At 39.6% G+C, this 144,179-nt stretch overlaps 3 protein-coding genes and 2 long non-coding RNA genes across 14 annotated transcripts in view; 2 read left to right on the top strand and 3 right to left on the bottom strand.

Moving 5' to 3' along the window:
• Positions 1–5,009: 5,009 nt before the first annotated feature.
• Positions 5,010–8,322, bottom strand: LOC144009621 (uncharacterized). The gene is made up of 3 exons (XR_013280983.1): positions 7,529–8,322; positions 6,776–6,977; positions 5,010–5,843 (listed from the first exon to the last, which is right to left on the bottom strand). It is a non-coding gene; the product is annotated as an uncharacterized LOC144009621 (long non-coding RNA).
• Positions 8,323–55,008: 46,686 nt separating this feature from the next.
• LOC144009028 (uncharacterized) lies at positions 55,009–73,744 on the top strand. 6 transcript variants are annotated; one of them, XM_077508488.1, is made up of 21 exons: positions 55,009–55,067; positions 58,975–59,263; positions 59,407–59,510; positions 59,600–59,875; positions 60,017–60,110; positions 60,319–60,386; positions 60,508–60,573; positions 60,810–60,962; positions 61,109–61,174; positions 61,261–61,389; positions 61,561–61,614; positions 61,781–61,852; positions 62,169–62,240; positions 62,352–62,423; positions 62,741–62,812; positions 62,924–62,995; positions 63,276–63,347; positions 63,459–63,530; positions 63,884–63,955; positions 64,198–64,261; positions 73,323–73,744. In XM_077508488.1, exons 2-21 carry the CDS (start codon positions 59,158–59,160, stop codon positions 73,337–73,339), a joined length of 1,773 nt encoding a protein of 590 aa, XP_077364614.1. In that variant the 5' UTR covers positions 55,009–55,067; positions 58,975–59,157; the 3' UTR covers positions 73,340–73,744. The 6 variants fall into 6 exon arrangements, with proteins under 6 accessions (XP_077364614.1, XP_077364609.1, XP_077364612.1 ...); XM_077508483.1 differs by having other exon boundaries at positions 64,198–73,744; XM_077508485.1 differs by lacking the exon at positions 55,009–55,067 and adding an exon at positions 58,015–58,194 and having other exon boundaries at positions 64,198–73,744.
• Positions 73,745–91,105: 17,361 nt separating this feature from the next.
• LOC144009796 (uncharacterized) lies at positions 91,106–93,349 on the bottom strand. The gene is made up of 6 exons (XM_077509678.1): positions 92,687–93,349; positions 92,510–92,556; positions 92,363–92,413; positions 92,252–92,285; positions 91,953–92,176; positions 91,106–91,258 (listed from the first exon to the last, which is right to left on the bottom strand). The coding sequence occupies exons 1-6, from the start codon at positions 92,811–92,813 to the stop codon at positions 91,106–91,108; spliced, it is 636 nt and encodes a 211-aa protein (XP_077365804.1). The 5' UTR covers positions 92,814–93,349.
• An 8,117-nt stretch (positions 93,350–101,466) lies between these two features.
• The window catches only part of myo3a (myosin IIIA), a 74,276-nt gene continuing 31,563 nt past the window's right edge, over positions 101,467–144,179 (top strand). For 2 of the 5 annotated variants that reach the window (XM_077508772.1, XM_077508771.1), the window contains exons 1-11: positions 106,769–106,899; positions 109,202–109,385; positions 110,602–110,736; positions 118,923–119,027; positions 120,925–121,024; positions 129,834–129,910; positions 131,733–131,878; positions 134,770–134,835; positions 134,905–135,060; positions 136,233–136,274; positions 139,349–139,439. In XM_077508772.1, coding sequence (XP_077364898.1) covers positions 106,898–106,899; positions 109,202–109,385; positions 110,602–110,736; positions 118,923–119,027; positions 120,925–121,024; positions 129,834–129,910; positions 131,733–131,878; positions 134,770–134,835; positions 134,905–135,060; positions 136,233–136,274; positions 139,349–139,439 — 1,104 coding nt within the window. In that variant the 5' untranslated portion in view covers positions 106,769–106,897. Of the gene's footprint in view, positions 101,607–106,768; positions 106,900–109,201; positions 109,386–110,601; positions 110,737–118,922; positions 119,028–120,924; positions 121,025–129,833; positions 129,911–131,732; positions 131,879–134,769; positions 134,836–134,904; positions 135,061–136,232; positions 136,275–139,348; positions 139,440–144,179 lie in introns of those variants that run through there. The other 3 variants (XM_077508775.1, XM_077508774.1, XM_077508773.1) reach the window with 2 other exon arrangements.
• Positions 119,360–123,257, bottom strand: LOC144009195 (uncharacterized). The gene is made up of 3 exons (XR_013280861.1): positions 123,023–123,257; positions 119,660–119,783; positions 119,360–119,588 (listed from the first exon to the last, which is right to left on the bottom strand). It is a non-coding gene; the product is annotated as an uncharacterized LOC144009195 (long non-coding RNA).

Raw genomic sequence — 144,179 nt, 5'->3', positions numbered from 1 at the left:
TTTCAATAACTTTTCATCTTAAATATCTTAAGATGAAACATGCCAAAGAATGAAGACGATGTGATAAGTTTTGCAGAAAATATGACCCCTATAAAAGGCCCCAAAAAGTGGCTACAAATACCAAAGTACATCAAAATGGCAGACTTCCTGTTTAGTTCAGCATATGGTTCCAAGAGACTTTTTTGTACATCGTGGGCTCTTATGTATGCCTCAAAATTATCATAGCTCTAGGTGAAACGTACAACCGGGAATGCTTCGTTAAATAGGAGGGGTTTTTTTTAGCACAAAATGTGATGCCCGGCCCCTGGGGGACTTCCTGTTGGGTTTAGTACATGGTACCAAGAGACTTTTTTTGTACATCGTGGGCTGTTACATATGTCTCCAAATTTTCGTAGCTCGAGCTGCTTCGTACAACTGGGAATGCTTCATTAAGAAGGATTTTTTTTCCTTTGCAAACAAGTGCATGCCACGACAACAGCGTGCGACGAAATAAAAAGCTTTCAATAACTTTTCATCGTCAACATCTTAAGATGAATCACACCAAGTTTGAAGATGATCGGATAAACTCTATAGGAGGAGTTCGTTAAAATGAGACCCCTATGAAATGGCCAAAAAAATGGCAACACGTTTCAAAGTAAATCAAAATGGCGGACTTCCTGTTGGGGTTAGCATATGTTTCAAAAAGGTTTTTTTGTACCTCGAGGCCTGTTACATATGTCTTCAAATTTTGGTAACTCTAGGTAAAACGTACAACCGGGAATGCTTCATTAAAGAGGAGTTTTTTAGCTCAAAATGTGATGCCCGGCCCCTGGGGGACTTCCTGTTGGGTTTAGCACATGGCACCAAGAGACTTTTTTGTACATCTTGGGCTGTTACATATGTCTACAAATTTTCGTAGCTCTAGCTGCTTCGTACAACTGGGAATGCTTCATTAAGAAGGATTTTTTTTCATTTGCAAAAAGTGCATGCCACGGCAACAGCGTGCGATGAAATAAAAAGGTTTCAATAACTTTTCATCGTCAACATCTTAACATGAATCACACCAAGTTTGAAGATGATCGGATAAACTCTGTAGAAGGAGTTCGTTAAAATAAGACCCCTATGAAATGGCCCAAAAAATGGCAACACGTTCCAAAGTAAATCAAAATGGCGGACTTCCTGTTCGGTTTAGCATATGGTTCAAAAAGAGTTTTTTGTACCTTGAGGGCTGTTACATATGTCTTCAAATGTTGGTAACTCTAGGTGAAATGTACAGCCGGGAATGCTTCATTAAATAAGAATTTTGAAACACAAAATTTGATGCCTCGCCTCTGGCGGACTTCCTGTTAGGTTTAGCATATGGCACCAACAGGCTTTTTTGTAGATCATAGTCTGTTACATATGTGTACCAATTTTCGTGGCCCTCAATTAAACGTACCACCGGCAATGCTTTGTTAAGTAAGAATTTTGAAACTGTAAATTTGATGCCCCGCCACCGTCATATAGTATGTCAAAAACTTTAGATTTTTTACCATGATGTTGTCCCAGGTGTTGAGATGGTACAGCCCAAGTTTGAAGTCAATCGGGTTAACCGTGTAGGAGAAGCTGGCAAAAGTATGACCCCTGTAAATGTGCAAAAATGGGCCAAAATTGGACATTCAAATAGTCATACCTCATTTCCTGTCTATTTTAGGGTACACATATCAAAGAGGTTTTTGTTCATCTGGATGTGCTACAGGTGCCACACAATTTTCGTAGCCATAGGACAATCGTAGCGGGACAGGGATCTGTTAAACCTATGTAGGTGGCGCTACAGAGCCATTTTTCTGTTATCATGTATGGCGACTTTAAAATATCAAATTTTTCGCCAGGCCCGATCTGCGTGTAAAGTTTGGTGAGTTTTCGTTCATGTTTAGTGCCTCAAAAATGTGGTTGTTTGCGGAAAAGAATAATAACAAAGAAAAAGAAGAAGAACTAGAGCTGCGAGCAGCTATAAAGGGCCCTCGCAACCCGGGCCACGTTGGGGTACTTGCACGTCGGGGTACTGGCACGTTGGGGTACTGTCAAATAGGACAAGACCATCTAAAATGTTTTTGACAAGCCTTGTGTGTGCAAAGTTTAATCAAAACGCAAAATATGGTGTGCAATTCCCAAAATAAATTCAAAATGGTGGACTTCCTTTTAGGTTTAGCATGCGGCTACAGAATACCTTTTGTAGGTCTTAAGCTAATAGGTATGCCTCCCAGTTTTCATAAATCTTGGTCAAGTCATCTTTAGTTGTGTATTGCTTGAATCATACAATTGGAAATGCTCCATAAAAATGCATAGAGGGCGCTATTGAGCACAACGTTGGGTTACTTGCACGTCAGGGTACTGGCACGTTGGGGTACTGTTACATGGAACAAGGACCATTTAAAATGTTAGTTTTTTCCATGGCTTGTCTGTGCAAAGTTTAATGAGAAAGGCCAAAAATGATGTATAATTCCCAAAATAAAATCAAAATAGCGGACTTCCTCTTTGGTTTGGCAAATGGCTACCTAATACTTTTTTGTAGGTCTAGCATAATCATACAATCGGAAATGCTTCATAAAAATGTCTAGAGGGCGCTATTTATTGCAAATTGCACAATAAATCTCTAAAAATTCATGTTCATGACAAGTCTGATGTGTTTGCAAAGTTTCATGAGTTTTCATGTGTATAAAAAAAAAAAAAAAAGCAGCACTTGACAACTGTTACATGGAACAAGGACCATTTAAAATGTTAGTTTTTTCCATGCCTTGTCTGTGCAAAGTTTCATGAAAAAGGCCAAAAATGATGTATAATTCCCAAAATAAAATCAAAATAGCGGTCTTCCTCTTTGGTTTGGCAAATGGCTACATAATACTTTTTTGTAGGTCTAGCATAATCATACAATCGGAAATGCTTCGTAAAAATGTCTAGAGGGCGCTATTTATTGCAAATTGCACAATAAATCTCTGAAAATTCATGTTCATGACAAGTCTGATGTGTTTGCAAAGTTTCATGAGTTTTCATGTGTATAAAAAAAAAAAAAGCAGCACTTGACAAACAATGCATTGCTATGGCAACAGCGTGTTACAAAATAAAAAACTTTAGATTACTTTGCATCTTAAACATCTTAAGATGAAACACACCAAGTTTGAAGACAGTCGGATAAATTTTGTAGGAGGGGTTCGTTAAAATATGACCCCTGAAAAAGGCCACAAAAAATGGCAACAAATCCCATCATAACTCAAAATGGCAGACTTCCTGTTTGGTTTAGCACATGGTTCCAAGAGACTTTTTTTTGTACATCATGGGCTCTTATGTATGCCTGCAAATTATCATAGCGCTAGGTGAAACGTACAACCGGGAATGCTTCGTTAAAGAGGAGTTTTTTAGCTCAAAATGTGATGCCCGGCCCCTGGGGGACTTCCTGTTGGGTTTAGCACATGGCACCAAGAGACTTTTTTTGTACATCCTGGGCTGTTACATATGTCTACAATTTTTCGTCGCTCTAGCTGCTTCGTACAACTGGGAATGCTTCATTAAGAAGGATTTTTTTCCTTTGCAAAAAGTGCATGCCACGACAACAGCGTGTGATGAAATAAAAAACTTTCAATAACTTTTCATTTTCAACATCTTAAGATGAATCACACCAAGTTTGAAGATGATCGGATAAACTCTGTAGGAGGAGTTTGTTAAAATATGACCCCTATGAAATGGCCAAAAAAAATGGCAACACATTCCAAAGTAAATCAAAATGGCGGACGCCCTGTTAGGTTTAGCATATGGTTCAAAAAGAGTTTTTTGTACCTCGAGGGCTGTTATATACCTCTACAAATGTTGGTAACTCTAGGTGAAACGTACAGCCGGGTATGCTTTGTTAAAGAGGAGTTTTTTAGCTCAAAATGTGATGCCCGGCCCCTGGGGGACTTCCTGTTGGGTTTAGCACAGGGCACCAAGAGACTTTTTTGTACATCTTGGGCTGTTACATATGTCTACAAATTTTCGTAGCTCTAGCTGCTTCGTACAAATGGGAATGCTTCTTTAAGGATATTTTTTTTTCCTTTAAAAACAGTGCATGCCATGCCAACAGCGTGCGACGAAATACAAAGCTTTCAATACCTTTTCATCTTCAACATTTTAAGATGAATCACACCAAGTTTGAAGATGATCGGATAAACACTGTAGGAGGAGTTCGTTAAAATAAGACCCCAATGAAATGGCCAAAAAAATGGCAACACGTTCCAAAATAAATCAAAATGGTGGACTTCCTGTTAGGTTTAGCATATGGTTCAAAAAGAGTTTTTTGTAGGTCATAGCCTGTTACATATGTGTACCAATTTTCGTAGCTCTAGATTAAACGTACAACCGGCAATGCTTCGTGAAGTAAGAATTTTTAAACTCTAAATTTGATGTGCCGCCGCCGTCATATAGTATATCAAAAACTTTTCATTTTTCACAATGATGTTGTCCCAGGTGTTGAGATGGTACATCCCAAGTTTGAAGTCAATCGGGTTAACCGTGTAGGAGAAGCGGGCAAAAGTATGACCCCTGTAAATGTGCAAAAATTGGCAAAAATTGGACATTTAAATACTCATACCTCACTTTCTGTCTATTTTAGGGTACACACTTCAAAGAGGTTTTTGTTCATTGGGATGTGCTACAGGTGCCACACAATTTTCATAGCCGTCGAACAATCGTAGCGGGACAGGGATCCGTTTAACCTATGTAGGGGGCGCTAAGGAGCCATTTTTCTGTTATCATGTATGGCGACTTTAAAATATCAAATTTTTCGCCAGGCCTGATGTGCGTGTAAAGTTTGGTGAGTTTTCGGTCACGTTTAGTGTCTCAAAAATGCGATTGTTTGCGGAGAAGAATAATAAGAATAAGAATAATAATAATAAGAAGAATTCCTACAAAAACAATAGGGCCTCGCAGCGGCACCGCCGCCGCCGCTGCTCGGGCCCTAACTAGAGCTGCGAGCAGCTATAAAGGGCCCTCGCAACCCGGGCCACGTTGGGGTATATGCAAGTCGGGGGACTTGCACGTTGGGGTACTGTTAAATAGACAAGGACCATGGAAAATAGAAATGCATTTGCCGTGCCTTGTGTGTAAAAAGGTGCAGTAAAAGGCCAAAAATGATGCACAATTCCCAAAATAAATTCAAAAGTGTGGACTTTCTGATGTGTGTGCAAAGTTTCATGAAAAGTCGCTCGTTTGATATTCAAAACCAGCATCTGTTTATTTGAAAACATTGCATGGCACAGAGATGGTGTGTGATCAAATAAAAAGCTTTTTGATGACTCTTAATGTGGTGTCGCTGTGCAACACATATGTATTCATGACATAGTGAAGTATTGTGACAGTTTTGTAGGGTCCAGCAAACAGTAAATGTGTGACAGTTATTCAAGAAAAAAATGTAGCTTTGAAGCAGGCTAACCAATGACATCATCTAAAGGGGAAAAAAGCACATGAGCAAGCATAGGTATAAGTAGAGGAGAAAAAGAGATGAAAGAAGTGCGAGAGATGGAACAGGAGAGGAATGCAGCTGTTTATGTATAGCTGTTGTAACAGGACAGATTAAATAACACTTTAACCTGGGGTTAACAGCGCCCTAGGACAGATAAACTCTTTAGTGTAAAAGTTTTCTGGGACAGATGAATCCCTTGGGGTCAAAAAGTTTGGGTTAGCACATAGTCTGTTTTAGGATAATGTAACCTCCATGGATGAATTAGTCCTAGGACGCTTTGACCTGCGGGCTAAAACTTCAGGGGGGTTAACCTGTCCTGTTATATTGTGATCATCGTCTTCGTGCATGTCCTCAGTGGCTTCTTCTGTCTGTGTGGCAGCATTTGATACATCTGTAGAACAAAAAAGAATGAAGAATCATGTTAGATCTGTGAAGCTTGGTTGTCTTAGGTGTAGTTTACAGAACAGTCGTGTGCATATTTTTAGCATGGTAGTGTCTTAATACAAATGCATATTATGTAATGCACTGTATATGGATATTACAGACGTAATATTTGACGGTGATCTTATATTCATAGTTTTTGCCCGTTAATAAATAATATAGCTAGTAAGTAATAAGACACGCAAAAATGGTATAGTTGAATCCTCTGGGTCAAAAAGCAATGTTTTAGGATTGTGTGATGAAATGATGAATAAAAGTAAGGATACGACAGGTACATAAATGGTTATGTAAGTGTAAAATTTGGCATGGTGTGTCCAGATACATGCAGGATAAGTATAAAATATTATGGTGTGTGATTGATTTTTTCTTAGTAAAAATTAGTATTGTAAAGGTCAAGTCACAGTATGTCCAAAAAATTAAAAAAAAAAAATCTATGGTATAGAAACATCATAATCAGGGGCAAAGACATAAACATAATAATAGTAATTAATAACGATAGAATTTAAATACAATCTTTTCCATGAATATGTCAGTTATTTTGAGAAGATACAGAAAAAAAAGAACTTTGAAGTGTCTATCAGTGGATGAAAGAGGGCAAGATCACAGCATAGCTACATGATATCAGTCACATTTGAAAGTAATCAAGTGTAGTATGTATTCACATTATATACATTGAGAAATTGCGGCTCAATAATCAGTCAGTGTTTTAGTTAACAGTCCAATGTTACCTTCAAGATATTCCTAACAGAAAAAAAGGAACGTGCATTAACAAAAAAATGTAAAAATGTCCATTGTCAAACATGTCATTCATTATACACAATGTGTAGGATGGGGATGCTTGCTGTGTTAGTGTTTGTGTGTCTTCCATGTCATATAGCTTACCATCACGGACAAATGCATCACATGCATCCTTTATATCCAATGCAGTCTGGAGTTCTTTCACAAGCTTGGTTTTGAAGTCTATCTGTTTTTCAAGTGCTCGATTGACTCGAGTCACATGGACTAGTTGGTTCATTTGGGAATGAAGATCAAGGCTGCGCTGGTATAAGTCGTTGCGACTGAAAGCATGATCAATGCATGCATACTGTAATGACAAAGCATTCAATGAAAATCAGTCATGTTAGATTCCATGATTCTAAATAGCAGAGGTAACGTGTTGGTGCAAAACGTTGTGGTCGTGTTGCATGTTACTCAATGGCTGTGTGTGTCAAAACGAGTTTATTTGAAAGAATATACAAATATATACACACGGACATATATATTTATACAGTATAACAGTGCCGCATGTATTGGTTTTAAGGAAAGAGTTGAAAAGCAGTGTTCAGAAAAAAGCATAAGACGCACAAAGTACCATTTCACTACATGTAATAAGTTGTCAAGTAGACATGTGAATTAAGTGGTTAAGATAGTGGCTACTGTGCAAGTAAGCTTCAATTGTCTCTAAAAGGTTAGCATATGTGTTCTACATGATATCAATGGCTAGACGTGCTCGTGGAGAAACATTACAAACAGAAAAACACACTAAAGGTGCCTTTAACAAACCTGTTAATAAATGAGAACTTAATACATATATGTATGGCATACTGTATATGATTGAGAAAGTTGTCCTGTTTAGTTTATGTATTGTATACTTACGGAAAAAAGTTGGCAATCTTTGCGTATGGAGATGATTAGAGGGTCTTTATCAAAAGAGAATTTGCTTGTTGATTTGTTCATGTTCTGTAGAAAAGCAAAGGAGTAGAAATAAATACAGTATCATACTTCATAAACATACAAGAAATTTGTAGCTGTATTAACCATTGTTGGTATTTGAAGTGATAATTTAGGAATAGAAGTGTAGTGATTGCAGAATTTATAGAGTGCTTACCTTGTATGACTTTGTAGATGGAAATGTCTTTTGTTGAAAGAGCTCTTTGTTGTCTACTATATATGCAAGGACAAGCATAAGTAGGTGTGGTTATGAAGTACTTGACCATTGAAATAAAGCAGTGGTATCAAATGTATGGACCGTGGTTTGGCTCAGGCCTGCAAAGGGGTTTAATGTGGCACAAGAGATAATCTTGTAAGGTACAAAAAATAATAATAATATAATAGGTATGCCTCTGAGTTTTCACAAATCTAGGTCAAGTCAAGTCATCTTTAGTTATTTTGCGCTTGAATCATCCAATCGGAAATGCTCCATAAAAAATGTATAGAGGGTGCGATTTATTGCAAATTGCACAAGAAATCTCTAAAAATTCATGTTAATGACAAGTCTGATGTGTGTGCAAAGTTTCACGAGTTTTCACACATGTATAGATAAAAAAAAACAAAGCAGCACTTTACTTGGCAACCAATGCATCGCTATAGCAGCAGCGTGCGACAAAATAAAAAACTTTCGATAAATTTGCATCTTAAACATCTTAAGATGAAACACACCAAGTTTGAACACGGTCGGATGAATTTTGTAGGAGGAGTTAAAATATGACCCCTAAAAAAGGCCACAAAAAAAGTCTACAAATCCCATCATAAATCAAAATGGCGGACTTCCTGTTTGGTTTAGCACATGGTTCCAAGAGACTTTTTTGTACATCGTGGGCTCTTATGTATGCCTCTAAATTATCATAGCGCTAGGTGAAACGTACAACCGGGAATGCTTCGTTAAAGAGGAGTTTTTTAGCTCAAAATGTGATGCCCGGCCCCTACGGGACTTCCTGTTGGGTTTAGCACATGGCACCAAGAGACTTTTTTGTACATCGTGGGCTGTTACATTTGTCTCCAAATTTTCGTAGCTCTAGCTGCTTCGTACAACTGGGAATGCTTCATTAAGAAGTATTTTTTTCCTTTGCAAACTGTGCATGCCACGGCAACAGCGTGCGACAAAATAAAAAGCTTTCAATAACTTTTCATCTTCAACATCTTAAGATGAATCACACCAAGTTTGGAGATGATCGGATAAACTCTGTAGGAGGAGTTCGTTAAAATAAGACCCCTATGAAATGGCCCAAAAAATGGCAACACGTTCCAAAGTAAATCAAAATGGCGGACTTCCTGTTCGGTTTAGCATATGGTTCAAAAAGAGTTTTTTGTACCTTGAGGGCTGTTACATATGTCTTCAAATATTGGTAACTCTAGGTGAAATGTACAGCCGGGAATGCTTCATTAAGTTAGAATTTTGAAACACAAAATTTGATGCCTCGCCTCTGGCGGACTTCCTGTTAGGTTTAGCATATGGCACCAACAGGCTTTTTTGTAGATCATAGTCTGTTACATATGTGTACCAATTTTCGTAGCTCTAGATTAAACGTACCACCGGCAATGCTTCGTTAAGTAAGAATTTTGAAACTGTAAATTTTATGCCCCGCCACCGTCATATAGTATGTCAAAAACTTTAGATTTTTTACCATGATGTTGTCCCAGGTGTTGAGATGGTACAGCCCAAGTTTGAAGTCAATCGGGTTAACCGTGTAGGAGAAGCGGGCAAAAGTATGACCCCTGTAAATGTGCAAAAATGGGCCAAAATTGGACATTCAAATACTCATACCTCACTTCCTGTCTATTTTAGGGTACACATATCAAAGAGGTTTTTGTTCATCTGGATGTGCTACAGGTGCCACACAATTTTCGTAGCCATAGGACAATCGTAGCGGGACAGGGATCCGTTAAACCTATGTAGGTGGCGCTACAGAGCCATTTTTCTGTTATCATGTATGGCGACTTTAAAATATCAAATTTTTCGCCAGACCCGATCTGCGTGTAAAGTTTGGTGAGTTTTCGTTCATGTTTAGTGCCTCAAAAATGTGGTTGTTTGCGGAAAAGAATAATAACAAAGAAGAAGAAGAAGAAGAATAACTAGAGCTGCGAGCAGCTATAAAGGGCCCTCGCAACCCGGGTCACGTTGGGGTATTTGCACGTCGGGGTACTGGCCTGTTGGGGTACTGTCAAATAGGAAACCATCTAAATTGTAAACGTTTTTGCCATGCTTTGTGTTTTTAAAGTTTCATGGAAAGGCCAAAAACGATGCACAATTAACAAAATAAAATCAAAATGGATTGGCACATGGCTATATAGAATACTTTTTGAATATATTCGGCATGCCTGCCAATATTCACACATCTAGCTGAATCATATAATCGGAAAGACTTCATAAAAATGTCTAGAGGGCGCTATTGAGCCATTTATTACAAATTGCACAACAAATCTCTAAATAAAATATTCATGTTCCAGACAGGTCTGGTGTGTGTGCAAAGTTTTGTGAGTTTTCACCCATATTTAGACTCTCAAAAAAGCATTTTTCTTCACAAACAATGCATGGCTACAGCAAAGGCGTGTGACAAAATAAAAAAATTCAATAACTTTTCATCTTAAATATCTTAAGATGAAACACGCCAAAGAATGAAGACGATCTGATAAGTTCTGTTGAAAATATGACCCCTATAAAAGGCCCCAAAAAATGGCTACAAATACCAAAGTAAATCAAAATGGCAGACTTCCTTTTTGATTCAGCATATGGCTTTAGAAACCTTTTTGTAAGTCTTAGGCTGATAGGTATCCCAATTTTTACAAATCTAGCTGAATCATAAAACACAAAACATTTGCAAAAGCTTCATAAAAATGTCTAGAGGGCGCTATTGAACCATTTATTGCAAATTGAATAAGAAATCTCTAAAATATTCATGCTGATGACAAGCCTGATGTGTGTGTAAAGTTTCATGAGTTTTTGCACATGTTTAGACCGAAAAAAAAAAAGCAGCATTTTACTTGGCAAACAATGCATCGCCATGACAACGGCGTGCGACAAAATAAAACACTTTCGATAACTTTGCATCTTAAACATCTTAAGATGAAGCACACCAAGTTTGAAGACAGTCGGATAAATTTTGTAGGAGGAGTTCGTTAAAATATGACCCCTAAAAAAGGCCACAAAAAATGGCTACAAATCCCAACGTAAATCAATATGGTGGACTTCCTGATTGGTTTAGCATATGGCTCCAAGAGACTTTTTTGTACATCCTGAGCTCTTATGTTTGCCTGCAAATTATCATAGCTTTAGGTGAAACGTACAACCGGGAATGCTTTGTCTGTTTAATCAAAACGCAAAATATGGTGTGCAATTCGATGCATTGCTATGTCAACAGCGTGTGACAAAATAAAAAACTTTCGATTACTTTGCATCTTAAACATCTTAAGATGAAACATACCAAGTTTGAAGACAGTCGGATAAATTTTGTAGGAGGGGTTCGTTAAAATATGACCCCTGAAAAAGGCCACAAAAAATGGCAACAAATCCCATCATAAATCAAAATGTCGGACTTCCTGTTTGGTTTAGCACATGGTTCCAAGAGACTTTTTTGTACATCGTGGGCTCTTATGTATGCCTGCAAATTATCATAGCGCTAGGTGAAACGTACAACCGAGAATGCTTCGTTAAAGAGGAGTTTTTTAGCTCAAAATGTGATGCCCGGCCCCTGGGGGACTTCCTGTTGCGTTTAGCACATGGCACCAAGAGACATTTTTGTACATCCTGGGCTGTTACATATGTCTACAATTTTTCGTCGCTCTAGCTGCTTCGTACAACTGGGAATGCTTCATTAAGAAGGATTTTTTTCCTTTGCAAAAAGTGCATGCCACGATAACAGCGTGTGACGAAATAAAAAACTTTCAATAACTTTTCATTTTCAACATCTTAAGATGAATCACACCAAGTTTGAAGATGATCGGATAAACTCTGTAGGAGGAGTTTGTTAAAATATGACCCCTATGAAATGGCCCAAAAAAATGGCAACACATTCCAAAGTAAATCAAAATGGCGGACGTCCTGTTAGGTTTAGCATATGGTTCAAAAAGAGTTTTTTGTACCTCGAGGGCTGTTATATACCTCTACAAATTTTGGTAACTCTAGGTGAAACGTACAGCCGGGTATGCTTTGTTAAAGAGGAGTTTTTTTTAGCTCAAAATGTGATGCCCGGCCCCTGGGGGACTTCCTGTTGGGTTTAGCACAGGGCACCAAGAGACTTTTTTGTACATCTTGGGCTGTTACATATGTCTACAAATTTTCGTAGCTCTAGCTGCTTCGTACAACTGGCGATGCTTCTTTAAGGATATTTTTTTTCCTTTGCAAACAGTGCATGCCATGACAACAGCGTGCGACGAAATACAAAGCTTTCAATAACTTTTCATCTTCAACATCTTAAGATGAATCACACCAAGTTTGAAGATGATCGGATAAACACTGTAGGAGGAGTTCGTTAAAATAAGACCCCAATGAAATGGCCAAAAAAATGGCAACACGTTCCAAAATAAATCAAAATGGTGGACTTCCTGTTAGGTTTAGCATATGGTTCAAAAAGAGTTTTTTGTAGGTCATAGTCTGTTACATATGTGTACCGATTTTCGTAGCTCTAGATTAAACGTACAACCGGCAATGCCTCGTGAAGTAAGAATTTTTAAACTCTAAATTTGATGCGCCGCCGCCGTCATATAGTATATCAAAAACTTTTCATTTTTCACAATGATGTTGTCCCAGGTGTTGAGATGGTACATCCCAAGTTTGAAGTCAATCGGGTTAACCGTGTAGGAGAAGCGGGCAAAAGTATGACCCCTGTAAATGTGCAAAAATTGGCAAAAATTGGACATTTAAATACTCATACCTCACTTTCTGTCTATTTTAAGGTACACACTTCAAAGAGGTTTTTGTTCATTGGGATGTGCTACAGGTGCCACACAATTTTCATAGCCGTCGGACAATCGTAGCGGGACAGGGATCCGTTTAACCTATGTAGGGGGCGCTAAGGAGCCATTTTTCTGTTATCATGTATGGCGACTTTAAAATATCAAATTTTTCGCCAGGCCTGATGTGCGTGTAAAGTTTGGTGAGTTTTCGGTCACGTTTAGTGTCTCAAAAATGCGATTGTTTGCGGAGAAGAATAATAAGAATAATAATAAGAAGAAGAATTCCTACAAAAACAATAGGGCCTCGCAGCGGCACCGCCGCCGCCGCTGCTCGGGCCCTAATAATAAGAATTCCTTCAGGAACAATAGGGACCTCGCAGCGGTCGCTGCTCGGGCCCTAACTAGAGCTGCGAGCAGCTATAAAGGGCCCTCGCAACCCGGGCCACGTTGGGGTACTTGCACGTCGGGGTACTTGCACGTCGGGGTACTGTCAAATAGGACAACGACCATCGAAAATGTTTTTGACAAGCCTTGTGTGTGCAAAGTTTAATCAAAACACAAAATATGGTGTGCAATTCCCAAAATAAATTCAAATTGGCGGACTTCCTTTTAGGTTTAGCATACGGCTACAGAATACTTTTTGTAGGTCTTAAGCTAATAGGTATGCCTCCCAGTTTTCACAAATCTAGGTCAAGTCATCTTTAGTTGTGTATCGCTTGAATCATACAATAGGAAATGCTCCATACAAATGCATAGAGGGCGCTATTGAGCACAACGTTGGGTTACTTGCACGTCAGGGTACTGGCACGTTGGGGTACTGTTACATGGAACAAGGACCATTTAAAATGTTAGTTTTTTCCATGCCTTGTCTGTGCAAAGTTTAATGAAAAAGGCCAAAAATGATGTATAATTCCCAAAATAAAATCAAAATAGCGGACTTCCTCTTTGGTTTGGCAAATGGCTACATAATACTTTTTTGTAGGTCTAGCATAATCATACAATCGGAAATGCTTCATAAAAATGTCTAGAGGGCGCTATTTATTGCAAATTGCACAATAAATCTCTAAAAATTCATGTTCATGACAAGTCTGATGTGTTTGCAAAGTTTCATGAGTTTTCATGTGTATAAAAAAAAAAACCAGCACTTGAAAAACAATGCATTGCTATGGCAACAGCGTGTGACAAAATAAAAAACTTTCGATTACTTTGCATCTTAAACATCTTAAGATGAAACACACCAAGTTTGAAGACAGTCGGATAAATTTTGTAGGAGGGGTTCGTTAAAATATGACCCCTGAAAAAGGCCACAAAAAATGGCAACAAATCCCATCATAAATCAAAATGGCGGACTTCCTGTTTGGTTTAACACATGGTTCCAAGAGACTTTTTTGTACATGGTGGGCTCTTATGTATGCCTGCAAATTATCATTGCGCTAGGTGAAACATACAACCGGGAATGCTTCGTTAAAGAGGAGTTTTTTTAGCTCAAAATGTGATGCCCGGCCCCTGGGGGACTTCCTGTTGGGTTTAGCACATGGCACCAAGAGACTTTTTTGTACATCCTGGGCTGTTACATATGTCTACAATTTTTCGTCGCTCTAGCTGCTTCGTACAACTGGGAATGCTTCATTAAGAAGGATTTTGTTTCCTTTGCAAAAAGTGCATGCCACGACAACAGCGTGTGACGAAATAAAAAACTTTCAATAACTTTTCATTTTCAACATCTTAAGATGAATCACACCAAGTTTGAAGATGATCTGATAAACTCTGTAGGAGTTTGTTAAAATATGACCCCTATGAAATGGCCAAAAAAAATGGCAACACATTCCAAAGTAAATCAAAATGGCGGACGTCCTGTTAGGTTTAGCATATGGTTCAAAAAGAGTTTTTTTGTACCTCGAGGGCTGTTATATACCTCTACAAATTTTGGTAACTCTAGGTGAAATGTACAGCCGGGTATGCTTTGTTAAAGAGGAGTTTTTTTTATCTCAAAATGTGATGCCCGGCCCCTGGGGGACTTCCTGTTGGGTTTAGCACAGGGCACCAAGAGACTTTTTTGTACATCTTGGGCTGTTACATATGTCTACAAATTTTCGTAGCTCTAGCTGCTTCGTACAAATGGGAATGCTTCTTTAAGGATATTTTTTTCCTTTGCAAACAGTGCATGCCATGACAACAGCGTGCGACGAAATACAAAGCTTTCAATAACTTTTCATCTTCAACATCTTAAGATGAATCACACCAAGTTTGAAGATGATCGGATAAACACTGTAGGAGGAGTTCGTTAAAATAAGACCCAAATGAAATGGCCAAAAAAATGGCAACACGTTCCAAAATAAATCAAAATGGTGGACTTCCTGTTAGGTTTAGCATATGGTTCAAAAAGAGTTTTTTGTAGGTCATAGCCTGTTACATATGTGTACCAATTTTCGTAGCTCTAGATTAAACGTACAACCGGCAATGCTTCGTGAAGTAAGAATTTTTAAACTCTAAATTTGATGCGCCGCCGCCGTCATATAGGACATCAAAAACTTTTCATTTTTTTACCATGGTGTTGTCCCAGGTGTTGAGATGGCACATCCCAAGTTTGAAGTCAATCGGGTTAACCGTGTAGGAGAAGCGGGCAAAAGTATGACCCCTGTAAATGTGCAAAAATGGGCCAAAATTGGACATTCAAATACTCATACCTCCCTTCCTGTCTATTTTAGGGTACACATATCATAGAGGTTTTTGTTCATCTGGATGTGCTACAGGTGCCACACAATTTTCATAGCGATAGGACAATCGTAGCGGGACAGGGATCCGTTAAACCTATGTAGGTGGCGCTACAGAGCCATTTTTCTGTTATCATGTTTGGCGACTTTAAAATATCAAATTTTTCGCCAGGCCCGATCTGCGTGTAAAGTTTGGTGAGTTTTCGTTCATGTTTAGTGCCTCAAAAATGTGATTGTTTGCGGAAAAGAATAATAACAAAGAAAAAGAAGAAGAAGAATAATAACTAGAGCTGCGAGCAGCTATAAAGGGCCCTCGCAACCCGGGCCACGTTGGGGTACTTGCACGTCGGGGTACTGGCACGTTGGGGTACTGTCAAATAGGACAAGGACCATCTAAAATGTTTTTGACAAGCCTTGTGTGTGCAAAGTTTAATCAAAACGCAAAATATGGTGTGCAATTCCCAAAATAAATTCAAAATGGCGGACTTCCTTTTAGGTTTAGCATACGGCTACAGAATACCTTTTGTAGGTCTTAAGCTAATAGGTATGCCTCCCAGTTTTCATAAATCTTGGTCAAGTCATCTTTAGTTGTGTATCGCTTGAATCATACAATTGGAAATGCTCCATAAAAATGCATAGAGGGCGCTATTGAGCACAACGTTGGGTTACTTGCACGTCAGGGTACTGGCACGTTGGGGTACGGTTACATGGAACAAGGACCATTTAAAATGTTAGTTTTTTCCATGCCTTGTCTGTGCAAAGTTTAATGAAAAAGGCCAAAAATGATGTATAATTCCCAAAATAAAATCAAAATAGCGGACTTCCTCTTTGGTTTGGCAAATGGCTACATAATACTTTTTTGTAGGTCTAGCATAATCATACTATCGGAAATGCTTCATAAAAATGTCTAGAGGGCGCTATTTATTGCAAATTTCACAATAAATCTCTAAAAATTCATGTTCATGACAAGTCTGATGTGTTTGCAAAGTTTCATGAGTTTTCATGTGTATAAAAAAAAAAAAAAGCAGCACTTGACAAACAATGCATTGCTATGGCAACAGCGTGTTACAAAATAAAAAACTTTCGATTACTTTGCATCTTAAACATCTTAAGATGAAACACACCAAGTTTGAAGACAGTCGGATAAATTTTGTAGGAGGGGTTCGTTAAAATATGACCCCTGAAAAAGGCCACAAAAAATGGCAACAAATCCCATCATAAATCAAAATGGCAGACTTCCTGTTTGGTTTAGCACATGGTTCCAAGATACTTTTTTGTACATCATGGGCTCTTATGTATGCCTGCAAATTATCATAGTGCTAGGTGAAACGTACAACCGGGAATGCTTTGTTAAAGAGGAGTTTTTTAGCTCAAAATGTGATGCCCGGCCCCTGGGGGACTTCCTGTTGGGTTTAGCACAGGGCACCAAGAGACTTTTTTGTACATCTTGGGCTGTTACATATGTCTACAAATTTTCGTAGCTCTAACTGCTTCGTACAAATGGGAATGCTTCTTTAAGGATATTTTTTTTCCTTTGCAAAAAGTGCATGCCACGACAACAGCGTGTGACGAAATAAAAAACTTTCAATAACTTTTCATTTTCAACATCTTAAGATGAATCACACCAAGTTTGAAGATGATCGGATAAACTCTGTAGGAGGAGTTTGTTAAAATATGACCCCTATGAAATGGCCAAAAAAAATGGCAACACATTCCAAAGTAAATCAAAATGGCGGACGTCCTGTTAGGTTTAGCATATGGTTCAAAAAGAGTTTTTCGTACCTCGAGGGCTGTTATATACCTCTACAAATTTTGGTAACTCTATGTGAAACGTACAGCCGGGTATGCTTTGTTAAAGAGGAGTTTTTTAGCTCAAAATGTGATGCCCGGCCCCTGGGGGACTTCCTGTTGGGTTTAGCACAGGGCACCAAGAGACTTTTTTGTACATCTTGGGCTGTTACATATGTCTACAAATTTTCGTAGCTCTAACTGCTTCGTACAAATGGGAATGCTTCTTTAAGGATTTTTTTTTTCCTTTAAAAACAGTGCATGCCATGACAACAGTGTGCGACGAAACACAAAGCTTTCAATAACTTTTCATCTTCAACATCTTAAGATGAATCACACCAAGTTTCAAGATGATCGGATAAACACTGTAGGAGGAGTTCGTTAAAATAAGACCCCAATGAAATGGCCAAAAAAATGGCAACACGTTCCAAAATAAATCAAAATGGTGGACTTCCTGTTAGGTTTAGCATATGGTTCAAAAAGAGTTTTTTGTAGGTCATAGCCTGTTACATATGTGTACCAATTTTCGTAGCTCTAGATTAAACGTACAACCGGCAATGCTTCGTGAAGTAAGAATTTTTAAACTCTAAATTTGATGCGCCGCCGCCGTCATATAGTATATCAAAAACTTTTCATTTTTCACAATGATGTTGTCCCAGGTGTTGAGATGGTACATCCCAAGTTTGAAGTCAATCGGGTTAACCGTGTAGGAGAAGCGGGCAAAAGTATGACCCCTGTAAATGTGCAAAAATTGGCAAAAATTGGACATTTAAATGCTCATACCTCACTTTCTGTCTATTTTAGGGTACACACTTCAAAGAGGTTTTTGTTCATTGGGATGTGCTACAGGTGCCACACAATTTTCATAGCCGTCGGACAATCGCAGCGGGACAGGGATCCGTTTAACCTATGTAGGGGGCGCTAAGGAGCCATTTTTCTGTTATCATGTATGGCGACTTTAAAATATCAAATTTTTCGCCAGGCCTGATGTGCGTGTAAAGTTTGGTGAGTTTTCGGTCACGTTTAGTGTCTCAAAAATGTGATCGTTTGCGGAGAAGAATAATAATAAGAATAAGAATAATAACTAGAGCTGCGAGCAGCTATAAAGGGCCCTCGCAACCCGGGCCACGTTGGGGTATATGCAAGTCGGGGGACTTGCACGTTGGGGTACTGTTAAATAGACAAGGACCATGGAAAATAGAAATGCATTTGCCGTGCCTTGTGTGTAAAAAGGTGCAGTAAAAGGCCAAAAATGATGCACAATTCCCAAAATAAATTCAAAAGTGTGGACTTTCTGATGTGTGTGCAAAGTTTCATGAAAAGTCGCTCGTTTGATATTCAAAACCAGCATCTGTTTATTTGAAAACATTGCATGGCACAGAGATGGTGTGTGATCAAATAAAAAGCTTTTTGATGACTCTTAATGTGGTGTCGCTGTGCAACACATATGTATTCATGACATAGTGAAGTATTGTGACAGTTTTGTAGGGTCCAGCAAACAGTAAATGTGTGACAGTTATTCAAGAAAAAAATGTAGCTTTGAAGCAGGCTAACCAATGACATCATCTAAAGGGGAAAAAAGCACATGAGCAAGCATAGGTATAAGTAGAGGAGAAAAAGAGATGAAAGAAGTGCGAGAGATGGAACAGGAGAGGAATGCAGCTGTTTATGTATAGCTGTTGTAACAGGACAGATTAAATAACACTTTAACCTGGGGTTAACAGCGCCCTAGGACAGATAAACTCTTTAGTGTAAAAGTTTTCTGGGACAGATGAATCCCTTGGGTCAAAAAGTTTGGGTTAGCACATAGTCTGTCTTAGGATAATGTAACCTCCATGGATGAATTAGTCCTAGGACGCTTTGACCTGCGGGCTAAAACTTCAGGGGGGTTAACCTGTCCTGTTATATTGTGATCATCGTCTTCGTGCATGTCCTCAGTGGCTTCTTCTGTCTGTGTGGCAGCATTTGATACATCTGTAGAACAAAAAAGAATGAAGAATCATGTTAGATCTGTGAAGCTTGGTTGTCTTAGGTGTAGTTTACAGAACAGTCGTGTGCATATTTTTAGCATGGTAGTGTCTTAATACAAATGCATATTATGTAATGCACTGTATATGGATATTACAGACGTAATATTTGACGGTGATCTTATATTCATAGTTTTTGCCCGTTAATAAATAATATAGCTAGTAAGTAATAAGACACGCAAAAATGGTATATGAATCCTCTGGGTCAAAAAGCAATGTTTTAGGATTGTGTGATGAAATGATGAATAAAAGTAAGGATACGACAGGTACATAAATGGTTATGTAAGTGTAAAATTTGGCATGGTGTGTCCAGATACATGCAGGATAAGTATAAAATATTATGGTGTGTGATTGATTTTTTCTTAGTAAAAATTAGTATTGTAAAGGTCAAGTCACAGTATGTCCAAAAAATTTAAAAAAAAAAAATCTATGGTATAGAAACATCATAATCAGGGGCAAAGACATAAACATAATAATAGTAATTAATAATGATAGAATTTAAATACAATCTTTTCCATGAATATGTCAGTTATTTTGAGAAGATACAGAAAAAAAAAGAACTTTGAAGTGTCTATCAGTGGATGAAAGAGGGCAAGATCACAGCATAGCTACATGATATCAGTCACATTTGAAAGTAATCAAGTGTAGTATGTATTCACATTATATACATTGAGAAATTGCGGCTCAATAATCAGTCAGTGTTTTAGTTAACAGTCCAATGTTACCTTCAAGATATTCCTAACAGAAAAAAAGGAACGTGCATTAACAAAAAAATGTAAAAATGTCCATTGTCAAACATGTCATTCATTATACACAATGTGTAGGATGGGGATGCTTGCTGTGTTAGTGTTTGTGTGTCTTCCATGTCATATAGCTTACCATCACGGACAAATGCATCACATGCATCCTTTATATCCAATGCAGTCTGGAGTTCTTTCACAAGCTTGGTTTTGAAGTCTATCTGTTTTTCAAGTGCTCGATTGACTCGAGTCACATGGACTAGTTGGTTCATTTGGGAATGAAGATCAAGGCTGCGCTGGTATAAGTCGTTGCGACTGAAAGCATGATCAATGCATGCATACTGTAATGACAAAGCATTCAATGAAAATCAGTCATGTTAGATTCCATGATTCTAAATAGCAGAGGTAACGTGTTGGTGCAAAACGTTGTGGTCGTGTTGCATGTTACTCAATGGCTGTGTGTGTCAAAACGAGTTTATTTGAAAGAATATACAAATATATACACACGGACATATATATTTATACAGTATAACAGTGCCGCATGTATTGGTTTTAAGGAAAGAGTTGAAAAGCAGTGTTCAGAAAAAAGCATAAGACGCACAAAGTACCATTTCACTACATGTAATAAGTTGTCAAGTAGACATGTGAATTAAGTGGTTAAGATAGTGGCTACTGTGCAAGTAAGCTTCAATTGTCTCTAAAAGGTTAGCATATGTGTTCTACATGATATCAATGGCTAGACGTGCTCGTGGAGAAACATTACAAACAGAAAAACACACTAAAGGTGCCTTTAACAAACCTGTTAATAAATGAGAACTTAATACATATATGTATGGCATACTGTATATGATTGAGAAAGTTGTCCTGTTTAGTTTATGTATTGTATACTTACGGAAAAAAGTTGGCAATCTTTGCGTATGGAGATGATTAGAGGGTCTTTATCAAAAGAGAATTTGCTTGGTGATTTGTTCATGTTCTGTAGAAAAGCAAAGGAGTAGAAATAAATACAGTATCATACTTCATAAACATACAAGAAATTTGTAGCTGTATTAACCATTGTTGGTATTTGAAGTGATAATTTAGGAATAGAAGTGTAGCGATTGCAGAATTTATAGAGTGCTTACCTTGTATGACTTTGTAGATGGAAATGTCTTTTGTTGAAAGAGCTCTTTGTTGTCTACTATATATGCAAGGACAAGCATAAGTAGGTGTGGTTATGAAGTACTTGACCATTGAAATAAAGCAGTGGTATCAAATGTATGGACCGTGGTTTGGCTCAGGCCTGCAAAGGGGTTTAATGTGGCACAAGAGATAATCTTGTAAGGTACAAAAAATAATAATAATATAATAGGTATGCCTCTGAGTTTTCACAAATCTAGGTCAAGTCAAGTCATCTTTAGTTATTTTGCGCTTGAATCATCCAATCGGAAATGCTCCATAAAAAATGTATAGAGGGTGCGATTTATTGCAAATTGCACAAGAAATCTCTAAAAATTCATGTTAATGACAAGTCTGATGTGTGTGCAAAGTTTCACGAGTTTTCACACATGTATAGATAAAAAAAAACAAAGCAGCACTTTACTTGGCAACCAATGCATCGCTATAGCAGCAGCGTGCGACAAAATAAAAAACTTTCGATAAATTTGCATCTTAAACATCTTAAGATGAAACACACCAAGTTTGAACACGGTCGGATGAATTTTGTAGGAGGAGTTAAAATATGACCCCTAAAAAAGGCCACAAAAAAAGTCTACAAATCCCATCATAAATCAAAATGGCGGACTTCCTGTTTGGTTTAGCACATGGTTCCAAGAGACTTTTTTGTACATCGTGGGCTCTTATGTATGCCTCTAAATTATCATAGCGCTAGGTGAAACGTACAACCGGGAATGCTTCGTTAAAGAGGAGTTTTTTAGCTCAAAATATAGAGGAGTTTTTTAGCTCAAAATGTGATGCCCGGCCCCTACGGGACTTCCTGTTGGGTTTAGCACATGGCACCAAGAGACTTTTTTGTACATCGTGGGCTGTTACATTTGTCTCCAAATTTTCGTAGCTCTAGCTGCTTCATACAACTGGGAATGCTTCATTAAGAAGTAATTTTTTCCTTTGCAAACTGTGCATGCCACGGCAACAGCGTGCGACAAAATAAAAAGCTTTCAATAACTTTTCATCTTCAACATCTTAAGATGAATCACACCAAGTTTGGAGATGATCGGATAAACTCTGTAGGAGGAGTTCGTTAAAATAAGACCCCTATGAAATGGCCCAAAAAATGGCAACACGTTCCAAAGTAAATCAAAATGGCGGACTTCCTGTTCGGTTTAGCATATGGTTCAAAAAGAGTTTTTTGTACCTTGAGGGCTGTTACATATGTCTTCAAATATTGGTAACTCTAGGTGAAATGTACAGCCGGGAATGCTTCATTAAGTTAGAATTTTGAAACACAAAATTTGATGCCTCGCCTCTGGCGGACTTCCTGTTAGGTTTAGCATATGGCACCAGGCTTTTTTGTAGATCATAGTCTGTTACATATGTGTACCAATTTTCGTAGCTCTAGATTAAACGTACCACCGGCAATGCTTCGTTAAGTAAGAATTTTGAAACTGTAAATTTGATGCCCCGCCACCGTCATATAGTATGTCAAAAACTTTAGATTTTTTACCATGATGTTGTCCCAGGTGTTGAGATGGTACAGCCCAAGTTTGAAGTCAATCGGGTTAACCGTGTAGGAGAAGCGGGCAAAAGTATGACCCCTGTAAATGTGCAAAAATGGGCCAAAATTGGACATTCAAATACTCATACCTCACTTCCTGTCTATTTTAGGGTACACATATCAAAGAGGTTTTTGTTCATCTGGATGTGCTACAGGTGCCACACAATTTTCGTAGCCATAGGACAATCGTAGCGGGACAGGGATCCGTTAAACCTATGTAGGTGGCGCTACAGAGCCATTTTTCTGTTATCATGTATGGCGACTTTAAAATATCAAATTTTTCGCCAGACCCGATCTGCGTGTAAATTTTGGTGAGTTTTCGTTCATGTTTAGTGCCTCAAAAATGTGGTTGTTTGCGGAAAAGAATAATAACAAAGAAGAAGAAGAAGAATAACTAGAGCTGCGAGCAGCTATAAAGGGCCCTCGCAACCCGGGCCACGTTGGGGTACTTGCACGTCGGGGTACTGGCACGTTGGGGTACTGTCAAATAGGACAAGGACCATCTAAAATGTTTTTGACAAGCCTTGTGTGTGCAAAGTTTAATCAAAACGCAAAATATGGTGCGCAATTCCCAAAATAAATTCAAAATGGCGGACTTCCTTTTAGGTTTAGCATACGGCTACAGAATACTTTTTGTAGGTCTTAAGCTAATAGGTATGCCTCCCAGTTTTCACAAATCTAGGTCAAGTCATCTTTAGTTGTGTATCGCTTGAATCATACAATTGGAAATGCTCCATAAAAATGCATAGAGGGCGCTATTGAGCACAACGTTGGGTTACTTGCACGTCAGGGTACTGGCACGTTGGGGTACTGTTACATGGAACAAGGACCATTTAAAATGTTATTTTTTTCCATGCCTTGTCTGTGCAAAGTTTAATGAAAAAGGCCAAAAATTATGTATAATTCCCAAAATAAAATCAAAATAGCGGACTTCCTCTTTGGTTTGGCAAATGGCTACATAATACTTTTTTGTAGGTCTAGCATAATCATACAATCGGAAATGCTTCATAAAAATGTCTAGAGGGCGCTATTTATTGCAAATTGCACAATAAATCTCTGAAAATTCATGTTCATGACAAGTCTGATGTGTTTGCAAAGTTTCATGAGTTTTCATGTGTATAAAAAAAAAAAAAAAGCAGCACTTGGCAAACAATGCATTGCTATGGCAACAGCATGTTACAAAATAAAAAACTTTCAATTACTTTGCATCTTAAACATTTTAAGATGAAACACACCAAGTTTGAAGACAGTCGGATAAATTTTGTAGGAGGGGTTCGTTAAAATATGACCCCTGAAAAAGGCCACAAAAAATGGCAACAAATCCCATCATAAATCAAAATGGCAGACTTCCTGTTTGGTTTAGCACATGGTTCCAAGAGACTTTTTTGTACATCATGGGCTCTTATGTATGCTTGCAAATTATCATAGCGCTAGGTGAAACATACAACCGGGAATGCTTCGTTAAAGAGGAGTTTTTTAGCTCAAAATGTGATGCCCGGCCCCTGGGGGACTTCCTGTTGGGTTTAGCACATGGCACCAAGAGACTTTTTTGTACATCCTGGGCTGTTACATATGTCTACAATTTTTCGTCGCTCTAGCTGCTTCGTACAACTGGGAATGCTTCATTAAGAAGGATTTTTTTCCTTTGCAAAAAGTGCATGCCACGACAACAGCGTGTGACGAAATAAAAAACTTTCAATAACTTTTCATTTTCAACATCTTAAGATGAATCACACCAAGTTTGAAGATGATCGGATAAACTCTGTAGGAGGAGTTTGTTAAAATATGACCCCTATGAAATGGCCAAAAAAAAATGGCAACACATTCCAAAGTAAATCAAAATGGCGGACGTCCTGTTAGGTTTAGCATATGGTTCAAAAAGAGTTTTTTGTACATCGAGGGCTGTTATATACCTCTACAAATGTTGGTAACTCTATGTGAAACGTACAGCCGGGTATGCTTTGTAAAAGAGGAGTTTTTTAGCTCAAAATGTGATGCCCGGCCCCTGGGGGACTTCCTGTTGGGTTTAGCACAGGGCACCAAGAGACTTTTTTGTACATCTTGGGCTGTTACATATGTCTACAAATTTTCATAGCTCTAGCTGCTTCGTACAAATGGGAATGCTTCTTTAAGGATATTTTTTTTCCTTTAAAAACAGTGCATTCCATGACAACAGCGTGCGACGAAATACAAAGCTTTCAATAACTTTTCATCTTCAACATCTTAAGATGAATCACACCAAGTTTGAAGATGATCGGATAAACACTGTAGGAGGAGTTCGTTAAAATAAGACCCCAATGAAATGGCCAAAAAAATTGCAACACGTTCCAAAATAAATCAAAATGGTGGACTTCCTGTTAGGTTTAGCATATGGTTCAAAAATAGTTTTTTGTAGGTCATAGCCTGTTACATATGTGTACCAATTTTCGTAGCTCTAGATTAAACGTACAACCGGCAATGCTTCGTGAAGTAAGAATTTTTAAACTCTAAATTTGATGCGCCGCCGCCGTCATATAGTATATCAAAAACTTTAGATTTTTCACAATGATGTTGTCCCAGGTGTTGAGATGGTACATCCCAAGTTTGAAGTCAATCGGGTTAACCGTGTAGGAGAAGCGGGCAAAAGTATGACCCCTGTAAATGTGCAAAAATTGGCAAAAATTGGACATTTAAATACTCATACCTCACTTTCTGTCTATTTTAGGGTACACACTTCAAAGAGGTTTTTGTTCATTGGGATGTGCTACAGGTGCCACACAATTTTCATAGCCGTCGGACAATCGTAGCGGGACAGGGATCCGTTTAACCTATGTAGGGGGCGCTAAGGAGCCATTTTTCTGTTATCATGTATGGCGACTTTAAAATATCAAATTTTTCGCCAGGCCTGACGTGCGTGTAAAGTTTGGTGAGTTTTCGGTCACGTTTAGTGTCTCAAAAATGCGATTGTTTGCGGAGAAGAATAATAATAAGAACTAGAGCTGCGAGCAGCTATAAAGGGCCCTCGCAACCCGTGCCACGTTGGGGTATTTGCACATCGGGGTACTGGCACGTTAGGGTACTGTTTAGAGGTGGGAATCTTGGGGCACCTCACGATTCGATTGCGATTACGATTCAGAGGCTACGATTCGATTATAAAACGATTATTGATTGCCCCCCAGGCAGCAGAAAAAAAACAATGTATTTTGGTGCTTTTAATGTTTCGTACATTAGTTACAAAAATAGTACAAAAGTCCTCTCAGGCCAAAATAAACTACTATTTCAGTATCAAGTTAACAGTTCAAAACAGTAAATAAAATACTCAAGTCCTCATTCTGTAACAACAGCTTTTAAGTATATTCAGTCTTCAACAGAATAAAACATAGCATTGAGCAAAAATATATTATTTTTATCCACTCAAAAGTGCACTGAGATATAAATGAAAGACAATGTGAACTACTACTTCAATACAAATGCCTAAAAAAAAAAAAAGTGCTTTCCTGCTTTTTAAGTTGTGTAAAGATGAACATGTAAGCATTAAAGTTTCTCAGAGGTACAAAAAAAAAAAACTCAAGTGCTTTTCTGCTTTTTAACTTGTGTAAACATGAACGTGTAAACATTAAAGGGATCGTTCGGCTTTTTTAACATGAATCTCAATTTGATCCTCACCTCCCGTGTGTGCGATCAGCACTGACTTCTTTCTGACAGCGTTCGGTGACACGCGTTCATGTTCGACGTTGGACGAGAGGAAAATAGTCCAGCAAGCTGGCTGGGGTCTCGGAAATAAAGCCTTTTTCTTCTAAAAACTATTTGTTTTCAAAAGCGTGATACATTTCCACCACAATACTCTTTTCTGAATAAAGTCAGACGCCATTACCGCCAGCCACTACTTTTCTGTTCGTTCGTTCGTATCACTGCGCGGCGCCCTGTAGAACGCTAACCGACGCACTGCAGCCAGCTAGCTGATACTTCCGCCTGAAGTTGTTTGCCTTTTCGGAGCAGGTCTGATCTGACGAAGAGGTGGGTTGGTCAGCTCAGTCATGCTTGTTGTTGTTTTGAATGTCGAGGCGTGAGTTGTGGATGTGTACTCTCGGTCCGTCCCATTAAGCGTCCCGAAGACCGCGCGCGCTACTGCGTTTCAGTTCCGCGTACTTTCCGCTCCGGTCCACTTTTAGTTTCGGTTCCCTTGGCATATTTATATAATCGGAATTTGGACTTTTGTGAATCGTTCTCGATTGTTCCACGGCCGAATCGTGAATAATCTAAGAATCGGAAATTTTGCACACCTCTAGTACTGTTTCATAAGAAACCGTCTAAATTGTAAATGTTTTGCCATGCTTTTTGTGTTTGTTCACATTGCTATGGAATGCTTTGTCGAGGTATTCGGCTGATAGGTATGCCTCCCAATATTCACACATCTAGCTGAATCATATAAAAAAAAAAATCTTTGCAAACAATGCATCGCTACAGCAAAGGCGTGCCACGTTGGGGTACTTGCACGTCGGGGTACTGGCACGTTGGGGTACTGTCAAATAGGACAAGGACCATCTAAAATGTTTTTGACAAGCCTTGTGTGTGCAAAGTTTAATCAAAACGCAAAATATGGTGCGCAATTCCCAAAATAAATTCAAAATGGCGGACTTCCTTTTAGGTTTAGCATACGGCTACAGAATACTTTTTGTAGGTCTTAAGCTAATAGGTATGCCTCCCAGTTTTCACAAATCTACGTCAAGTCATCTTTAGTTGTGTATCGCTTGAATCATACAATTGGAAATGCTCCATAAAAATGCATAGAGGGCGCTATTGAGCACAACGTTGGGTTACTTGCACGTCAGGGTACTGGCACGTTGGGGTACTGTTACATGGAACAAGGACCATTTAAAATGTTAGTTTTTTCCATGCCTTGTCTGTGCAAAGTTTAATGAAAAAGGCCAAAAATGATGTATAATTCCCAAAATAAAATCAAAATAGCGGACTTCCTCTTTGGTTTGGCAAATGGCTACATAATACTTTTTTGTAGGTCTAGCATAATCATACAATCGGAAATGCTTCATAAAAATGTCTAGAGGGCGCTATTTATTGCAAATTGCACAATAAATCTCTGAAAATTCATGTTCATGACAAGTCTGATGTGTTTGCAAAGTTTCATGAGTTTTCATGTGTATAAAAAAAAAAAAAAGCAGCACTTGACAACTGTTACATGGAACAAGGACCATTTAAAATGTTAGTTTTTTCCATGCCTTGTCTGTGCAAAGTTGAATGAAAAAGGCCAAAAATGATGTATAATTCCCAAAATAAAATCAAAATAGCGGACTTCCTCTTTGGTTTGGCAAATGGCTACATAATACTTTTTTGTAGGTCTAGCATAATCATACAATCGGAAATGCTTCATAAAAAGGTCTAGAGGGCACTATTTATTGCAAATTGCACAATAAATCTCTGAAAATTCATGTTCATGACAAGTCTGATGTGTTTGCAAAGTTCCATGAGTTTTCATGTGTATAAAAAAAAAAAAGCAGCACTTGACAAACAATGTATTGCTATGGCAACAGCGTGTTACAAAATAAAAAACTTTCGATTACTTTGCATCTTAAACATCTTAAGATGAAACACACCAAGTTTGAAGACAGTCGGATAAATTTTGTAGGAGGGGTTCGTTACAATATGACCCCTGAAAGTTTTTCCTTGCCCGGTTGGAGGGTTAGATCAGGGGATGTCGCAACTTGTTTGTGGTTAAGTGCTACAGAAGTAAATGTGTCTTAACAACCTCATGATTGAATGTGTTTTCAATTCTCTAGGATTGGATTGGATTGTATCAATTAAATGTTCTTATAACTGATTCAGTGAGTAGTAAAAATAGTGTGTCAAGTATAATGACATGAAATATAAGGAATACAAAAAACAAAACAAGAACCCTCTAAATTACACATTTTGTTCCAGGCTTTATGTGCGTGCATAGTTTGAGTATACACCTAGGTTTAGGCCAGGAGTGTTCAAACCTTTTGCAAAGAGGGCCGGGTATGGTAAGGTGAAAATGTGTGGGGCCTAATCAACCATTTAGTTTAGCCTGACATAATTTTTTTACATGCATATGTAAATATATATATGTGGACAAATGTGTACATATGTCTACAAATTTTTGTAGCTCGAGCTGCTTCGTCCAACTGGGAACGCTGCATTAAGAAGGATTTTTTTTTCCTTTGCCAACAGTGCATGCCACGACAACAGCGTGCGACGAAATAAAAAGCTTTCAATAACTTTTCATCGTCAACATCTTAAGATGAATCACACCAAGTTTGAAGATGATCGGATAAACTCTGTAGGAGGAGTTCGTTAAAATAAGACCCCTATGAAATGGCCAAAAAAATGGCAACATGTTCCAAAGTAAATCAAAATGGCAGACTTCCTGTTAGGTTTAGCATATGGTTCAAAAAGAGTTTTTTGTACCTCGAGGGCTGTTACATATGTCTTCAAATTTTGGTCACTCTAGGTGAAACGTACAGCCGGAAATGCTTCATTAAGTAAAAATTTTGAAATGCAAAATTTGATGCCCTGCCTCTGGCGGACTTCCTGTTAGGTTTAGCATATGGCACCAACAGGCTTTTTTGTAGATCATAGTCTGTTACATATGTGTACCAATTTTCGTAGCTCTAGATTAAACGTATAACCGGCAATACTTCAGATGAAACATGCCAAAGAATGAAGACAATCTGATAAGTTTTGTAGAAAATATGAGGCCTATAAAAGGCCCCCAAAAAATGGCTACAAATAGCAAAGTAAATCAAAATGCCGGACTTCCTGTTTGGCTTAGCATATGGTTCTAAAAGACTTTTTTGTACATCGTGGGCTCTTATGTATGCCTCCAAATTATCATTGCGCTAGGTGAAAGGTACAACCGGGAATGCTTCGTTAAAGAGGAGTTTTTTAGCTCAAAAAGTGATGCCCGGCCCTTGCGGGACTTCCTGTTGGGTTTAGCACAAAGCAGCAAGAGACTTTTTTGTACATCGTGGGCTGTTACATATGTCTACAAATTTTCGTAGCTCTAGCTGCTTCGTACAACTGAGAATTCTTCATTAAGAAGAATTTTTTTCCTTTGCAAACAAGTGCATGCCACGACAACAGCGTGCAGCGAAATAAAAAGCTTTCAATAACTTTTCATCTTCAACATCTTAAGATGAATCACACCAAGTTTGAAGATGATCGGATAAACTCTGTAAGAGGAGTTCGTTAAAATAGGACCCCTATGAAATGGCCAAAAAAATGGGAACACGTTCCAAAGTAAATCAAAATGGTGGACTTTCTGTTAGGTTTAGCATATGGTTCAAAAAGAGTTTTTTGTACCTTGAGGGCTGTTACATATGTCTTTAAATTTTGGTAACTCTAGGTGAAACGTACAGCCGGGAATGCTTCATTAAGTAAGAATTTTGAAACTCAAAATTTGATGCCCCGCCTCTGGCGGACTTCCTGTTGGGTTTAGCATATGGCACCAACAGACTTTTTTGTAGGTCATAGTCTGTTACATATGTGTACCAATTTTCGTAGCTCTAGGTTAAACATACAACCGGCAATACTACGTTTAGTAAGAGTTTTGAAACTCTAAATTTGATGCCCCACCGCCGTCATATAGTATGTCGAAAACTTTAGATTTTTTACCATGGTGTTGTCCCAGGTCTTGAGATGGTACATCCCAAGTTTGAAGTCAATTGGATTACCCGTGTAGGAGAAGCAGGCAAAAGTATGACCCCTGTAAATGTGCAAAAATTGGCCAAAATTGGACATTTAAATACTCATATCTCACTTCCTGTCTATTTTAGGGTACACACATCAAAGAGGTTTTTGTTCATCTGGATGTGCTACAGGTGCCACACAATTTTCATAGCCGTCGGACAATCGTAGCGGGCCAGGGATCTGTTTAACCTATGTAGGTGGCGCTATGGAGCCATTTTTCTGTTATCACCTATGGCGACTTTAAAATATCAAATTTTTCGCCAGGCCTGACGTGTGTGTAAAGTTTGGTGAGTTTTCGTTCACGTTTAGTGTCTCAAAAATGTGATTGTTTGCGGAAAAGAATAATAACAAATAAAAAGAAGAAGAAGAATAAGAATTCCTTGAAAAACAATAGGGACCTCGCAGCGGTCGCTGCTCGGGCCCTAATAATAATAAGAAGAATTCCTACAAAAACAATAGGGCCTCGCAGCGGCACCGCCGCCGCCGCTGCTCGGGCCCTAACTAGAGCTGCGAGCAGCTATAAAGATCCCTCGCAACCCGGGCCACGTTGGGGTATTTGCACGTCGGGGTACTGGCATGTTGGGGTACTGTCAAATAGGAAACCATCTAAATTGTAAACGTTTTTGCCATGCTTTGTGTTTTTAAAGTTTCATGGAAAGGCCAAAAACGATGCACAATTAACAAAATAAAATCAAAATGGATTGGCACATGGCTATATAGAATACTTTTTGAATATGTTCGGCATGCCTGCCAAAATTCACACATCTAGCTGAATCATATAATCGGAAAGACTTCATAAAAATGTCTAGAGGGCGCTATTGAGCCATTTATTACAAATTGCACAACAAATCTCTAAATAAAATATTCATGTTCCAGACAGGTCTGGTGTGTGTGCAAAGTTTTGTGAGTTTTCACCCATATTTAGACTCTCAAAAAAGCATTTTTCTTCACAAACAATGCATGGCTACAGCAAAGGCGTGTGACAAAATAAAAAAATTCAATAACTTTTCATCTTAAATATCTTAAGATGAAACACGCCAAAGAATGAAGACGATCTGATAAGTTCTGTTGAAAATATGACCCCTATAAAAGGCCCCAAAAAATGGCTACAAATACCAAAGTAAATCAAAATTGCAGACTTCCTTTTTGATTCAGCATATGGCTTTAGGAACCTTTTTGTAAGTCTTAGGCTGATAGGTATCCCAATTTTTACAAATCTAGCTGAATCATAAAACACAAAACATTTGCAAAAGCTTCATAAGAATGTCTAGAGGGCGCTATTGAACCATTTATTGCAAATTGAATAAGAAATCTCTAAAATATTCATGCTGATGACAAGCCTGATGTGTGTGTAAAGTTTCATGAGTTTTTGCACATGTTTAGACCCAAAAAAAAAAAGCAGCATTTTACTTGGCAAACAATGCATCGCCATGACAACGGCGTGCGACAAAATCAATAACTTTCGATAACTTTGCATCTTAAACATCTTAAGATGAAGCACACCAAGTTTAAAGACAGTCGGATAAATTTTGTAGGAGGAGTTCGTTAAAATATGACCCCTAAAAAAGGCCACAAAAAATGGCTACAAATCCCAACGTAAATCAAAATGGTGGACTTCCTGATTGGTTTAGCATATGGCTCCAAGAGACTTTTTTGTACATCCTGAGCTCTTATGTTTGCCTGCAAATTATCATAGCTTTAGGTGAAACGTACAACCAGGAATGCTTTGTCTGTTTAATCAAAACGCAAAATATGGTGTGCAATTCCCATGCATTGCTATGGCAACAGCGTGTGACAAAATAAAAAACTTTCGATTACTTTGCATCTTAAACATCTTAAGATGAAACATACCAAGTTTGAAGACAGTCGGATAAATTTTGTAGGAGGGGTTCGTTAAAATATGACCCCTGAAAAAGGCCACAAAAAATGGCAACAAATCCCATCATAAATCAAAATGGCGGACTTCCTGTTTGGTTTAGCACATGGTTCCAAGAGACTTTTTTGTACATCGTGGGCTCTTATGTATGCCTGCAAATTATCATAGCGCTAGGTGAAACGTACAACCGGGAATGCTTCGTTAAAGAGGAATTTTTTAGCTCAAAATGTGATGCCCGGCCCCTGGGGGACTTCCTGTTGCGTTTAGCACATGGCACCAAGAGACATTTTTGTACATCCTGGGCTGTTACATATGTCTACAATTTTTCGTCACTCTAGCTGCTTCGTACAACTGGGAATGCTTCATTAAGAAGGATTTTTTTCCTTTGCAAAAAGTGCATGCCACGATAACAGCGTGTGACGAAATAAAAAACTTTCAATAACTTTTCATTTTCAACATCTTAAGATGAATCACACCAAGTTTGAAGATGATCGGATAAACTCTGTAGGAGCAGTTTGTTAAAATATGACTCCTATGAAATGGCCAAAAAAAAATGGCAACACATTCCAAAGTAAATCAAAATGGCGGACGTCCTGTTAGGTTTAGCATATGGTTCAAAAAGAGTTTTTTGTACCTCGAGGGCTGTTATATACCTCTACAAATTTTGGTAACTCTAGGTGAAACGTACAGCCGGGTATGCTTTGTTAAAGAGGAGTTTTTTTTAGCTCAAAATGTGATGCCCGGCCCCTGGGGGACTTCCTGTTGGGTTTAGCACAGGGCACCAAGAGACTTTTTTGTACATCTTGGGCTGTTACATATGTCTACAAATTTTCGTAGCTCTAGCTGCTTCGTACAACTGGCAATGCTTCTTTAAGGATACTTTTTTTCCTTTGCAAACAGTGCATGCCATGACAACAGCGTGCGACAAAATACAAAGCTTTCAATAACTTTTCATCTTCAACATCTTAAGATGAATCACACCAAGTTTGAAGATGATCGGATAAACACTGTAGGAGGAGTTCGTTAAAATAAGACCCCAATGAAATGGCCAAAAAAATGGCAACACGTTCCAAAATAAATCAAAATGGTGGACTTCCTGTTAGGTTTAGCATATGGTTCAAAAAGAGTTTTTTGTAGGTCATAGTCTGTTACATATGTGTACCAATTTTCGTAGCTCTAGATTAAACGTACAACCGGCAATGCCTCGTGAAGTAAGAATTTTTAAACTCTAAATTTGATGCGCCGCCGCTGTCATATAGTATATCAAAAACTTTTCATTTTTCACAATGATGTTGTCCCAGGTGTTGAAATGGTACATCCCAAGTTTGAAGTCAATCGGGTTAACCGTGTAGGAGAAGCGGGCAAAAGTATGACCCCTGTAAATATGCAAAACTGGGCCAAAATTGGACATTTAAATACTCATACCTCACTTTCTGTCTATTTTAGGGTACACACTTCAAAGAGGTTTTTGTTCATTGGGATGTGCTACAGGTGCCACACAATTTTCATAGCCGTCGGACAATCGTAGCAGGACAGGGATCCGTTTAACCTATGTAGGGGGCGCTAAGGAGCCATTTTTCTGTTATCATGTATGGCGACTTTAAAATATCAAATTTTTCGCCAGGCCTGATGTGCGTGTAAAGTTTGGTGAGTTTTCGGTCACGTTTAGTGTCTCAAAAATGCGATTGTTTGCGGAGAAGAATAATAACTAGAGCTGCGAGCAGCTATAAAGGGCCCTCGCAACCCGGGCCACGTTGGGGTACTTGCACGTCGGGGTACTGGCACGTTGGGGTACTGTCAAATAGGACAAGGACCATCTAAAATGTTTTTGACAAGCCTTGTGTGTGCAAAGTTTAATCAAAACGCAAAATATGGTGCGCAATTCCCAAAATAAATTCAAAATGGCGGACTTCCTTTTAGGTTTAGCATACGGCTACAGAATACTTTTTGTAGGTCTTAAGCTAATAGGTATGCCTCCCAGTTTTCACAAATCTAGGTCAAGTCATCTTTAGTTGTGTATCGCTTGAATCATACAATTGGAAATGCTCCATAAAAATGCATAGAGGGCGCTATTGAGCACAACGTTGGGTTACTTGCACGTCGGGGTACTGGCAAGTTGGGGTACTGTTACATGGAACAAGGACCATTTAAAATGTTAGTTTTTTCCATGCCTTGTCTGTGCAAAGTTTCATGAAAAAGGCCAAAAATGATGTATAATTCCCAAAATAAAATCAAAATAGCGGTCTTCCTCTTTGGTTTGGCAAATGGCTACATAATACTTTTTTGTAGGTCTAGCATAATCATACAATCGGAAATGCTTCGTAAAAATGTCTAGAGGGCGCTATTTATTGCAAATTGCACAATAAATCTCTGAAAATTCATGTTCATGACAAGTCTGATGTGTTTGCAAAGTTTCATGAGTTTTCATGTGTATAAAAAAAAAAAAAGCAGCACTTGACAAACAATGCATTGCTATGGCAACAGCGTGTTACAAAATAAAAAACTTTCGATTACTTTGCATCTTAAACATCTTAAGATGAAACACACCAAGTTTGAAGGCAGTCGGATAAATTTTGTAGGAGGGGTTCGTTAAAATATGACCCCTGAAAAAGGCCACAAAAAATGGCAACAAATCCCATCATAAATCAAAATGGCAGACTTCCTGTTTGGTTTAGCACATGGTTCCAAGAGACTTTTTTTTGTACATCATGGGCTCTTATGTATGCCTGCAAATTATCATAGCGCTAGGTGAAACGTACAACCGGGAATGCTTCGTTAAAGAGGAGTTTTTTAGCTCAAAATGTGATGCCCGGCCCCTGGGGGACTTCCTGTTGGGTTTAGCACATGGCACCAAGAGACTTTTTTGTACATCCTGGGCTGTTACATATGTCTACAATTTTTCGTCGTTCTAGCTGCTTCGTACAACTGGGAATGCTTCATTAAGAAGGATTTTTTTCCTTTGCAAAAAGTGCATGCCACGACAACAGCGTGTGATGAAATAAAAAACTTTCAATAACTTTTCATTTTCAACATCTTAAGATGAATCACACCAAGTTTGAAGATGATCGGATAAACTCTGTAGGAGGAGTTTGTTAAAATATGACCCCTATGAAATGGCCAAAAAAAATGGCAACACATTCCAAAGTAAATCAAAATGGCGGACACCCTGTTAGGTTTAGCATATGGTTCAAAAAGAGTTTTTTGTACCTCGAGGGCTGTTATATACCTCTACAAATGTTGGTAACTCTAGGTGAAACGTACAGCCGGGTATGCTTTGTTAAAGACGAGTTTTTTAGCTCAAAATGTGATGCCCGGCCCCTGGGGGACTTCCTGTTGGGTTTAGCACAGGGCACCAAGAGACTTTTTTGTACATCTTGGGCTGTTACATATGTCTACAAATTTTCGTAGCTCTAGCTGCTTCGTACAAATGGGAATGCTTCTTTAAGGATATTTTTTTTCCTTTAAAAACAGTGCATGCCATGACAACAGCGTGCGACGAAATACAAAGCTTTCAATAACTTTTCATCTTCAACATCTTAAGATGAATCACACCAAGTTTGAAGATGATCGGATAAACACTGTAGGAGGAGTTCGTTAAAATAAGACCCCAATGAAATGGCCAAAAAAATGGCAACACGTTCCAAAATAAATCAAAATGGTGGACTTCCTGTTAGGTTTAGCATATGGTTCAAAAAGAGTTTTTTGTAGGTCATAGCCTGTTACATATGTGTACCAATTTTCGTAGCTCTAGATTAAACGTACAACCGGCAATGCTTCGTGAAGTAAGAATTTTTAAACTCTAAATTTGATGCGCCGCCGCCGTCATATAGTATATCAAAAACTTTTCATTTTTCACAATGATGTTGTCCCAGGTGTTGAGATGGTACATCCCAAGTTTGAAGTCAATCGGGTTAACCGTGTAGGAGAAGCGGGCAAAAGTATGACCCCTGTAAATGTGCAAAAATTGGCAAAAATTGGACATTTAAATACTCATACCTCACTTTCTGTCTATTTTAGGGTACACACTTCAAAGAGGTTTTTGTTAGCATAATCATACAATCGGAAATGCTTCGTAAAAATGTCTAGAGGGCGCTATTTATTGCAAATTGCACAATAAATCTCTGAAAATTCATGTTCATGACAAGTCTGATGTGTTTGCAAAGTTTCATGAGTTTTCATGTGTATAAAAAAAAAAAAGCAGCACTTGACAAACAATGCATTGCTATGGCAACAGCGTGTTACAAAATAAAAAACTTTCGATTACTTTGCATCTTAAACATCTTAAGATGAAACACACCAAGTTTGAAGGCAGTCGGATAAATTTTGTAGGAGGGGTTCGTTAAAATATGACCCCTGAAAAAGGCCACAAAAAATGGCAACAAATCCCATCATAAATCAAAATGGCAGACTTCCTGTTTGGTTTAGCACATGGTTCCAAGAGACTTTTTTTTGTACATCATGGCCTCTTATGTATGCCTGCAAATTATCATAGCGCTAGGTGAAACGTACAACCGGGAATGCTTCGTTAAAGAGGAGTTTTTTAGCTCAAAATGTGATGCCCGGCCCCTGGGGGACTTCCTGTTGGGTTTAGCACATGGCACCAAGAGACTTTTTTGTACATCCTGGGCTGTTACATATGTCTACAATTTTTCGTCGTTCTAGCTGCTTCGTACAACTGGGAATGCTTCATTAAGAAGGATTTTTTTCCTTTGCAAAAAGTGCATGCCACGACAACAGCGTGTGATGAAATAAAAAACTTTCAATAACTTTTCATTTTCAACATCTTAAGATGAATCACACCAAGTTTGAAGATGATCGGATAAACTCTGTAGGAGGAGTTTGTTAAAATATGACCCCTATGAAATGGCCAAAAAAAATGGCAACACATTCCAAAGTAAATCAAAATGGCGGACACCCTGTTAGGTTTAGCATATGGTTCAAAAGGAGTTTTTTGTACCTCGAGGGCTGTTATATACCTCTACAAATGTTGGTAACTCTAGGTGAAACATACAGCCGGGTATGCTTTGTTAAAGACGAGTTTTTTAGCTCAAAATGTGATGCCCGGCCCCTGGGGGACTTCCTGTTGGGTTTAGCACAGGGCACCAAGAGACTTTTTTGTACATCTTGGGCTGTTACATATGTCTACAAATTTTCGTAGCTCTAGCTGCTTCGTACAAATGGGAATGCTTCTTTAAGGATATTTTTTTTCCTTTAAAAACAGTGCATGCCATGACAACAGCGTGCGACGAAATACAAAGCTTTCAATAACTTTTCATCTTCAACATCTTAAGATGAATCACACCAAGTTTGAAGATGATCGGATAAACACTGTAGGAGGAGTTCGTTAAAATAAGACCCCAATGAAATGGCCAAAAAAATGGCAACACGTTCCAAAATAAATCAAAATGGTGGACTTCCTGTTAGGTTTAGCATATGGTTCAAAAAGAGTTTTTTGTAGGTCATAGCCTGTTACATATGTGTACCAATTTTCGTAGCTCTAGATTAAACGTACAACCGGCAATGCTTCGTGAAGTAAGAATTTTTAAACTCTAAATTTGATGCGCCGCCGCCGTCATATAGTATATCAAAAACTTTTCATTTTTCACAATGATGTTGTCCCAGGTGTTGAGATGGTACATCCCAAGTTTGAAGTCAATCGGGTTAACCGTGTAGGAGAAGCGGGCAAAAGTATGACCCCTGTAAATGTGCAAAAATTGGCAAAAATTGGACATTTAAATACTCATACCTCACTTTCTGTCTATTTTAGGGTACACACTTCAAAGAGGTTTTTGTTCATTGGGATGTGCTACAGGTGCCACACAATTTTCATAGCCGTCGGACAATCGTAGCGGGACAGGGATCCGTTTAACCTATGTAGGGGGCGCTAAGGAGCCATTTTTCTGTTATCATGTATGGCGACTTTAAAATATCAAATTTTTCGCCAGGCCTGATGTGCGTGTAAAGTTTGGTGAGTTTTCGGTCACGTTTAGTGTCTCAAAAATGCGATTGTTTGCGGAGAAGAATAATAAGAATAAGAACTAGAGCTGCGAGCAGCTATAAAGGGCCCTCGCAACCCGGGCCACGTTGGGGTATTTGCATGTCGGGGTACTGGCATATTGGGGTACTGTTTCATAGGAAACCGTCTAAATTGTAAATGTTTTAGACATGCTTTGTGTTTGCAAAGTTTCATGGAAGGCCAAAAATGATGCACAATTTAAAATCAAAATGGATTGGCACATGGCTATAGAATAATTTTTGGAGGTATTAGGCTGATAGGTATGCCTCCCAATATTCACACATCTAGCTGAACCATATAATCGGATATACTTCATAAAACTATCTAGACAACGCTATTGAGCCATTTATTACAAATTGCACAACAAATTATAAAATATTCATGTTCATGAGAGATCTGATCTGTGTGCAGTTTTGTGAGTTTTTCCCCGTGTTTAGACTCTCAAAAAAAAATTCTTTGCAAACAATGCATCCCTAAAGCAAAGGCATGTGACAAAATAAAAAATTTCAATAACTTTTCATCTTAAATATCTTAAGATGAAACATGCCAAAGAATGAAGACGATGTGATAAGTTTTGCAGAAAATATGACCCCTATAAAAGGCCCCAAAAAGTGGCTACAAATACCAAAGTAAATCAAAATGTCAGACTTCCTGTTTGGTTTAACATATGGTTCCAAGAGACCTTTTTTGTACATCGTGGGCTCTTATGTATGCCTCCAAATTATCAAGAAAAGAAGTTGGGTTTAGCACTTGACACCAAGAGACTTTTTTTAAACATCGTGGGCTGCTACATATGTCTACAAATTTTCTTAGAATACTTTTTGGAGGTATTAGGCTGATAGGTATGCCTCCCAATATTCACACATCTAGCTGATCATATAAAAAAAAAAAAAATCTTTGCAAACAATGCATCGCTACAGCAAAGGCGTGCAACAAAATAAAAAATTTCAATAACTTTTCATCTTAAATATCTTAAGATGAAACGCGCCAAAGAATATATGACGCCTATAAAAGGCCCCAAAAATGGCAACAAATACCAAAGTTAATCAAAATGGCAGACTTCCTGTTTGGTTTAGCATATGGCTTTAGAAACTTTTTTGTAAGTCTTAGGCTGATCTCCCAATATTCACACATCTAGCTGAATCATATAAAAAACATTTTTCTTTTCAAACAATGCATCGCTACAGCAAAGGCGTGCGACAAAATAAAAAAATTCAATAACTTTTCATCTTAAATATCTTAAGATGAAACGTACCAAAGAATATATGACGCCTATAAAAGGCCCCAAAAATGGCATCAAATACCAAAGTTAATCAAAATGGCAGACTTCCTGTTTGGTTTAGCATATGGCTTTAGAAACTTTTTTGTAAGTCTTAGGCTGATAGGTATCCAAATTTTTTCACATCTAGCTGAATCATACATTTCCAAAAGCTTCATAAAAATGTCGAGATGGCGCTATTGAGCCATTTATTGAAAATTGCAGAAAAACTCTAAAATGTTAATTTTTTTATGGCAAGTTTGATGTGTGTGCAAAGTTTCATGAGTTTTCGCATGTTTAGAAAAAAAAAAAAAAAAAAAAGCAGCATTTTACTTGGCAAACAATGCACCGCTATGGCAACGGCGTGCGACAAAATAAAACACTTTCGATAACTTTGCATCTTAAACATCTTAAGATGAAGCACACCAAGTTTGAAGACAGTCAGATACATTTTGTAGGAGGAGTTCGTTAAAGTATGACCCCTAAAAAAGGCCACAAAAAAATGGCTACAAATCCCAACGTAAATCAAAATGGCGGACTTCCTGTTTGGTTTAGCACATGGTTCCAAGAGACTTTTTTGTACATCGTGGGCTCTTATGTATGCCTCTAAATTATCATAGCGCTAGGTGAAACGTACAACCGGGAATGCTTCGTTAGAAGGAGTTTTTTAGCTCAAAATGTGATGCCCAGCCCCTACGGGACTTCCTGTTGGGTTTAGCACATGGCACCAAGAGACTTTTTTTTGTACATCGTGGGCTGTTACATTTGTCTCCAAATTTTCGTAGCTCTAGCTGCTTCGTACAACTGGGAATGCTTCATTAAGAAGGAATTTTTTCCTTTGCAAACTGTGCATGCCACGGCAACAGCGTGCGACGAAATAAAAAGCTTTCAATAACTTTTCATCTTCAACATCTTAAGATGAATCACACCAAGTTTGAAGATGATCGGATAAACTCTGTAGGAGGAGTTCGTTAAAATAAGACCCCTATGAAATGGCCCAAAAAATGGCAACACGTTCCAAAGTAAATCAAAATGGCGGACTTCCTGTTCGGTTTAGCATTTGGTTCAAAAAGAGTTTTTTGTACCTTGAGGCTGTTACATATGTCTTCAAATTTTGGTAACTCGAGGTGAAATGTACAGCCGGGAATGCTTCATTAAGTTCGAATTTTGAAACACAAAATTTGATGCCTCGCCTCTGGCGGACTTCCTGTTAGGTTTAGCATATGGCACCAACAGGCTTTTTTGTAGATCATAGTCTGTTACATATGTATACCAATTTTCATAGCTCTAGGTTAAACGTACCACCGGCAATGCTTCGTTAAGTAAGAATTTTGAAACTGTAAATTTGATGCCCCGCCACCGTCATATAGTATGTCAAAAACTTTTGATTTTTTACCATGATGTTGTCCCAGGTGTTGAGATGGTACAGCCCAAGTTTGAAGTCAATCGGGTTAACCGTGTAGGAGAAGCGGGCAAAAGTATGACCCCTGTAAATGTGCAAAAATTGGCAAAAATTGGACATTTAAATACTCATACCTCACTTTCTGTCTACTTTAGGGTACACACTTCAAAGAGGTTTTTGTTCATTGGGATGTGCTACAGGTGCCACACAATTTTCATAGCCGTCGGACAATCGTAGCAGGACAGGGATCCGTTTAACCTATGTAGGTGGCGCTACAGAGCCATTTTTCTGTTATCATGTATGGCGACTTTAAAATATCTAATTTTTCGCCAGGCCCGATCTGCGTGTAAAGTTTGGTGAGTTTTCGTTCATGTTTAGTGCCTCAAAAATGTGGTTGTTTGCGGAAAAGAATAATAACAAAGAAAAAGAAGAAGAAGAAGAATAACTAGAGCTGCGAGCAGCTATAAAGGGCCCTCGCAACCCGGGCCACGTTGGGGTACTTGCACGTCGGGGTACTGGCACGTTGGGGTACTGTCAAATAGGACAAGCACCATCTAAAATGTTTTTGACAAGCCTTGTGTGTGCAAAGTTTAATCAAAACGCAAAATATGGTGCGCAATTCCCAAAATAAATTCAAAATGGCGGACTTCCTTTTAGGTTTAGCATACGGCTACAGAATACTTTTTGTAGGTCTTAAGCTAATAGGTATGCCTCCCAGTTTTCACAAATCTAGGTCAAGTCATCTTTAGTTGTGTATCGCTTGAATCATACAATTGGAAATGCTCCATAAAAATGCATAGAGGGCGCTATTGAGCACAACGTTGGGTTACTTGCATGTCAGGGTACTGGCACGTTGGGGTACTGTTACATGGAACAAGGACCATTTAAAATGTTAGTTTTTTCCATGCCTTGTCTGTGCAAAGTTTAATGAAAAAGGCCAAAAATGATGTATAATTCCCAAAAAAAATCAAAATAGCGGACTTCCTCTTTGGTTTGGCAAATGGCTACATAATACTTTTTTGTAGGTCTAGCATAATCATACAATCGGAAATGCTTCATAAAAATGTCTAGAGGGCGCTATTTATTGCAAATTGCACAATAAATCTCTGAAAATTCATGTTCATGACAAGTCTGATGTGTTTGCAAAGTTTCATGAGTTTTCATGTGTATAAAAAAAAAAAAAAAAACAGCACTTGACAAACAATGCATTGCTATGGCAACAGCGTGTTACAAAATAAAAAACTTTCGATTACTTTGCATCTTAAACATCTTAAGATGAAACACACCAAGTTTGAAGACAGTCGGATAAATTTTGTAGGAGGGGTTCGTTAAAATATGACCCCTGAAAAAGGCCACAAAAAATGGCAACAAATCCCATCATAAATCAAAATGGCAGACTTCCTGTTTGGTTTAGCACATGGTTCCAAGAGACTTTTTTGTACATCATGGGCTCTTATGTATGCCTGCAAATTATCATAGCGCTAGGTGAAACGTACAACCGGGAATGCTTCGTTAAAGAGGAGTTTTTTAGCTCAAAATGTGATGCCCGGCCCCTGGGGGACTTCCTGTTGGTTTAGCACATGGCACCAAGAGACTTTTTTGTACATCCTGGGCTGTTACATATGTCTACAATTTTTCGTCGCTCTAGCTGCTTCGTACAACTGGGAATGCTTCATTAAGAAGGATTTTTTTCCTTTGCAAAAAGTGCATGCAACGACAACAGCGTGCGACGAAATAAAAAGCTTTCAATAACTTTTCATCGTCAACATCTTAAGATGAATCACACCAAGTTTGAAGATGATCGGATAAACTCTGTAGGAGGAGTTCGTTAAAATAAGACCCCTATGAAATGGCCAAAAAAATGGCAACATGTTCCAAAGTAAATCAAAATGGCAGACTTCCTGTTAGGTTTAGCATATGGTTCAAAAAGAGTTTTTTGTACCTCGAGGGCTGTTACATATGTCTTCAAATTTTGGTCACTCTAGGTGAAACGTACAGCCGGAAATGCTTCATTAAGTAAAAATTTTGAAATGCAAAATTTGATGCCCTGCCTCTGGCGGACTTCCTGTTAGGTTTAGCATATGGCACCAACAGGCTTTTTTGTAGATCATAGTCTGTTACATATGTGTACCAATTTTCCTAGCTCTAGATTAAACGTATAACCGGCAATACTTCAGATGAAACATGCCAAAGAATGAAGACAATCTGATAAGTTTTGTAGAAAATATGAGGCCTATAAAAGGCCCCCAAAAAATGGCTACAAATAGCAAAGTAAATCAAAATGCCGGACTTCCTGTTTGGCTTAGCATATGGTTCTAAAAGACTTTTTTGTACATCGTGGGCTCTTATGTATGCCTCCAAATTATCATAGCGCTAGGTGAAAGGTACAACCGGGAATGCTTCGTTAAAGAGGAGTTTTTTAGCTCAAAAAGTGATGCCCGGCCCTTGCGGGACTTCCTGTTGGGTTTAGCACAAAGCAGCAAGAGACTTTTTTGTACATCGTGGGCTGTTACATATGTCTACAAATTTTCGTAGCTCTAGCTGCTTCGTACAACTGAGAATTCTTCATTAAGAAGAATTTTTTTCCTTTGCAAACAAGTGCATGCCACGACAACAGCGTGCAGCGAAATAAAAAGCTTTCAATAACTTTTCATCTTCAACATCTTAAGATGAATCACACCAAGTTTGAAGATGATCGGATAAACTCTGTAAGAGGAGTTCGTTAAAATAGGACCGCTATGAAATGGCCAAAAAAATGGGAACACGTTCCAAAGTCAATCAAAATGGTGGACTTTCTGTTAGGTTTAGCATATGGTTCAAAAAGAGTTTTTTGTACCTTGAGGGCTGTTACATATGTCTTTAAATTTTGGTAACTCTAGGTGAAACGTACAGCCGGGAATGCTTCATTAAGTAAGAATTTTGAAACTCAAAATTTGATGCCCCGCCTCTGGCGGACTTCCTGTTGGGTTTAGCATATGGCACCAACAGACTTTTTTGTAGGTCATAGTCTGTTACATATGTGTACCAATTTTCGTAGCTCTAGGTTAAACATACAACCGGCAATACTACGTTTAGTAAGAGTTTTGAAACTCTAAATTTGATGCCCCACCGCCGTCATATAGTATGTCGAAAACTTTAGATTTTTTACCATGGTGTTGTCCCAGGTCTTGAGATGGTACATCCCAAGTTTGAAGTCAATTGGATTAACCGTGTAGGAGAAGCAGGCAAAAGTATGACCCCTGTAAATGTGCAAAAATTGGCCAAAATTGGACATTTAAATACTCATATCTCACTTCCTGTCTATTTTAGGGTACACACATCAAAGAGGTTTTTGTTCATCTGGATGTGCTACAGGTGCCACACAATTTTCATAGCCGTCGGACAATCGTAGCGGGCCAGGGATCTGTTTAACCTATGTAGGTGGCGCTATGGAGCCATTTTTCTGTTATCACCTATGGCGACTTTAAAATATCAAATTTTTCGCCAGGCCTGACGTGTGTGTAAAGTTTGGTGAGTTTTCGTTCACGTTTAGTGTCTCAAAAATGTGATTGTTTGCGGAAAAGAATAATAACAAAAAATAAAAAGAAGAATAATAAGAATTCCTTGAAAAACAATAGGGACCTCGCAGCGGTCGCTGCTCGGGCCCTAATAAGAATTCCTTCAGGAACAATAGGGACCTCGCAGCGGTCGCTGCTCGGGCCCTAATAATAATAATAAGAAGAATTCCTACAAAAACAATAGGGCCTCGCAGCGGCACCGCCGCCGCCGCTGCTCGGGCCCTAATAAGAATAATAATAAGAAGAATTCCTACAAAAACAATAGGGCCTCGCAGCGGCACCGCCGCCGCTGCTCGGGCCCTAATAATAAGAATTCCTTCAGGAACAATAGGGACCTCGCAGCGGTCGCTGCTCGGGCCCTAAAAAGCAAACTATATAGTATAAGACCCCGGCGTAAGCAACCCGTGTCTGCCATCTAGTGGTGAATGGTGATATTACAAAAAAAAAAAAAAAACTACAGTTGATGCTTATTCACACTTTGGCACCCGCAAATTTGCATATTTGCTGATTTGAATATTTATTTATTTATTTATTTTACCCGGGATAATTTTCCCAGATACCCTCAGCTTTTTTTTTCTTCTTTTTTTTTTGTGAAAAAACGTATTTTGAATATTAATCAGCATTTTTTAAATATTTTTTTTGGTTTGTAAAAAAGAAAAAAAAAATCTCCCCCATATTTTTTGGGTGAAAATTAATCAGGGCCCCACTTAGAGTGTGCAATATTGTTTATTGCAATACAGATTCATTTATTGCATGTGTTTGTTAAAAAAATAATAAAAAATACTCCCTGAGACCTTGAGAAAATAATCACGTTAAATCGAAATATGAGTAAAAACAAATCACAACTAGAGCTGCGAGCAGCTATAAAGGGCCCTCGCAACCTGGGTCACGTTGGGGTACTTGCACGTCGGGGTACTGGCACGTTGCGGTACTGTCAAATCGGACAAGGACCATCTAAAATGTTTTTGACAAGCTTTGTGAGTGCAAAAGGCCAAAGATGGTGTGCAATTCCCAAAATAAATTCAAAATGGCGGACTTCCTTTTAGGTTTAGCATACGGCTACAGAATACTTTTTGTAGGTCTTAAGCTAATAGGTATGCCTCCCAGTTTTCACAAATCTAGGTCAAGTCATCTTTAGTTGTGTATCGCTTGAATCATACAATTGGAAATGCTCCATAAAAATGCATAGAGGGCGCTATTGAGCACAACGTTGGGTTACTTGCACGTCAGGGTACTGGCACGTTGGGGTACTGTTACATGGAACAAGGACCATTTAAAATGTTAGTTTTTTCCATGCCTTGTTTGTGCAAAGTTTAATGAAAGAGGCCAAAAATTATGTATAATTCCCAAAATAAAATCAAAATAGCGGACTTCCTCTTTGGTTTGGAAAAATGGCTACATAATACTTTTTTGTAGGTATTAGGCTGATAGGGGTCTGTCCTAATTTTCACAAATCTAGCAGAATCATACAATCGGAAATACTTCATAAAAATGTCTAGAGGGCGCTATTTATTGCAAATTGCACAATAAATCTCTAAAAATTCATGTTCATGACAAGTCTGATGTGTTTGCAAAGTTTCATGAGTTTTCACACATGTATAGATAAAAAAACAAAGCAGCACTTTACTTGGCAAACAATGCATCGCTATAGCAGCAGCGTGCGACAAAATAAAAAACTTTCGATAACTTTGCATCTTAAACATCTTAAGATGAAACACACCAAGTTTGAAGACGGTCGGATGAACTTTGTACGAGGAGTTCGTTAAAATATGACCCCTGAAAAAGGCCACAAAAAATGGCAACAAATCCCATCGTAAATCAAAATGGCGGACTTCCTGTTTGGTTTAGCACATGGTTCCAAGAGACTTTTTTGTACATCGTGGGCTCTTATGTATGCCTGCAAATTATCATCGCGCTAGGTGAAACGTACAACCGGGAATGCTTCGTTAAAGAGGAGTTTTCTAGCTCAAAATGTGATGCCCGGCCCCTGGGGGACTTCCTGTTGGGTTTAGCACATGGCACCAAGAGACTTTTTTGTACATTGTGGGCTGTTACATATGTCTACAAATTTTTGTAGCTCTAGCTACTTCGTACAACTGGGAATGCTTCATTAAGAAGGATTTTTTTCCTTTGCAAAAAGTGCATGCCACGACAACAGCGTGCGACGAAATAAAGAGCTTTCAATAACTTTTCATCCTCAACATCTTAAGATGAGTCACACCAAGTTTGAAGATGATCGGATAAATTCTGTAGGAGGAGTTCGTTAAAATAAGACCCCTACGAAATGGCCCAAAAAATGGCAACACATTCCAAAGTAAATCAAAATGGCGGACGTCCTGTTAGGTTTAGCATATGGTTCAAAAAGAGTTTTTTGTACCTCGAGGGCTGTTATATACCTCTACAAATTTTGGTAACTCTAGGTGAAACGTACAGCCGGGTATGCTTTGTTAAAGAGGAGTTTTTTAGCTCAAAATGTGATGCCCGGCCCCTGGGGGACTTCCTGTTGGGTTTAGCACAGGGCACCAAGAGACTTTTTTTGTACATCTTGGGCTGTTACATATGTCTACAAATTTTCGTAGCTCTCGCTGCTTCGTACAAATGGGAATGCTTCTTTAAGGATATTTTTTTTCCTTTGCAAACAGTGCATGCCATGACAACAGCGTGCGACGAAATACAAAGCTTTCAATAACTTTTCATCTTCAACATCTTAAGATGAATCACACCAAGTTTGAAGATGATCGGATAAACACTGTAGGAGGAGTTCGTTAAAATAAGACCCCAATGAAATGGCCAAAAAAATGGCAACACGTTCCAAAATAAATCAAAATGGCGGACTTCCTGTGAAGTTTAGCATATGGTTCAAAAAGAGTTTTTTGTAGGTCATAGCCTGTTACATATGTGTACCAATTTTCGTAGCTCTAGATTAAACGTACAACCGGCAATGCTTCGTGAAGTAAGAATTTTTAAACTCTAAATTTGATGCGTCGCCGCCGTCATATAGTATATCAAAAACTTTTGATTTTTTACAATGATGTTGTCCCAGGTGTTGAGATGGTCCATCCCAAGTTTGAAGTCAATCGGGTTAACCGTGTAGGAGAAGCGGGCAAAAGTATGACCCCTGTAAATGTGCAAAACTGGGCCAAAATTGGACATTCAGATGATCATACCTCACTTTCTGTCTATTTTAGGGTACACACATCAAAGAGGTTTTTGTTCATCTGGATGTGCTACGGGTGCCACACAATTTTCGTCGCCATAGGACAATCGTAGCGGGACAGGGATCCGTTTAACCTATGTAGGTGGCGCTATGGAGCCATTTTTCTGTTATCATGTATGGCGACTTTAAAATATCAAATTTTTCGCCAGGCCTGATGTGCGTGTAAAGTTTGGTGAGTTTTCGTTCACGTTTAGCGTCTCAAAAATGCGATTGTTTGCGGAAAAGAATAATAACAAAGAAAAAGAAGAAGAAGAATAATAACTAGAGCTGCGAGCAGCTATAAAGGGCCCTCGCAACCCGGGCCACGTTGGGGTATTTGCACGTCGGGGTACTGGCATGTTGGGGTACTGTCAAATAGGAAACCATCTAAATTTTAAACGTTTTTGCCATGCTTTGTGTTTGTAAAGTTTCATGGAAAGGCCAAAAATGATGCACAATTAACAAAATAAAATCAAAATGGATTGGCACATGGCTATATAGAATACTTTTTGAATATATTAGGCATGCCTGCCAATATTCACACATCTAGCTGAATCATATAATCGGAAAGACTTCATAAAAATGTCTAGAGGGCGCTATTGAAGCATTTATTGCAAATTTAATAAGAAATCTCTAAAATATTCATGCTTATGACAAGCCTGATGTGTGTGTAAAGTTTCATGAGTTTTTTGCACATGTTTAGACCAAAAAAAAAAAAAGCAGCATTTTACTTGGCAAACAATGCATCGCCATGAAACGGCGTGGGACAAAATAAATAACTTTCGATAACTTTGTATCTTAAACATCTTAAGATGAAGCACACCAAGTTTGAAGACAGTCGGATAAATTTTGTAGGAGGAGTTCGTTAAAATATGACCCCTAAAAAAGGCCACAAAAAATGGCTACAAATCCCAACGTAAATCAAAATGGCGGACTTCCTGTTTGTTTTGGAAGATGGTTCCAAGAGACTATTTTGTACATCGTGGGCTCTTATGTATGCCTCTAAATTATCATAGCGCTAGGTGAAACGTACAACCGGGAATGCTTCGTTAAAGAGGAGTTTTTTACCTCAAAATGTGATGACCGGCCCTTACGGGACTTCCTGTTGGGTTTAGCACATGGCACCAAGAGACTTTTTTGTACATTGTGGGCTGTTAAATTTGTCTCCAAATTTTCGTAGCTCTCGCTGCTTCGTACAACTGTGAATGCTTCATTAAGAGGGAATTTTTTCCTTTGCAAACTGTGCATGCCACGGCAACAGCGTGCGACGAAATAAAAAGCTTTCAATAACTTTTCATCTTCAACATTTTAAGATGAATCACACCAAGTTTGGAGATGATCGGATAAACTCTGTAGGAGGAGTTCGTTAAAATAAGACCCCTATGAAATGGCCCAAAAAATGGCAACACGTTCCAAAGTAAATCAAACTGGCGGACTTCCTGTTCGGTTTAGCATATGGTTCAAAAAGAGTTTTTTGTACCTTGAGGGCTGTTACATATGTCTTCAAATGTTGGTAACTCTAGGTGAAATGTACAGCCGGGAATGCTTCATTAAATAAGAATTTTGAAACACAAAATTTGATGCCTCGCCTCTGGCGGACTTCCTGTTAGGTTTAGCATATGGTTCAAAAAGAGTTTTTTGTAGATCATAGTCTGTTACATATGTGTACCAATTTTCGTGGCTCTCAATTAAACGTACCACGGCAATGCTTTGTTAAGTAAGAATTTTGAAACTGTAAATTTGATGCCCCGCCACCGTCATATAGTATGTCAAAAACTTTTGATTTTTTACCATGATGTTGTCCCAGGTCTTGAGATGGTACAGCCCAAGTTTGAAGTCAATCGGGTTAACCGTGTAGGAGAAGCGGGCAAAAGTATGACCCCTGTAAATGTGCAAAAATGGGCCAAAATTGGACATTCAAATACTCATACCTCACTTCCTGTCTATTTTAGGGTACACATATCAAAGAGGTTTTTGTTCATCTGGATGTGCTACAGGTGCCACACAATTTTCGTAGCCATAGGACAATCGTAGCGGGACAGGGATCCGTTAAACCTATGTAGGTGGCGCTACAGAGCCATTTTTCTGTTATCACGTATGGCGACTTTAAAATATCAAATTTTTCGCCAGGCCCGATCTCCGTGTAAAGTTTGGTGAGTTTTCGTTCATGTTTAGTGCCTCAAAAATGTGGTTGTTTGCGGAAAAGAATAATAACAAAGAAAAAGAAGAAGAAGAAGAATAACTAGAGCTGCGAGCAGCTATAAAGGGCCCTCGCAACCCGGGCCACGTTGGGGTACTTGCACGTCGGGGTACTGGCACGTTGGGGTACTGTCAAATAGGACAAGGACCATCTAAAATGTTTTTGACAAGCCTTGTGTGTGCAAAGTTTAATCAAAACGCAAAATATGGTGCGCAATTCCCAAAATAAATTCAAAATGGCGGACTTCCTTTTAGGTTTAGCATACGGCTACAGAATACTTTTTGTAGGTCTTAAGCTAATAGGTATGCCTCCCAGTTTTCACAAATCTAGGTCAAGTCATCTTTAGTTGTGTATCGCTTGAATCATACAATTGGAAATGCTCCAAAAAAATGCATAGAGGGCGCTATTGAGCACAACGTTGGGTTACTTGCACGTCGGGGTACTGGCACGTTGGGGTACTGTTACATGGAACAAGGACCATTTAAAATGTTAGTTTTTTCCATGCCTTGTCTGTGCAAAGTTTCATGAAAAAGGCCAAAAATGATGTATAATTCCCAAAATAAAATCAAAATAGCGGTCTTCCTCTTTGGTTTGGCAAATGGCTACATAATACTTTTTTGTAGGTCTAGCATAATCATACAATCGGAAATGCTTCGTAAAAATGTCTAGAGGGCGCTATTTATTGCAAATTGCACAATAAATCTCTGAAAATTCATGTTCATGACAAGTCTGATGTGTTTGCAAAGTTTCATGAGTTTTCATGTGTATAAAAAAAAAAAAAGCAGCACTTGACAAACAATGCATTGCTATGGCAACAGCGTGTTACAAAATAAAAACTTTCGATTACTTTGCATCTTAAACATCTTAAGATGAAACACACCAAGTTTGAAGACAGTCGGATAAATTTTGTAGGAGGGGTTCGTTAAAATATGACCCCTGAAAAAGGCCACAAAAAATGGCAACAAATCCCATCATAAATCAAAATGGCAGACTTCCTGTTTGGTTTAGCACATGGTTCCAAGAGACTTTTTTTTGTACATCATGGGCTCTTATGTATGCCTGCAAATTATCATAGCGCTAGGTGAAACGTACAACCGGGAATGCTTCGTTAAAGAGGAGTTTTTTAGCTCAAAATGTGATGCCCGGCCCCTGGGGGACTTCCTGTTGGGTTTAGCACATGGCACCAAAAGACTTTTTTGTACATCCTGGGCTGTTACATATGTCTACAATTTTTCGTCGTTCTAGCTGCTTCGTACAACTGGGAATGCTTCATTAAGAAGGATTTTTTTCCTTTGCAAAAAGTGCATGCCACGACAACAGCGTGTGATGAAATAAAAAACTTTCAATAACTTTTCATTTTCAACATCTTAAGATGAATCACACCAAGTTTGAAGATGATCGGATAAACTCTGTAGGAGGAGTTTGTTAAAATATGACCCCTATGAAATGGCCAAAAAAAATGGCAACACATTCCAAAGTAAATCAAAATGGCGGACACCCTGTTAGGTTTAGCATATGGTTCAAAAAGAGTTTTTTGTACCTCGAGGGCTGTTATATACCTCTACAAATGTTGGTAACTCTAGGTGAAACGTACAGCCGGGTATGCTTTGTTAAAGAGGAGTTTTTTAGCTCAAAATGTGATGCCCGGCCCCTGGGGGACTTCCTGTTGGGTTTAGCACAGGGCACCAAGAGACTTTTTTGTACATCTTGGGCTGTTACATATGTCTACAAATTTTCGTAGCTCTAGCTGCTTCGTACAAATGGGAATGCTTCTTTAAGGATATTTTTTTTCCTTTAAAAACAGTGCATGCCATAACAACAGCGTGCGACGAAATACAAAGCTTTCAATAACTTTTCATCTTCAACATCTTAAGATGAATCACACCAAGTTTGAAGATGATCGGATAAACACTGTAGGAGGAGTTCGTTAAAATAAGACCCCAATGAAATGGCCAAAAAAATGGCAACACGTTCCAAAATAAATCAAAATGGTGGACTTCCTGTTAGGTTTAGCATATGGTTCAAAAAGAGTTTTTTGTAGGTCATAGCCTGTTACATATGTGTACCAATTTTCGTAGCTCTAGATTAAACGTACAACCGGCAATGCTTCGTGAAGTAAGAATTTTTAAACTCTAAATTTGATGCGCCGCCGCCGTCATATAGTATATCAAAAACTTTTCATTTTTCACAATGATGTTGTCCCAGGTGTTGAGATGGTACATCCCAAGTTTGAAGTCAATCGGGTTAACCGTGTAGGAAAAGCGGGCAAAAGTATGACCCCTGTAAATGTGCAAAAATTGGCAAAAATTGGACATTTAAATACTCATACCTCACTTTCTGTCTATTTTAGGGTACACACTTCAAAGAGGTTTTTGTTCATTGGGATGTGCTACAGGTGCCACACAATTTTCATAGCCGTCGGACAATCGTAGCGGGACAGGGATCCGTTTAACCTATGTAGGGGGCGCTAAGGAGCCATTTTTCTGTTATCATGTATGGCGACTTTAAAATATCAAATTTTTCGCCAGGCCTGATGTGCGTGTAAAGTTTGGTGAGTTTTCGGTCACGTTTAGTGTCTCAAAAATGCGATTGTTTGCGGAGAAGAATAATAAGAATAAGAATAATAATAATAAGAAGAATTCCTACAAAAACAATAGGGCCTAGGGGGCGCTAAGGAGCCATTTTTCTGTTATCATGTATGGCGACTTTAAAATATCAAATTTTTCGCCAGGCCTGATGTGCGTGTAAAGTTTGGTGAGTTTTCGGTCACGTTTAGTGTCTCAAAAATGCGATTGTTTGCGGAGAAGAATAATAAGAATAAGAATAATAACTAGAGCTGCGAGCAGCTATAAAGGGCCCTCGCAACCCGGGCCACGTTGGGGTATATGCAAGTCGGGGGACTTGCACGTTGGGGTACTGTTAAATAGAAAAGGACCATGGAAAATACAAAGGCATTTGCCGTGCCTTGTGTGTAAATAGGTGCAAGGCCAAAAATGATGCACAACACCCAAAATAAAATCAAAAGTGTGGACTTTCTGATGTGTGTGCAAAGTTTCATGAAAAGTCGCTCGTTTGATATTCAAAACCAGCATCTGTTTATTTGAAAACATTGAATGCCACAGAGATCGTGTGTGATCAAATAAAAAGCTTTTTGATGACTCTTAATGTGGTGTCGCTGTGCAACACATATGTATTCAAGACATAGTGAAGTATTGTGACAGTTTTGTAGGGTCCAGCAAACAGTAAATGTGTGACAGTTATGAAACTAGAAAAAAAAATTTCCCGTGGAAATTTAGGATGTGACTGCTGACTCTTGCAAGGCGGAAAGCCGAATGCACTCTGGGTCACTTCCTACATGTTAACTTTGCAGGAGGATTAGCATGCAAAGCTAACATTAGCATTAGCGTGCTAACTTAGCATGATCATTAGCATGCTAAGCTAACATTAGCATTAGCATGCTAACTTAGCATTAGCATGCTAACGTAGCATTAGCATTAACATGCTAACTTAGCATTAGCATGCTAACGTAGCATTAGCATGCTAAACTTAGCATGAGGAAAAAAAAAGAAAAAAAAAAAATAATAATAATAATAAAAAAAAATAAAAAAAAAAATAATAATAAAAAAAAAATTAAAAAAAAATAAAAAAATAAAAAATAAAAAAAAAACTTAGCATTAGCATGCTAACGTAGCATTAGCATGCTAACTTAGCATTAGCATTAACATGCTAACGTAGCATTAGCATGCTAACGTAGCATTAGCATGCTAAACTTAGCATTAGGAAAAAAAAAAAAAAAAAAAAAATAATAAAAAAAAAAAATAATAAAAAAAAAAAAAATTAAAAAAACAAAAAAAAAAAAAACAAAAAACAAATTAGCATTAGCATGCTAACGTAACATTAGCATGCTAACGTAGCATTAGCATGCTAACTTAGCATTAGCATGCTAACGTAACATTAGCATGCTAACTTAACATTAGCATGCTCAGCTAACATTAGCATGCTAACTTAGCACTAGCATGCTCACTTCCTGGTGAAATCAGGTCACTTCCTGTTGAAGTCGGGTCACTTCCTGTTGATATTAGGTCACTTCCTGTTGAAATCCGGTCACTTCCTGTTGATTTTAGGTCAGTTCTGGGTCACTTCCTGTAGAAATTAGGTCACTTCCTGTTGAAATCCGGTCACTTCCTGTTGATTTTAGGTCAGTTCTGGGTCACTTCCTGTAGAAATTAGGTCACTTCCTGTTGATATCAGGTCATTTTTAGGTCATAGCAGTTCATTACATTACATTTCATAAACAAAAATATTATATTGTGCTTTGATTTTTTTTTATTAAGCGAAAATAGGGAATGATCTGAAGAGTAAAAAATTCGAATGGTTTTAATTGATCAAGAAATGTGGAAGTTAAGCCATAATCACTAAACTGAAAATGGGTTACTGTCACTTTAACAAATATGCGCATTCACGCACACACATTTCCTAAGTACCAGGTGGGCGAACATTTTGCTTGCTTCAATTGAGTTCTATGAGAAAGCGCACACCTCGAACAAAAGGCTCTCACGACTGAACGGTTTAAGATACAGATTTCAGAAATGCCCCGTTAGAACGGCAAGGCTTTGGGGAACGCAAGCATGTTCTCATTTTTTAAATCGGATAAAAAATGACCAAATTAGAGCAGGTTGAAAACGTGTGACTTTTTAAAAAAATGACAAAAAAAGGCGGCGAAAATAACATGGGGCTCAATGGGCGAAAAAGTGCGACTTCCCCTCGCTTCAAGTCAAATAAAAGGTACTAAATGACACCTTAGCCGCACAAAAGTGGGTTTGTCAGAAAGAAGACCCTTGTGACTACAAAATATCCAAATGTGATGTTTACTGAGCAAATATTGTGGCCACGGTGACGAGTTGAAGTGAAATTTTTCGAAAGAATTTTTTTTGTCTCTCCACTCTAGCGCTGATTGCTCCACTCTAGCAAACGCAATACACACTAATGTAAAGAGCCTCTTTTTCTTCATTTCACACCCTGTCTTTGAACCCGCACAGGAGGGAGCGCTTACATTTCTTAAAAAAAATTTCAACACAGAGCTAAAGATGGGAAAAATTGCAACAAAATGAGCTAAAAATCGTCTCGGTCGGTCAATGTATGTGCGCGCAGCGTGGCTTCGAAAAAGGTGTTACATTTGTGGAGGTTTTTTCCCCTTCTCCATTCATTCCTATGGGACTTTTTGGGGGGGTTTTAGGGGAATTGCGTCGCCATGGTAACTCAAAATTCCGAAAAAAAATGGTTCCCCGCCGAGTCAGATCGAGACGCATCTTTTGACACCTCATTTGTGCCGGTACGTTCAACGGTACGACCCGCATTCTTTCTGAAAAATCGGTGGAATAATTAAAAAAAATAATAAACGCCGTTTTCCTGGATAGTAATATGTGACTGCTTTGCAGCAGTCACATAATAATAAAAAATGTAGCTTTGAAGCAGGCTAACCAATGACATCATCTAAAGGGGAAAAAAAGCACATGAGCAAGCATAGGTATAAGTAGAGGAGAAAAAGAGATGAAAGAAGTGCGAGAGATGGAACAGGAGAGGAATGCAGCTGTTTATGTATAGCTGTTGTAACAGGACAGATTAAATAACCTTGCCAACACTTTAACCAGGGGTTAACAGCGTCCTAGGACAGATAAACTCTTGAGTGTAAAAGTTTTCTGGGACAGATGAATCCCTTGGGGTCAAAGAGTTTGGGTTAGCACATAGTCTGTCTTAGGATAATGTAACCTCCATGGATGAATTAGTCTTAGGACGCTTTGACCTGCGGGCTAAAACTTCAGGGGGGTTAACCTGTCCTGTTATATTGTGATCATCGTCTTCGTGCATGTCCTCAGTGGCTTCTTCTGTCTGTGTGGCAGCATTTGATACATCTGTAGAACAAAAAAGAATGAAGAATCATGTTAGATCTTTGAAGTGTGGTTGTCTAAGGTGTAGTTTACAGAACAGTCGTGTGCATATTTGTAGCATGGTAGTGTCTTAATACAAAAGGATATTATGTAATGCATTGTATATGGATATTACAGACGTAATATTTGACGGTGATCGTATATTCATAGTTTTTGCCCGTTAATAAATAATATAGCTTGGATCAGTAAAGTAATAAGACACGCAAAAAGGGTATAGTTGAATCCTCAGGGTCAAAAAGCAATGTTTTAGGATTGTGTGATGAAATGATGAATAAAAGTAAGGATACAACAAGTACATAAATGGTTATGTAAGTGTAAAATTTGGCATGGTGTGTCCAGATACATGCAGGATAAGTATAAAATATTGTGGTGTGTGATTGATTTCTTCTTAGTAAAAATTAGTATTGTAAAGGTCAAGTCACAGTATGTCCCAAAAAAAAATCTAAAAAAATCTATGGTATAGAAACATCAGAATCAGGGGCAAAGACATAAACATAATAATAGTAATTAATAATGATAGAATTTAAATCTTTTCCATGAATATGTCAGTTGTTTTGAGAAGATACAAAAAAAAAAAAAAGAACTTTGAAGTGGTTATCAGTGGATGAAAGAGGGCAAGATCACAGCACAGCTACATGATATCAGTCACATTAGAAAGTAATCAAGTGTAGTATGTATTCACATTATATACATTGAGAAATTGCGGCTCAATAATCAGTCAGTGTTTCAGTTAACAGTCCAATGTTACCTTCAAGATATTCCTAACAGAAAAAAAGGAACGTGCATTAACAAAAAAAAAGTAAAAATGTCCATTGTCAAACATGTCATTCATTATACACAAAGTGTAGGATGGGGATGCTTGCTGTGTTAGTGTTTGTGTGTCTTCCATGTCATATAGCTTACCATCACGGACAAATGCATCACATGCATCCTTTATATCCAATGCAGTCTCGAGTTCTTTCACACGCTTGGTTTTGAAGTCCATCTGTTTTTCAAGTGCTCGATTGACTCGAGTCACATGGACTAGTTGGTTCATCATTTGGGAATGAAGATCAAGGCTGCGCTGGTATAAGTCGTTGCGACTGAAAGCATGATCAATGCATGCATACTGTAATGACAAAGCATTCAATGAAAATCAGTCATGTTAGATTCCATGATTCTAAATAGCAGAGGTAACGTGTTGGTGCAAAACGTTGTGGTCGTGTTGCATGTTACTCAATGGTGGTGTGTGTCAAAACGAGTTTATTTAAAAAAAAAAAAACAAAAAAAAAAAAAACGAGTTTATTTGAAAGAATATACAAATATATACACACGGACATATATATTGATACAGTATAACAGTACTGCATGTATTGGTTTTAAGGAAAGAGTTGAAAAGCAGTCTTCAGGAAAATGCATAAGACGCACAAAGTACCATTTCACTACAAGTAATAAGTTGTCAATTAGACATGTGAATTAAGTGGTTAAGATAGTGGCTACTGTGCAAGTAAGCTTAAATTGTCTCTAAAAGGTTAGCGTATGTGTTCTACATGATATCAATGGCTAGACGTGCTCGTGGAGAAACATTACAAACAGAAAAACACACAAAAGGTGCCTTTAACAAACCTGTCAAAAAATGAGAACTTAATACATATATGTATGGCATACTGTATATGATTGAGAAAGTAGTCCTGTTTAGTTTATTTATTGTATACTTACGGAAAAAAGTTGGCAATCTTTGCGTATGGAGATGATTAGAGGGTCTTTATCAGAAGAGAATTTGCTCGGTGATTTGTCCATGTTCTGTAGAAAAGCAAAGGAGTAGAAATAAATACAGTGTCATATTTCATAAACATACAAGAAATTTGTAGCTGTATTAACCATTGTTGGTATTTGAAGTGATAATGTAGGAATTGAAGTGTAGTGATGGCAGAATTTACAGAGTGCTTACCTTGTATGACTTTGTAGATGGAAATGTTCTTTGTTGAAAGAGCTCTTTGTTGTCTACTATATATGCAAGTACAAGCATAAGTAGGTGTGGTTATGAAGTACTTGACCATTGAAATAAAGCAGTGGTATCAAAAGTATGGACCGTGGTTTGGCTCAGGCCCGCAAAGGGGTTTAATGTGGCACAAGAGATAATCTTGTAAGGTACAAAAAAATAATAATAATATGAGTAATGTCTTACCAATTAATCAGATGGCCAAAATCAAAAAAAAGAAATGTGTAATTTCAAAAGTAGTTTTTAGGTGACCAATCAATTAGAACACGGAATGGATCAGCATGTTATTATTTGACACACAAGCTAAAGTTATGGATTGTTGGGGGGGGGGAAAAGACAAACATAAATGTGCTGAATATGACACTCATTCAGCTATTGGTAACACAAACACAATATGGTGTGAAATAATGTCCAATAACTTCATTAATTGTGTCACACAGTACATTCTAGAAATAATATATATATGAAAGACAGGTAGATATAACACGCTGGGAACTCATATGGACAGTGTTGCCACTTTCCATTTGCATGTGAGTTATTCTTAGCAAAAATGTATTTACAGTTGAGCCTTGCTATTTAGGGTAGTTCTACAAATAGCAAAAATCTGTCTATAACTGATGCCGATTGTATTTAAGCTATATACCATGATGTTATCAGTCCAGCCAACTTAGTTATAGAGTATATTGTCCTTCATGTGGCCACTGAGCTAATAAAAGTTGATAAAAAAGCATGATCACAAGTGGTGAGTGACTGTTAGTAAGAATAATAATTGTATCTATGTTGTGTGCTACAATGAAAGTATTGATAGTGACATGTTATGATATATAATACAATTTTCTAAGTAGCATTTGAAACATCAGTATCTTTAATTTATTGACAAGAAAACACAGGAATGTATGGATATAGATGTTGATAGATAAAAAAGCAATATTTTCTACATACTATCAGTTAGCATTACAAGTATCCATAGTAAGTAAAAGAAATGCTGTTAATTGTGAAATTGGAGTGCTAAAAATTATCTAAACTTTGCTTGTACATGTGAGGGAATTGTAATCATTAGCAAAGGCAATAGGAAACAAACAGAATGCACATAGCTTACAAAACATAAAAGTAGTAGTATAAAAGTGTTGATGTTTAAATTTCATTGTGTAACAGTGTTGATGTTTAAATTTCATAGAAGTATCATATTTTGCCCGCCCCTTCTGTTCTTATTGGTCAAAAGTCAGACTCTTTCAAGGGCGGCTACATTTAAACCACTGTCACTGAAAGAGACTTCCTCTTGTTGTTCTTCACTGGTTTTGCGTCAGCAGATTCAGAGAGCACAGACAGCAAGATTTCCACAAACGTTATTTCAGCTGTTGGAGTATCCTCTAGAGTGTTTTTATTTATTTATTTATTTATGTTTTTATTTTTTTATTTATTTAGTTAGTAGTAACAGGTAATTGTATATTAAATATTTATTGTAGTAGGAGTGTAGATTGTTAGCTTCTCAGATGCCTCGGGGGAAAGGCTATCATCGTTCGGAGGCAGCCAAGAGGAGGATGACTGAACGTCTTCGACTTGGTGATGTTCAGCAACCATTTCATGCAACTTGCGCACGTAAGTAGCTACCATTTGTATGTAATATTTTAAGCACGAAGACGTCCGATGAATTATTGCGGAGAAAAATTTAAACAGTGTTTTATTTCCTTTGTTGTCATGAAATGTAATTCAATAATGATTATTTCTGTATGTGCTAATAGGTGGTGGTACTGGTGGCCGTCACAAAGTGCAAGAATGGCCAATTTCTTGCGTTACTGGTCGAAGCCACAAGTTGGTCATACCCTCTGAGTGTTCAAACAAGAAGGTATACATGGTTTCTAGTGCTACATTTAAGAAAAAAGTGCAATGGATACTGATTGTGCTAAATTAAATACTGTACATTATGTCATATAGTTTGTCTTGCTCATTGGAGACTCGCACCTACGGAGCATCGCAGATGGTTTTGTGGAGATGCCAAAGGATTTTTTTTCCTTTGGCGTCATGTCGACACCCGGAGCTTGTGCAACCGAGTTGACTACTGAGGTGCAGCATGCTGTTGTGCCTAGAACTCCAGACGTGGTTTGTCTTTTGGCTCCTAGCAATAACCTGACATCCAGCCGCACCCCTGACGAGGCAGGAGCAGATTTCTGCAGACTCCTTGGTAATGTCTGTGGTCGCTGGCCTAATAAGGTACATGTATATTATGTTTATTAATAGATTTGTAATACTATTATGAGGTGTATAGTATACACGATTGCAGTGTGATGTGGAAATATTTTCATGGGTAAAATAGTACAAACGTAAGTTATAAACGCTGCTTGTTTTGAATAGGTGTTTGTCTTGGACTTTCCTCCACGTCTAACCGTGGATGTGACTCAGCAGGATTACTTGCGTCAGGAGTTTCATCGTGTGTCAGCACGTATGGGTGAGTTACTAGATAATGACATTCAGTTAGGTCTTACATGTTTTATCATATGGTGTGCGTTTTTGTTACACTGTAAACTGTGCATCCTACAGAATATAAACTGTGAATGTAAAAAGACTTTAATAGGTAATAAACATAGATATAAAATTATTGATGACTATAGGAGAAAATCATAATGAAGGATGTTCTCTCCCAATGTCTTTTTAAGGGGTCAAGTACATGTCTACTGCAGCGTTCTTCCCTTTGAAGAACTTGAAGCTGTGGAGTAAAGATGGTGTAAGTTCCATTATGGTATAATAATTCAGAATCATTGGATATACACATTGATTAGATTTGTATGGTAGTACTGGAATAAAATAGGTTAGTAGTGTTATAAAATTGTTACTTATTTTTGCAGGTGCACTTGAGTGATGATCATGGGATGAGTATTCTTGTGCAGTTGATGTGTGATGGTGTTCATCAGGTTAGCCATTTTATACTGTAATTTGTTTCATTGTAGTTTTGTATTACGTTTGTAATGTGCTTAAATTGTGTAGTTGTATGGAAATATGTACATTTTTCTGAATGCAGTATATATGTATTTAGATATGTATTTTATATAATGCTGTTTGTGAATCATGATTTAGGCAAATATGAGTGATATATAAGTAACATAAATATTTATCTTCATGTTATTTGTTTTGTTTTTTTTATTATCAGCAACTTGACCTCCAAACACCTAAGTTGGAGATACAAGTAGCATCGAGGCCACCAGCGGTTAAAACTATTCCAAAAATTGTGGTTAAGGGTGAGACTTTGGTTCTTCGTCGATTGAACCCATTTGAGTGGATTGTTGTTGGACCAGGCAGGAAGGTAATGGTTGCATATTGTAATAGCTTGGTTGTTGTTGTAGTTTTTAGTGTTGTGATATATTTGTTTTACATTAGATTCTCCAAAGTTGAGCAAAGTAAAGGTCAGTATAGGTTGATAAATAAAAATGATGATGTCTGTCATTGCAGAGGACGCAAGCAGGACTTGAACAATCCTGTGATGGGGTTCCCAAAAAGAGGAAAATTCAGCCTAACGTTAGTTTGTTTAGAATAATTATATAGTGTATTTGTTATAGACAAGATGCATTCAGTAACATATTTTCAAAATGTGTATTTCACAGGTTGTGCTAAAGGAATGTTTTATTCCTCTAACCCCAGTTTGGTTCAGCAGTGAAATGTTGGGTGCGATGGATAAGATAAAACCATCAGATCTGTCCAGCCCTGTGAAGGCTGCTCCAAGAGACAAAAAGGTAATTTTCATGTAAATTTCATGGTTCAGGTGTTGTCATTAAGTGAGTCCAGTCATTTATGTGACACATTCTTCTTGATTGATAACATTTAAATTGTGTATAATTGTCTAAAGAAGCTGTAATCTGCATGTGTGGAATATATAAATATATATATTTTTTGTCTTTCATTAGAAATCAAATGTGAGATATCAACAGAGAGTTGTTTTCAAAAGGACAAAGTCACAGGTTTGTGTTTTTATTTGTATTTTTTATTGGGGAGTAATGTAAATATTAGACTAGTTTATAATTGCTGTTATTCAGTTTGAGAAGGGGAGAATAAAATGTTTTATAGCAATGAGTAACAATAGTTATTGTAATATAAATAAGTACATTTGTAGTTGTTGTTTTGCAGGCATTACAAAGGATGGTGGTGGATGCCAGTCTTTGTTCTTCCAGTGTTGTGGAAGAGGTTGTGCAGCAAGAGGTTAGTTTATTGCTTTAGAATTTCAGAAAAGAGAGATAAGTGTTTATTAGTGATGTATGGTTGTTGTTATTTATGTTATTGATCTAGCACATTGTTTAAGAATGAACAATATATGTAATTTATGTATAATCAAGTAGACTAGTGAGGAGGAATTAAGTGTACTTTGTAATGTGCAAGTAATAGTAAAACAATAAAAAAAAAAACATACACAGTAGTTTGTTGGCTCAGTGGAGTATGTAACATCATTTCATTATCTAACCTTTTTGCTGTTGTATACATTCTAAGTAGGTATTACTTTTGTTATTGTGTTTAATAGGCAACACCAAGGGCGTTGGTGGATGCAAGTTTGTCTTGTTCCAGTGGTGTGGAAAAGGCTGTGCAGGAGGAGGTTTGTGGCCTGCTTTAGAATGCCACCTTAAAAAAGAGAACATGTTTTGTAGCAATGAGTGACTATTGTTATATAAATGATATAAGTTCATTTGTAGTTGTTGTTTTGCAGGCAACACAAAGGATGGTGGTGGATGCCAGTCTCTGTTCTTCCAGTTTTGTGGAAGAGGTTGTGCAGCAAGAGGTTTGTTTCTTGTTTTAGAATTTCAGAGAAGAGAGATAAGTGTTTATTAGTGATGTATGGTTGTTGTTATTTATGTTATTGATCTAGCACATTGTTTAAGAATGAACAATATTGGTAATTATGTATAATCAAGTAGACTAGTGAGGAGGAATTAAGTGTACTTTGTAATGTGCAAGTAATAGTAAAACAATAAAAAAAAAAAAACATACACAGTAGTTTGTTGGCTCAGTGGAGTATGCAACATCATTTCATTATCTAACCTTTTTGCTGTTGTATACATTCTAAGTAGGTATTACTTTTGTTATTGTGTTTAATAGGCAACACCAAGGCCGTTGGTGGATGCAAGTTTGTCTTGTTCCAGTGGTGTGGAAAAGGCTGTGCAGGAGGAGGTTTGTGGCCTGCTTTAGAATGTCACCTTAAAAAAGAGAACATGTTTTGTAGCAATGAGTGACTATTGTTATATAAATGATATAAGTTCATTTGTAGTTGTTGTTTTGCAGGCAACACAAAGGATGGTGGTGGATGCCAGTCTTTGTTCTTCCAGTTTTGTGGAAGAGGTTGTGCAGCAAGAGGTTTGTTTCTTGCTTTAGAATTTCAGAAAAGAGAGAAAATTATGATAAGTGCTTATTAGTGATGTATGGTTGTTGTTATTTATGTTATTGATCTAACACATTGTTTAAGCATTAACAATACTGGTAATTTATGTATAATCAAGCAGACTAGTGAGGAGGAATTAAGTGTACTTTGTAATGGGCAAGTAATAGTAAAACAACAACAAAAACACACAGTCGTAACCTTTTTGCTGTTGTATACATTCAAAGTATGTATTACTTTTGTTATTGTGTTTAATAGGCAACACCAAGGCCGTTGGTGGATGCAAGTTTGTCTTGTTCCAGTGGTGTGGAAAAGGTTGTGCAGGAGGAGGTTTGTGGCCTGCTTTAGAAAGTCACCTTAAAGAAGAGAACATGTTTTGTAGCAATGAGAGACAATTGTTATATAAATGATATAAATTAATTTGTAGTTGTTGTTTTGCAGGCAACACAAAGGATGGTGGTGGATGCCAGTCTTTGTTTTTCCAGTGTTGTGGAAGAGGTTGTGCAGCAAGAGGTTTGTTTCTTGCTTTACAATTTCAGAAAAGAAAGAAAATTATGATAAGTGCTTATTAGTGATGCATGGTTGTTGTTATTTATGTTATTGATTTAGCACATTGTTTAAGCTTTAGCAATATTGGAAATTTATGTATAAATCAAGTAAACTAATGAGGGTGAAAGAAGTGAATTTTGTAATGTTGCTTAAGTATGCATAAGTAATATATATATAACCATGAAAACATAGAGTTGTTTGTTGGATGGATTGTTGGAGCATGCAACATCATTTCATCGCCTACCCTTGTTGCTGTTGTATACGTTCACATAGCAAGTATGGATTACTTTTGTTTTGTTTTGTTTTTTGTTTAATAGGTAACACAAAGACCAGTGGTGGATGCAAGTTTGTCTTGTTCCAGTGTTGTGAAAGACGCTGTGCAGGAGGAGGTTGGTGTTCTGCATTAAAATGACAAGTTCCATAAAAGTACATTGTTTTCTATGTAGTGATGTAGTTTGTTGTTGAAGATGTTGCCATTCATCTGGGCGAATGTTGAAGTTGTAAAAATATAGATAACATATGTAACCATTTTCTGCCACGTGTATGCTATGCATGTTCCGTGATGTTGTGTAATGTTAAATTATTAAATGAATCGTTTGTTAAAATGTATTTTTTTGTCATATACCTATAGTTGCCGAGGGAGAGGACTTCTCGCATGGAGCATGCAGCCAAGATCAGTCCCAAGCGTATACAAAGTAAGACCATTGGTAATGCAAATACATCTATGTGTTATGTTTTAGAAGGTGATGTTACATGTAATTCATTCTTGACTGATATGAACACAGCATATGACAGTTATGCACATACTGACAGCTCCAGTATTAATGTTCATTCAATATCATTCGGAGCTCCAAGTGATGCTCTAGAGTGTCAATGCAGAAGTGTGAATGGGTCTTTTCATCAAGGAGACAGTCGGTTGAACCATCCAGGTAAGCAGTGTATGGCTATAGCGTATGTGGGTCTAGCAAATCACACAGCTAGTAGTGCGTTTTCATGGTGTTCAGAAGATTTAGACAAACTTCTTGTTTTAGGTGATCGTTTGTATACATTATTGAAGAATAGTGACAAGTTCAGTAGCTCACATAACTATTTAATGGTGCCAGACTTGCCAAAGCAGCTGGTTTTTGAAGGAACGCTGTTTGAGTTTAAGGAAATAGATGTGGTGTCTGGATTTATACCGATGGTCGATAAAACAATTATTGTGGAATGTCAAGACGTTACTATTTTAAAAGGATTGCAAAAGATACATGATCAAGTTGATTTATGTTTGCTGACCATGGGTTGTTATACATGTGCAATCATTTGCAAAAATGGACAGTATGCAGTATTTGATTCCCATGCTCGCAGTGCTAGTGGAATGCCAGATGGTGATGGTAAAAGTGTTATAGTTTACTTTAATTGTCTTCAAGATGTTTATGATCATATATGTAATTTGACAAAAAAGACATGTAGAGGGCAAACGTTTTTTGAGTTTTCAGGTTTTCATGTTGTGCGGACACAGACAAGTTCATATGAACACTCTGTAAAGGGTGTTGGCATGATTGTATTGGATTCCCTGGCTGAAGTTACACGTAATTTAGGTTTGGATAATAACAGCACAATATTTGAGCTCCATGCGTACACCGAGGCAGAAAAAGTACATTCCCAACCAGTGTCATTTGGAGCTTCAAGTCATGCTTTAGAGCGTTATGATGACAGAAGCTTGAATGGTTTTCATAAGGGAGACACACTACAAGCAATGGCTCAATGTTCAGTGGGTCAACAAGCTAAACCCTCTGTAAAGGATGTAAAAATTACTACACAGGATTCTACTGTATCACAGCAATGTAAGATGTCATTGAGAAGTAGCGTTTCAAGGACAATGCAAAGTTGTGACGCTACTGCACTTAATGCTGATGTGCAGATAATGGGCAATGTGACTCATAAAAAGATGCAATTTAAACCTATTGGTAAACAAGTTGTCCAAGATTTATGTACACGATTTAAATGGGATTTAGAGAAACTTGTTGTAGAGGAGTCTGCAAATGGTGGTTTACTAGGGCTTCCATGCCAGAAAGAGAAAATAATAGGTGATGGGAACTGTTTCTTTCGAGCAGTATCTCAAGCTGTGTGTGGTTCACAAAAGAACCACAGAAAAATCAGACTAGCTGTTGTAAAACAAATGGAATCAAATGCAGTTGTGTATGAAACATTTTTAAGGAGTGAGTACTCTTCAGTGGATGAGTATATAAAAAAATCAAAAATGCGAAATGTTGGCAGTTGGGCTACTGAAGTGGAAATTCAAGCAACAGCAGATTGTTTAGGAGTCAATATATTTATATATTATGATGGTAAGTGGTTAGAATATAGTTCAAAAGCAAAAGAGGGAATTTACCTAGAAAATAGCAATGGTAATCATTATGAAACTGTTATTTGTGTGTATCATCCAGAACTGCAGAAGTGTTATGGATTGTGTAAAGCCTATCTGGCCAACTTCGAAGCATATAATTTAAGAAGGCAAAATATAGTTCAAGGTTCATGTATACAACAAGTAAGTGTTAAAAGTGTAAACAACACTGACAATTTGAATCTAACCAGAACACTAAGTATTAAGAAAGAAATAGTGAATATTGAGGATGATGGTATAGCGCAAACAAAATATTCAAAGAGTAATAGTTTTATTTCAAAGTATTTGATACAGAAATATAGATATCAAAAGAAAACTAATTATCAAGACAACGTATCGCATAGAAATAAACTAAAGGAAATGCGTGTTGCGAAATATCACCTAAATGCATTGCATCGGGACAAACTTAGGGACAAAAGTAGAAAAAAATATTGGGAAAATCCTTTTCTAAGGGAAAAAGTGCAAGAATTGAGTGTAAAGAAATATTGTGAAAACACAGTGCATAGAGAAAAAGTCAAAGACATGAGTATAAAAAAATATTGGCAAAACGAACCGCATAGAAAAAAAATGAAAGAAATGAGTGCAAATAAATATGGGCAAGATGAAACACATAGGGAAAAAGTGAAAGAAATGAGTATAAAGAAATATCGGCAAAATGAATTGCATAAGGAAAAAGTGAAAGAAATGAGTATAAAGAAATATCGGCAAAATGAATTGCATAAGGAAAAAGTGAAAGAAATGAGTATAAAGAAATATCGGCTAAATGAATTGCATAAGGAAAAAGTGAAAGAAATGAGTATAAAGAAATATCGGCAAAATGAATTGCACAAGGAAAAAGTGAAAGAAATGAGCACAATAAATTATTGGCATAACGTGTTGCACAGGAAAAGCGTTAAACTTCGAAGTAAATGTAAGTACGATAGTAATCCCGATCACAAGAAAAAAGTTAAGGCAGCTACCAGATGTAGGATGCAAAAAATTAAAGAGAAGTCAACACAGATAGATTTCATTATGAAAATTTTTTGGGATAAAGTGAAAAATGGGCCGGAATTTGTGTGTAGCGTCTGCCATAGATTGTTATTTAGACGCCAGGTTTTATTTTATAAAACCGATAATTACAAGAAAAATAAAATAGTAGCTGCAATAGCAGAAAAATGTGTAACAGAAAAATATTTGCACAAATGTAGTGTGGACTGTGTAGTACCATGTAGGGCATTACAGTCAGCTAGAGGCCAGCTGTGGATTTGCTTCACCTGCAATGGTAAGATTATTAAAGGCGAAATACCTCCTGAATGCGTAATTAACAATTTGACAGTCCAACCCATTCCACCTGACTTGGCATGTTTGAATAGCTTGGAACAACATTTGATTGCCTTACATATACCATTTATGAAAATGTTAGCTTTACCTAAAGGTGGGCAAAATGGAGTACATGGACCAGTGACGTGTGTTCCAGCAAATATTGTGCAAACAAACAATTTGCTGCCTCGTTCAAATATGGAAGGGTCTTTATTGGCTGTAAAACTGAAGCGAAAATTAACATATAAAGGTTATTATGAATACCAATTTGTTGATACGATGCGCATAAGACAAGCATTACAAATTTTAAAACAAACAAATGTGCATTATAAAGATGTTAATTTTAACGAAACCTGGATAAATGAGTTTTGTAGGGAACAAGGTGAAGTTGTAGAAAATATCAATAATGTTGAAAGTGGTGAAAACTCAAATGTTGAAGACGACCTTTTGCATGATAGACAACAACATTGTATGTTTCAAGACACCTGTTTAATGCCTGTTGATATTGGCCAGGAAGCGCTCGATCAGTACTTTGATGATGTTTTAAATTTGGCACCAGCAGAAGGCAATAATCCTGTGAAATTGCTTTCTGATCATACAAATGAAGCCAAATGCTTCCCAGTCTTATTTCCACAGGGACGAAATACATACCACGATAGTAGGCAATATCGACTTACTTTGGCACGTTATTTCAACAACAGAATTTTACATGCTGATGGAAGGTTTGCACAAAATGTTGAATATATATTTTTTGCTCAGTACATGTCTGAGATAGAGCAGGTTATCTCAAATGTATCCATTGCATTACGCAAAGGAAACAAAGGTCAAACATTTAAAAAGCTGAGCAAAGATATGTTAAAAAATGAAGAATCATTGAGGGATTTATTAAAGTTTGATGAAGGTTATCGTTTCCTTAAACCTATAAGAGGTACCCCAGCTTTTTGGCAGGGAGTACAACGAGACCTGATTGCCTGTGTTCGTCAGCTTGGTGTTCCTACCTGGTTTTGTTCATTTTCTTCGGCTGACATTCGGTGGAAAACCCTTCTGAACAGTATATTAAAAAATAACGGTAGAACACAGACAGCAGAAGAGTTAGAATGGGCAGACAAATGTGAACTGCTTCGTCACAATCCCGTAGCTGCTGCACGATATTTTGATTTTCGCTGGCATATCTTTTTGCGCGAGGTGCTTATGTCTGATTTACATCCAATTGGTAAAATCCTGGATTACTTTCACAGGGTGGAATTTCAGCAGCGTGGTTCACCTCATACTCACTGCTTTTTTTGGATTTTCAATGCTCCACTGATTGACAAAAACACAGATGATGAAGTATGTGAATTTATCGATAAATATGTAACATGTGAATTACCTTCAGAAGATGAGGCATTATTAGACATAGTCACGTCTGTACAGGAGCATTCAAAGCAACATACCAAATCATGTAAAAAGAAAAACACAGTTTGTCGTTTCAATTATCCCAGGCCAGCATCCAGTAGGACATTTATTAGTCGTAAGAAAACTGATGAAAATGACAAAAAACAATGCAAATGTAAGGTAGATAAAGATGCTTTAGCAAAATGTGCATGTAAAAATGAGGAACAGCAAGAATCTATCAGAGCAGCAGAAATTATGACAGCAGTAAAGACTGCTCTTTCAGATAAAAACGCGAGCTTCGACTCTGTGGAACATTTGTTTGAAAGCCTCGGCATAAATCAAGAAACGTTTGAGGATGCATATCAACGCTTTAGTCGAAATACACATGTTGTTTTGAAAAGGGACGTTAAAGCGGTTTGGGTAAATCCGTACAATAAGTCACTGCTAAAATGTTGGAATGCAAACATGGACATACAATACGTTATTGATGCATATGCATGCATAGTGTACATAATTTCTTATATTTCAAAGTCAGAAAGGGAAATGGGATTACTGTTAAGAAATGCTCAAAGTGAAGCCGCAAAAGATGGAAATGTTTCTGCAAAGGCTGCATTAAAAAATCTCGGTAGTGTTTATCTACAGAACAGAGAGGTCTCTGCTCAAGAGGCAGTCTATCGGTTAACAAATATGCATCTGAAGGAATGCTCAAGGAAAGTTGTCTTTGTACCAACAGGGGACAATCAAGTGAAACTAAGTTTGCCTTTAAATGTGTTACGGCAAAAGGCGGCATCACAAAATCTTACCACGGAAGACATGTGGATGACCAGTACAGTAGAACGGTATAAAAATAGACCCAATGATGCCACTTTTAATGATATGTGTATGGCCACATTTGCATCAGAATATCGTGTTTTGAGTAAGAATGAGAAATGCCAAAATCGGATTACACTGAATAATGATTGCGGTTTCATCGCAAAAAGAACACGAACAAAACCTGCAGTAGTTCGATACATGCGCTTTTCTGAAAGTAAAAATTCAGAATTGTTTTACCAAAGTAGGATGCAATTGTTTTTGCCATATCGGGTAGATACACAGCTAAAACCTCCCAACTGCGAATTATTTGAACAGTTTTACAAAAATGGTCATGTGAGATTTAATGATGGTTCAAAACATTCAGTGAAGTCGGTTGTTGATTTGAACAGAAGTAAATTTGAAAAAGAAGCAAATGAATTGGAAGCCATCCAGAATATGATTGATTCAGATGGCATTTTAGAAAATGCTTGGTGTGATCTGTTCCCCGAGCAAGAGCTAGAACGATTACAATGTGAGGAGGAACGGAAAAACAAAGACCAGATAGTAGAAGAAGTAGAAAATATTCCGGATTTAGCTGTAGGTAACCAAAAAATAGCACATTTGGAAAAGAGAAATAACATAATGAGCAGAAGTGATGGCTTGGCTTTAATTAGATCTCTCAATAAGACACAATTGTCTGTTTTCTATCAAATACGACAGTGGTGTTTACAAAAGTTAGCAGGGAAAAATCCCGATCCATTGCATGTATTCATTACAGGTGGTGCCGGGACAGGAAAAACCCATTTAATAAAAGCTATTCAATATGAAGCAACAAGACTGTTGTCAACAGTCTGCCGCCATCCTGACAATGTTTGTGTTTTGATAACTGCTCCAACAGGAATTGCTGCATACAATTTGCATGCATCAACTATTCATCATACATTTAGCATAAGCAAAGATTGTCGCTTACCTTACACACCATTGGGTGAGGAAAAGCTTAATTCATTGCGTGCTAAATATAGTGATTTGCAAATTCTCATAATAGATGAAATATCTATGGTTGATCACAAAATGTTATCATATATTCATGGTAGGTTAAGACAAATTAAACAAACTGGTGATGTTCACCCCTTTGGTAAAGTAAGTGTAATTGCTGTTGGAGATTTTTTCCAATTGCCTCCGGTAAAAGGGAAACCCCTATATGTAGATGATGTTGGCTTTAACTTGTGGTCTAATCGATTTAGACTTGTGGAATTGAAAGATATAGTTAGGCAAAAAGACCATGTTTTTGCAGAGTTGCTGAATAGAATACGAACTCGTTCCAAAGGCACCCCAATGTTAAAAACTGACATAGAAACTCTAAAAAGTTGTGAAACTGGCGAAGTCAGCTCAGCATTGCACATATTTCCTACTAATAAACAAGTAAATGAACACAACATTCAACAGCTATTTAAGACTTGTCCAGAATATATTGAGATAGATGCTCAGGACTTTGTCACTAATAAAAAAACAGGAAAACTAGAGTTAAAAAGTGGACATCACGCTAAAGCACATGATGCATGTTTGGCAGAAAAATTGTTGTTGGGAAAAGATGCACGGGTTATGTTGTGTAAGAATGTTGATGTTATGGATGGTCTGGTTAATGGTGTATGTGGTACAGTAAGACATATTGTTACTTATCAAAATAATAAGTTTCCTCAAAAAGTGTATGTGAAATTTGATGATAATCAAATCGGTGCCCAAAGTAGGAAACAATCTGCAGGTTCCAATCCATTTATTTCAATGGGTGCCACTGCGATTGAGCCAGAGGAAGAAAGGGCCACAAAACAAGGAGGGTTGCGCAGACAGTTTCCACTTAAACTTGCGTGGGCTTGTACAATACATAAAGTACAAGGAATTACAGTTGACAATGTAGTAGTGTCCCTCAAAAAAGTTTTTTCTGCAGGACAGGCGTATGTGGCCTTAAGTCGTGTTACCAGTTTGGCAGGATTAGTTATTCAAGATTTAGAAGATAAAGCTCTGTATTGTAAAGATCACATTAAGGATGCAATTCAGAGCATGCCTAAATTCCTGATAGAAAATGAAACAAAATCCAAATTCAACACACATACTTTTTCTTTATTCATGATGAATGTGCAAAATTTGCCGTGTCATGTTTTTGATCTGGGATTGTGCACACAGCATTTGCAGCTTAACTGTATTGCTGTTATAGAAACCTGGCTACCACCTGTTTTTTCAATGGAAGCAGTCAAACTTGATGGTTACAATTTTCATAGTGCACCACGTGCTTTAGCATACAATGGCAACCACCCTGCTTTGGTTGGTTTGCAACACCAACAACACGGTGGTGTTGGCATGTATATTGCACACAATATGAAATATGACATTCTCAAACTACCAAATGTGAACTTGGAATGCTGGGCTTACAAATGTGCTACTTACAATATATTAGTAGCAGTCATTTATCGACCACCATCATATCCCATGTCTTTATTTAAAGAAAATCTAGGAAAGCTCCTTGATTGGCTAGATCCTCAAAGTAACACAATAGCTGTCATGGGAGATTTCAATGATGATCTTCTAAAATCATCCACAATCTGCAAATTTGTAACAGACAGAGGGTATTCTCAGCTTGTTGGAGAACCCACGACAGAAAAAGGTACACAAATTGATCATGTGTATGTAAAAACTCCATTTTATGATGTAAAATCTATAGTTGTACCAACATATTTCAGTGATCACGAAGGGCTTGTGTGTTCTTTTACATATAAATGTATGAATAATGATCCAAAAAACTAACATATTTTATACACTCAGATTTACAAAGGTGTCAACCTATAGGGATGTCGTTCCAGAACAAATTACCGGTAACTGAATCCTAATACTTTTAAAATTAAACAAGCCCTATAAACAAGCCCTAAAAGTACTTCACAAAAAAACAAAACAAAAAAACATATCATCATTGTCATATCCTGAAAAAGTATGGCCTTTTAACTGGGAAAACATTGTAAAATATACTGATTGTGTCCTTGTTTACAAAATTTTTCATGGTAAAGCTCCACCACCATTATTACAGTTTGTTCAGAGCGACTCTAATAGCTCAACCAGAGCTGGCTCTCGGGGTGACTGGAAAGTGCCACTCAGGAAAACTGCTTTTGGTCAAGCTACCTTCTATCGCTCATCACAAACATGGAACTACATACCAAGTACAATACGAGAATTGCTAAATATATCATTATTTTCTAAGTATTTGAGAACATGGCTATTTGTAAAGCAAATCTGTTAACATAACATTGAATGAAAGCAGTTTTCCAGCTGCCTGTAATGTAATCCTTAGTAGTGTGTGATTGGCCCTGTTTTTGTTATAGAAATGTAATACAACTAAGTATTTTATGGTGATGGCAATAGTATTTTATGTATTATTCTTTTATTTTTTCCTCTTTTAATTGCTTTTACTCTATCCTGTCCCCACTTTGGGGACCTTCCTGCCGATGGGACAAGGGATGCAAATTACTAAAACAGCTAAAATCTTACACATATTTACATTTGTAAATGTTCATTAATATGTTCTGTCCCATTTAAAAACAAAAAAAATAAACAAATGGAAAAATAAATGATGTCAAATGATGTCATTCTGTGAATATAACTTTTTGCGTACCAACATTTATATTATGGCATTGACTTGTGAGACTGATACTGACATCATACTTTTGTGAAAGATGTTTCATGTACACTACCTGTGAAAATTGGAGGTTCTACCTGTGTATAAATGTTGACATGTCAACGAGAGACCGTTTTGTTTATATCTCAACTTCAAACTTCTAATACATTTTTGAAAAACATATATTTGCCTGTTTGACTACCGCTTGTCCTCTCTTTTGCCCGCCGCCACATCCTGCTTGGAGACGGGGCTAGGCGGTGATGAAAGAGTGTGACGTTTTTGCTGTATGGATTCTGCACTGACGGACCGGGACAAGATCTGAGGTGGACCATTTCCCCAGAGGCATTATTATGGAGAAATCTACATCGACTCACCAGACCGGGGCCTGAGCAAGAGTCACAGCGCTTCATCTCAATAAAATGACTGTTGTTTTTGAGCGAATATTGTATAGCACCATACTACTGTATCTGTGAAATGTTGTCCATGTGTCATCCATTGCAGCCTGGTCATCCTGGAAGGGGGATTCTCTCCATCTGTGGCCCCTTCTCAAGGTTTCTCCCTTTTTCCCCAAATGGGTTTTTTTGAGTTTTTCCTTGCCCGGTTGGAGGGTTAGATCAGGGGATGTCACAACTTGTTTATAGTTAAATAAATGTCTTAACAACTTCACGATAGAATTTGTTTTCTATTCTCCAAGGTTGCGGATTGGATTTATCGATTTCAATGTTCCCATAATTTATTCACTAAGAAATATAAATAGACAAGTGTATGAAATACTTAATCTATCATTGTTGGCATGTCACATCACATTTGAGCAATAACATATCTGAAATTAATCATTTAAAAAAATATGCATGCATCTGTGTGCACATAAGTATGCCTTCCAATTTTCACAAATGAAGGTGATTCATGCAATAGGGAATGCTTCATTAATAAAATGTGTAAAAAGTACTGTTGAGCAATTTAGTGGAAACTACACTAGGAATTTGTAAAATATTCATGTTCATGACAGGTCTGACCTGTGCAAAGTTCCAAAAAACTTTCCATAACTTTGCATCTTAAACATCTTAAGATGAAACACACCAAGTTAGAAGACGGTAGGATGAATTTTGTAGGAGGAGTTAAAATATGACCCCTGAAAAAGGCCACAAAAAAAGGCTACAAATCCCATCATAAATCAAAATGGCGGACTTCCTGTTTGGTTTAGCACATGGTTCCAAGAGACTTTTTTGTACATCGTGGGCTCTTATGTATGCCTGTAAATTATCATAGCGCTAGGTGAAATGTACAACCGGGAATGCTTCGTTAACGAGGAGTTTTCTAGCTCAAAATGTGATGCCCGGCCCCTGGGGGACTTCCTGTTGGGTTTAGCACATGGCACCAAGAGACTTTTTTGTACATTGTGGGCTGTTACATATGTCTACAAATTTTTGTAGCTCTAGCTACTTCGTACAACTGGGAATGCTTCATTAAGAGGGATTTTTTTCCTTTGCAAAAAGTGCATGCCACGACAACAGCGTGCGACGAAATAAAGAGCTTTCAATAACTTTTCATCCTCAACATCTTAAGATGAGTCACACCAAGTTTGAATATGATCGGATAAACTCTGTAGGAGGAGTTTGTTAAAATATGACCCCTATGAAATGGTCCAAAAAATGGCAACACATTCCAAAGTAAATCAAAAAGGCGGACGTCCTGTTAGGTTTAGCATATGGTTCAAAAAGAGTTTTTTGTACCTCGAGGGCTGTTATATACCTCTACAAATTTTGGTAACTCTAGGTGAAACGTACAGCCGGGTATGCTTTGTTAAAGAGGAGTTTTTTAGCTCAAAATGTGATGCCCGGCCCCTGGGGGACTTCCTGTTGGGTTTAGCACAGGGCACCAAGAGACTTTTTTGTACATCTTGGGCTGTTACATATGTCTACAAATTTCCGTAGCTCTCGCTGCTTCGTACAAATGGGAATGCTTCTTTAAGGATATTTTTTTTCCTTTGCAAACAGTGCATGCCATGACAACAGCGTGCGACGAAATACAAAGCTTTCAATAACTTTTCATCTTCAACATCTTAAGATGAATCACACCAAGTTTGAAGATGATCGGATAAACACTGTAGGAGGAGTTCGTTAAAATAAGACCCCAATGAAATGGCCAAAAAAATGGCAACACGTTCCAAAATAAATCAAAATGGCGGACTTCGTGTGAGGTTTAGCACATGGTTCAAAAAGAGTTTTTTGTAGGTCATAGCCTGTTACATATGTGTACCAATTTTCGTAGCTCTAGATTAAACGTACAACCGGCAATGCTTCATGAAGTAAGAATTTTTAAACTCTAAATTTGATACATCGCCGCCGTCATATAGTATATCAAAAACTTTAGATTTTTTACAATGATGTTGTCCCAGGTGTTGAGATGGTCCATCCCAAGTTTGAAGTTAATCGGGTTAACCGTGTAGGAGAAGCGGGAAAAAGTATGACCCCTGTAAATGTGCAAAACTGGGCCAAAATTGGACATTCAGATGATCATACCTCACTTTCTGTCTATTTTAGGGTACACACATCAAAGAGGTTTTTGTTCATCTGGATGTGCTACGGGTGCCACACAATTTTCGTCGCCATAGGACAATCGTAGCGGGACAGGGATCCGTTTAACCTATGTAGGTGGCGCTATGGAGCCATTTTTCTGTTATCATGTATGGCGACTTTAAAATATCAAATTTTTCGCCAGGCCTGATGTGCGTGTAAAGTTTGGTGAGTTTTCGTTCACGTTTAGCGTCTCAAAAATGCGATTGTTTGCGGAGAAGAATAATAATAAGAATAATAATAATAAGAAGAATTCCTACAAAAACAATAGGGCCTCGCAGCGGCACCGCCGCCGCCGCTGCTCGGGCCCTAATAAGAAGAAGAATTCCTACAAAAACAATAGGGCCTCGCAGCGGCACCGCCGCCGCCGCTGCTCGGGCCCTAATAAGAATTCCTTCAGGAACAATAGGGACCTCGCAGCGGTCGCTGCTCGGGCCCTAATAAGAATTCCTTCAGGAACAATAGGGACCTCGCAGCGGTCGCTGCTCGGGCCCTAATAAGAATTCCTTCAGGAACAATAGGGACCTCGCAGCGGTCGCTGCTCGGGCCCTAATAAGAAGAAGAATTCCTACAAAAACAATAGGGCCTCGCAGCGGCACCGCCGCCGCCGCTGCTCGGGCCCTAATAATAAGAATTCCTTCAGGAACAATAGGGACCTCGCAGCGGTCGCTGCTCGGGCCCTAACTAGAGCTGCGAGCAGCTATAAAGGGCCCTCACAACCTGGGCCACATTGAGGTACTTGCACGTCGGGGTACTGGCATGTTGGGGTACTGTCAAATAGGACAAGGACCATCTAAAATGTTTTTGACAAACCTTGTGTGTACAAAGTTTTATCAAAAGGCCAAAGATGGTGAGCAATTCCCAAAATAAATTCAAAATGGCGGACTTCCTTTTAGGTTTAGCATACGGCTACAGAATACTTTTTGTAGGTCTTAGGCTAATAGGTATGCCTCCCAGTTTTCACAAATCTAGGTTAAGTCATTAGTTATATAGCGCTTGAATCATACAATCGGAAATGCTCCGTAAAAATGTCTAGAGGGCGCGATTTATTGCAAATTGCACAAGAAATCTCTAAAAATTCATGTTCATTACAAGTCTGATGTGTGTGCAAAGTTTCATGAGTTTTCACACGTATAGACAAAAAAAAATAAGCAGCACTTTACTTGGCAAACAATGCGTCGCCATGGCAACAGCGTGCGACAAACTAAAAAACTTTCGATAACTTTGCATCTTAAACATCTTAAGATGAAAGACACCAAGTTTGAAGACGGCCGGATGAATTTTGTAGGAGTTCATTAAAATATTACCCCTAAAAAAGGCCACAAAAAATGGCTACAAATCCCAACGTAAATCAAAATGGCGGACTTCCTATTTGGTTTAGCACATGGCACTCAAAGACTTTTTTTGTACATTGTGGGCTGTTACATATGTCTCCAAATTTTCGTAGCTCTAGCTGCTTCGTACAAGTGGGAATGCTTCATTAAGAAGGTTTTTTTTCCTTTGCAAACAGTGCATGCCACAACAACAGCGTGCGACGAAATAAAAAGCTTTCAATAACTTTTCATCTTCAACATCTGAAGATGAATCACACCAAGTTTGAAGATGATCGGATAAACTCTGAAGGAGGGGTTCGTTAAAATAAGACCCCTATGAAATGGCCAAAAAAATGGCAATGCGTTCCAAATTAAATCAAAATGGCGGACTTCCTGTTAGGTTTAGCATATGGTTCAAAAAGAGTTTTTTGTACCTTGAGGGCTGTTACATACCTCTTCAAATTTTGGTAACTCTCTGTAAAACGTACAGCCGGGCATGCTTTGTTAAAGAGGAGTTTTTTAGCTCAAAATGTAATGCCCGGGCCCTGGGGGACTTCCTGTTGGGTTTAGCACAGGGCACCAAGAGACTTTTTTGTCCATCTTGGGCTGTTACATATGTCTACAAATTTTCGTAGCTCTTGCTGCTTCGTACAACTGGGAATGCTTCATTAAGAAGGATTTTCTTCCTTTGCAAAAAGTGCATTCTACGACAACTGCGTGCGACGGAATAAAAAGCTTTCAATAACTTTTCATCGTCAACATCTTAAGATGAATAACACCAAGTTTGAAGATGATCGGATAAACTCTGTAGGAGGAGTTTGTTAAAATATGACCCCTATGAATTGGCCAAAAAAAATGGCAACACATTCCAAAGTAAATCAAAATGGCGGACGTCCTGTTAGGTTTAGCATATGGTTCAAAAAGAGTTTTTTGTACCTCGAGGGCTGTTATATGCCTCTACAAATTTTGGTAACTCTAGGTGAAACGTACAGCCGGGTATGCTTTGTTAAAGAGGAGTTTTTTAGCTCAAAATGTGATGCCCGGCCCCTGGGGGACTTCCTGTTGGGTTTAGCACAGGGCACCAAGAGACTTTTTTGTACATCTTGGGCTGTTACATATGTCTACAAATTTTCTTAGCTCTAGCTGCTTCGTACAAATGGGAATGCTTCTTTAAGGATATTTTTTTTCCTTTAAAAACAATGCATGCCATGACAACAGCGTGCGACGAAATACAAAGCTTTCAATAACTTTTCATCTTCAACATCTTAAGATGAATCACACCAAGTTTGAAGATGATCGGATAAACACTGTAGGAGGAGTTCGTTAAAATAAGACCCCAATGAAATGGCCAAAAAAATGGCAACACGTTCCAAAATAAATCAAAATGGTGGACTTCCTGTTAGGTTTAGCATATGGTTCAAAAAGAGTTTTTTGTAGGTCATAGCCTGTTACATATGTGTACCAATTTCCGTAGCTCTAGATTAAACGTACAACCGGCAATGCTTCGTGAAGTAAGAATTTTTCAACTCTAAATTTGATGCGCCGCCGCCGTCATATAGTATATCAAAAACTTTTCATTTTTCACAATGATGTTGTCCCAGGTGTTGAGATGGTACATCCCAAGTTTGAAGTCAATCGGGTTAACCGTGTAGGAGAAGCGGGCAAAAGTATGACCCCTGTAAATGTGCAAAAATTTTTGTTCATTGGGATGTGCTACAGGTGCCACACAATTTTCATAGCCGTCGGACAATCGTAGCGGGCCAGGGATACGTTTAACCTATGTAGGGGGCGCGAAGGAGCCATTTTTCTGTTATCATGTATGGCGACTTTAAAATATCAAATTTTTCGCCAGGCCTGATGTGCGTGTAAAGTTTGGTGAGTTTTCGGTCACGTTTAGTGTCTCAAAAATGCGATTGTTTGCGGAGAAGAATAATAATAAGAATAATAATAAGAAGAATTCCTACAAAAACAATAGGGCCTTGCAGCGGCACCGCCGCCGCCACTGCTCGGGCCCTAATAAGAAGAAGAATTCCTACAAAAACAATAGGGCCTCGCAGCGGCACCGCCGCCGCCGCTGCTCAGGCCCTAATAATAAGAAGAATTCCTACAAAAACAATAGGGCCTCACAGCGGCACCGACGGCGCCGCTGCTCGGGCCCTAATAAGAATAAGAATAATAAGAAGAATTCCTACAAAAACAATAGGGCCTCGCAGCGGCACCGCCGCCGGTGCCGCCGCTGCTCAGGCCCTAATAATAATAAGAATTCCTTCAGGAACAATAGGGACCTCGCAGCGGTCGCTGCTCGGGCCCTAATAATAATAAGAATTCCTTCAGGAACAATAGGGACCTCGTAGCGGTCGCTGCTCGGGCCCTAATAAGAATTCCTTGAAAAACAATAGGGCCTCGCAGCGGCACCGCCGCCGCCGCTGCTCGGGCCCTAATTATCAGTTATTGCATACTTTTACTTACTTGTCAGCCGAGGTATGCTGCTCCGACGAGTTCGACAGCGTGATGATGTAATTGCCTACTGCGCATGCGTAGCGCGTGCGCAGATGTGTGAGGTATGCTACTTCGACGGGTATGCTGGTTTGTCGGAACACCGGGCTACCAGGAGTGAGAATGCAACAATTGAGTTGAATCGCTGGGCTCCAAGGAGTACCAATCCCCCATTGAGTTGAATGGCCGGGCTACCGGGAGTGCCAATCCCCCCCATTGAGTTGAATGGCCGGGCTACCAGGGGTCCAAATCCCCCCATTGGTTTGAATGGTCGGGCTACCAGGAGTGCCAATCGCCCCAATTGAGTTGAATGGCCGGGCTCCCAGGGGTCCGAATCCCCCATTAGTTTGAATGGTCGGGCTACCAGGAGTGCCAATCCGCCAATTGAGTTGAATTGCCGGGCTACCAGGGGTCCGAATCCCCCCATTGGTTTGACTGGCCGGGCGACCAGGAGTGCCAATCCCCCCATTGAGTTGAATGGCCGGGCTACAAGGGGTCCGAATCCCCCCCCATTGATTTGAATGGACGGGCTACCAGGAGTGAGAATTTCCCCATTGAGTTGAATGGCCGGGCTACCAGGAGTACCAATCCCCCATTGAGTTGAATGGCCGGGCTACCAGGAGTGCCAATCCCCCCATTGAGTTGAATGGCCGGGTTACCAGGGGTCCGAATCCCCCCATTGGTTTGAATGGCCGGGCTACAAGGAGTGAGAATCCCGCATTGAGTTGAATGGCCGTGCTACCAGGAGTGAGAATCCCCCATTGAGTTGAATGGCCGGGTTACCAGGAATGAGAATCCCCCATTGAGTTGAATGGCCGGATTCCCAGGAGTGAGAATCCCTCATTGAGTTGAATGGCCGGGCAACCAGGGGTCCGAATCCTCCAATAGGTTTGAATGGCCGGGCTACCAGGAGTGCCAATCCCCCCCATTGAGTTGAATGGCCGGGCTACCAGGGGTCCGAATCCCCCCATTGGTTTGAATGGCCGGGATACCAGGAGTGCGAATTCCCCCATTGAGTTGAATGGCCGGGCTACCAGGAGTCCGAATCCCCCCCATTGATTTGAATGGCTGGGCTACCAGGAGTGAGAATTTCCCCATTGAGTTGAATGGCCGGGCTACCAGGAGTACCAATCCCCCATTGAGTTGAATGGCCGAGCTACCAGGAGTGCCAATCCCCCCATTGAGTTTAATGGCCGGGTTACCAGGGCTCCGAATCCCCCCATTGGTTTGAATGGCCGGGCTACCAGGAGTGAGAATCCTCCATTGAGTTGAATGGCCGGGTTACCAGGAATGAGAATCCCACATTGAGTTGAATGGCCGGATTACCAGGAGTGAGAATCCCTCATTGAGTTGAATGGCCGGGCAACCAGGGGTCCGAATCCTCCAATAGGTTTGAATGGCCGGGCTACCAGGAGTGCCAATCCCCCCCATTGTGTTGAATGGCCGGGCTCCCAGGGGTCCGAATCCCCCCATTGGTTTGAATGGCCGGGTTACCAGGAGTGCGAATTCCCCCATTGAGTTGAATGGCCGGGCTACCAGGAGTACCAATCCCCCATTGAGTTGAATGGCCGGGCTACCAGGAATGCCAATCCCCCCCATTAAGTTGAATGGCCGGGCTACCAGGGATCCGAATCCCCCCATTGGTTTGAATGGTCGGGCTACCAGGAGTGCCAATCGCCCCAATTGAGTTGAATGGCCGGGCTCCCAGGGGTCCGAATCCCCCATTAGTTTGAATGGCCAGGCTACCAGGACTACGAATCCCCCCATTGAGTAGAATGGCCGGGCTACCAGGGCTCCGAATCCCCCCATTGGTTTGAATGGCCGGGCTACCAGGAGTGCCAACCCCCCTATTGAGTTGAATGGCCGGGCTACCAGGGGTCCGAATCCCCCCATTGGTTTGAATGGCCGGGCTACCAGGAGTGAGAATCCCCCCCTTGTTTGACCCCGGAGGTGTGGCGTCTGAAATGGGACCCTTCTGAAATCATTCCTTGTACCTGATGCGGTTTGGGTGCAAAAGTGCTAGAAAGGGGACCCGGGTACCCTATCTGTAGCGCCCTCCGACGGTGGCCCGTGGTATTGCACCTCTGGTAACCCAGCCAAGTGAAAACTATAGGGACCATTCAACTCAATGGGAGATTGATACTCCTGGTAACCTGGCCATTCAACTCAATGGGGTTTTGAAATATTTCGGGTTGGCGTGGGACTGTGAAATATTTCGGGCAGGCATCAGACTTGGAAAAAAAATCTGACAACCAGTCCCGAGGAGGCCGCCCCGAACCTCCTCTTTGTCAGACATAATTGTGGCGAGCCTCCCTTGTTCGAGCCTGGAGGTGCCTCGTCTGAAATGGGACCCTTCTGAAATCGTACCTTGTACCTGATGCGGTTTGGGTGCAAAAGTGCCAGAAAGGGGACCCGGGTACCCTATCTGCAGCGCCCTCCGACGGTGGCCCACGGTATTGCACCTCTGGTAACCCAGCCCAGTGAAAAGTATGGGCCCCCTTCAACTCAATGGGAGATTGATACTCCTGGTAGCCTGGCCATTCAACTCAATGGGGTTTTGAAATATTTCTGGCAGGCGTGGGACTTTGAATTATTACGGGCAGGCGTCAGACTTGGAAAAAAAAATCTGACAACCAGTCCCGAGGAGGCCGCCCCCAACCTCCTCTTTGTCAGACATAAGTGTAGCGAGCCTCCCTTGTTCGAGCCTGGAGGTGCCTCGTCTGAAATGGGACCCTTCTGAAATCGTACCATGTGCCTTATGCGGTTTGGGTGCAAAAGTGCCAAAAAGGGGACCTGGGTACCCTATCTGCAGCGCCCTCCGACGGTGGCCCGCGGTATTGCACCTCTGGTAGCCCAGCAAATATGGGGCCCATTCAACTCAATGGTTGATTGATACTCCTGGTGGCCCGGCCATTCAACTCAATGTGGGGGGGATTGGCACTCCTGGTAGCCCGGCCATTCAAACCAATGGGAGGATTCGGACCCCTGGTAGCCCTGCCATTCAAATCAATGGGGCTTTGAAATACTGTGGGCAGGCGTCAGACTTGGAAAAAAAAATCTGACAACCAGTCCCGAGGAGGCCGCCCCGAACCTACTCTTTGTTAGACATAAGTGTGGCGAGCCTCCCTTTTTTCGACCATGGTGGTGCCTCGTCTGAAATGGGACCCTTCTGAAATCGTACCCCGTACCTTCTGCGGTTTGGGTGCAAAAGTGCCAGAAAGGGGACCCGGGTACCCTATCTGCAGCATCCACCGATGGTGGCCCGCGGTACTGCACCCCTGGTAACTCAGCCCATTGAAATGTATGGGGCCCATTCAACTCAATGGGAGATTTATACTCCTGGTTTCCCGGCCATTAATCTCAAAGGGGGTGGCATTGGCACTCCTGGTATCCCAGCCATTCAACCAATGGGAGGATTCGGACCCCTGGTAGCCCTGCCATTCAACTCAATGGGGCTTTGAAATATTTCAGGGAGGCGTCAGACTTGGAAAAAAATCTGACAACCATTCCCGAGGAGGCCGCCCCGAACCTCCTCTTTGTTAGACATAAGTGTGGCGAGCCTCCCTTGTTTGACCCTGGAGGTGCGTGCCCTGAAATGGGACCCTTCTGAAATCGTACCCCGTACCTTATGCAGTTTGGATGCAAAAGTGCCAGAAAGGGGACCCAGGTATCCTATCTGCAGCGCCCCCCGACGGTGGCCCACGGTACTGCACCCCTGGTAACCCAGCCCATTGAAATATATCGGGCCTGTTCAACTCAATGGGGTTTTGAAATATTTCGGGTAGGCGTGGGACTTTGAAATATTTCGGGCAGGCGTCAGACTTGGAAAAATATCTGACAACCAGGCCAGGCAGGGGAGGGGGCCGTCTGCCCGAGGAGGCCGCCCCGAACCTTTTCTTTGTCAGACATAAGTGTGGCGAGCCTCCCTTGTTTGACCCTGGAGGTGCGTCGTTTGAAATGGGACCCTTCTGATATTGTACCCCGTACCTTATGTGGTTTGGGTGCAAAAGTGCCAGAAAGGGGACCCGGGTACCCTATCCGCAGCGCCCCCCGACGGTGGCCCACGGTACTTCACCCCTGGTAACCCAGCCCATTGAAATGTATGGGGCACATTCAACTCAATGGGAGGTTGATACTCCTGGTGGTCCGGCCATTCAAACCAATAGGAGGATTTGGACCCCTGGTAGACCGGCCATTCAACTCAATGGGGCTTTGAAATATTTCGGGCAGGCGTTAGACTTGAAAAAAAAAAAGCAAAAATTAGTCTCTCTACTCTTCAGGAAAGTAAATCTAAAAGAAGTTTAGAGGCACCAAACTTTATGTACTACTATATAGCTAATCAACTACAATATCTTGTGCTATGGACACAACCCAACAGAGATACTAACTGTTGGTTGGAATTGGAGCAGAAGGATTGTAATAACCTTAGACTGTTAGATTTACTCTTTATTACAAAATCGATAAAACGACATAATTGTTTTAAAAATCCAATTATAGCCGCCACCCTGACTGCCTGGTGGAAGGCATTAGAAATTACAAACTCCCAATTGGCGCCCTGTGGGCTTTTTCCCATTTGGCATAACCCCGACTTTCAACTCAATAATCAGTTGTTCCATTTAAGCTTATGGGAGCAGAAAGGAATTACACGCCTTCATCATCTTTTCTCAGATAAGTTTATATCGTATACAAACTTGGTCCAAAAATATGAAATAAAAAACGGAAATTTCTTACATTATCTGCAAGTTAAAAATATGGTCAATAAACAAATCCCAACACTTCAGGATACGCTCCAACTGCCTGTCTTAGCTGAAGATATTATAAAGCTTTCTCCAATAACAACAACAAAAATATCAAAAATATATAAATTATTTTTATACACAGATAAAACGTATTTACAGACTTTAAAATGGGAAAAAGACTTGTCTATAGTTCCGGAACCAGACTTTTGGACCCAAATCTGTGAAAATGTATTTAAAATGACAAAACATACAAATTTGCAACTTATCCAAGATAAGATACTTAATAGAACATATATTACACAATATATGATGAAAAAAATGGGAGTCTCTGACTCCGACATTTGTCTCCAGTGCTCACAAAATACTGCCGATACTTATCTTCATGCTCTATGGTCATGTACTCCAGTGCTGTATTTCTGGACTAAAGTCTTGGAAAAGCTCTCTGATATATTAAACTGTAGGCTTCCTTTATCTCCAAGATTGTGTTTACTAGGTGACTTAACAATAACTGAGCTACCGTGTAAACAATCTCAATCTATACTTATAGCCCTTACTATTGCTCAAAAAAATAATCCTTGTCAATTGGAAAAATAAACAATCTCTAAATATCGACTACTGGTTAAACCCACTAATAAATTATATCTCAATGGAAAAAATCTCTGCCTTAAATAAAAATCAAGTATCAAGATTTAAACAAATATGGTCTAGGTACATAGAATATTTTAATCTTAATTTGCCAATTAAATTCTGCCTAGATTCTGCCTGTTAACGAGAGCCACCACATCGTTAAAACTTCTGTATTTGCTGCTTCTGTATTTGGTACTTTGTAACTGATTGTTTGTCAACCACACTGTCCTTGGTATGCATTCGCAAATGATAGGTGGATGCTAATACGTGAATGATTAAATTAATACAAATGTGCAGTGCCAAAAGGCCCCTCTCTGGGTTTGTTAGGTAATGAGATCATTTCGCCCCTGCTTGGGGGGAAAGGTGTTAAGTACTACTTAATAATTACTAGTAATACTACTACTGTTTCTACTACTACTACTACTAATAATAATAATAATAATAATAATACTATTACTAGTAATTAATAGTTAATTACTATGTAATTTTCACATAATTTATCTTTCTATTTCCTTCATTAGCATTCAGCTATTAGCATTCAGCTTAGCATTCAGCTATTAGCATTCAGCTTTCAGCATTCCCATGCAATTTCTCCAGAAATCGCTTAGTCTAGTTAGGGCCCGAGCAGCGACCGCTGCGAGATCCCTATTGTTTTTCGTTCGAATTATTATTATTATTAGGGCCCGAGCAGCGACCGCTGCGAGGTCCCTATTGTTTTTGTAAAAATTATTATTAGGGCCCGAGCAGCTACCGCTGCGAGGTCCCTATTGGGTTGGGTTGATTTTGGGTACCTAAACATTCACGAAAACTCACCAAACTTTGCACACTCCTCAGGCCCGGCGAAAAATTTGATATTATGAAGTCGTCATAACAATGCGACTCGATAGCGCCCCCTAGCGTAGAAAAATAAAAACCAAGCCCGGCACGTTTGAGCTAGAGCAACGAAAATTGGCAGGCACGTGTAGCACCCCGAGACGCACAAAAAAGTCTATTGGGACAATGGAGCTAAAATGTACAGGAAGTGAGCTATGAATTTTTTAATGTCCAATTTTGGCCTATTTTGGCACATTCACTGTGGTCATGCTTTTTCCCCCTTTGCAAACATTTTTCATCCAATTGACTTCAAACTTCGCATTTATCATCTCAAGACCTGAGAGAACAACTGGGCAAAAAATCTTGCCTTTTCGAAATACTATATGACGGGGGCGGGGCATCAAATATTACCTTTAAAATTTCATTTGTCCAGAAAGAGCAAATGCTTAATAACTCCCATGTTCAAGCTCCAAAAAATCTCAAACTTCTCAGGCAACTTAATAGTCACGGCCTGAAAACATCTATATGATCAAATTCAGTTATCCATGTAGCGCCACCTAGTGGTAACAATAATTGTCATACTTTACGTTTTTAGCTACTGCGCTGAGCTCGTTGAAGGGATCCAGTTGAAAATTGGTCAGAAAAGCCTTAAGATGTTGATCATGCCCCACACCGAATATTGTAACTTTTCGCCAAAGGGCGTGGCCGCTACGGTGACGCAAAGTCTGAAGATTTTTCGTGAAAATAAAAGCAGCATTAACTTGACCGAGATGATCCCATCTTCTCAAAATTTCACACATTTGATGAGAGTCCAGCCCTAAAGACATCTACAAACTTATATTTCATCTAACTGATAGCGCCACCTAGTGGCAATTTTTTTTCTTACGAATTTTCTTCTACGTTTTTCTCCAAACACGTTAACTGGACCGACCTCATATTTGCTCAGATGAGGGTTTCGGCCTTTATGATGTCACAACACGAAGTTTGTGAGTTTTCGCGAATCGCTGTGGGCGTGGCTAAGCGCTGTTCGCCAAGAAAACAACGCCAGTTTTGAGGGTCTAAACATGCACAGAAACTCATGAAACTTGGCACACACATCTGGCCTGGTAAAATGAGCAATATTTTATTGTTGATTGTGCTATTTTTACAAAAATGACTCAATAGCGCCCCCTAGAAATTTTTAACGAAGCAGCCCCGGTTGTACGTTTAAGCAAGAACGACGAATATTTTTAAGTGTATGAGGGAGCCCAAGACCTACAAAAAAGTCTCTTGGACCCATATGCTAAAATGAACAGGAAGTGAGCTACGAATTTTTGAATGTCCCATTTTTGACGATTTTGCACATTTACAGGGGGCAGACTTTTGCCCACTTCTCCTACACGTTTCATCCGACTGAGTTAAGACTTGACCTGGACCATGTCAAGACCTGAGCCAACGACAGGGGGAAAAATCTTGACTTTTCGAAATACTATATGATGAAGGCGGGGCATCAAAATTTGTGTTTCGCACTGAAAAAGGATATGCTTAATAACTTCCCGGTACATGCTCCAAAAAATCCCAAACTTGACATGTATGTTTATAGTCAAGGCCTGAAGCTATCTCTATGACAACATTCAGTTATATATGCAGCGCCACCTAGCCCTTGAGGCATGAAAAAAAATACCCCACTTACGGTATTTTTACAAAAATTGTAAACACGTTTCGCACTGAAAAATGATATTCTTGATAACTCCCCGGTACATGCTCCAAAAAATCCCAAACTTGACATGTATGTTTATCATCAAGTCCTGAAGGTATCTCTATGACAACATTCAGTTATATATGCAGCAACACCAAGCCCTTGAGGCAGAAAAAAAAAATACCCCACTTACGGTATTTTTACAAAAATTGTAAACTCATTCTCAGCATGATAACTAAGTCATTTATGAATATTCTTTTACTTTCCACCACTCAAAACGTTCACTAGCATCAGACCTATCCAAACATACATATTTTTTATTTAGTTTTATTTATTTTTGATAGCCTCTATTGACGTTAAAAGCAGTATCGTGAATGAAGGATATGCTGAATAACTCCCCGGTACATGCTTCAAAAAATCCCAAACTTGACATGTATATTTATAGTCAAGGCCTGAAGGTATCTCTATGACGAAATTCAGTTATAAATACAGCGCCACCTAGTCAAACAAAAACAATCCCACTTACGGTATTTTGAACAAAATTTGTGAACTCGTAAGTGTTATAACTAAGTCATTTATGAATATTCTTTTACTTTCCACTACTCAAGATGTTCACTGGTATCAGACCGATCCAAACATCTGTACTTTTTTTATTCAGTTTCATTTTTTTTTATCGCCTCTATGGACAATAAAAGCAACATTGTGCAATGAGTACAAGCGATGATGGGTATATATACTTTTGCACAAAAAAAAAACAGTCAGGTCAACTCATTCCCTCAAAATAAAAAAGGAAGCTGATTTTTGCAGATCTTGACAATCACCAAAACACATTGAGCTTGTCACACACATCACACCTGGCAAAAAAAATTCACATGTAAAGGTTTATCATGCCATGTTCAAAGAAATTTTGCTCCTAATGTGCCAGTACCCCAATGTGCGAGTACCCCAACGTGCAAGTACCCCAACGTGGCCCGGGCTGCGAGGGCCCTTTATAGCTGCTCGCAGCTCTAGTTTTGTTTGTTATTGTTTTATCGCCATTTTGTAGTTGTCTGAACTTGTCGGACATGACGCCCCTTTTGAAAGTACAGTCAAGTGTTCATTTCATATCTTTCTGTCGGTTTGCCAGGCAGGCCTCAAATCACTCCACTTTGACTTGTTGGATTTATTTGGAGCACATTACACACGTTGTGCAACAAAAGGATCAGCAGAGCGAGCGTCTCTTGTCCGCCGTTGTCCTTTTTGCTCCTGCACAACCAACCAGGGGGATTTTGGCAGATTAGCAGAAAAGTACAAGGCATTTTCCTGTGAATTAATTGCGGGGTCATCTCGCCACACCTGCGCAGGTCTTGTAACATGGAAGATATCCAGATGAGACCAAGTGTTGAGTTGAAGAGATTTGCAGAAGCCGTTTACTTTCAGGACAGGAATTGAATTTGTACTTTCTACTCTTCCCGGAGACTTGTACTTGTTGTACTTATAGGGATCGTTCGGCTTTTTTAACATGAATCTCAATTTGATCCTCACTTCTCGTGTGTGCGATCAGCACTGACTTACCCCTGACAGCGTTCGGTGACACCAGTTCTGGTTCGGCGTTGGACGAGAGGAAAATAGTCCAGCAAGCTGGCTGGGGTCTCGGAAATAAAGCGTTTTTCTTCTAAAAACTATTTGTTTTCAAAAGCGTGATACATTTCCATCACAATACTCTTTTCTGAATAAAGTCAGACGCCATTACCGCCAGCCACTACTTTTCTGTTCGTTCGTATCACTGCGCGGCGCCCTGTAGAACGCTAACCGACGCACTGCAGCCAGCTAGCTGATCCTTCCGCCTGAAGTTGTTTGCCTTTTCGGCGGAAGTATCAGCTCGCTTTTTTCAAGTACTCAAGTACTCGTGATGCAGACGAGTACAAGCGACCGATGGCAGAAGGGGAAGACGTTAAGTGAGTCCTCCTTGCCTGTAACTGGCGCTAGCTTGCAGCAGTTTTTCACCAAAACTTCACCGGTTTGGAAATACTTCAAAAATGTGAATCTTGAACTAAAAGAGCATTTTTGTGTTTTATTTTGAGCGTTAAGACTATTGAAGAGTGACTGTGCTGTTTTTTGTTTTTGTTTTTTTTGTCAAAATTAAAGGAAATATATTTGTTTAAAAATATCTTTTAGTGATTTTTTTTTTTATTCGTCAAAATGTACTACTGGTATCGGCAGTTGGTATCGGTATCATTGAGTACTGAGGGTCTAAGTATCGGTATCGGTCTGAAAAAAAGTGGAATCGAACATCCCTAGTTATAACATAACTATTTGTCATTGTTGTGTTAGGTTGGGGCGAAACTCCTGTGCATTGACTTACAGCAGGTTGCGTCTTTGCTTGACAGCAAACCCTCAGGCTTGATTTTTTTTTTTTTTTTTTTTTTTTTTAGAGAAATCACATTTTCCAAAGATCATCTTCTTTCAAGAATTTGAACAAAGCTACTTTTATTGCTATATAAGCTAAATGCTTAGCTAGCACAGTTGCCAGCTCGGCCGCAGCTTGCGTGGCACTTCATGCGTGTCGTCGTCGATATTAGCCAAATTCATCCTTAACTGCTTTTATTATTCAAGAGGCTGGTGATGCGGTCCATCCCGCAGCTTTGGTGAATGCTGCTCGTACACAATAGTTGGCCAGACGTGAACTCCATTCGTGCAGAGCGCGTAAATAATCTTCCGCCCTCCTTCCCTCATCATCAGTCACCTCGCAGGCAAGCTACATTGCAAAAAATCGGCAGCCCCCAACCCCCCCGTGCAGTATTTACCAAGTGGCCGTTTTTGTAATAACTACCATTGCTTCAAGCAACCGCTTCATGTCTGATGCTGTATCAAAGCCTTCTGTATGCTCTAGCATAAAACAAACTAACTAACTAACTAACATATAAATACGTTTTGGGGAGTAAAGGACAAACTATTAAAAAAAACATAAATATCGTTTTGGTTTTGAATGAGTTAATCAACCATTACCGCATCTGTAAGCAAAACAATCAAAAAGCCCACAAATGAAATGAGTTCAACCACCCTGGTTGTATAACATAAGAATAGTAATAAATGTAGACAATGATGATGATGTGAGTGTGAGAAGCAGAGCCGTATGTAGGTTACCTGTCAGGGAAATTAAGCCTATTAGCGGCTTATGTGACACGTCACACTTTTTTAGCCCGGAGACATCTCAACCAATTTTTCAGATCAGCCATTAGGAGATTTTCATTGCAAGATTCATCTTGCTTGCACATTTTTTCACACATGTTTTAATATATTTCAGAAGCAGAGACAGTTTGGTTTGTCATCAAACCATTTTTTTTTTAAATGATCTCAATGTATCTCCACCATAAAGTTAAAATGGAAGAACGACAAAGGACCCTTCGTCATGCTTGAGAGTGGAAATGAAATATAATAAGATACATTTTGAAGAAACAGAACATTCAGTCTGTAGGTGGCGCTGCACTGTGTCCTAATCCTGCGGGGAGGTGCGGGAGCAGATGCTGAGCTATTTCAGGCACGGCCAAAAGTGACTGGCTGAGTGATGGACGCTCAAATTAGCGTGACGGGGAGGGGCAATTATCATAATGAGACAGGAAACGCGATATGCAAATACCTCTGTCTTAAATGATTTATCAACGTGTTACAAAAGTGCAGTGATGGAAAGACTTTTTTTTGCAAACAAATGCTGACGTTTACTCGTGTTGTTGTTGTTGTGTATGGGGGGGGGGACAGGCTGCGAGTGCGCTCTTGGACCTGCGCCCGGCCCAATCACACGCCTCTTAAGGGGCCGTCCTGGGAGTCATCTGCCAGGCGATGGAGCAGGAAATGAGCTCGCTGCCCGGAGGATGTGCCTGAACGGGCCCCCGTTTAGCGGGCGGAGGGCCCTCGTGGTGCACGGAGGTGAGAGTTGACAAAGAGATTGATATCACCACCTTTAGAGAACGTTTTTGTTCATCATATAAATAGACCTGTAAAACAATGTACCACCTACTAGTTTAACCTTTAAATACAGGGAGTCCTTGAGTTACGTCGGCGTTCCATTCCTACGCGAGCTAACCCGAATTCCGACTTGAGTCGAACTTCCCCATTAAAGTCAATATTTACATCAAAATAATTTGCATAAAAAAATCGAAAATACATTAACTCTTTGACTGCCAGCCATTTTCGGAAAAGGTAACCCCATGGTGCCAGCTGATTTACAGAATTTTACCGATCTTTCAAGCTCCACAGAAAATGTTGTGTTAGGACTATGGAAACGCGGATACTACCAAATGAAAGATTGAAGTCTCATCTTTCATCTAAAAAAAAAAAAGTTTGTTTCTACCTTATTCGGATCTTCAGTAATCAACAATAGAAAACAGCTTCGTTTCACCCAAATCCTCTATTTTCTTCCAAAATACGGAGAAATCAAGCTTTTTGTGAAACGATGTTGCATGCACTCTAGTGAATTTGGCACTTTTTTTTGCATGAGTGATTCTACAAACACCTAAACTTCTATAAAACACTACTCCAACAATAAAAAAAAGTGTTTTTTGATTGCAAAATAACAGTTTATTTTCATGCAACAGTAGCAATGCGAACAAACAATTTGGAAAACTCTTTGCAAACTATTTACATGTGCGCAACAGTTTTTGTCAGTCTGCTTCTGCATGAACTGATTTGCGTAGAGGTTTGTATGATGAACGATGTGCTGGAGAAGTTCATCCGTGATGAAGAGCTCCAGGATGTAGCTGGCAGGTGGGAATTCAGCTCTGCTGCAGCATCCCTTGGTCCTGGTTTTGCAGCAAAGGGGAAGATGGTTGGCTGCCAGCCGAATTCATCAACTTCAAGCCAGCCAGAATCTTTGGGATCTGCAAATATACATTTCAATATCATATATTATTTTAGAGCACTGTGATGCAATGTGTGTGTGTGTGCATGTTTACCTTTTTTTCTTGGATGTATTGGTTGATGCACATTCTGTAAATTATAGAGGACGTTTACCATCAAATATTTTATTAGTGCTGTGGAGAATCTCTTTTTTTTTTTCTTTTTACCTTTGTTCTGCTCACTGTGAGAAGGGTCACTTTGTGCCCTATGAGGAGGAGCTGAAAGAAACATATACAATTACAATACTATCCGAAAGACTTTACTTTTATTGTTGCGGTGTATTTAAAACGTTTTTTTTTGTGTTTTTTTTTTACCTTGCTTTGTTGTAGAACCAGCGGTCGGACGTTGCTGTGAGCACGATCTATAAAATATACATTCACGTTTGTATAGGTAATAGATGTTTTAGTGTATATCAGCACATTTACACACGCTGCTAGCAGATCGCCCGAAAAGTAATCTTACTAGCAATCTCTTAGCATGTTAGCGCTTACCTTCACGTTCTTTGGAAGACTGTCCAAGACTGTCTTGCATCGGACCCATAGTAGTCATCATCGTCCGATGAAACGTCATCTGTGCAGACGTGCTCGGTTGTGCACCACTTTTCTCCGGTGTTAGCATCGCAAGCCGGTGGGGCCTTTGGACGTTATTAGCATCGCTAGCCGGTGGGGCCTTAGGACGTGGTCGAAACGGCCGCGTCACTGCTTCAACTATGACTTAACCCCGTCATCACTGTGCTCTTGAGCACTGGTCGATGCTTTTGAGCTTTGAAAATAAGGATCAAGCGTGAGCTGATTGCCATCTGTAGCCTTTTTGACTCCCTTAGCCAAGTTAGCCATTCGCTCCCCCTCAACACTCTAGCTCAGCCTCTCTCCTTCTACTGATGTCTCCTACCCGATCTTGTCCAAAAGACTCATCACAGCGGCCAGGAATACTCATTATAGTAACCCGATCGGCTTGATACTTGGAGCACAGCTGCCCAAGGCTTTCCTCCACCCGTTTCCATAAAAAAAACATAGTAGACATCAATTGACGTCTATGGCGGCCTATCCTAGGATTATACTGAACGTTTTTAAACGTTTATGGCGGTCAAAGAGTTAAAATAAAAATAAAAAAATACGATGCTGTCCGACTGAAGCCCAAGTCTTTGCCGATGTTTGTCGGTGTCACCTTTCTGTGAACTTTTTATGATGTCTAGCTTTGTTTCCATGGTAATTGCTTTTCTTTTGGCTGGACCAACAATTGATAAAAGACGTCACATCGCTTTTTTCTTCTTTGGAGGCCATGATGTGGAAAAAAGAGGGTGAAAAAACCAAAGCTATTCCCACAAGGACTAGCTAAGAGCTAAATAGCGGACAACGAGCCAAAATGGCGGACGAGGAGACAAAATGGTGGACCTGAAATGACCGTTGTATTGTCGAAACACCTTGGGTTGAGTGCGCCTTAACTCGAGGACTTCCTGTATACTAAAACACTCCGTCGTACCTTCTCACTCTCTCGCTGTTAAGAAACATTTGTATAATGTGATGTCTCCCAATAAAAGTTTGCATGTGCTAACTTCAAGCTGTTTGTCTCTCCCAGTTGTGCACTCACACCAACAAAATATGATAGTTAGATAGCTTTATGCTAACATGTAATGTGACACAACTTAGATGAGCATACGGAAATGATCAATGATGCTACGGTAATTGAAAATAATGGATTCTCCGTACTTAAATGCACACACACGGCAACACAATGGGGCCTTCTCTGCCTCTTCTTTGTGCTCTGAATCGTGTTGCTGCTCTACCATGAGACCTCAGTGCTGCCAGGCACGCTGTGGCAGAACTTGGTACTACACCGAGGGCGTAACTCTAAATTGGGCCTCGCCTGATTGCTTCAAAATCTGCTGGCCATTCTTTTTTTTTTGGTCGTTGTGTCTTGAGGATGAGGAGGAATGTGCGCATGGGTGTGTATGAATGACTTGTGGCTGTGTAACAGGAGCGTACTGGATGAGGTCAAGGCCCGTTGCACGGCCACCGCTGTTGACAAACATGTGGTCTGATCTAACTTTACTCAGGTTGCTTGGTCTTGCTCACCTTTTTTTTCCTGCGTCTTCTTGTCCTTTAAGTAATATTTCATTTGACTGTAAATGCAAATGTGTACACGTGTATTGGAGGGTTTGTGTTTACTTAAGTGCATGGCGTGTTTGAGTGCATGTTGTGCAAATCACTGCTGCTTTGTTTCTCGTTGTGTTTTTGCTTCTCCTCCCCGCGGCTCCCGACAGCAGTCCGGAAAGGTCAGTTTCACATTTTATTTTCATTTATTTATGTATGTATGTATATATATATATATATATATATATATATATATATATATATATATATATATATATATATATATATATATATATATATATATATATATATCCATCCATCCATCCATCCATCCATCCATCCATCCATCCATCTTCTTCCGCTTATCCGGGGTCGGGTCGCGGGGGCAGCAGCTTCAGGAGGGAAACCCAGACTTCCCTCTCCCCAGCCACTTCAACCAGCTCCTCCGGCGGGATCCCGAGGCGTTCCCAGGCCAACCGAGAGACATAGTCTCTCCAGCGTGTCCTGGGTCGTCCCCGGGGCCTCCCGCCAGTGGGACATGCCCGGAACACCTCACCAGGGAGGCGTCCAGGAGGCATCCGAACCAGATGCCCGAGCCACCTCAGCTGGCTCCTCTCAACGCGGAGGAGCAGCGGCTCGACTCTGAGTCCCTCCCGGATGACCGAGCTTCTCACCCTATCTCTAAGGGAGAGCCCGGACACCCTGCGGAGGAAACTCATTTCGGCCGCTTGTATCCGGGATCTCGTTCTTTCGGTCACGACCCACAGCTCGTGGCCATAGGTGAGGGTTGGAACGTAGATCAACCGGTAAATCGAGAGCTTTGCCTTTTGGCTCAGCTCTCTCTTCACCAATGCGGACCAAACTCTGGCAACGGTCGTACAGGGACCGAACAGCCCGTAACAAGGGGCCCGGCACCCCGTACTCCCGAAGCACCCCCCACAGAACTCCCCGAGGGACACGGTCGAACGCCTTCTCCAAATCCACAAAACACATGTGGACTGGTTGAGCGAACTCCCACGCACCCTCGAGGATCCTGCGGAGGGTGTAGAGCTGGTCCACTGTTCCACGGCCAGGACGAAAACCACACTGCTCCTCCTGAATCCGAGATTCGACCTCCCGACGGACCCTCCTCTCCAACACCCCCGAATAGACCTTACCAGGGAGGCTGAGGAGTGTGATCCCTCTGTAGTTGGAACACATCCTCCGGTCCCCCTTCTTAAAAAGGGGGACCACCACCCCGGTCTGCCAATCCAGAGGCACTGTCCCCGATGTCCACGCGATGTTGTAGAGGCGTGTCAACCACGACAGCCCCACAACATCCAGAGTCTTTAGGAACTCCGGGCGGATCTCATCCACCCCCGGGGCCCTGCCACCGAGGAGCTTTCCAACCACCTCAGTGACTTCGACCCCAGAGATAGGAGAGCCCACCCCAGAGTCCCCAGACTCTGCTTCCTCAAAAGGAGACGTGTTGGTGGAATTGAGGAGGTCTTCGAAGTATTCCCCCCACCGCTTCACGACGTCCCGAGTCGAGGTCAGCAGCACCCCATCGCCACTATACACAGTGTTAATGGTGCACTGCTTTCCTCTCCCGAGACGCCGGATGGTGGACCAGAATTTCCTCGAAGCCGTCCGGAAGTCGTTTTCCATGGCCTCACCGAACTCCTCCCATGTCCGAGTTTTTGCCTCAGCAACCGCCGAAGCCGCGTTCCGCTTGGCCATCCGGTACCTGTCAGCTGCCTCCGGAGTCCGACAGGCCAAAAAGGCCCGATAGGACTCCTTCTTCAGCTTGACGGCATCCCTTACCGCTGGTGTCCACCAGCGGGTTCGAAGATTGCCGCCGCGACAGGCACCGACCACCTTACGGCCACAGCTCCGATCGGCCGCCTCAACAATGGAGGCGCGGAACATGGACCATTCGGACTCAATGTCCCCCGCCTCCCCCAAGACAAGGGAGAAGCTCTGCCGGAGGTGGGCATTGAAACTCTTTCTGACAGGGGATTCCGCCAGACGTTCCCAGCAAACCCTCACAATACGTTTGGGTCTGCCAGGTCGGACCGGCATCTTCCCCCACCATCGGAGCCAACACACCACCAGGTGGTGATCAGTTGACAGCTCCGCCCCTCTCTTCACCCGAGTGTCCAAAACATGCGACCGCAAATCCGATGACACGACTACAAAGTCGATCATCGAACTGCGGCCTAGGGTGTCCTGGTGCCAAGTGCACATATGGACACCCTTATGCTTGAACATGGTGTTCGTTATGGACAAACCGTGACGAGCACAGAAGTCCAATAACAGAACACCGCTCGGGTTCCGATCAGGGGGGCCGTTCCTCCCAATCACGCCCCTCCAGGTCTCACTGTCATTCCCCACGTGAGCGTTGAAGTCCCCCAGCAGGACGAGGGAGTCCCCAGAGGGAGCGCTCTCCAGCACACCCTCCAAGGACTCCAAAAAGGGTGGGTACTCTGAGCTGATGTTTGGTGCATATGCACAAACAACAGTCAGGACCCGTCCCCCCACCCGGAGGCGGAGGGAGGCTACCCTCTCGTCCACCGGGGTAAACCCCAACGTACAGGCGCCGAGCCGGGGGGCAATAAGTATGCCCACACCTGCTCTGCGCCTCACACCGTGGGCAACTCCAGAGTGGAAGAGAGTCCAACCCCTCTCAAGAGGACTGGTACCAGAGCCCAAGCCGTGTGTGGAGGCGAGTCCGACTATGTCTAGTCGGAACTTCTCGGCCTCGCACACCAGCTCGGGCTCCTTCCCTGCCAGAGAGGTGACATTCCATGTCCCAAGAGCCAGCTTCTGTAGCTGGGGGTCGGTCCGCCAAGGTCTCCTCCCTTGGCCGCCACCCAGCCCACACTGCACCCGACCCCTTTGGCCCCTCCCACCGGTGGTGAGCCCGTGGGAAGGGGGACCCACGTTGCCCCTTCGGGCTGTGCCCGGCCGGGCCCCATGGGTGCAGGCCCGGCCACCAGGCGCTCGCCAGCGAGCCCCGCCTCCAGGCCTGGCTCCAGAGGGGGGCCCCGGTGACCCGCGTCCGGGCGAGGGAAACGCGTCTCCAAAATTCTTTTTCATCATAAGGGTCTTCTGAGCCGTTCTTAGTCTGGCCCCTCACCTAGGACCTGTTTGCCATGGGTGACCCTGCCAGGGGCATAAAGCCCCAGACAACGTAGCTCCTAGGATCATTGGGACACGCAAACCCCTCCACCACGTTAAGGTGCCGGCTCACGGAGGGGATATATATATATATATATATATATATATATATATATATATATATATATATATATATATATATATATATATATATATATATATATATTAGGGGTGTTAAAAAAATCGATTCGGCGATATATCGCGATACTACATCGCGCGATTCTCGAATCGATTCAATAATCGGCAGAATCGATTTTTTTTTTTTTTTTTTTAGGATTCACACCTTGAGCATGGAAGAATGTTATATGAACGGAACATTAAGCCTTAATATTTTATTTTAATGCTGTTCAAACATGAAACAGATTACAACCTCTATAAGACTGACATTTCAGATAAATAAATAATACATTTTCATATAAATCTTACACTCTACAAGCTTACTGATTAGTATTTTCTAAATTTGAATGAAAAAAATCACAACAATCGACTTATAAATTTGTATCGGGATTAATCGGTATCGAATCGAATCGTGACCTGTGAATCGTGATACGAATCGAATCGTCAGGTACTAGGCAATTCACACCCCTAATATATATATATATATATATATATATATATATATATATATATATATATATATATATATATATATATATATATATATATATATATATATATATATATATAGGATATGGATATAGCGGCACGGTGGCTGACTGGTTAGCACGTCGCCTTCCGGTTCGAGTCCATGCAGGCTTCGGCCATTCCTGGGTATTGTTTGCATGTTCTCCCCGTGCCCGCGTGGGTCTTCTCCGGTACTCCGGTCTCCTCCCACATTCCAAAGACATGCATGGAAGGTTAATTGGGCGCTCCGAATTGTCCCTAGGTGTGCTTGTGAGTGTGGATGGTTGTTCGTCTCTGTGTGCCCTGCGATTGGCTGGCAACCAGTCCAGGGTGTCCCCTGCCAGCTGAGATAGGCGCCAGCACCCCCCGCGACCCTTGTGAGGAATAAGCGGTCAAGAAAATGGATGGATGGATGGATATGGATATAGAAGCTTATCCATGCCTTTATCTCCAGCAGACTAGATTACTGTAACCGTCTTCTGACTGGACTCTCTCAAAAGAACATGAGACAATTGCAGCTCATTCAGAACGCTGCGGCTTGAGTTCTGACCAAAACAAAGAGATCAGGACATATTCCTCCAGTAACTAAGGATTTACACTTGCTCCCAGTCAGCTGTAGAATCGATTTTAAAGTTCTGCTACTCGTCTATAAATCACTAAATGGTTTGGGTCCTGAATATATCCAAGAAATGCTGATTGAGTACAAACCCAGCAGGGCTCTGAGATCTACAGACTTGGGCCAACTAGTGGAACCCAGAGTTTAAAGCAAACATGGTGAAGCCGCATTTAGCTATTATGCTGCACACAGATGGAATAGGCTACCAACAGAAGTGAAGTCAGCCCCGAGTGTAAATGCTTTTAAATCAAGGTTAAAAACTTTGCTTTTTTCTTATACCTTTGATTAGGGACTTTTAAACAGCTTTAATTAAGTGTTTTTTATTATTTTAAACTTCCTTATGCTAAATGTTTTAAAGTTTGTTGAATAATGTTTTAAGATTGTTATTGTATGTTCTTTTTAGTAAATTTTGTAACCTATTTTCACTTATTTTTCTTCCTCTGAATGTTAACTACTGTTTCTTGATGCTTATGTGTTGTCTTTCCTTGTGTAAAGCACATTGAGTTGCCTTGTGTATGAAATGTGCTATACAAATAAACTTGCCATGCCTTGCCTATATATATATATATATATATATATATATATATATATATATATATATATATATATATATATATATATATATATATATATTAGGCGTGGGAATGATACGGGTAAACCATGATTCGATACTGTGACGATATTTGGCTCATGATATCGATAATATCACGATACACGATATCTATGATTTTTTATATATTGTCAAATTTTTTTTTTAGCAATATATCATGTTATGTGACTGAAAAAGCCAACACATGCCCATAAAAAGGAAAATGTCTAATTATGCATTTATTCAATGCCAAAACTTTGTACAATGTACAAAGTTCTGCATAGTGCCTCATTGCCTCTTAGTCTTTTATCTGTAAACATTGTAAAGTGAGACAAATTAAAGTGCATAAACATTTATAACATAACACTGCACAACCGGACACATTACATTGATATCTACTGTCAGTGTATCGATAATTTATTGCAACAGAGAGCGCAAAATATATTGCGATTTCGATTTTTCTCCCACCTCTAATATATATATATATATATATATATATATATATATATATATATATATATATATATATATCGTTATTTGCACACTTTAGCTTGTACGCAAGGCTGCGTGCGCGCCACATAAGAAACAGCAACTATTAACCGAAAGTGGTGGCCCGGATGAGGTTGGGATAACACACTTTTTAGGGTGCAGGAGTCCTCAGGTTTCGCTCTCGCGTGTCACACGCACAGTCTACCATGATGCATAATTGAACAGGTTGCGTTGAGTGAGCCAGCCTGCATGCTGACACTAAAATGTGCTTCCCTACTGTAGTAGAAGTGTGACGATATATCAATATCGTCACACTTTGTCTCCCGATAGATTATCGATAGGCCTACGCAAGTCTCGAGATATTTGTAGTTCATATACAGTAGGCCTGCACGATATATTGTTTGAACATCACGATTGCGATGTGTGCATGCATAGTCACACCGCGGGACGTGCGATGTTTTTATTGATTTATTTTTGAACAAGCAAACTTTTGTTTTGCTTCATAAAAGCAGCAAGCTACTCCATGCTCCGCACAGCCTCTCTCGCTTTCCCCCCTCCCTCCTGCGAATCAGTCACCGGCCCCTCCCCCCTCCACTCTCACAGCTGTCTGCTCAGGCGATAATGGCGACAGTGCCTGGCTGTTGTTGCCACGATCCAAACAGCACCAAGAAATCACGGACTTTTTACCTGGCGAAAGACATGGTGCCATTCATTCATCACCGTAACTAAAGAGGAGTTTAAAAAAAAAAAAAAAGATCCACACGCTCGACAAGTGGTATGAAATGCCATCAGACAGACAATGCTGCAAACATGGTGAGGGCAGCTGCCTTAAACCACTTGACCACTTGACCGCGTCTTACAGTTGGTAAGTTAATGATGATAATAATAATAATAATAATAATAATAATAATAATAATAATAATAATGATAACAATAATAATAATAATAATAATAATAATAATAATAATAATAATAATAATAATAACTAATTAAAATGTCTAATTTATGGTCAAAACAAATCTCATTACATTACATTTAACATTAGACTTAGCAACTAAAAAGTAACTTGTTTTGAGACAATTTCAATCTGTTATAATACTAATGAAAATAATAATTTAATTATAAATCAGACAATGCTTTTCAGCATACCCACATATGTTATTGTGACTTTTATTCTCCATACTTTTTTTTTTTTTTTGCCACGTAATACCTCCCACATAATACTTCCAATTTACACTGTTCAAATTTCAACTCGCTTCAAAAATTCACGCCTCCCGGGGTATATATTGTCTGATTCCACATTACTTACAGTATTCGCACAATTTAACATTTAATATCAACTTTTCCCCATTCATTTCCAATGGGACAGACATTGAACTTTTTATAAGTGTCACCTTCCATGCCAACTTCCATACATATGACTTATCATCATTACCAGGCGGACCCGTCGCCATGGGCGGGCCTTGGGGGTCCGTGCCCGCCCTGTCAGTCAGCCGTGCCCGCCCTAGCAAGATGACTCACCAACTATTCGTCCTATCAGTCACGTAAACTTGCGCCTTCTGTTTTAAGTCAAGCATGGCGTGCCAGCCAACCACATACCTCCTTTCAAGTTTGGCTGTGATTGACAACTAAGCAAGCCAATGACAATCAGGAGGGGTAGGGTGGGGTGGGGGGAGACGCGCGCTCTGCAGACGTGCCTTAGCCAAATCTACTTCCGGGTAGATAGTGCGCATTTGGGCTGGCGCTGGCACAAGGACTGAGCAGTGAGCACGTCGTGCCTCGATCCAGCATGACACAGTTGACATCAATGGGAATCCTGAGTCCACTGGTTACGTTTACAAGTGAGTGTCAAACTTGTATTTTAATTAGTCAAGCCACACAGCACAGATGAATTGTAGCAATACACAGTATGCTGTTAACAGACCCAAGCAGTCACACATACACAACAACAACTAAGGAGCATAAAATTATTTATCACTAAAGCAGTTGCAGTACAATGTGAGTTGAATTCTCTTTTTTTTTTTTTATTGCCAAGTTTGTTCATGTTGATGACTGTCACTAAGTTCTATTAAAAAAAAACAGCACTTTGCGCATCCTTTTGGATTGATATTCTGCTTAGTTTTTCACTGAACCCATATGTTGTTTCTGTATATCATCGACATAACTCAACCTTATTTCTAAATCACTTTAAAAACATCCATTGCTGCATACAAAGTGCTGTACATGGAATAGAAATTAGTCTTTTAGTAGACACAAGTGAAATAAAATAACACAAAATAAAATTAATTAGAGTAAATATAAGTAGATAAGTATACACACAAATAAAATACTAAAAAAAAAAAAAATCTGTATAAGTATAGAAATAAAATAACACAAAATACAGAAGGCACTATAAAAAAAAGTAAAATGATGATGAAGTCTCATGCTGAGTCAAAGGTCAAAGAATAGAGATGTCTGGCAAAAATGAAAGGAAATTTTGTCCATATCGTACAGCCCTAATCCAACACGCAAATGAAGGCAACTAGTAGCCAATTCCAGATAGAAGGGGCTGGGTCACAGAGTCATTCATTCGGACATAGTTGTTTACAGAAGTGAAGAGTGGATTTGTTTCAAATGAACTTTTGAGTTGAATAAATGCAAAATGAACTCCACATTTTTTTTCAGTATGTCTTTTAGATTTCAGAACGAACTGCCGCTTTTAAGTGACAGAAAATATTTCTGAACACTTTTGCAGTTGTCACAATGCCGCTGTTCAACCTGCTGAACATTAGATTTAGGTTGATAAAGTGTGCCCCCCCCCCAAAAAAAAAAGTAATGCAACAATTTCTTTCTGGTGACGGGTCTGTTACCAGGTGTCTGATACTGCTCGGTGGTAAAGCATATTGTCCAGTAACCAGGAAGTCGTCATTTCATAATTTATCTCTCAATTTACTTCATAAGCATTCCACATGCATTCAAATCTTAGCATTCAGCTTTCAGCATTCCCACGCAATTTCTCCAGTAATTGCACTTAGTCTAGTATAGTAAAGTTGTTGTGACTAACATAAAAGTTGAACAATAGAAAAATAAACCAAACATGTTTATTTTAAGCACACAGATATATTAGTATGAGTTATAAGTCCTTATCCATGACATATACGCAAAGAAGAGAGAGCGAAATTAAAGCCCTACATAAACAATAAATTCCCAAACATGAAGTATTAAACATATGTGGGCACACATGCACAAGTATATACACAAATAAACATACATGCGCACACACATTTATTTATATTTATACTGGGTTTACATATTTTTCTATCATTTGAAACCTCTTTTTAAATACAGTAATTGATTCACATTTTTTTTCAGTTCAATTTCATAACTGTTCCACAAATTAACCCCTTTGACAGAATTTGCTTTATGTTTGTTCTTGTCATTTTTTTTAAGTCACTTGTGCCCCGTAACCCATAGCAACAGCCCTCTTTGAAATTGAATATCTTCTGAATACTGTGGCAAAGTTGCTCACTGTATACTTTGTACATTATTTGAGCTGTTTTAAATCGACAATTAAGGTCATAGAATTTGACAGCATTTAATTGAATGAATAACGGATTTATTGGTTCTATATGTGAGTGATTAATTAATCGTATGGCTCGTTTTCTTGTCATTTAAAGACAGATTGTGTGTTGGCTTTGTATGTAATTCCCCATATTTCTAGACAGTAAATCCGGTAGGGCAAAAATAATGTACAATATAATGTATACAATGATTTCTTATTCAGAATATCTTTGGTTTTATACAAGATAGCGAGGGTTTTATATATTTTTCTTTGAACATTTTCTACGTGTGATTTCCATTTTGATCATGGCAATCAATCATAATGATGTAAGTCGTTGTTATAATTGTGATTGGCTTTCTTTCTTTGGTGGTGGTCCTTATGCATGCCAGATCCGTCGCACCAGCATCTACTGAAACTCAACAGAAGTAGCCTCTCTCTCCCACGGCCCCTTGCGTCAGTGGGTGCTGGTGTCTGTGGATCTCACTTTGCTTTGTCTGTCCTTCCCTCCTTCCTCTCTTTGGTTTTTCCTCTGGTCACTTGAGATCTCAATTTGTTGGAGGTTTGGGGCTTCTGGGGTTGGCATAAGACTCTGGTTTTGTGACCACGCGGGAGGGGTTTTGTTGGTGCTGGATTTCGCTTTGGTGGATTGGATGTGCTGGCTTCTGTGGATCTCACTCTGCCTTGTCGGTCCTTCCCTCCTTCCTCTCTTTGGTTTTTCCTCTGGTCTCTTGGGATCTCGCTAGGTTTGCTGGAGTTTGGAGGCTTCCGGGGTTGGCGTGGGACTTTGGTTTTGTGATCATGGGGGTGGGGGGGGGGGGGGGGGGGTGGCGGGGGTGGGGTTTGGTCGGTGCTGGATTTCACTTTGATTTGTCTTTCTTTTCTCTTTGTTTTTTTCTGGCCTTTTCTCTGGTCTCCTGGCCGTTTGGGCTTCGCGGCTCTGGCGGGATTCTGGGGTGCCTGGTTGGGGCGAGGGGTAATGGGATATTTGTGAGGCTTTGGGTGAATTAATGAGTATAAATTTATACGTATTTGCGCGCAAACGCACGCACGCAAACGCACACACGCAAACGCACGCACACACACAAAAAATAAAAATAAAGAGCAATGATGATAAGACGTTGAATCGGTAAGACTACCGAATGAACAATTCTGAGCTCTTAAAAAAAATAAAATAAAAAATAAAATAAAAATAATAATAATAATAATAATAATAATTGTGATGATCAAGAAGAAGTTATTATGGTAAGAATGTCTCGCTTCAATATAGAATGTACCGTGTTGATGTTCCTGACCCACTCACCATACGGAGAAATTAGCATCAATGTTATGCTAATTCCAAATTTTAAAAGGGAGCTCAAATCCCAAACTGTCTTTACAAAAATATGTTGTATGTGCCCTCATGAGTCTAAACACGGTATTCTCATGAATGTTGTCTTGAAGATGCAAAAAATCTGCCTGTTTTCATTTATCTCGGTGTGGGAGGCGGCCATTTTGCCACTTGTTGTCGACTGAAAATGACATCCTGGTGCGCAAGTGCTCAAATTGCCAACGTCACTTGACCAAAGCCACGTGTGATGTCATTTCCAGTCAACGGCAATTTGCAAAATGGCCGCCTCCAGAGATGGATTTTGCTGCTTAATTCATTCCTATTCCACAAATGAAATATTCATCAGAATGCCGGGATGCATAGAATTTTCGACCTGACTCCCCCTTTTACACCCAAAAATGTTGAATATTAGGGGTGTTAAAAAAAAAAATCGATTCGGCGATATATCGCGATACTACATCGCGCGATTCTCGAATCGATTCAATAATCGTCAGAATAGATTTTTTTTAAATTATTATTATTATTTATTTTATTTTATTTTATTTTATTTTTTTTATTTTTTTAGGATTCACACCTTGAGCATGGAAGAATGTTATATGAACGGAACATTAAGCCTTAATATTTTATTTTAATGCTGTTCAAACATGAAACAGATTACAACCTCTATAAGACTGAAATTTCAGATAAATAAATAATACATTTTCATATAAATCTTACACTCTCCAAGCTTACTGATTAGTATTTTCTAAATTTGAATGAAAAAAAATCGCAACAATCGACTTATAAATTCGTATCGGGATTAATCGGTATCGAATCGAATCGTGACCTGTGAATCGTGATACGAATCGAATCGTCAGGTACTAGGCAATTCACACCCCTATTGAATATCATTTCAAAAAATGACTTGCAGTCTTTTATTCTCAGCAGGGTTATTACAGTTTTGTAATTTTTCATTTTAGTTATTTCATTTTGAGTTTTGTTTTTAATTGAGTTAGTTTTAATTAGTTTTCAGGGTGGTTCTGTTAGTTTTTATTTGTTTTAGTAATTTTAATAAATGCTTATTTTTCGTTGGTTTCAGTATTAATTTTAGTTGTTAAAAAAACGTGTATTACTTGTGCGCAATATTTAAAAAAAAACAGCATGGGAGTGACATCATCTATTGGTGCTTTTCTATTGTCTGCTGCAAGATGATGTCACTTCTGTGTGACACACTTTCAAACGTCCTTATTCCGGTTCATATAAAAATAAATCGACTTCAAATCACATTTAAAGGGATACTTGACTCATTGTGCCATTTTCGGCAGTAAAAAGTGAATATTTTGTCTGTAATTAATGTGGTAACTTGATTATTTGTCATGTACAATTAATACCTTTAAGTAGTAGGTAACGGCCAATCATGGCTCAGTTTACTGACCAAACCCAGAAAACAGGTGAACCATGACTGGCCGTTACCTATACTTCCTCAGCACAGGTGATGTCATCATCAGTTGAGAGCAAGTAGAAAAAAATACTTTTTAAAAGTATTAATTGTACATGACAAATAATCAAGTTACCACATTAGTTATAGACAAAATATGAACTTTTTACTGCTAAAATGGCTCAGTGAGTCAAGTATCCCTTTAAAATCATTCCCAAAGGCTCATGCATTCAATTAATTACGAAAGATGAAAACAAAGAACATATTTGCTATCATTATAGTTAGTTTTTTGTTAGTTTTGTAAACATAAAATGTAGTTTCAGTGAGTTTTCGTTTTTATTTACAAGCATTTTAGTTTTTGTTTTATTTCGTGTACGAAATTATTTGTTGAATTTTATTTTTTTCGTTGGTTTTAGTTAACTAAAATAACGTTTATTGTCAGTTGGATAGAACAAGGAAACATTGTAACAGATTTTTAGGGTCTGTCATGAAGTCAAGGTAGCACTAATTGTGCCTTAGCTTAATAAAGGTTGAGAAACAAAACCAAAAAGTTCAAAAGCTTTTTGAAAAATGTTGCGTTTGCTGCCTAACGAGTCGGAAACATCTGCTACTGTGAGTCAGCCTAACCAGCTTTCCTTTGCGACTGAATGAGCGTCTATATGTGGAACGGCTGATGGCGCAACAGCGGCTAATTCCCGCTTAATCCCACCAACGGACGGAGAGAGCCGCTTTCCAAACGGTGGCCTCGCCGTCCGTCAGATTAGCTCGCTTTACTCACACCCGGGCCGCCGCCACCGCCGCCAGGAATGGGCGCGCTCTCACTCCAAATGGTTCTCTTCAGACAGTCATGTAAGTTACTTTTTCGGACACTTGCAAGCTTACAGCTTTGGTGATTTACTTGCTTATCAGCTGCCAGGGTGTAAGGCGGCTTTGGCTTTCATTTGCTCTCGTAGTTCAGATCAAGTCACCAGATTGAGTCGACCAAGTATTTATTTATTTATTTATTTTTATTTATTTATTTATTTTTAGATTGTACTGATTGCTAATGCTAGCCTTTAGTGCAAAGTCTTGACCAGGAAGCTACACTCGCTAACATCAGGCAGGCTGCTAAGTGTCTTATTACATCCCATAAAAAAAATACTACTATACTATTTATGGGACTTCATCAAATACTTAGAATTTGAAAGTTCGTAGTAACCAGCAGGACCCCGTCGACTTCCAGTCTTGGTGTAGATCAGTGGTCACCAACGTGGTGCTAGCGAGCTCAGCAACCATGGCAAGTAGCCTTGTAGGTGTTCTCCAAAAATTGCTCACCAGGGAGCAAGATTATTTTAGTTAACTAAAACAAACGAAAAAAAACTAAAACTAAAAAAATAAAATAAAAATAAAACAATTTTGTAAACGAAATCAAATAAAAACGAAAATGCTTTTAAAAAAAACGAAAACTAACTGTGTTTACAATATAACTAGAACTAACTATGAATACAGTAAAAATGTCCTTTGTTTTCGCCTTTGGTAATTAATGTAAAGCATGAGCCTTTGGGGATGATTTTACGTGATTTTAAGTTGATTAATTTTGATATTAACTGGAATAAGGACATTTGAAAGTGTGTCACACAGAAGTGACGTCATCTGGCAGCAGCCAATAGAAAAGCACCTTCACATGACGTCGCTCCCATGGTGGTTTGTAAATATTGCGCACAAGTAATACACATTAAAAAAAAAAAAAAAACTAAAACTAATACTGAAAGTCACTAAAACTAAAACTACTAAAAAACTAACAGAACCATCCTGAAAACTATCCACCCATTTTCTTGACCGCTTATTCCTCACAAGGGTCGTGGGGGGCACTGGAGCCTATCTCAGCTGGCTTTGGGCAGTAGGCAGGGTACACCCTGGACTGGTCGCCAGCCAATCGCAGGGCACACAGAGACAAACAACCATCCACATTCACAAGCACACCTAGCGACAATTCAATTAACCTGCCATGCATGTCTTTGGAATGTGGGAGGAGACTGGAGTACCCGGAGAAGACCAACACGGGCACGGGGAGAACATGCAAACTCCACCCAGGAAGGCCGGAGCCTAGACTCGAACCCGAGTCCTCAGAACTGGGAGGCGGACGTGCTAAGCCTGAAAACAAAAAACAAAATCAAAACTAGCTAAAATTAAAAATGTAAAAACTATAACACTGCCATTGAGAGATTTTTTTTTTTTTTTTTTTTTTTACTGTCCTGATTTTTTTTATTATTATTAATCACCCAAGCCAAGTACTGCCCAGAGCCAGCTGAGATAGGCGCCAGCACCCGCCGCGAACCTTGTGAGGAATAAGCGGTCAAGAAAATGGATGGATGGATGGATGGATGGATGGATGGATGGATGGATGGATAATCACACAAGCCAAATAGCAGAATTGCTCAAGACATTTTTTTTACTTGGCAATAGCAATGTGCTCGCTAAAAAGTGTCTGTTTTTTTTTTCTTTGCCTGTGTAGATGAGGGGTCACCAGGTAGCCCACAAAGACCACATGAGTTAGCCTGTTCTAAAAATAGCTTGCCAGTGATGGGACATTGTGATTTTCGAGGAATGTTGTCGAAGTGATCATCTGAAGCTGTAAACACTGGCAGATAGTTTTAACATAATTTTTAGTCATGTGTACTAACATTGTTAACGATAATTCGAGCAAATGTATTCTTTCATAAGTGCGTATGAAAACTGAATGAGTTGCCGTGTTGCAGATGACGACGCGGTTTTTTGTTTCCATTGTCGTGCCAACTGATGTAATACAAGCATGCAAACGTGTCACCCCCAACTGTGCAGCTGCCTGAGGATTATCCTCTATTTACAGCTGATGTGCTTCCAGGTTAATTCCTCAATCACAAGCGAGTGCATGACAACTTTACAGAGATGATGGACACAAATGCACTTTCAGCTCTTCCAAAAAAACACAAATACGGAATGAAAACACTCTCGAGGAACATGGAGCAGACACTAGTTGAAATAACCACGTGATAAACGGTCAACATGATCTGGCATAACCGCTTCTTGACCTCACTCACGAGGCCACGCCCCTTAAAGGCACCCATCAGCAGCACACAAATACGAGATGATGATGATGATTGCTTGATAGTTTGCCGTTTCTTCGACACAGGAGATCTCACCTGAAAATGTTTCCGCAATCGGGGAAATCGATCGTCTTTGACAACTTTCCGGACCCGACGGACGCCTGGGAGATCGTCGAGACCATCGGGAAGGGCACCTACGGCAAAGTGTACAAGGTGCTCAACAAGGCGGACGGGAGCAAAGCGGCGGTGAAGATTCTCGATCCCATTCATGTGAGTCTTCCTTGACGCCTGTGTCCAGTCTGATTAGAGTTTTGGCATTTTTCATTGTAGTTTTTATTTCGTTTTGACGTTTGTTTTTTAAATTTAGTTGGTTTAATTAGTTTTCAGGGTGGTTCTGTTAGTTTTTATTTCGTTTTAGTTATTTATAAATGCTTAGTTTTAGTTAGTTTCAGTATTAGTTTTAGTTTATTTTTTATTTTTATTTTTTTAAATGTGTATTAATGTGCGCAATATTTAATAAACAGCATGGGAGTGACATCTCTGAAGGTGCTTTTCTATTGGCTGCTGCTCGATGACGTCACTTCTGTGTGACACACTTTCAAACGTCCTTATACTGGTTAACTCATTGACTGGCGGCCATTTTGACTGGAGCAACCCACTTTGCTCCCGGCTGTTTTACTGGATTTTGACAGATTTTGCAAGGCCCACAGAATATTGTGTTCTCTTGCTATAAAACATTGAACCTGCCAAAAGAAAGATTAAAGTCTCTTCTTTCATCAGGAAAATATATATATATTTCTACCTGTATCCGTTTTGCAGCAAATAGCATTAGAATATAGCTAAGTTTCATCATTATTCATATTCCTGGTGAAAACAATGGCAAAAAAGAGCTTGTTGCAACATGGCCCTGGTTGATCTTTTATACTCTGCTGCCAATGTCTGTTTTTGTAATAACTATCATTGCTTCAACCATTCTGTCGAGCTCAAAGGCTGCATCAAAGCCTTCTGTAGGCTCTAGAATAAAAACAAAAACAAAAAATAAAACGTATAAATACGTCTTTGGGAGTATGGTAATATTTAAAATAGAACATATTGTATGCGTTTTTGGGAGCAAATGAGTGAATGTGTATTACTTGTGCACAATATTTAAAAAAACAGTATAGGAGTGACATCTTCTTTTGGTGCTTTTCTATTGGCTGCTGCTCAATGATGTCACTTCCGTGTGACACACTTTCAAACGTCCTTATCCCGGTTCATTTCAAAATAAATATACTTCAAATTACATTTAAAATCATCCCCAAAGGCTCATGCATTCAATTAATTACCAAAGATTAAAACGAAGTACTTTTTTTTTTTTTTTTTTACTATAAATTATAGTTAGTTTTGAAACATAAAATGTAGTTTCAGTTAGTTTTTGAACTAACCTTGTCTGTGTCAATAATATGGCATCTCTCACTTTGAGTCGTTGTTGTTGTTGTGGTCGCAGGACATGGACGAGGAGATCGAGGCCGAGTACAACATCCTCAAGGCTCTTTCCGACCACCCCAACGTTGTCAAGTTCTACGGGATGTTCTACAAGAAGGACGTGAAATGCGGAGATCAGCTGTGGCTCGTTTTGGAGGTGAACAGACATTCTTTTTTCTGGCTACTTTCGTGCACTGTCGACGCGACGAGAAGGAATCTCTTTTCAGCGCATATCCTGAATTTTGCAAGTTTAATGGCAGAAGGTCGCTGTGAAAAGGTGCTCAGACCCGCAATGCAATTCCAAATTTTCACTTGCTTGGACATTTTGTCAAAACGCATCATCGTGTTTGATGAAATGTCACGCGTGATCTTGACAATATTTGTGGGCATGGCCTCCTTCCTTTGCAACCTCACTTGACATTCGCTGGGCGGCGTGCAGACCAAAAGCGTGCCGATGAAACAAACGTCTGATTGTTGTTGGTGCCGCGTCTGGCCTGCCAATTACGTAACGCTAAGCCGGCCTTTGGTGGAGGATGACAGTGGCAGAGTTGACCTGTAGGTCACCTGAGGGGCGGATTTGTTTGTTTGCAAGCCACTTGGCGTAGTGGAGCCGCTTCATTTCTCTACAAACTGCTTTTCATTCAAGGTCATATTGTTGCACAACCTTGCCTCGTTATGGTCTTTTATTTTGATTTTGGTTAGCGATATTCAATGTGTCAAACTCCTTCTTGTGATAGGCAAAAATAAAAAATAAAAATCACTTCCTCATAACAGTTTAGTTGTATTTAAAGGGATACTTGACACATTGAGCCATTTTCAGCAGTAAAAAGTGAATATTTTGTCTATAATGAATGTGGTAACTTCATTATTTGTCATATCCAATTAATAACTTAAATAAATTTTCTACTTGCTATCGACTGATGATGACATCACCTGGTAACGACCAATCATGGCTCAGTTTAGTGACCAAACCCAAAACAGGTGAGCCATGATTGGCCGATGTCATCATCAGCCGACAGCTAGTAGAAAAATTAGTTTTTAAAGGTATTAATTGGACATGAAAAATAATGAGTTATCAAATTCATTCTGGACAAAATATGGACTTGTCACTGCTGAAAATTGTTAAATGTTAAGTTCAATATATTTGCTCTGAATCTTTAATTAAGAACTATTTGACTTTTCGGTGAAAATTTACATAAGTTTTTTTTAATATAATTTTATATATATATGTATATATATATATATATATATATATATATATATATATATATATATGTATATGTGTGTGTGTGTGTATATATATATATATATATATATATATATATGTGTGTGTGTATATATATATATATATATATATATATATATATATATATATATATATATATATATATACTGTAACTTTAGATAATTTTATATATATTTTTGATATAATGTTATATAAATTTGATCTAGAATTTTATATAGGCATTTGATTCAATACGTTGCCGTAACTCATTCACTGCAAGCCATTTTAGAAAATTTTAAAATTTTCCATACCCACGCGATATTACATTCAATACTTATATATAAACCAAATCTACCAAATGACAGAATAGACTCCCTAATTTTTGCCTTGTCCCGTTCTTTTATAATTGACAGTAGAAAAATGTAGGTTTGCCAAAATACAGCCATTTCTCCCATGGACTCTGAAACTTTGTTTATTTCATATAAAATGGGACAATGATGTCATTTACCGATGGTTGGGCATCAGTAAAGTTGTTTCCAAGTTTGACATTTACAGTGGAGCATAATCAGATTCTCCCCCATTTATCCCCGCTGTAAAAAATACAATTGACAAGTATACTTGTCAAAGGCAGTGAATGAGTTTTAAGTACATCTTCCTTTCTCTATTTTCTATTCTATTTTGTGTATTTTCCAAATGAAGTGTTGGGCATGTTGGTGATGTCATATTGTTTGTGAAGCACAAGCGCTCATTTAGAAGAGAACATTATTCGAAAGTAACAAATATTTGCATGTTGGGCAGTCAGAGTAACTAGTTTTTTGTTTTTTTTAGATCATGCATATTATGTTAGGAAAATTATGCGATATCCGATAAGGTTGTTAAATATAGCGATATCGATATTATTGCGATAATTAACATGTAACTAAAGAAATTACATTCTTATCATCTATTGAAAGAATGACATTTTTTTCAGCAAAATAGTAATAATAAAAATGCAGCAAAATAAGCAAACTCAATATAATCTTAGGGGCATATTCACTAAGAATGCACTGTGTCCGGTAATAGCGCGAAATATTGCACCACAACTTCACCCGTAGTCTGCGCCCAGTTACCCGCTGCATATCAATGAGTCTCATTTGCATTGGGTTGGGCATATTTTGCATCAAATGTATGCAAATTACCTAATTTACATACGCGCAAATAACACCGGCGCACTGTAACACAATCTGTTCGGCAGAGCACTTAGTGACGGATTTCCCCATCTGCGCGTGTTTAGTGAATTAGGCGCTCCCTCATTGCTCCATTTTTGCCGGTTAGCGCCGTGCAAAGGCGACGCAAACCTTTAGTGAATAGGCCCCTTAGTTCATTAATTGTAATGACCTCTGGATAATGTTCAACTATTGGATGGTGGTGCACATTTTAATTAGCGTCTGACTGGTCAAATTCAACATCAAAGCATCAGATTCCATATGAAACTTATTTCGTGTCTTTGCGATATGCATATTGCAGGAGCCAATATCACGATATCAATATTATTTCAATATATTGTGCAGCCCTAATGCATATTAGTAGAAAATGTGTGATATTTGTTTGTGTAATACGCATCTAAAAAAGACGTAGGCACGTGTTCATCTCTCATATTTCATCTCCCGCCTCCGAAATGTCAAACCTGTAATGGAGGTCAAGCTGAGAGCACAAACACGCACAGCGAGGGAGATGTTGCTTTTACTTGCCTTATCGTTTCTTCTCGTGTCGCTGTCGCGATCAATCAGGCTACAGACAACTTGATTGATGACGTCCGCAAATGAAATATGATCTTACGTTCACATGCTTATAATTGGAATGAAAATGTCTTCATCTCTGTTTTGCTCAATGCTGACTGGAAGGTGCTTTTTTTTTTTGTTACCTCTGGCAAGGAAAGTTGTTTGTGTGCAGCCTCCCAAATTGTTTGATTGAACACATTTGCGCAATCATGATAGAAATTACTAGGGGTGTGAATTGCCTAATACCTGACGATTCGATCCGTATCACGATTCATAGGTCACGATTCGATTCGATACCAATTAATCCCGATATGAATTTACAAGTCGATTGTTACGATTTTTTTTTACTCAATTTAAAAAAAAACATTCAGTAAACTTCTACATGTACACTGTAAGATTTGTATGAAAATGTATAATTTATTGATCTCAAACTTCAGTGTTATAACTGTGAGCCACTGTATTTAACAAACAGGTTGTAACCTTTTTCATGTTAGAACAGCATTGAAATAAAATATTAAGGCTTAATGTTCCATCAATATAACATTCTTCTATGCTTAAGGTGTGAAATTTAGACGTTTTGTTGAATATTTTTTCATCAAAAATGGATGTTACAAAATCTATTTTTTTTAACACCCCTAGAAATTACAAATCTAAAGGACAATTGATGATTCACTTCAAAACATTTGAGGTAACTATTTAATGGCATTCGGCTGGGTGACCGATACCAGGTATCAATATTGGGATAAAACTGGCCTTATATTAAGGTATCACTACTCATGAAAAGCTGCCGATACCAACCACTGACACTTAAGGCAAAACACATAATAATAATAATGAATTTGCTCCCAGGGTGTCATGGTGGATGACTGGTTAGCACGTCCACCTCACAGTGCAGAGGTCGTGTCGTGTGTTTGAATCCAGGCTGGGTGGAGTTTGTATCTTCTGCCCGTCCGGTGTCAGAAAATGGGTGGATTTGCTCGCATATGTATGGTGACCACTTCAGGGTTATTATACTTTTGGAATTTTTCATTTCAGTTAGTTTTGATTTCGTTTTGAGTTTTGTTTTTTAAAATTTGGTTTAATTAGTTTTCAGTGTGGTTTTGTTAGTTTTTGTTACTTTTAATTATTTAATAAATGCTTAGTTTTATTTATTTTTATTTGTTTTTTAATGTGTATGAGTTGTGTGCAATATTTAAAAAGAAAAAAAAAGCAGCATGGGAGCGACATCATCTTTTGGTGCTTTTCTATCGGCTGCTGTGTGATGATGTCACTTCTGTGTGACACACTTACAAACATCCTTATTCCGGTTCATATCAAAATAAATCAACTAAAAATCACATGAAAAATAATCCCTAAAGGGTCATGCATTAAATTCATTACTAAAGACGGAAACAAAGGACATTTTTGCAATAATTATAGTTTTAGTTAATTTTGCAAACATAAAAATGTAGTTTCAGTTAGTTTTCGTTTTTTTAAGAAGCATTTTTCTTTTTATTTTATTTCGTTACCAAAATACTTTTTTGAATATTAGTTTTGTATATTAGTTCATTTTTTAGTTAGCTAAAATAACATTAAAATCAATGATCAAATAATGTTTTCATTGAAATTCATGCCAATTGTTAGAAATAACGCTGACTTGCAGGAAACCTAAAAATTTGTTAGTTGCCTTTATAAAAGCTTTTTTTTTTCTCAACCCCCCAACTGTAATTTTGCACAGCTTTCCTGCTTCGTTTGCATTTTCTCTTCCCAAACTTTCTGTAAATCTTTCTAATCGATGGAGGTAAATCGGGTACAAAAGTGACACATACTCGTAACATGAGGCATGTACCCATACATAAAATGCACACATATGGTTTACGGGTACAAATATGCAGATACGTGTGTGTGGCTCACGTTACGGGTATGTGTCACTTTTGAACCCGTTTTGGCGGTGATGTAGGCGCGGATCAAAGCACAGTGTCGTAACTGCAGATTCAAGAGCTCGTGTTTGACGATTTGTACCCGTACACTCAGAAAATATTCCCATGATATGATTGAGGTTTTTTTACGGCTATGCATCTTCAATTACGCATATGCGCCTCGTGGTTTACGGATGCAAATATGCAGTTACGTATGTGTGCATTTTATGTACGAGTACATGCCTCATGTTACGAATATGTGCCACTTTTGCACCCGATTTACCTCCATACTAATCCTGTGTCTGAATTTCCTGCACGTGAGGCTGTGAGGTGGAGTGATTGTGAGGTTCCTCGAGTACATGCACATGACGTTTCATGATGAAGAGGATGTGCTCGCTCTCCATGGATACTGTCCTCTGCCTCTTTTTAGTTTTTTTTTTTTGTCTGTGTCTCTTAAACAGTAATTTCCCTCCTCCCGCTTGAGCTGAGTCCAAAGAAGGCTGCTCATTAGCAACAAGCTGCATCCTGCACTTTCCTTTGCCCATTCATGAATTGCGATGAGAGCAGGACACTTTGATGTGTCCTGCATGTGCACTCCAGTCAGGCAGCTGCAAAGTGCTTCAAAGAAAGGCATCACTTTTATTCTGTAATCACAAATGAAAAGCTGATAATTTGACAAAGGGAGGCAAATGTTGCAGCCGGCCTTTGAAAAAAGCTGCGTCGCCTTCTCCCGATGCAAAAAAAAAAAAAAAGGCCACATGACACGCAAAATAATTGCAAATGGAGATTCAATTAGCAATTAGCTCCAAGTCAACGGCGAAGAAAGTGTCCTGTCGATTGGGATGTGACGCTTCAAAAATAAACGAATCAAAGTTGCTCACGTTTGTGCCACCAACTTCATCCACTGTCAGCTCATTTGCATAACCAGTACCTGACCCAGCAGATAGGACTGCTCATTTTGTCCAACAAAAACTCAACAAAAATAATTTCCTCCACACACATTTTCCACCGGACTAGAACTAGACTAGACTGGACTGAAACCCTCATTAATAAACAATAAGTGGGACTAAATCAGTCTGCGTTTTCGTCAACTAATGAAGACGAGACGAAAATGTCCTTCGCTTCATAAAAACTGGACTTAAATCTATGGACATTTTAGTTCATCAACAAAAACGAGACAAAAATGATATGATTTTTGTCTCTGCTAATCTGTCACGTCTGTGACATTGTCATGTGACACACGGCACAAATGCAACAGACAGGAAGTGTATTCACAGTGAATGGTTAAAAAAAGAAAAGAAAAGTAAATTATAGTTATAACTTAAAGGCGCAATCTGCTGGTTTGACTCTGGAAAAGGCACTTTTTAAATACAGGATTTAAACACACAAACCACCCCAGGCTCTGAGATTGGCTGGAGGGGTGTAAACACTGTCGTTCCACAGAAACGTCCCGCTGTTTACACCACCAGAAATGAAGACAAGCCCTGATCTGTAAATTGAGAAGTAGTTTGTTTAACTCCTGTATTTAAAAAGTGCCTTTTCCAGAGTCAAACCAGCAGACTGGGCCTTTATCGTTAATCCAACGGCTATAATGGTCCAACAAAGATGTTAATGCGACTGCTAACTAATGCTGGCTAACTTACTAGCTCATTGCATGGAGCTATACTAGCCACTGTAATTATGTGTGCCAATTTGTTGTTTTTCAACTTTTTGATGAACATTTGATGTGAAATACTTTGATATCCAGAAAGATTCAATATAATCTGCTGACAAAAAAATATATATGCAAGGGTTAAATGGTTGTCCTGACTAAAACTAGACTATAACGTTGACAGTTTATGTTGACTAAAACTAGATGTATAAAATGATGTTTACTTGGACTAAAATAACGACTAAAATGCTAATTTATAGTCGACTAAAAATGGACTCAATAAAAATGATAACTGTGATTAAAAACTAACAAGCGTGACTGAAATTGGACTAAAACTGAGACAAAATTTTAAAATGGCAGACTAAATTAACACTAGTTGATTGGCCATGGAGAAAATGCGCTTTACCAGGTTGGAAATTTCAAAACAGTCTTTTCAAATTGTTTTTTTTTTTAAGACAAGATGAAGATTTCAAATCTGGGTGTGGCTTTAAAATTAGGGTTTGTGGTTCCAAAAGAGGTTTTAGGTTTTCACATTTGGATTTCAAGTCAGGCTTATCGGCTTTCAAATGAGCTCTCAAATCATGTTGTTCAACGAGTTTCAAACGACGGGGCTTCTGTTAAATCAGTTTGCAGTTTTGTGCCTTGGCAGTCTTCTTTCTTCCGACTCAGTCTTGCTTTTTTACGTATGTGCTTTCTGCTTTTGTATGAGCAGCTCCAGGGGAGCCGATTTTCTGCTCTATCACTTGAATGAGCTCATCATGTGTATCCTAATTATGCTTTTTGTTTCTCAAGAATGGCAAATGGGTGTTAATTGTAAACGAAGACATAACGAGCTGGAGGAAAGTTCAAGACACTCATTGAAACGCGAAAGGCACTCGCTGCCATGTTGACAAACAAATGACGATTTATTGATTTATTTATTGTTGCTATTTGTGTTCCGCCTTGGAGCTCCGTGATTGAAGCGTCTCATTTTCTTTCCACCTTTTAGCATCTTTCGAGAAAAAACTCTAAACGAAGGGGTTGTTAGTGTTTCCGTGGCAAACCAACGGCTCATTTTCTGCCGTTTTGCAAAGAGGGTGGGTGGTTTGTTGTTGTTGTCGTCGCACAGAATTTGTGTGTTGCGCAATCTGGCGATGTCTAACATTTTAGCTAACCTCGTCATCAGATGACAAATGAGCCTTTGCTTTCCTTCTTCTCCTCCCACTAAGCCGCCTGCAAAAAAGATAAGCGCCTAACCACCTGATCCTTGCGAGATATGGCCCAATGTCAGGTTTATACACCATCTATGACATTTTAAAAATACACATAAGGATGAGAAAACAAGGCCTTTTTGACTCGTATACGAAGACAAATGGACAGAGAGCATGCTAATGCTAAGTTAGCATGCTAATGGTATGTTAGCTTAAAGCAAGTTGTAAAATGTCTGAAGTCCTCTTTATGTTTAATACATTCTGACACATCCTCACATTTCTCTTTTTATTGGGATTCAGCTAACACAAACGGTCACTTGCTGCCTTAAGGGAATTGGGGAAATAGCAAGTGACAAACACTGCAGACAACCTTTAACCATCAAACTTATACAATCACTATGTCTTTGAAGGTTGTTTACTGCCTTGGAATGAAGTTCCTGTCTTGTTCTACTTTCCCGCAGCAGCTCCAACAGATGTTACAATGTTGAATAATTGCTTTACAATTAATTCTATGTAAATAATAAAAGAGTAAATATGGGATCATTTATACATAATAAATCTGACACCCACATTTCCGACTTTTTTTTTTGTAATAGTTGCTGTGTGTGTCTTTTTGTAGCTTTGCAATGGCGGCTCCGTGACGGATTTGGCCAAAGGCTTGTTGAAGAGAGGCGAGCGCATGGACGAAGCCATCATTGCTTTCATCCTGCATCAGGCCCTCATGGTGAGCTTCCGATGCCTCGTCCAGCTCGTATGGAACTAAGAGTCATCGCCAGGAAGACAATTCAGTGCACTTGAAGTCACATTTTTCTCCCTCCCGCCTTCCACTGCTGCATGACATTTCCCGCACACTCGGAGAAATTTTCTCAACTAGTAGTGCCACCTTTGGCCCACTAGTATGCAATGAAACCTTACTGGTAAACTCATGTGCTCATCACACTACTCTCTAGAGGTGAGCGAGTATCGACACTATCCCTAGTGTCGATACTCGCTCCACTGTAGTGATATACAAACATTACGATATGATATCACAATATGAAGGTCACAATTGTTAGGATGGGGGGACAGAGAGGACCCAAATGCAGGTATGACAGGACAAGTAGGGCTGGTACAAATAGCTTAAATGAGCAGAGGTGTGTGGAGCAGGCGGGTGGGCCAACTTGGTCAGCAGAGTGCCCGCAGGGTGCAGGATGGCCAGGAGCAGAGAGACAGGTGGTGAGCCGGTGAACAGGCAGGTAGGCAGGTAGGCAGGCAAGCAAGCTAGGCGGGAGCCGGTGGAGATGATCTGGACAGGTGGGACACAATAAGTTATGGAGCAAGCCGAACAATTGAGTATGTCAACAGGACACTACTGACTGGTATACTACTCAAGACGTTCTGGCGCCGAGATGTGGTCCGGGGCTGGCTTAAGTAGGCTGGCAAGGTAATCATCCCCACCTGGCTGCTGTTCCAGCTGCTTCTCGTCCACCTAATTAGCTGCCTTGTCACACATACAACACACATACACACACACCCACACACGGAGGAAGGAGGGGAACAGGGCTCATGGAGCTGGAACCCTGACAACAATAGGGCTGCTCTATGGAAAAAATAATAATTATGATTATTTTGGCAATAATTGAAATCACCATTATTCAAATGATAATTTATTTTTAGGTACAAAACAAGAAAATGTAAAAAAAATAATAAATAAATAAATAAATAATAAAAATAAAAATATTAAGACAAGGCGGCACGGTAGTCGAGTGGTTAGCACGTCCGCTTCCCAGTTCTGAGGTCTCCGGTTCGAGTCCAGGCTCGGACCTTCCAGGGTGGAGTTTGCATGTTCTCCCCGTGCCCGCGTGGGTCTTCTCCGGGTACTCCGGTCTCCTCCCACATTCCAAAGACATGCATGGCAGGTTAATTGGGTGCTCCGAATTGTCCCTAGGTGTGAGTGTGGATGGTTGTTTGTCTCTGTGTGCCCTGCGATTGGTTGGCAACCAGTCCAGGGTCTCCCCCGCCTACTGCCCAGAGCCAGCTGAGATAGGCGCCAGCAGCCCCCGCGACCCTTGTGAGGAATAAGCGGTCAAGAAAATGGATGGATGGATATTAAGACAAATAAAATACTTTTAAACACTATAATGATGCAACTTTTGTATGAAACAAAATTTATTAAATTAGTTATTTATTATTAACATTTATTATTTATTATTAGCTTTAGAATATAGCTACGTTTCATCATTATTTACAAATCTGTTTAGAATTGTGGGGAAAACAGCTTGTTGGCCCTGGTTGAGCTCTTATACTCTGCTGCCACCTGCTGGCCATTTTTGTAATAACTAGCATTGCTCCAACCGTTCTCTTGAGTTCAGAGGCGGCATCAAAGTCTGCTGTATGCTCTAGCATAAAAAAAAAAAAAAGTATAAATACATCTTACTGTCTACATCTATCTTACAATACTGGTAATATTTAAAATAGAACATATTTATACGTTTTTGAGGGCAAATGAGTGAATAGTGCGCAGATATCAACAAGTTGGACAGTTTGGCCTCACTAGTAACATGTACTCGTCCTACTCTTATGTCCTCAAAGGTTATGCTACTATTGTGCTGAAATATTTTTTAATTCTTTTTTCCTCGTAGGGTCTCCAGCACCTGCACGTCAACCACACCATCCACAGGGACGTCAAAGGCAACAACATCCTGCTGACCACGCACGGAGGCATCAAACTGGTCGATTTTGGTAGGTGAGGCGCCGCAGAGACGACGTCAAGACATTGTTGCCCTTGACCTGAACAGGACCAGCACTTATCATGAGTGCATTCATTCATTCATTCATGACATTAATTTTCAGCTTTCCGACAATAATTATAACTAGACTAAGTGCAATTTCTGCAGAAATTGCGTAGTAATGCTGAAAGCTGAATGTTAATAGCTGAATGCTAATAAAGGAAATTGAAGGATAAATTATGTGGAAAATTACTTAATAGTAGTACAGTGTTCCCTCGCTATAACGCAGTTCACTTTTCGTGGCCTTTATTTATTTATTTATTTATTTATTGTAATGTACCAATTTTTATAAAAATGTATGTTTAGAACACTATGAATGTTTAAACAAGAGAGAAATGTGAGAAAATGTAAATGCTTCAATGAGAAAAGTGTATCAACTGTGTGGTGGTGGGGCGCGATGGGTGGGGGGGTTGGATGGGTTGGTGGGAGAGGAGGGATGTTTTAGAGCCTTAAAATATTCATAATAAATGTCAAACATACAACTAACTACTTCGCGGATTTCACTTATTGCAGGTATTTTTTGGGAACCTAACCCCAGCGGGAAACGAGGGAACGCTGTCGTAGTAATAGTAGTAGTATTATACTAATAATTATGAAGTAGTAACTTGTCGTTAAATGACAAATAAAAACCCATCCACCCATTCTCAGTCACTAGTCAGCAGTAGTCACCTACAATAAATGACTAGTACTAAGTTCTTTCTTCTATTTATAAGCAATGCTTATACTCCTCTTTGACATCTTTGGGTGCTAATAAATGGAAAGTAGCTGCCTGTTTTCATTACAAGTAAAAGCTTTCCATTTGGAAGCATGCGGAGGTTTTTGCATTTAGCATGCGCGCCTCTTAAAAGCTTCCCCCAACAACAGTCAAGTGCGCGTCCATCTTATTGAAGATGAGCACAAGCGTGTTTTTGACTTAATGGGATCTGGTAATATGTGAAGTTGCTGCAAAAAGAGCATTTGCGAGAGTCACTAATCCTCCTCTCCAAGACAAAGTTTGCAACACTTGTGCCACCAATGTGGGGAAATTTTTACCATTTAGTCATCTTCAAGTGCAGTCAAGTTGTGCTTATATCGCAGTCGATTGTTTGCACCCCCGCTGTATTGCATACTTTTGAAGCAATGTAGGTTTTTTCCTCATATGTGTATATATATATATATATATATATATATATATATATATATATATATATATATATATATATATATATATATATATATATATATATTAGTGCTGTCAAGCGATTAAAATATTTAATCGCGATTAATCGCATTTTTTCATAGTTAACTAATAGTTAATCGCACATTTTATTTATTGTAAAAAAAAAAATCCCTTGATTTTTTTTCTGTCCCATTATTTTATCGAATTGTAACATCGTTAACGTGAATAAGAGGATTGATTTTCGTATGCAAATCTTTTTTTTTTTTTTTTATTGAAAAAAAGTATTGAATTCAACACACGCAAAGTCACACAAACAGCCCCTCAACAGCCCTTTCCAAGGGATTAAAATTGGGGCAATGTAAAATGCCAAAAAAGTGCATATGAAATGTAAACTCAGAGACTCTGCTTATTAGTGCAGCAAACTATTTTTAAAGTTTGTTTTAAACTTAGCAGCAATATATTGGTCATTATTTACCAGCTCAACCCAGTTTCTGATTTCTTTCTGATTAGAAAAATAACTGAAATGGCTAACAGCATCCTAGTTTGCTTTGAGCCAGTTACTCAAACAGACAAGCCTGTTAACATTTTCAGACAACAGGGAAGCTCGCCTTCATATCGCGATCATATTGCGCGCGCCATATGTGGTCAGTGAGACTTTGGATTTGATGTCCCATATACTAGCTACCTGCCTGAAGTGCTCTGCGACAGTATTGGCGAAATGCCGGTCCTCGGTCTTCATAACAAAGCATGGCAGCGAAGCACCCAGTCAGTGTCAAAATAATGGGAAGTTACCCCGAGGTAGTTGTGGTGACTGAGAGACGTCCAGTAATCGCTTCGGTGAGTCTCTTCTTAGTTGATTCATCCATTGGTTTCTGTCGGAAATTATCCACGGATGCCTGGGTTTGACGAGGGGTCGGAGAATCGACTGCGGTCAGGCCAGCCGCCACTCGAAAAGACGAAGTCAAGCCAGCCGCCCCAACGATTGTTAATACTGTGCATTACGGTAACGTGCCGACGTGCCCCTGCGTTGGCCACCTTCAAAATAAAAGCTGAGCAACACCTGGTTTATGGTTTAAAATAAAGAATCATAAAAAAACAACGGTTTGTTATTCCAGAACCAGACCAGTTCTAAGGGACACTACTCCACCCCAGGTATCCAACCAAAGTACTTTGAACAAAATCTGATGTTGGATTTCAAAATAAAACTCATTTGAAAATTGCAATCTCGACTATTATTGCTGATTTAAAAAAATCATTAAAAATTCATGGTTTGTTATCCCAGGACCAGACCAGTTCTAGGGGACACTACACCACCCCAGGTATCCCGCCAAAGTACTTTGAACAAAATCTGATGTTGCATTTCAAAATAAAACTCATTTGAAAATTGCAATCTCGACTATAATCCCTGATTTCAAAAAATCATTAAAAATTCATGGTTTGTTATCCCAGTACCAGACCAGTTCTGAGGGACACTACACCACCCCAGGTATCCAACCAAAGTACTTTGAACAAAATCTGATGTTGCATTTCAAAATAAAACTCATTTGAAAATTGCAATCTCGACTATAATCCCTGATTTCAAAAAATCATTAAAAATTCATGGTTTGTTATCCCAGTACCAGACCAGTTCTGAGGGACACTACACCACCCCAGGTATCCAACCAAAGTACTTTGAACAAAATCTGATGTTGCATTTCAAAATAAAACTCATTTGAAAATTGCAATCTCGACTATAATCCCTGATTTAAAAAAATCATTAAAAATTCATGGTTTGTTATCCCAGTACCAGACCAGTTCTGAGGGACACTACAGCACCCCAGGTATCCCGCCAAAGTACTTTGAACAAAATCTGATGTTGCATTTCAAAATAAAACTCATTTGAAAATTGCAATCTCGACTATAATCCCTGATTTCAAAAAATCATTAAAAATTCATGGTTTGTTATCCCAGTACCAGACCAGTTCTGAGGGACACTACACCACCCCAGGTATCCAACCAAAGTACTTTGAACAAAATCTGATGTTGCATTTCAAAATAAAACTCATTTGAAAATGAAATCTCGACATTAATCCCTGATTTCAAAAAATCATTAAAAATTCATGGTTTGTTATCCCAGGACCAGACCAGTTCTAAGGGACACGACGCCATCCCAGGTATCCAGCCAAAGTACTTTGAACAAAATCTGATGTTGCATTTCAAAATAAAACTCATTTGAACATTGCAATCTCGACTATAATCCCTGATTTCAAAAAATCATTAAAAATTCATGGTTTGTTATCCCAGGAACAGACCAGTTCTAAGGGACACGACACCATCCCAGGTATCCAGCCAAAGTACTTTGAACAAAATCTGATGTTGCATTTCAAAATAAAACTCATTTGAACATTGCAATCTCGACTATAATCCCTGATTTCAAAAAATCATTAAAAATTCATGGTTTGTTATCCCAGGACCAGACCAGTTCTGAGGGACAGTACACCACCCCAGGTATCCAACCAAACTACTTTGAACAAAATCTGATGTTGCATTTCAAAATAAAACTCATTTGAAAATTGAAATCTCGACTATAATCCCTGATTTCAAAAAATCATTAAAAATTCATGGTTTGTTATCCCAGGACCGGACCGGTTCTAAGGGACACGACACCATCCCAGGTATCCAGCCAAAGTACTTTGAACAAAATCTGATGTTGCATTTCAAAATAAAACTCATTGCGACTATTAAGTCGAGATTGCAATGTTCAAATGAGTTTTATTTTGAAATGCAACATCAGATTTTGTTCAAAGTACTTTGGTTGGATACCTGGGGTGGTGTAGTGTCCCTCAGAACTGGTCTGGTACTGGGATAACAAACCATGAATTTTTAATGATTTTTTGAAATCAGGGATTATAGTCGTGATTGCAATTTTCAAATGAGTTTTATTTTGAAATGCAACATCAGATTTTGTTCAAAGTACTTTGGCGGGATACCTGGGGTGGTGTAGTGTCCCCTAGAACTGGTCTGGTCCTGGGATAACAAACCATGAATTTTTAATGATTTTTTTAAATCAGCAATAATAGTCGAGATTTAAATTTTCAAATGAGTTTTATTTTGAAATGCAACATCAGATTTTGTTCAAAGTACTTTGGTTGGATACCTGGGGTGGTGTAGTGTCCCTCAGAACTGGTCTGGTCCTGGGATAACAAACCATGAATTTTTAATGATTTTTTTTAAATCAGGGATTATAGTCGATATTGCAATTTTCAAATGAGTTTTATTTTGAAATGCAACATCAGATTTTGTTCAAAGTACTTTGGCGGGATACCTGGGGTGCTGTAGTGTCCCTCAGAACTGGTCTGGTACTGGGATAACAAACCATGAATTTTTAATGATTTTTTGAAATCAACAATAATAGTCGAGATTGCAATGTTCAAATGAGTTTTATTTTGAAATGCAACATCAGATTTTGTTCAAAGTACTTTGGCTGGATACCTGGGATGGTGTCGTGTCCCTTAGAACTGGTCTGGTCCTGGGATAACAAACCATGAATTTTTAATGATTTTTTGAAATCAGGGATTATAGTCGAGATTGCAATGTTCAAATGAGTTTTATTTTGAAATGCAACATCAGATTTTGTTGAAAGTACTTTGGCTGGATACCTGGGGTGGTGTAGTGTCCCTTAGAACTGGTCTGGTTCTGGAATAACAAACCGTTATTTTTTTATGATTCTTTATTTTAAACCCTAAACCAGGTGTTGAGCAGCTTTTATTTTGAAGGTGGCCAGCGCAGGGGCACGGCGGCATGTTACCGTAATGCACAGTATTAACAATCGTTGGGGCGGCTGGCTTGACTTCGTCTTTTCGAGTGGCGGCTGGCTTGACCGCAGTGAGAATCGGCATCAACGGTGTGCTTGGCTATCAAATTGTATTTTAAGCTGGACGTGCTGCGATGGTAGTTCAGTTCGCGATGGCAATACATACAAATTACTTTGCTCTTGTCAATGCCACCATTAGGTAATTTTTTAAAAGTAAACTTGCCGTTCAAAATTGAATTTATATCCTTTTTACGGCTCGCCATGATGCTTCTCTTTCCCCGTTGTTGTTGCTTTTTTTTTTTTTTTTTTTTTTTTTCCTAACCAGCAATGTCAACGCAGACGAACTTTTCATCCATTACCGTGATTGGTCAAAACAAAAGTTTGGTAGACCACGCACAGGTAGTCATTGCCCAATCAGCTTTAAGTATTGTAATGAAAGCCTTGCATTTACCGCTGATCTGTATACACAGTGGCGAACTCCCATAAGTGAAAGACAAATGATCTAGTTGCCAGGTGAAAGCTCCAAATGAGCTTTAATTGCGCGATAAAAAAAAATGACGCCGTTAAAAGGGGGTTGGGTTAACGCCGTTAAAAACACGTTTAACTGACACCATTAATATATATATATATATATATATATATATATATATATATATGACTGGATAGTCGACAGGCCAAGACTTTTGAGGTCATGAGGCCGCCATATTGCTCCTCCCAAGAAACGTTTCTCGCCATACCATCCGATACATTTACAGTATCCATACTGGAGAACATTTGAGACAGTACTTAGTAGAAACAACATCATTTAGCAGTAGCATTAGCATTCTTAAGCTAGAAGTCGCATTAGCATACTAAGATAGCATTAGCATGCTAACTTAGCATTAGCATGTTAATTAGGATTAACATGCTAAGTTAGCATTAACATGCTAAGCTAGCAGTAGCATTAGCATGCTAATTTAGCATTAACATTAGCATGCTAAGCTAACTTAGCATTAGCATGTTAACTTAGCCATGCTTAATGATGTTTAGTACAGGAGGAAACTTGCATATTTTTTTTATGAAAGAATTCTAACTGTAATTCAACAAAAGATGCCTCTGCCAAATCTAATATTGGGGTCTAAGGAACTGAGCCATAAAAGAAAAAGTGGGTCTTCAAAGCAGCACATACTGTCCACGTGTTATTTATTTATTTATTTATTTATTTATTTATTTATTTATTTTACTTGTTAAAATATAGTTGCCACCCAGGCACAAACCCCGCCCCCGGCCTTGTAAGACGGCTTGCACAGTGGGCGTTTATGGACTATCGGCTATCCAGTCATATATACAGGTCAGTCTGGTTTTTTTACGACGTATGGGTAAGTCCAAATTTCATGTTGTGCCACAAAATGTTGTGCACCATTGAGGTCTGCTGAAGTCGAGAAGGTCCAAAATTAAGCTTCACTAGTAGTCTTTGTTCCCACAGAGTGGGGAGGAATAATAAAAGGTTCATAATTACTGTAAAAGTGACACCAATTTCTGTTAGTCTATGATGTTTTGCACTGTGTTTTCTGTCACATTGTTAGTATTTGATGCTACTATTAATGTGCAATGTTTTTGCTTGCGATCAAAATGATTATTTGGGACAAGGAAGACGTTACGCGTGGCAATTGTGTCGTCCTTCATCAAGGACAGGCAGGCAGTCGAGTGGGACGATAAGGCAGCGCATCCCGGGAAGGGGGGGGTTTGGGGTTGTCTTCTACCTGCCAGGGCCTGCAAATGGAGCGTCGGGAAAAGCTGACGGTGCCACTGACGCTTATCAGCTTCCAGTGACGTCCAACGGCAGCCGGTCTGGACTTTCCGAGTCAGCAAAGAGAATTCAAACCTGATGAAAGCGTGCAAGGAAAAGCAACTGCGTCACAGAAGGGATTAGTCTTCCCGCCCCCGCCCAAAACCGGTGGGAGGGGCGGTTAAAGCCCCCGTTGTGACTCATCACCACAAAACGCACAAAAATAGAAATGTAGGGGGGAGGAGTTCATGAATATTCGAATGGACAGTTTTGCTGCACGTCGATTATGTATTTATGAATACTGTACAGTGATCACACATTTATCATGCCGGGGAAATCTGCCATATGAAAATTCAGCCTTCATATATGGCCACCCCGCTGTACATTTTCTCTATATTACATGTGTATTGCCTTATTTTTAATGAGCGGGTACTAGGAGCGTGACGATATATCGATATTGCGATAAATGGTGATACTTTGTCTCCCGATAGATTATTGATACGCCTATGCAAGTATCACGATATTTGTAGGGAATATACAGCCGCTATAACGGCTACATTGTTCATGACTTATTGAGCAATTACTAGGCGGGCCACTAGGGGGAGTGCCTCATAAAAGTGGCAGGGAAATGTGCGCAAATCTTCAGGAGAAGAAGACACATCAGCCTTACTTTGATTTGTGGAAGACATTTATCGGTCCAAAAACGGACTCACTTTTGCACACGTTTCGAAAAATGTGCATTATATCTTCAATTTGAACATTTTAAAACATATTTTATGTTTCGACTTTTTTAAGCACACAATTTCTTGAGGAATATTAATATTGATTTCATTGGATTTAGTATTTAAGTAATTTTATTTTGTATTTATTTACTTTTGCAACGTTACACAAAAAACTTGTTACAGTTTATAAAATGAAACAACTGACTGACATGTTGCATGTCAGTAGTGTTGAGGAAAGACACAAATTTGGCCAAAAGCAAGACTTCATTTACATGTCAAATAGGGGTGTGAATTGCCTAGTACCTGACGATTCGATTCGTATCACGATTCACAGGTCACGATTCGATTCGATACCGATTAATCCCGATACGAATTTATAAGTCGATTGTTGCGATTTTTTTTCATTCAAATTTAGAAAATACTAATCAGTAAGCTTGTAGAGTGTAAGATTTATATGAAAATGTATTATTTATTTATCTGAAATTTCAGTCTTATAGAGGTTGTAATCTGATTCATGTTTGAACAGCATTAAAATAAAATATTAAGGCTTAATGTTCCGTTCATATAACATTCTTCCATGCTCAAGGTGTGAATCCTAACCCGAAGTCAGACGTTTTGTTGAATATTTTTCCATTAAAAATGGAAGTTTAAAAATCGATTCACACACACACAAAAAAAAAAAAAAAAAAGGCAATGATGATAAGACGTTGAATCGATAAGACTACCGAATGAACAATTCTGAGCTCTTAAAACTCATTCACTGCCAGTCATTATAGAAAAAATTTTTACATTTCCAATACTCACGTGATATTACATTCAATAATTATATATAAACCGAATCTACCAAATAACAGAATAGACTCCCTACTTTTTGTCCCGTCCCGTTCTTTTATAATTGACAGCAGAAAAATGTAGGTTTGCCAAAATACAGCCATTTCTCCCATGGACTCTGAAACTGTGTTTATTTCCTATAAAATGGGGCAATGATGTCATCTACCGGTGGTTGGGTATCAGTAAAGTTGTTTCCAAGTTTGATATTTACAGTGGAGCATGCTCAGATTCGCCCCCATTTAGCACCGCTCTAAAAAATACAATTGACAAGTATACTTGTCTAAGGCAGTGAATGAGTTAAAAAAAAAAAAAAAACATCGATTTTTTTTTTTTAATCGATTCGAGAATCGCGCGATGTAGTATCGCGATATATATTTTTTTAACACCCCTAATGTCAAATATGCCCATATGTTTTTCTCACTCTTGGTTGCCATAGCGACAATTTCCCTACACTATGTAAGACATTTATTGTGTGTGCGTGCACCGCAGGTGTTTCCGCCCAGCTGACCAACACTCGCCTGAGGAGGAACACTTCGGTGGGAACGCCCTTTTGGATGGCGCCCGAGGTGCGTTTTTCCCGCCACATTAGCCTCCGACGCCGTTAAGCGCTCATCCGGCAATAACACGCTCTCATCGTCATCGTCATCGTCGTTTTTCACTCGTCTAATCGAGCCTGGCTGGCTTGGAGCGGCTTTTTACGACACGCAAGCACTCACACTTTGCGAGCGGACACTTTGATGGCGCTTGAAACGTTTGCGAAATTGTCTTCTTTAACCACCCGTTACATTGGACGGCGGACCCTCGTTTATCATGTAGTGGAAATCTCGACATAGAGAGAGACCATTAAAACAAAACAGGAAAACAAAGTACGATTATATATTTACATAGCTAAATGTTGAACCAAACCAAGTCTGTTAGCTTAATGTTAACATATAATGGGGAAACAGTATGAACATGCTAATGGCAATTAGCATCAATGTTGCTAATTTAACACTCATTGAGCGGCAACACATACAAAAAGTAGGGATAGAGCGATCATCGGCCCGGCACCGATATTCAGCATTTTGATGAATATTGGCATCGACCATTTTGAATAATCACTACTTTACAGTACTTTAGATATTTTAAATTTTGGAAAACTTTATTGACTGTAGAAAATAATAGGGAGCTATTTACTTGAGTTTTTATTGAACTTTTGAAAACGTGCTTTTTTTTTTTGCTTTTTTTTTTTAACGAACCCTAAAATTTGTTCAAGAAACATATTCTTAAAAATTCAAAACATTTTGATGCCGATGTTTTCCCTTTCCGAAATTGAGTATCGTCTCCAAAATATCAGTTATCTGCGTCCTTAACGAGTAATAATCAGTATCACTATCGGCCCTGAAAAAAACAAAATCGGTCCATCTCTAACAAAACGAGCACCCAGCGATATCCAAATTTGAAGAGGCAAGTTTTGAATGCAGATTGTTGCCACTAAGAACAACAAATTGTAGCGCCCTAATATTTCCTCATGAAATTGACGAAGGGGGCGGGCACTTCTGCGTATGTTGGCTGTAATTGGATTTTTCACACTGTTCAAATGTTTGCGTGACGCCACCGATTAATTGGCCAGCATTTATTTGCCTTGCTTCACTTTTAATCTTGAGTCCATAATAAGCTTACGTTTACAACAAGAATAGTTACACAATGCTCATTGTGATTTGTCAACACTAAACAGCACTAATTATGATGTGAATACATTTTTTTGTAATCCTCACCATTATGAGTCTACTGGTCTACTATAATTACGGTACTCACAACTTTGCTTCATCATCACACTATTTATTTTTTCTTTGAAACCTAACTATTAAAAACTCTCTTAATGGAAACAATGAAAAAGAAAAGAAAGATTAAATCCTAAAATTATAAAATACAAAAAAATCATATCACATAGAAAAATATATAATATAAAATTGTCTTTTGAATGTTCCTTCTGAAAAAATGTAATTTAACTTATTCATTTTTCCTTTATTATACTCTCTTATTGGAAACAATAAAAAATAAGTTACAAAAAAAGAAAAATGAAAAAAAAGATTAAATCCTAAAATTATAAAATATAAAAAATCATATATAAAAAAATATCTAATATAAAAATGTCTTTTGAATGTTCCTTCTGAAAAAACCTAATTTAACTTATTCATGTTTTCTTTGAAACACAACTATTAAACAGGACAAGGTGCTACTTGTTTTGAATTGTATTTCAAGTTATTATGAGGTGGGTGATGTCCCCCAAATATTCTCCCCATGGGGGATAAATCAAGTTTTCTGATTCTGAATCTGAAAAAAACAAAACAAAACAAAAAACCTCTCATGAATTGACTGTCATTCATATTGAATTTTTATTTCTAGGTGATAGCGTGCGAGCAGCAGCTGGACTCCACCTACGACGCCCGCTGCGACGTGTGGTCGCTGGGCATCACGGCCATTGAGCTGGGCGACGGGGACCCGCCCCTTTCCGAGCTCCATCCAATGAGAGCGCTCTTTAAAATACCCCGGTGAGCCCCACCCCCATATGTTATTATATTGCCAATAATAACCTTCACTGCGGCATTTCTGATCGTCCATGTTAATGCGGAGATTCTGACTTATTGGTCGGAAAATCTGACACTCAAGACATCAACTTGAGTACAGTAGCAAAGTCTTTGTACGTGGTTGTTTGTGAGCACTGGTGATTTGTGAGCTGTTTGGTTTTTTTTGTCGCTGGTGAGTGTGTGAAAGCCCCTTAAGCACTTGACTGTCACTGTCAGTTTCATGGTACAGCACGCTGTCACAATCATGCACACACACACACACACACACACACACACACACACACACACACACACAAAATGTGCTTGCGGTGGGGGGGCTCATGCCCGTCACGCCAGCTTTCGCCGAGTCTCTGTGACGGCTGCATTGGACCTTCAGGCTTCAGCTCGTCACCTCTCCGCTTTCGTTTCATCAAGCTTCGTTTCATTCGTCCGCGCATCCAGACACTCATCTTGCTTCATTGACACCCGTCTTTTTTTTTCTTTTCCTAATTCGCTTTCTATCCCATTTTCTTTGAAAGAACCAAAAATTGACCAGAAATGTTACAGCCCGTTTTGCCATGCTAATGCTTTGCACGTCATTTGGCTTTTAGCAACTTAGCGCATTTTGTGATTTCTGTAAAAACAAGATGCCTGCCTAATGCGGTCCACGGGTGTGCGTTTGTCTTGCAGATAAGAGAGGAGCTCTTAAGAGCGCCTGACGTCTCAATTGGGCGCATTGTGCGATTAAATAGATGCGGCGCGTCCGCTCATTAGGCCAATTTATTGCTGTGGTGGGCCAGGTGAAAAAAGCGTGTATTATGGCGGCCCCTTTGTACCACCCACGCACAAATGTTTTCTCACCCACAGAGGCTTTTTTTCAACAGGTAGCAGGGAGTCTTCATTTCCACTAGTTGCCCCTCGCACCTTTGCTTCCTAAAGGAGCTGTTCCAATGTAGCGATGCTAATAGTCTTTAAAGGAATATTTGACTCATTGAGCCATTCTCACCAGTCAAAAGTGAATATTTTGTCTATCATTAATGTGGTAACCAATATTTTTCATGTACAATGAATACCTTTAAAAAGTCATTTTTCAACTTGCTGTCAACTGATGATGACATCACCTGTGCTGAGGAAGTAGGTAACAACCAATCACGGCTCAGTTTACTATCCAAAGCCAGAAAAAAGGTGAGCCGTGATTGGTCGTGACGTTTTTCCTCAGCACACGTGATGTCATCATCAGTTGACAGCAAGTTGAAAAATTACTTTTGAAATTGTACATGAAAAATAATGATGTTATCAAATTCATTCTGGACAAAAAAAATGTTAACTTCAAAGTGCTGAAAATTGTTCAATGAGTCAAGTGTCCCTTTAATTTAAGCCCTAAAGTATGTTTCAGGCTTTTGCTTGAAAATGAAATACCCAAAATAGAAAGAGGATATCGCTGCAACCCACAAAGTCTATTTGAATAATTCTTGTCTCATAATAAAGGGAACACTTGTGAGTTTTGTTCAGATGGGTCACTTGCAAGGTTATTTTAGTCAACTAAAACTAAGGAAAAAACTAAAACTAACATTCAAAAAAAAAATTGTTAACAAAATAAAATAAAAACAAAAATGCTTTCTAAAAAACAAAAACTAACTGAAACTACATTTTATGTTTATAAAACTAACTATAATTATATCAAAAATGTCATTCGTTTTCATCTTTGGTAATTAATTGATTTCATGAGTCTTTGAGGACAATTTTAAATGTGATTTGAAGTCGATTTATTTTAATTAAAGGGCCAGTCTGCCGATTTGACTCTGGAAAAGGCACTTTTTAAATACAGGATTTAAACAAACAAGCTACTTCTCAAATGACAGATCAGGGCTTTTCTTCATTTCTGGTGGTGATTTTGTCCTAAACCCCCACCTCCCCTGTATTTTGCCATTTTGTGTTTGTTTTGTAAACAGCGGGCCGTTTCTGTGGAAAGACAGTGTTTACAACCCTCCAGCCAATCGCAGAGCGGGGGGGTGGGGGGTGGGGGGTGGCGTGTCGCAAACGGGGCTGGGCGAACGTGTCAGCTGCGTGACGTCACTCCCGCGGCAATTTGAAAGTACGCACGGATTTTTTTTTTTCACTCACTCATTCACACATGTAAGCTTCTGTGAGTGAAAAAAAAAAAAAACAATAATCCGTGCATGTTTTCAAATTGCCGCGGGAGTGACGTCACACAGCCGACAAATTCGCCCGGCCCTGTTTGCGACACGCCACCCTGGAGCGGTGTAAACACTGTCTTCCCACAGAAACGTCCCGCTGTTTACAAAACAAACACAAAATGGCAAAATACAGGCTGGGGTGGGTGAGGGTTTAGGACAAAATCACCACCAGAAATGAAGACAAGCACTGATCTGTAAATCGAGAAGTCGTTTGTTAGTTTAAATCCTGTATTTAAAAAGTGCCTTTTCCAGAGTCAAAGCGGCAGACAGGCCATTTAATATGAACCGCCAGAATAAGGTTGTTTGAAAGTGTCACACAGAAGTGGCATCATGTCGCAGCAGCCAATAGAAAAGCACCAAAAGATGACATCGCTCCCATGTTGTTTTTTTCAATGTTGGGCACAAGTAGTACACATTTTTTTTTAAAACTAAAACTAATACTGAAACTAACTCAAACTAAACTAAAATGAAGCATTTTTTAAATAACTAAAACTAATTAAAAAAAAAAAAACTTACAAAAGCACTCAAAAAAAACTAAATCTAACTACATTTAAAAAACAAAACTCAAAAATGAAATGAAAAATTCCAAAACCGATTTCTATATTTGATCATGAAATGAGTTGGTATTTGGGCCAGTTCAAAACATCATGGCGCCAACTTTATATTTGTTTGTTCCAGAAACCCTCCGCCCAGCCTGCAGCAGCCCGACTTGTGGTCCGACAACTTCAACGACTTCATCCGCAAGTGAGTGAGCGCTCAGTCACGCGTCTCGGCCCGTTAAGCGAAGCCCGCCCGTGCGCTTGATCGCTTCAGGTGTCTGATCAAGGACTTTGAGCTGCGGCCCAACGTGGCCGACCTCCTCCAGCACGTCTTCGTCGGCAACACGCCAGGAAAGGATAGAATGCTGCAGAAGCAACTCATTGAACTCATCCATCTCAACCAGCAAATCGGAAGCGTCGAGAAGACAAGGTACTGGCCACCTTGTGGTGAAAATCTCACAGTCATTCAAATTGCCTGCATGAGCACATTTTTTTTTACTCTCGTGTAGGGATGTCACGATATCCAAACATCACGATACCATATCACGATTATTGTGGGGAGGTTAGCGAAGGGCAAAGAAAGGGCCACAATATTGTTAAAAAAAAAACAAAAAAAACATTACATTACAACAATGCTAATAAACAACTTTCAATCTTTAGTAATGCTTAATATTGAGGAACTTACTTGCTAATGCAAGCCCACATTTAGTTCCTACACAGATCATTGACCATTAGCGTGCATTTGAACTCATTTGCTCCCAAAACCTATATACCTTCATTTGAAATGTTTTGTGTCCCAAAGACGTAATTATATGTTTTTATGTTGTTGTTGTTTTTTTTATACTAGTGAAGGCTTTGATGCAGCCTCTTACTTGCAAAGAATGGTTGAACAAAAATGGTAGTTATTACACAAATGGCCAGCAGGTGGCAGCAGAGTAGAGATCAACCAGGGCCATGTTGGAACAAGCTCTTTTCCCTGTTTTTGTTTTTGCTTTTTATATTCTTTTTTATTTATTTTTTGATTTGATTTGATTTTACTTTTATTTTTATTATTATTATTTTAGCTGTTTTTTTTCCTAAACAGATTGGTTAATAATGATGAAACGTAGCTCTTTTGTAAACGGAAACAGGCAGAAATAAACTTTTTCTCCCTGATGGAAGAAGAGACATTCATCTTTCTTTTGGTAGGTTCCATGTTTTGATAACAATAGAACACAATATTCTGCAGGCCTTGTAAAATCAGCCCAAATTCAGAAAAACAGCTGGGAGTGAAGGGGGGTTGCTTCTGTGAAAATGGCTGCCAGTCAATGAGTTAAACACATAGAGCCAAAACATGCCTAGCGAAAATGAAACTGCACCAAAAAAACTAGCCACCAGAGGGTGCTAGAACTGCACAAATGGAAATCAACCTTACTTTCTTAAAAAATATGTGCTGCTTTTCATATCGTGACATGACAACAGCGATATATTGTGGCAGTTTTAAAATTGTGATATCGCCGTTATCCTTACATCCTTACAGAACGCACGCCTCCATCCTGTAGTTAGTCTTCCAATGTTGACCTTTTCTTTTTGCCCAATTGTTATTTCTCTCATTTGTTGAAGCCATCACGGAAAAACCGAGCGAAGCCGAGACAGTAATGAAAGGTAACAAAAGATGTGGCCGTGCAATGTGTCACATCCACTGCTTTTATGCCACTGTAGTATTATTAGATCTTTTGGCTTGTTAGCTTGTTTATTTTCCTCTCACCGTTGTGACTCTTTCTGACACCGGGCGTTTTGGATATTTGCTTGTCAGCAAGTTACAGATGACGTCAACTGGCTATGCAAACAAATGACAAATACAGGAAGTCCTCGAGATAAGGCGCACTCCACCTTAGGCGTTTCCACTTTACCATGGTTACGCCCGCTCCACCATTTTGTCTCCTCATCCGCCATTTTGGCCGCAGTGTTTTCCTCTTGTCCTCTGTTTAGCCCTTAGCTAATGCTAGCGCTTGTGCACTTGTGGGAGTATCTTTTTGGCTTTTTTGCCCTCTTTTTTTTTCCACATCCTAGCCCCAAAGAAGAAAGCAACGTCTTGTATCAATGTTGGTCCAGCCAAAAAAAAAGCAGTTGCCATGGAAACGAAGCTAGATATCATAAAAAGGTTGCAGAAAGGAGAGACACAGGCGGACATCGGCAAAGTCGTACAGTATCTTATTTGTTATTATTTTAACGTATTTCAGATATTTTTTTTAATGCAAATTATTTTTGATGTAAATATTGCGTTTAGGGGAAATTTGACTGAAGTCAAAATTCAGGTAACTTGAGGCCTCCCTGTATTTGAATATGAGATGGAGACAGTTCCTTTATTTCTATTGCTATCCATCCATCCATCCATTTTCTTGACCACTTATTCCTCACAAGGGTCGCGGGGGGTGCTGGCGCCTATCTCAGCTGGCTCTGGGCAGTAGGCGGGGGCCACACCAGACTGGTTGCCAGCCAATCATAGTATTTCTATTGCTAATGCTCGAGAAATAGCATGAGCAAACGTATGACTTGTGCTAACGTGACAAACACGTTTGGAGATATGATCACAAAGTGAGTACTTGACTGGCATTTTTTCTAAATATCTTATGAAAACTGAATTTACTGTGCCATCAAAATAGGTCCGTGTGGGTCATTTGAATTTCACACTGTGCTCACTTTTGTTGCCAATGATTCTGACACGAATGGCTGTAACAGTACATACGTACATGTGACTGTAAATTTACTGAGGCCTCAAAAGTACTTAACACGCAGCCATTTTTGTTTGTTTGTTTGTTTGTTTGTTTAAAATGCTGGCAACTAATGTTCATTTTTGTCTGCCATTTTGAAATTTAGTGTCAGTTTTAGTCCAAATTCAATCACACTTGTTAGTTTTTATCACAATTAGTCAACCTCTTACCATTTTTATTTAGTCCATTTTTAGTCGACCATAAATCGAGCATTTTAGCCTTTTATCTTAGTCCAAGAAAATATAATTTTATTTGTCTAGTTTTAGTCAGAACAACCATTTGAGCCCTGTATATTTTCTTTGTCAGCAGATGATATTGAACCTTTTTGGATCTCAAACTATTTCACATCAAATGTTATCATCTTTTTGATGGAAAAACAACTTGACACACAATTACAGTGGCCGTTATGGCTCCATGCTATCAGCTATTAAGTTAGCCAGTATTAGTTAGCGGTCAGATTAACATTATTATATGTTATTCGGATTTTTATTTTCCTCACTTTTATGCTGTGTAATAACTCCCACATAATACTACCGATATACACCCTTCAAATTTCAACTTGCTACAAAAATTGACACATTCCAGGGTATATATATCGTCTGATCCCACGTTACTTACAGTACTCTTACAATTTGATGTTAAATATCAACTTTTCCCCATTCACTTTCAATGGGACTGACATTGAACTTTATCTAAGTCCCACTTTCCATGCCCATACGTACAGCTGACCATCATTAGCACTTTGTGATACTGCTTAGTTCTTTTTTATTTAGTTATCTTTCAACTTCAATAAAAATTTTGTAATTTTCACAGAATTTATCTTTTAATTTACTTCATAAGCATTCAGCATTCCCACGCAATTTCTCCAGAAATTGCACTTAGTCTAGTTGTTGTATTAATGTTGCGTTCTAACTAAACGATTAAATTTTTTAATCAGATTAATCAAATCTTAGAATTTTGATTAATCATGATTAATCACTGATTTAAAAAGGCTTTTTTTTTCCAACATATTTTGCCCGTTAAATTTGAAGCGCACCTGTTATGTGTTATTTTTTTTTACATTTAATGTTATGAGGACATCTTCAAAAAATTATATCCACTGCACACGCTCATCCTGCTTTTTCTAATCAATAAATTATTTGCATAATTTAATATGGGGAAAAAAATGACTTACGGCATATGCAAACATTTATTAAATGCTTTACTTTAATGCATGTAGTTATGTTTATTGCTCAAACTCGAACTTTAACGTAACCATCCGCTGTCGTCTAAAAGGATCATCAAAATTAATAGTGTGAGTAATCTGTGGTAATACAATGATTAATGCGATATTTTTTTGTGATTAATTAATTAGTTAATGCTTTAACTTTGACAGCACTAGTTCTAAGTATAATATACTTTTTTTTTTTTTTGTTTGTTTTGTTTCGTTAACCTTTCAGCATGAATCCACCTCCTGGCTGTCCCCATGTGTTTGTGCCGCATGTCACATGACAGTGTCGCAGACGTGACAGATTAGCAGAGACAAGATTTGACAAAATCATATCATTTTTGTCTCGTTTTTGTTCATGGACTAAAATGTCCATTGATTTGAGTCCAGTTTTTATTGAGTGAAGGACATTTTTGTCTCGTTTTCATCAGTCGATGAAAATGCATACTGATTTAGTCCCACTTATTGTTTATTAATGAGGATTTTACTCTAGTCTAATTTTAGTCTGGTGGAAAATGTGTGTTGATTAAATTATTTTTGTTCAGTTTTTGTGGATGAAATTAACACTACTGGCAACAAAACTGGCTACACCCCTCAGTGAAAATGTCACAATCGTGCCTAAATGTTCATTGTTTTCAAGCACTGCTTTAATGTTGTTGTACAATCGGACATTGTAGCTTCAATGTTGTTCTGTGAAAAGACATCATCAAATATTTACAAAAAACGTTTGTGGTGTTTGTGAAACACTTATGTTGAAGGCATGAACGCATCCACACCAAAAGAGGAAGCGACATCAGGACGGAGCGGAACGAGGGTGACGATCTGGCCACTCTGGAAGTTCTTGACGAGGTGGTAAACAAAAAAATGAATTTTCAACGCTATTGCGATCACATTCCTGTCATGGTGACATATGAGCTGAATTTCATTTATTGCGCCTGCGAGGATTGTTTGCACTTTCAGTCGTAAACAATTGTCAAAATTGCAAGCGTGCTCTTTGACACGCGGACAATTCATCAGGTCGGTTGAATGATGGGGCCCCGTCCGTCCGCCGTCTTCCTTGGCTGGCGGATATTGGTGCCATCCTTCACTGGGAGAGAACCGGCTGAAGGACGCCATCTTGGTTTTGTTGACAACATATTGCTGAGCGGCATACGGCTAGACTAGGCCAGATGCTTTTTTATACGCTTTTTTTTTTTTAAGCTTTTGTATACTTTATACAGTTTTAACACCTAATTATCGTCACATTTGTTTTTTAAACCATTTTTTGTCACGTAGTTTTCTCATTATTTAAGTTCATTACTTATTCAGTATTTGCCATCATTTGATTATTTAATTCACGACTGTCTTTGTTAAGATGGCACTTTTACAGTAAATGCGTAACATAAGGGTTGATTTATATATGGTCACAAATTGGAATTTAAATTAGAATTCAGAACTTAGCAACATTTGTGGCAAGCAAATATTTAAATATTTATTTATTCATGTTAAGTAGGAAGGAGGATTAGGGCCAGTGAAGACAGAACGAAGTTACGAATGTAACTACGGTTCTATGAGTTCCAAACGACCGCCAGGTGGCGGTGCTGTAACCAGCATGGAGTTCCCCTTGTCGCGACAGCGTCATCGAGTAAGAATAACAAAATATGCTTGTCCCTAGTTCCGGCTGACGTAGTCCCCTATATAAAAAGGGTTCTGAGTAACAAGCAATGCTGACAGTCGTTCAGGACTCATAGAACCGTAGTTACATTCGTAACTTTCGTTCTATTTCGTCCCTCCCGACCGCCAGGTGACAGTGCTGTAACCAGCACGGAATGCCGAATACCAGTGATGTCACGAAGACCCTGAAAAGTCTAACTCAAAACGGGGCCTCCGCAGGACCCCGAACCACGTCCCGTGGGTGAGGAGAGTTGACATCCAAGCTGCAGAACCTTGAGAACATTCAGGGCGACGACCAAGAGGCAGCCGCACAGATGTCCTCCAAGGGCACGCCCCTCAGAGCAGCCCACGATGTAGAGTGACTAGAGTGACTGGAGTGACTGCGCACCGCCGTCAGAAGGGACCAACCAGAGACTCTGTACGATTGTCGAATCACATCTCCGATCCATTGAGAGAGGCGTTGCTTGAGTGTAGAAGAGGCACGCCTCTTTTGTACGACAGATTGCCGGACAAAACCGCCGGAAGTGCAGCAACAGGTCCCGACCCTCACCAGCCCAACACACCCTCACCAGCCCAACACACACACACACACACTGGCAGAGACGCTGTGGATCGGGCTGCCAAACCACCGAACCAGTCAACCAGGCGGAGATCCCGGGTCGGAGGGGCAGAGACTACGGTGGAGGGTGAACCACAACTGGGCTGGCCAACAAAGGGCCACGAACAGCATTGTGTGGTCCCCCAGAAGGACCCCCAGAAACGTCAGATGAATGAGGGGGAGAGGCCGCTCCCGCAGAGCAAACCAGAGGCGACAGTGAGTGGACTCCACGGAGGCCAAGAGAGCGACAGCCACCCTGCCGCAGCGACTCCACACATCGCTCACCACCTCCCGCCGTGTCCACAGGGCTGACGACGCACCATCCTGACGATTGATGTGGCGTAGCAACCGTAAAGCCACCAAAAACTCGGAGACACCGACGACAACTCAGTGGCGGGTGGAGACGAACCAACCACTCTTGCAGTGGCCGCAGTGACAGTAGGGCCAGGGGAAAAAAACGCCGTCAGGTACATTACCGTGCCCAATCGTCGCAGGCGGAGGACAGAAGGCCGCCTCCTGTTGGCCCGGAAGAGGGAGATGAAGTGCAGAGCAACGTCCTTTTCTGTGAGGGAGCATCCAAAGATGTGGCGTCCAACGACATCCCGAGCGACAGTCGCTCTTGCAACATCTGTAAACACTGTGGGAGAGAATGACCTTCCAAAAGCCAGCACCCGCAGCCCCTTGCGTTGAGCCGCAATCGGGACGAGGACGCAAACGTCCATCACCTCGATGACAGTGAATAATTCCATCGATCGTATGCAACACCACAGACGTAGGCATCCACGGGATGAAATGGGGAATCCATGGCAGCCCGCAATCGGTGTGCAGCCAGTGAGTGCGCGTCGGTATGCTGTTATCTTCGTCCGGCATAGGAGGCGCGAACCGCCCCGTCCCCAACGGGATCAAATGGAGACTCCTTAGCAGCCCTCAATCAACGCGCACCACGGGATAAAAGAGAGAATCCATGGCAGACCCCAATCGATGCGCAGCCAGTAAGTGCGCGTCGGTATGCTGCTATCTTTGTCCAGGATAGGAGGCGCGAACCGCCCCGTCACCAACGAGATCAAACGGAGACTCCTTAGCAGCCTTCAGTCGACGCGCAGTCCACGCACAGTTAGTGAGTGCGCGTCGGTACGCTGCTAACATCGTCTGGGATAGGAGGCGAGAACAGCCCCGTCACCAACGGCATCAAATGGAGTACCCTTAGTAGCCCTCAATCGACGCGCAGTCAGCGAGTGCACGCTGATAGGCTGCTAACTTCGTCTGGGATAGGAGGCGAGAACCGCCCCGTCACTAACGGCATCAAACGGAGAATCCTTAGCAGCCCTCAATCGACGCACAGTCAGTGAGTGAGCGTCGATATGCCCCAGGGGGGCCAGGGGCCATAAGGTGGTCGGGTCCTGGTTCCACCGGGGATGGTGCGTCCTTCCAAGGAGCAACAGCAGCTGCCGTTGAAGGAGAAGGAGGACGGACTTCTGACATCAACTACGACAGTCAAAACAGCAGTCGGTGCGGCCTTCTACAGGTTAGAAGGGCCCGTCACAGTGCTGCTATCTAGCGGCGTCCCCCATATCAGCCATCCATCTACGCGCAGGGAGTGTACCCAGTCAACTGGCTGCTATCGTCGTATGGGAGAGGAGGTGGCAACCAGGCCCGTCACGAACGGTAGCAAAACGAAGCTCCGCACAGCGAGGGCGGTAGACGTCGTGTAGGGAGCTGCAGACTCCGTGCGGGAATGGAGGCAGCAACCAGCCCCATCGCCCACGAAACCACAACGAAGCTCTGCACAGTCAGGGCGGCAGACTTCGTGTAGGCGGCTGAATTCCTGTAGAAAGTGGCCGACCTTGTGAGGGAGAGGAGGCAGCAACCAATCTCGTCACCAACTGAACAAGACCAAGCTCCACGCACGGAGAACGACAGAAGTTGCGTGGAGAGCGGCAGACTTCGAGTGGGAGAGGAGGCTGCACCTAGCTCCTTCCCCCGGGGAACAAAACAAAGATCCGCACATGGAGAGCTGTAGACTTCATGTAGAGAGCGGCCAACTCGGTGGTGGAGAGGAGGCGGCAACCAGCCTCATCACCAATAGACAAACAAGGTCCGCGCATGTAATATGACCAAAGTAGCTAGGATAGCGGCAGCCTTTGCGCTGGGAGCCGGCAGCCTTCGTGTGGGACAGGAAGCTGCCCTTAGCCCTTTCCCCAGTGGAACCAGACGAAGAGCCGCGCATGGAGAGCGGTAGACCTCGTGTGGAGAGCGGCAGACGCTGTGTCGGAGAGGAGGCCTGCACTTAGCCTCATCCTCAACGGACCAAACACAGTGCTGCGCCTGGAGAGCAGCAGGAGCTGCGTGGAGAGCGGCCGCCTTTGTGTGGGAGAGTGGCCGCCCAGTATGTGAAATGACTCGCACCCAGCCACTTCGCAATCCGAACAAAACAAAACCACAAATCAATCAAACATGCATGTGTCGTTTGTGCCACCCATAAGTTGACAATGGCACTGAAGCTCCATGCATGGAGCGCGGCAGACTTCGTGTGAAGAGCGGCAGACCCTATGTGGGAGATGGAGGCGGTCGCTGGCCTCGTCCTTCCCACTTTACAAGTAGAACAAAATGAGACCCAAAAGCAATCAAACAAACATGCAAGTGGTCGTTTGTGCCGTCCTCAGCTTGCAGTTGATATGGCAAACAATATTCCGGCTAGCACACAACATCAAGGCAGCTGATGCCCTTCACTTTGATGGGCTGGGGCAGGAGAAGCAGGCAGTGAACCCGATCAACCAGATCACAGGCTACTCGCGACTGACGGAGCGTATAAGGCTGTGCGAGAAAGGTTAAAGAGGATGTGTCCTGGCGACGTTCCATTTTTATATAGAAATAGAACAAAAGTTACGAATGTAACTACGGTTCTATGAGTCCCGAATGACCGCCAGCATTGCTTGTCACTCAGAACTCTTGTGTTGTTTGCACGAGAAAGGTTCTAGAGGATGTGTTCTGGCGACGTTCCCTTTTTATATACGGGACTACGTCAGCCGGAACTAGGGACAAGCATATTTTGTTATTCTTACTTGATGACGCTGTCGCGACAAGGGGAATTCCGTGCTGGTTACAGAACCGCAACCTGGCGGCCGGGAGGGACGAAATACAACAAAAGTTTGACAGAATTCTCACTTTCAAGTCTGACTTTAAAGTCAGAATTCTGACTTTAGTCTCAGAATTGTTGCTTTATTCTCAGAATTCTGACTTTAAAGTGAGAATAATAGTAGCACTAATAAAGTCAGAATTCTTACTATTCTCAGAATTCTGACTTTAAAATGGGAATTCTCATTTTAAAGTCAGAATTT

Source organism: Festucalex cinctus, chromosome 20 (genome assembly GCF_051991245.1).
Source record: "Festucalex cinctus isolate MCC-2025b chromosome 20, RoL_Fcin_1.0, whole genome shotgun sequence".
Taxonomy (NCBI): domain Eukaryota; kingdom Metazoa; phylum Chordata; class Actinopteri; order Syngnathiformes; family Syngnathidae; genus Festucalex; species Festucalex cinctus.
The sequence above is the reverse complement of the archived record's forward strand: the minus strand, read 5'-3'. Positions and strand labels throughout refer to the sequence as shown.

Coding starts and splice junctions, on each gene's coding strand:
- LOC144009028 (XM_077508483.1), top strand. CDS start 59,158: ATGCCTCGGGGGAAAGGCTATCATCGTTCGGAGGCAGCCAAGAGGAGG. Junction 60,574..60,809: donor TGTGTGATGGTGTTCATCAG/GTTAGCCATTTT, acceptor TTTTATTATCAG/CAACTTGACCTCCAAACACC. Junction 62,996..63,275: donor AAGAGGTTGTGCAGCAAGAG/GTTTGTTTCTTG, acceptor TGTGTTTAATAG/GCAACACCAAGGCCGTTGGT.
- LOC144009796 (XM_077509678.1), bottom strand. CDS start 92,813: ATGCTAACACCGGAGAAAAGTGGTGCACAACCGAGCACGTCTGCACAG. Junction 92,414..92,509: donor TGGTTCTACAACAAAGCAAG/GTAAAAAAAAAA, acceptor TGTTTCTTTCAG/CTCCTCCTCATAGGGCACAA. Junction 92,286..92,362: donor TCACAGTGAGCAGAACAAAG/GTAAAAAGAAAA, acceptor TATAATTTACAG/AATGTGCATCAACCAATACA.